Raw genomic sequence first — 144179 nt, 5'->3', positions numbered from 1 at the left:
AACTTCCCAGGTACCTGTCCAGGTCCAGGGATCCTCAGGCGGAAGCAGTGGATGCGTTGACACTTCCTTGGTGTTATCAACCTGCTTATATTTTCCCGCCTCTAGTTCTTCTTCCAAAAGTGATCTCCAAAATCATTATGGAGCAATCGTTTGTGCTGCTGGTGGCTCCAGCATGGCCTCACAGGTTTTGGTATGCGGATCTTGTTCGGATGTCCAGTTGCCAACCTTGGCCACTTCCATTAAGGCCAGACCTTTTATTTCAAGGTCCGTTTTTCCATCAGGATCTCAAATCATTAAATTTGAAGGTATGGAAATTGAACGCTTAGTGCTTAGTCATAGAGGTTTCTCTGACTCAGTGATTAATACTATGTTGCAGGCTCCTAAATCTGTTTCTAGAAAGATTTATTATCGAGTTTGGAAGACTTACATTTCATGGTGTTCTCATAAATTCTCTTGGCATTCTTTTAGAATACCTAGAATTTTACAGTTTCTTCAGGTTGGTTTGGATAAAGGTTTGTCTGCAAGTTCCTTGAAAGGACAAATCTCTGCTCTTTCTGTTTTATTTGACAGAAAGATTGCTAAACTTCCTGATATTCATTGTTTTGTGCAGGCTTTGTTTAGTATCAAGTCTGTCATTAAATCAATCTCTCCTCCTTGGAGTCTTAATTTGGTTTTGAAGGCTTTACAGGCTCCTCCATTTGAGCCTATGCATTCTTTGGACATTAAACTTCTCCTTTTCTGATTTTTCATCAGGATAAGGCAGTTTTGCGGACTTCATTTAAATTCTTACCTAAGGTTGTGAATTCTAACAACATTAATAGAGAAATTGTTGTTCCTTCTTTGTGTCCTAATCCTAAGAATTCTTTGGAGAGATCTTTACTTTCTTTAGATGTGGTGAGAGCTTTGAAATATTATGTTGAAGCTACTAAAGATTTCAGGAAGACTTCTAGTCTATTTGTTATCTTTTCTGGTTCAAGGAAAGGTCAGAAGGCTTCTGCCGTTTCCTTGGCCTCATGGTTAAAACATTTGATTCATCAAGACTCTTTGGAGTCGGGTAAAGCCCCGCCTCAGAGGATTACAGCTCATTCTAGTAGATCAGTATCCACTTCCTGTGCTTTTAAGAATGAAGCTTCAGTTGATCAGATTTGCAAAGCTGCTACTTGGTCTTCTTTGCATACATTTACTAAATTCTACCATTTTGATGTATTTGGTTCTTCGGAAGCAGTTTTTGGTAGAAAAGTTCTTCAGGCAGCTATTTCAGTTTGATTTTTCTGCTATTGATTTCATTTTTTTCCTCACATTTATGAGAATTAACTTACGGCTAGATTTAGAGTTGGGCGGTAGCCGTCAAAACCAGCGTTAGAGGCTCCTAACGCTGGTTTTTACCGCCCTCTGGTATTTGGAGCCAGTCATTAAAGGGTCTAACGCTCACTTTCCAGCCGCGACTTTTCCATACCGCAGATCCCCTTACGTCAATTGCGTATCCTATCTTTTCAATGGGATCTTTCTAACGCCGGTATTTAGAGTCGTGTCTGAAGTGAGCGTTAGAAATCTAACGACAAAACTCCAGCCGCAGAAAAAAGTCAGTAGTTAAGAGCTTTCTGGGCTAACGCCGGTTTATAAAGCTCTTAACTACTGTGCTCTAAAGTACACTAACACCCATAAACTACCTATGTACCCCTAAACCGAGGTCCCCCCACATCGCCGCCACTCGATTAAAAATTTTTAACCCCTAGTCTGCCGACCGCACGCCGCTGCCACCTACATTATCCCTATGTACCCCTAATCTGCTGCCCCTAACATCGCCAACCCCTACATAATATTTATTAACCCCTAATCTACCCCCCTCAACGTCGCCTCCACCTGCCTACACTTATTAACCCCTAATCTGCCGAGCGGACCGCACCGCTACTATAATAAAGTTATTAACCCCTAATCCGCCTCACTCCCGCCTCAATAACCCTATAATAAATAGTATTAACCCCTAATCTGCCCTCCCTAACATCGCCGACACGCTACTCTAATAAATTTTTTAACCCCTAAAGCTAATTCTAACCCTAACACCCCCCTAAGTTAAATATAATTTTATTCTAACTAAATAAATTAACTCTTATTAAATAAATTATTCCTATTTAAATCTAAATACTTACCTGTAAAATAAACCCTAATATAGCTACAATATAAGTTATAATTATATTGTAGCTATTTTAGGATTAATATTTATTTTACAGGCAACTTTGTATTTATTTTAACCAGGTACAATAGCTATTAAATAGTTAAGAACTATTTAATAGTTACCTAGTTAAAATAATTACAAAATTACCTGTAAAATAAATCCTAACCTAAGTTACAATTAATCCTAACACTACACTATCAATAAATTAATTAAATAAAATACCTACAATTATCTACAATTAAACCTAACACTACACTATCAATAAATTAATTAAATAAAATACCTACAAATAAATACAATTAAACTTAGGGGGGTGTTAGGGTTATCAGGACCGTCTTTAACACAGGGCAAAAGGGGCAGCTGCCCTGGGCCCAGTCTCTGTTGAGGGGCCCAAGAGTCCTAAAAAAAAGTTTAGAAATACCCAATATTTACATGTTCTTCGCGTTTTTCTCAAGTTATAGGGCAATAAGTACAAGTAGCACTTTGCTATTTCCAAACCACTTTTTTTCAAAATTAGCGCTAGTTACATTGGGACACTGATATTTTTCAGGAATCCCTGAATATCCCTTGACATGTATATATATTTTTTTAGAAGACATCCCAAAGTAATGATCTAGGCCCATTTTGGTATATTTCATGCCACCATTTCACCGCCAAATGAGATCAAATAAAGAAAAAATTCACTTTTTCATAATTTTTTTCACAAACTTTAGGTTTCTCACTGAAATTATTTGCAAACAACTTGTGCAATTATGGCATAAATGGTTGTAAACGCTTCTCTGGGATCCCCTTTGTTCATAAATAGCAGACATATATGGCTTTGGCATTGCTTTTTGGTAATTAGAAGGCTGCTAAATGCCACTGCGCACCACACATGTATTATGCCCAGCAGTGAAGGGGTTAATTAGGGAGCATGTAGGGAGCTTCTAGGGTTAATTTTAGCTTTAGTGTAGTGTAGTAGACAACCCCAAGTATTGATCTAGGCCCATCTTGGTATATTTCATGCCACCATGTCACCGCCAAATGCGATCAAATAAAAAAAAATGTTACATTTTTTACAATTTTAGGTTTCTCACTGAAATTATTTACAAACAACTTGTGCAATTATGGCATAAATGGTTGTAAATGCTTCTCTGGGATCCCCTTTGTTCAGAAATAGCAGATATTTATGGCTTTTATGTTGCTTTTTGGTAATTAGAAGGCTGTTAAATGCTGCTGCGCATCACACGTGTATTATGCCCAGCAGTGCAGGGGTTAATTAGATAGCTTGTAGGGAGCTTGCAGGGTTAATTTTAGCTTTAGTGTAGAGATCAGCCTCCCACCTGAGAGATCCCACCCCCTGATCCCTCCCAAACATCTCTCTTCCCTCCCCCACCCCACAATTGTCCCCGCCATCTTAAGTACTGGCAGAAACTCTGCCAGTACTAAAATAAAAGGCTTTTTTTTTTTTTATGAATTTTTTTTTTTTTAAAAATATCTGTTTAGCTGTGATGGACCCCCCCCTTAGCCCCTAACCTCTCTGATCCCCCCCAAACAGCTCTATAACACTTGCCCACATCCTATTTGCTGCCATCTTGGGTACTGGCAGCTGTCTGCCAGTACCCAATTTGCCTCAAAAAAATGTTTTTTTTTATTTTTTTGCATGTAATTAAAAGTTTTCTGTAGTGTAGCTGCCCCCCCTAATACCCTCCTCCCTCTCCCCCTCCCAGATCCTTTTGAAAATTATTTTCCCCCTCCCTCTCCCTCTCTCCCCCCCTCCCTCTCCCTCACTCCCATTCATAAATTCATTGGTGGCAGTGGCTGTTACGCGATCGCGCGCACGCGCGCTCCCTGCAGGCCCCCGCACGCTCCCGGCACCCGGCGTGCACATTGCACATTCAGGAACCGGATGCCGGGTAGCGATGGGCCGCCCACCCGCCTCCCTGCAGCTGCTCCCACCCACCAATGATCGGGCCCATCAATACCGGTGCAGAGAGGGCCACAGAGTGGCTCTCTCTGCATCGGTTTTGGAAAAAAGGTATTGCAGTGATGCCTCAATGTCGAGGCATCACAGCAATACCTTGAAAGCGTCTGGAAGCGATCAGGATCGCTTCCAGCTGCTTTAAACCCTGATGTCGTACAGGGTACGTCGCTGGTCTTTAAAGACCAGGTTGTGTGCGACGTACCCTGTACGACATGTGTCGTTAAGGGGTTAATGGTTCATACCAGACTGCTGATGTGACATGGGGAACACACACATTCAGTCCTAATACTGTCACAGTCAAAAGTACTGTGCTTATATTTTTTTTAAAAACTGTGCCAGACCGTGCCGGTGTCATGTGACATGCCAAGCTAGTGCCATGTGCTGTTTTAGATGTGCACTGTGCAGCACTGAATGCAAAGCCCTAACTCGGCATCCAGCCATTTCCCACTGCATCAGAAAAGGTCCTACTGGGGTTACCACTGTTACCAGGTAACTGCTCTGGTGGTGGGGATTGTTTCTGGGCTGACTGTAGGTGCATGCAGCAGAAAGCTGGAGCGGCAGGCACATGAGGATTTGAGCATCTGTGCAGCTGCATACACTGCTCTCTTCAGTCTTGAGGCTGTGTGACTCATCTCACACTGTATCCATGCAGCCTTGGACAGACAGCATCCAGTCTTCTGGTCCCCTTAGCCCTGCTCTTTCTGCTGTGGCCCTAAGATCAACTAACTGAAGTTTGTTAGGGGAATAGTGCTTTGTAGAAAGGTGTCAGTGGAAAGAATAAGTTAGTGCACACACGCCCCTCCCCATGCAGCATTGTCTAGTTCAGGGTGAGAGGGAACTTGTTCCTAGCAAAGAAGCGACATGTGCTGGTGTGGCTGATGTATAGTGTCATGCTGATACTTCACACATTAATGTAAGGTTTATTTTTATAGTTTTTATTTTCTCTCTGTCTCAGATTTTACAGCTTCCCATAGTAGTTCTGCTGTTCCAGTCAGTAAACTTATATTTGTCTGCACCTCCATGCTTCCTCCTTTACCTTGCTTTGCTCCTGTTGGCTGCCCTAAATCTCTTTAACCAGCTAACCTCACACCAGAATCACATTCAAAAGAATATTAAATGAATCCACAGTGGAGGAATTTATATATTTATTTACTTATTAGTACTGCTTAGGTCCAGTTTCACATATTGCATTTTTTTTTTTTAAATGATTAGCCCAGCAGTGGATGATCCACCGCTGGGCTAATAATAATTAAAAAAATTGATTTAGTTGTTTTTTGGGATGTTGGTGTGGAGAGCAAAATTGCATGGGGTGGGGGGCCCAAGAAAATTTTTGCCCAGGGTCCAATCAATATTAAAGACGGCCCTGAGGGTTAGACTTAGCTTTAGGGGTTAATCCATTTATTACAGTAGCGGCGAGATTCGGTCGGCAGATTAGGGGTTAATAATTGAAGTTAGGTGTCGGCGATGTTAGGGAGGGCAGATTAGGGGTTAATACTATTTATTATAGGGTTATTGAGGTGTGAGTGAGGCGGATTAGGGGTTAATAACTTTATTATAGGAGCGGTGCGGTCCGCTCTACAGATTAGGGGTTAATAAGTGTAGGCAGGTGGAGGCAACGTTGAGGGGGGCAGATTAGGGGTTAATAAATATAATATAGGGGTCGGCGGTGTTAGGGGCAGTAGATTAGGGGTACATAGCTATAATGTAGGTGGCGGTGGTGTACGGAGCGGCAGATTAGGGGTTAATAATAATATGCAGGGGTCAGTGATAGCGGGGGCGGCAGATTAGGGGTTAATAAGTGTAAGGTTAGGGGTGTTTAGACTCGGGGTTCATGTTAGGGTGTTAGGTGCAGACTTAGGAAGTGTTTCCACATAGCAAACAATGGGGCTGCGTTAGGAGCTGAACGCTGCTTTTTTGCAGGTGTTAGGTTTTTTTTCAGCTCAAACAGCCCCATTGTTTCCTATGGGGGAATCGTGCACGAGCACGTTTTTTAAGCTGGCCGCGTCCGTAAGCAATGCTGGTATCGAGAGTTGCAGTGGCGGTAAATATGCCTGTACGCTCCCTTTTTGGAGCCTAACACAGCCATTCTGTGAACTCTAAATACCAGCGTTGTTTAAAAGGTGCGGGAGAAAAAAAGCACGCGTAGCTAACGCACCCCTTTGGCCGCAGAACTCTAAATCTAGCCGTTATATTTTGGGTTGTGGATTAATTTTTTCAGCAGAAAATTGCTGTTTTTATTTTTATCCCTCCCTCTCTAGTGACTCTTGCGTGGAGTTCCACATCTTGGGTATTGCTATCCTATACGTCACTAGCTCATGGACTCTTGCCAATTACATGAAAGAAAACATAATTTATGTAAGAACTTACCTGATAAATTCATTTCTTTCATATTGGCAAGAGTCCATGAGGCCCACTCCCTTTTTTATGGTGGTTATGATTTTTTTGTATAAAGCACAATTATTTCCAAATTCCTTTGTTGATGCTTTTTACTCCTTTCTTTATCACCCCACTTCTTGGCTATTTGTTAAACTGAATTGTGGGTGTGGTGAGGGGTGTATTTATAGGCATTTTGAGGTTTGGGAAACTTTGCCCCTCCTGGTAGGATTGTATATCCAATACGTCACTAGCTCATGGACTCTTGCCATTATGAAAGAAATTAATTTATTAGGTAAGTTCTTACATAAATTATGTTTTTCAGGGTGACTTAGATTAGGTTTTTTTTAAAGATAGTTTTTTTTTAATTCTTTTTATTGAGAAGTTACGAGTATTACAAAACAAGCTTTAAATGCCAAATGAGTACAAGCAGGTAATAGAATCAGGAACTCACTTGTGACATGCAAGGTTAATGAAATAAAACAATGATTACCTATTTTACGTTAAAAAAAGAAGATGAAATATGTAAAATGTAAGGCACGAAAAACGTATCTAATCTATAACTCATTACAAGCACATAAGCAATACATGACCATGAATCCTTTCCTGCTAAGGAAATTCTATGTGTTTCTCAAGTTTTTCATTAATAATAAAACAGAACATAAATAAAAAATATCAAACAATAATTTAACTTTAAGGGAACATTACAACAATATGGTAACTTAAAGCAAACCAGGGGCTCTACTCTTAGTAGAGACAGTCCAAAATAAACTTTCATGATTCAGATAGGGCATGTAATTTTAAACAATTTTTCCTTTTTACTTTTATCACCAATTTTGCTTTGTTCTCTTGGTATTCTTAGTTGAAAGCTTAACCTAGGAGGTTCATATGCTAATTTCTTAGACCTTGAAGGCCACCTCTTTTCAGAATGCATTTTAACAGGTTTTCACCACTAGAGGGTGTTAGTTCATGTATTTCATATAGATAACACTGTGCTCGTGCTCGTGCACGTGAAGTTATCTGGGAGCAGGCACTGATTGGCTAAAATGCAAGTCTGTCAAAAGAACTGAAATAAAGGGTCAGTTTGCAGAGTCTTAGATACAAGATAATCACAGAGGTTAAAAGTATATTAATATAACTGTGTTGTTTATGCAAAACTGGGGAATGGGTAATAAAGGGATTATCTATCTTTTAAAACAATAAAAATTCTGGTGTAGACTGTCCCTTTAAGAAAAAGGCTAAAGTTGGACATTAGTGTTCTTAATAATATTTAGTATTGTTTTTCTGATATATTAAAGTCATAAGAATGAGAGCATTGGCTAGTAGCCACTGCATATTACAAGGTAAACCTAGCATCAATTCCATAGCTGTCTTTCAAGGGAGTTCTCATGGCCCCCAAAAGCCTCTCCTCAGTGACATCTAGAGTATGAGTAGTGATAGGTGCGTCAGCCACCGGTAGTTCCACCATATTAGGATCTAAAGAAACACAATAGGACCAGCACACACGGTAATGTCCAGTAAAATAAGTAGAAGAAAGGTGCAACAGCACCTTTATTTAGCAACTTTTTGGGGCACCTGCCCCTTTATCAAGCTCAATTCCATAGCTGTCTTTCAAGGGATCTCCCAGGGCCCCCAAAAGCCTCTCCTCAGTGACATCTAAAGTATGAGTAGTAGTAGTAGTAGTTCTGCCATATTAGGATCTAAATGCAGAGCTAGCGAGTATATAGGTTTTAAAGGATTAAATAGCAACATCTCTAATTTTGCAGATGATACAAAGTTGTGTAAGGTCATTAGGTCAGGGCAAGATGAATTTGCTTTACAAGGGGATCTACAAAAATTTAAAGAATGGGCAGAAAAATGGAAAATGAGATTTAATACTGGAAAATGCAAGGTTCTACATTTTGGAAGTAAAAATAAGCATGCAATCTATTATTTAAATAGGACTAGACTTAACCAAACAGAGGAGGAAATGGATTTGGGAGTAGTAATAGATAACAAGCTAAAGATGGTCACACAATGCAGGGCTGCAGCTTATAAGGCTAATAAGATACTAGCATGTTTTAAGAGGCATTGATGCAAGGGAGTACAGCATAATTCTGTCTATATATAAATCCCTGGTAACACCTCACCTTGAGTATGGAGTGCAGTTATGGAGACCAATCTCAAAAGAAGACATTGCAGACTTAGAAAAAGTTCAGAGACGGGCAACAATGCTAATAAGGGCAATGGAGAATTTAAGCTAGGAGTAGAAGTTAGCCAAACTGGGTCTGTTTTCTCAAGAATCATATCTTATAATTTACTATAAAAATGTGTATAAAATATGATAAAAAATTGAAAAAACACACACTTTTTCTAACTTTGACCCCAAAAATTTGTTACACATCTACAACCACCAAAAAACAACCATGCTAAATAGTTTCTAAATTTTGTCCTGAGTTTAGAAATACCCAATGTTTACATGTTCTTTGCTTTTTTTGCAAGTTATAGGGCAATAAAAACAAGTAGCACTTTGCTATTTCCAAACCATTTTTTTTCTCAAAATTAGCGAGTTACATTGGAACACTGATATCTGTCAGGAGTCCCTGAATAACCCTTCACATGCGTATATTTTTTTTTTAGTTGACAACCCAAAGTATTGCTCTAGGTCCATTTTGGTATATTTCATGCCACCATTTCACTGCCAAATGCGATCAAATTTTTAAAAAAAAGTTCACCTTTTTCACAAACTTTTCACAAACTTTAGGTTTCTCACTGAAATTATTTACAAACAGCTTGTGCAATTATGGCACAAATGGTTGTAAATGCTTCTCTGGGATCCCCTTTGTTCAGAAATAGCAGACATGGCTTTGGCATTGCTTTTTGGTAATTAGAAGGCCACTAAATGCTGCTGCGCCCCACACGTGTATTATGCCCAGCAGTGATGGGGTTGATTAGGTAGCTTGTAGGGAGCTTGAAGGGTTAATTTTAGCTTTAGTGTAGAGATCAGCCTCCCACCTGACACATCCCACCCCTTGATCCCTCCCTGACCACTCTCAAACAGCCCTCTTCCCTCCCCCACCTCACTATTGTCACCACCATCTTTAGTATTGGCAGAAAGTCTGCCAGTACAAAAATAAAAAGTTTTTTTTTTTTTTTAAATGATATATTTATTGCAGTGTAGGATCCCCCTTACCACCCAACCTCCCTGAGCCCCCGAAACAGCTCTCTAATGCTCCCCCCACTAACTATTTTCCACCATTTTGGGTACTGGCAGCTGTCTGCCAGTACCCACTTTGCAATAAAATTGTGTTTTGTTTTTTTACTGCTATTCCCATATTTTCTGTAGTGTAGCTGCCCCCCCCTCAATGCCCTACCCCCTCCCAGATCCCTTTCCCAACATTATTTCCCTCCTCCCTCTCACCCTCTCCTCCCACCACCCTCTCGCACCACTTCATATGGCAGATCGCGGGCGCGCACACACTGGAGTGATTATCTACTGCTGGGCGGAAGTTTGCCAGCGATGGGCCACCCACCCGCCTCCCTGCAATGGCTCCCACCAACGATCGGCCCCACCGCTGACCCGATGCAGAGAGGGCCACAAAGTGGCTCTCTCTGCATCGGCTTGTAAAAGAAGGTATTGCAGTGATGCCTAAATATCGAGGCATCACGGCAATACCTTGAAAGCGGCTGGAAGCGATCAGGTTCGCTTCCACCCCTTGAAACCCCTGACGACGTACAGGGTACGTCGTTGGTCGTTAACGTCCAGTTTTTGTATGACATACCATGTACGATGTTGGTCGTTAAGGGGTTAACGCTAAAGGAAAAGAAATTTAATCTCCTGCAACATAAACATTTTTTCACTGTAAGAGCAATCAAATTGTGGAACTCATTATTTGAGGAGGTAGTAAATGCCAATACCTTAGATAAATGGTTTAGATACCTTTCTGGCTAGAAACAGAATTTAGGGATATGATTGCTTGTATTAAATGGGTCACCTTTTTTAATAGGATTAATTTAAGATGAACTGGAGCTTTTTTGTAAGTATATTAAGATTTGTATAGATTGAACTTGATGGAATTCTGTCTAATTTCAGCCTCATCTACTATGTTACTACGAATCAGTCAAACGCGGCATGGGTTTTTCTAGTTTATTAAATGCTGGAAAGGGCAGCAATTATATCTTGTGTTATCACACTGTTCTCTGTGGTGAACATATTTAAAGTGCTGTGTATAGTAAGAGAATATCTCTTTACCACATGGCAGGCCTTCTTCCTTACCGAATACAGTCTGGTATTATTCAATTATTTTAGCTTCCTAGCGGCCAATAGGTGTCTTTCTTGATTCTATGGAGCTCCCAAACAGCTATTCTGTTAAGGGAAGGAAGGATGGCTGTAAGTATGACCACTTTTCAACTGTAAAGAACAAGATTCTACAGAGAGCAAAACAAGTCTGTGGTTATCTTGAATCGCTGCTCACTAGAAGTCAAAGATATATATATTTCTCCTGTTAAGTGTAGTCAGTCCACGGGTCATCCATTACTTATGGGATTATATCTCCTCCCTAACAGGAAGTGCAAGAGGATCACCCAAGCAGAGCTGCTATATAGCTCCTCCCCTCTACGTCATACCCAGTCATTCTCTTGCACCTAACTAATAGATAGGACGTGTGAGAGGACTGTGGTGTGTTAAACTTAGTTTTTATTTCTTCAATCAAAAGTTTGTTATTTTAAACGGCACCGGAGTGTGTTGTTTTTTCTCAGGCAGCATTAGAAGAAGAATCTACCTGAGTTTGTCTATAATCTTAGCGGTCGTAACTAAGATCCACTTGCTGTTCTCGGCCATTCTGAGGAGTGAGGTAACTTCAGAACAGGGGATAGCAGGCAGGGCCCACCTGCAAGGAGGTATGTGCAGTAAATTATTTTCTAAGGAATGGAATTGACTGAGAAAATACTGCTAATACCGATGTAATGTAAGTGCAGCCTTAAATGCAGTAGTAGCGACTGGTATCAGGCTGATATGTATGTATGTATACTCTGAGGTATTTCTGGGGAATGGAATTTCACTAAGAAAATACTGTCTATATTAAAGTAATATTTGAGGCTGCACTGCAGTGAAAGCGACTAGCAGCAGGCTTATTAAGAACACTTCATAACTTTCATTTTTAAAACGTTTACTGGCATGTTAATCGTTTTTTCTGAGGTACTTGGTGATAAAACTTTATGGGCATGATTTTTACCACATGGCTGTCGTTTGTTTCTGAATAAAAACAGTTTACTGAGCTTCCCCACTGTTGTAATATGAGTGGGAGGGGCCTATTTTAGCGCTTTATTGCGCAGTAAAAATTTAGTCACAGTCTTCCTATTTCTTCCTCCATGATCCAGGACGTCTCTACAGAGCCCAAGGGTCTCCAAAACTAGTTTTGAGGGAGGTAATCACTCACTGCAGACCTGTGACAGTGTGTTTTGACTGTGATAAAAACGTTAATTATTAAATTGTTATCCGTTTTTGGCTATTAAGGGGTTAATCATCCATTTGCTGGTGGGTGCAATCCTTTGCTAACTTAATACATTTACTGTGAAAAATTGGTTGCTATAACTATTTTGGTTCATTGTTATTTCAACTGTGACAGCTTTTTGTGCTTCTTAAAGGCACAGTAGCGTTTTTTATATTGCTTGTAAATTTATTTAGAAAAGTATTTCCAAGCTTGCTAGTCTCATTGCTAGTCTGTTTAAACATGTCTGACACAGATGAATCTCTTTGTTCACTATGTTTAAAGGCCAATGTGGAGCCCAATAGAAATTTGTGTACTAATTGCATTGATGTTACTTTAAATAAAAGTCAATCTTTACATGTAAAGAAATTATCACCAGACAACGAGGGGGAAGTTATGCCGACTAACTCTCCTCACGTGTCAGTACCTTCGCCTCCCGCTCAGGAGGTGCGTGATATTGTGGCGCCAAGTACATCAGGGCGGCCCATACAAATCACTTTGCAAGACATGGCTAATGTTATGACTGAAGTACTATCTAAATTGCCAGAATTTAGGGGTAAACGCGATCACTCTGGGGTAAGAACAGAGTGCGCTGATAATAATAGAGCCATGTCTGATACTGCGTCACAATTTGCAGAACATGAGGACGGAGAGCTTCATTCTGTGGGTGACGGATCTGATCCAAGTAAACTGGACTCAGACATTTCAAATTTTAAATTTAAGCTTGAGAACCTCCGTGTATTACTAGGGGAGGTATTGGCGGCTCTGAATGATTGTAACACGGTTGCAATTCCAGAGAAAGTATGTAGGCTGGATAAATATTTTGCGGTACCGGCGTGTACTGACGTTTTTCCTATACCTAAAAGGCTTACAGAAATTGTTAATAAGGAGTGGGATAGACCCGGTGTGCCTTTTTCACCCCCTCCTATATTTAGAAAAATGTTTCCAATAGACGCCACCACACGGGACTTATGGCAGACGGTCCCTAAGGTGGAGGGAGCAGTTTCTACTCTGGCTAAGCGCACCACTATCCCGGTGGAGGATAGCTGTGCTTTTTCAGATCCAATGGATAAAAAGTTAGAGGGTTACCTTAAGAAAATGTTTGTTCAGCAAGGTTTTATATTACAACCCCTTGCATGCATTGCGCCTGTCACGGCTGCGGCGGCATTCTGGTTTGAGTCTCTGGAAGAGACCCTTAGCACAGCTCCATTGGATGAGATTATAAACAAGCTTAAAGTCCTTAAGCTAGCTAATTCATTTATTTCTGATGCCGTAGTACACTTAACCAAACTTACGGCTAAGAACTCCGGATTCGCCATTCAAGCGCGCAGAGCGCTGTGGCTTAAATCCTGGTCAGCTGATGTGACTTCTAAATCTAAATTGCTTAATATTCCTTTCAAAGGGCAGACATTATTCGGGCCCGGTTTGAAAGAAATTATCGCTGACATTACTGGAGGTAAGGGCCATGCCCTGCCTCAAGACAGGGCCAAACCAAGGGCTAAACAGTCTAATTTTCGTGCCTTTTGTAACTTCAAGGCAGGAGCAGCATCAACTTCCTCCGCTCCAAGACAGGAAGGAACTGTTGCTCGCTACAGACAGGGCTGGAAACCTAACCAGTCCTGGAACAAGGGCAAGCAGGCCAGAAAACCTGCTGCTGCCCCTAAGACAGCATGAAGTGAGGGCCCCCGATCCGGAAACGGATCTAGTGGGGGGCAGACTTTCTCTCTTTGCCCAGGCTTGGGCAAGAGATGTCCAGGATCCCTGGGCGTTGGAGATCATATCTCAGGGATATCTTCTGGACTTCAAAGCTTCTCCTCCACAAGGGAGATTTCATCTTTCAAGGTTATCAGCAAACCAGATAAAGAAAGAGGCGTTTCTACGCTGTGTACAAGACCTCTTACTAATGGGAGTGATCCACCCATTTCCGCGGTCGGAACATGGACAAGGGTTTTATTCAAATCTGTTTGTGGTTCCCAAAAAAGAGGGAACCTCCAGACCAATTTTGCACTTAAAGATCCTAAACAAATTCCTAAGAGTTCCATCGTTCAAAATGGAAACTATTCGAACTATCCTACCCATGATCCAAGAGGGTCAGTACATGACCACAGTGGATTTAAAGGATGCCTACCTTCACATACCGATTCACAAGGATCATTACCGGTATCTAAGATTTGCCTTCCTAAACAGGCATTACCAGTTTGTAGCTCTTCCCTTCGGGTTAGCTACGGCTCCAAGAATCTTTACAAAGGTTCTGGGCTCTCTTCTGGCGGTACTAAGACCACGAGGCATAGCGGTAGCTCCGTACCTAGACGACATTCTGATACAAGCGTCAAGTTTCCAAACTGCCAAGTCTCATACAGAGTTAGTTCTGGCATTTCTAAGGTCGCATGGGTGGAAGGTGAACGTAGAAAAGAGTTCTCTATTGCCACTCACAAGAGTTCCCTTCTTAGGGACTCTTATAGATTCTGTAGAAATGAAAATTTACCTGACGGAGGACAGGTTATCAAAACTTCTAAATGCTTGCCGTGTCCTTCATTCCATTCAACACCCGTCAGTGGCTCAGTGCATGGAGGTAATCGGCTTAATGGTAGCGGCAATGGACATAGTACCTTTTGCGCGCCTGCATCTCAGACCGCTGCAATTGTGCATGCTAAGTCAGTGGAATGGGGATTACTCAGATTTGTCCCCTCTGCTAAATCTGGATCAAGAGACCAGAGATTCTCTTCTATGGTGGCTTTCTCGGCCACATCTGTCCAAGGGGATGCCCTTCCGCAGGCCAGATTGGACGATTGTAACAACAGACGCCAGCCTTCTAGGTTGGGGCGCAGTCTGGAATTCCCTGAAGGCTCAGGGATCATGGACCCAGGAGGAGATACTCCTTCCAATAAACATTCTGGAATTAAGAGCAGTTCTCAATGCTCTTCTGGCTTGGCCTCAGATAGCAACTCTGAGGTTCATCAGGTTTCAGTCGGACAACATCACGACTGTGGCTTACATCAACCATCAGGGAGGAACAAGGAGTTCCCTAGCGATGATGGAAGTCTCAAAGATAATTCGCTGGGCAGAGTCTCACTCTTGCCACCTGTCAGCGATCCACATCCCAGGCGTGGAGAACTGGGAGGCGGATTTTCTAAGTCGCCAGACCTTTCATCCGGGGGAGTGGGAACTTCATCCGGAGGTGTTTGCCCAACTGCTTCATCATTGGGGCAAACCAGATCTGGATCTCATGGCGTCTCGCCAGAACGCCAAGCTTCCTTGTTACGGATCCAGGTCCAGGGACCCGGGAGCGGTACTGATAGATGCTCTGACAGCACCTTGGGTCTTCAACATGGCTTATGTGTTTCCACCCTTCCCGATGCTTCCTCGATTGATTGCCAGGATCAAACAGGAGAGAGCATCGTTGATTCTAATAGCGCCTGCGTGGCCACGCAGGACCTGGTATGCAGATCTAGTGGACATGTCGTCCTGTCCACCATGGTCTCTGCCTCTGAAACAGGACCTTCTGATTCAGGGTCCTTTCAAACATTCAAATCTAATTTCTCTGAGGCTGACTGCATGGAGATTGAACGCTTGATTCTATCAAAGCGGGGATTCTCGGAGTCAGTGATTGATACCTTAATACAGGCTAGGAAACCTGTTACCAGGAAAATTTACCATAAAATATGGCGTAAATACTTATATTGGTGCGAATCCAAGAGTTACTCATGGAGTAAGGTTAGGATTCCTAGGATATTGTCTTTTCTACAAGAGGGTTTAGAAAAGGGTTTATCTGCTAGTTCGTTAAAGGGACAGATCTCAGCTCTGTCTATCCTTTTACACAAACGTCTGGCAGACGTTCCAGACGTTCAGGCTTTTTGTCAGGCTTTGGCTAGGATTAAGCCTGTGTTTAAGACTGTTGCTCCGCCGTGGAGCTTAAACTTAGTTCTTAACGTTCTGCAAGGTGTTCCTTTTGAACCCCTTCATTCCATTGATATCAAGCTGTTATCTTGGAAAGTTCTGTTTTTAATGGCTATTTCCTCGGCTCGAAGAGTCTCTGAGTTATCGGCCTTACATTGTGATTCTCCTTATCTGATTTTTCATTCAGATAAGGTAGTTCTGCGTACTAAACCTGGGTTCTTACCTAAGGTAGTCACTAACAAGAATATCAATCAAGAGATTGTTGTTCCATCATTGTGCCCTAACCCTTCTTCAAAGAAGGAACGACTTCTGCACAATCTGGACGTCGTCCGTGCCCTGAAATTTTATTTGCAGGCAACTAAAGAATTTCGTCAAACTTCTTCCCTGTTTGTCGTTTATTCTGGACAGAGGAGAGGTCAAAAAGCTTCGGCTACCTCTCTTTTTGGCTTCGTAGCATAATACGTTTAGCCTATGAGACTGCTGGACAGCAGCCTCCTGAAAGGATTACGGCTCATTCTACTAGAGCTGTGGCTTCCACTTGGGCCTTTAAGAATGAGGCTTCTGTTGAACAGATTTGCAAGGCTGCAACTTGGTCTTCACTTCACACTTTTTCAAAATTTTACAAATTTGACACTTTTGCTTCTTCGGAGGCTGTTTTTGGGAGAAAGGTTCTACAGGCAGTGGTTCCTTCCGTGTAAAGATCCTGCCTGTCCCTCCCGTCATCCGTGTACTTTTAGCTTTGGTATTGGTATCCCATAAGTAATGGATGACCCGTGGACTGACTACACTTAACAGGAGAAAATATAATTTATGCTTACCTGATAAATTCATTTCTCCTGTAGTGTAGTCAGTCCACGGCCCGCCCTGTTTTTACGGCAGGTCTAAATTTTAAATTAAACTCCAGTCACCACTGCACCCTATAGTTTCTCCTTTCTTGTTTGGTTTCGGTCGAATGACTGGGTATGACGTAGAGGGGAGGAGCTATATAGCAGCTCTGCTTGGGTGATCCTCTTGCACTTCCTGTTAGGGAGGAGATATAATCCCATAAGTAATGGATGACCCGTGGACTGACTACACTACAGGAGAAATGAATTTATCAGGTAAGCATAAATTATATTTTTTTTTTAATTGTGTATTTTAGTTTTTAGTATAGGTTTTTTTTAGGGTACTTTAGTTTCAGTAGTGTTTTTTTTATTTGGTCATTTTTTTTTAACTGGTAGTGTTTTTTTTTTGTAACTTAGGGGATTTTAGGTAAGGGATCTTGGGGGTTAGCTGTTAGCGGGTTAATAGAGTAGGGGTTATTGTGATGGGGTAATGACAGATAAGGGGTTAAGTAGTGTAGGGGTTTGTCAGGGTGCAGGAATCAGACTGAGACGAGAAGTGCAAAAATAATCACACCTTTATTAATAGCAAAAAATAATAAAAATTCCACAAGTCAAATAACAAGCCAGGAGTCAAAACCAGAGCTGTTAGACGAGCCGAGTCAGGAGCCAAAGCGAAAAGTCAGACGAGCCGAGTCAGGAGCCAAAGCGAGTAGTCAGAGGAGCTGGAATCAGGAACAAGGAGAACATCAGAGTCAGGAACAAGCCAGGGATCAGGAACCAGGAGGGACATCAGACAGCCAGGTAATACACAGGAACTAGAACTCACAAACAGGTCTGAGACAACGCAGGGGCAAAGCATACTGAACAGAGGCCCTTTAAATAATAAGTGATGACATTACAATTCTGAGACTGCAACCTGTCTCACACGGATGATGTACACCAGTCTGGCCATAAAAGGGCGTGCAGGAAATGAGCAGCATCACACACTATGCACCAGAGTCAGCAAGAGAGGTGAGTAAAATGGCTGCAAGCAGCACATGGCAAACAAAGCAGGGAAAAAACCCTGACAGTACCATCCCCTCAACGACCCTTACCCACGCGGGAGGACAAAAGGCTTATTGAGGGAACGTGCATGGAAGGCACGGAGGAGGGCGGGAGCATGAACATCAGAGGAGGGAACCCAAGAACGCTCCTCCGGACCGTAACCCCTCCAGTGAACCAAATACTGTACACGGCCCCTGGACATACGACAGTCAATAATGCTGCTGACCTCATATTCTTCATGGTTGTCAACAAAGATAGGACGGAGACGAGGCAACACAGTGGTAAACCGATTACAAACCAATGGTTTCAAGAGGGAGACATTGGAGATGCACATTGCAGGAGGAAGGTCAAGAGCGTAGGCCACAGGATTGACCTGTCGGAGTATTCGAAAAGGACCTAACATACCGGGGAGCGAGTTTATTAGAAGGCACATGAAGGTTCAAGTTGCAGGAGGATAGCCAAACCCTCTTTTACCAACCTGGTACGAAGGCGCGGGCAGACGCCTACGATCAGCCTGGAACTGCTGGCACTGCATAGAACGATAAAGGCAGTCCTGAATCTGCACCCACGTGGAACGGAGTTGCCGAAGATGCTCCTCCAAAACCGGAATACCCTGAGACATGAATGAATCGGGCAACAAGGATGGTTGAAACCCATAATTCGCCATGAACGGGGATTATTTTGAGGAAGCCTTAATAGCACTATTACGAGCAAACTCTGCCCAAGGTAACAGTTCATACCGATTATTGTAGTGTTCTGAGACATAGCAACGGAGGAACTGTTCCAGAGCTTGATTAGACCGTTCCACAGCCCCGTTGGATTGAGGGTGATATGCTGAGGAGAAGGAAAGCTAGATCCCCATTTGAGCACAAAAGGAACGCCAAAATCTGGAGACAAACCGGTCCGACACTATCACCTTGGGTAACCCATGTAAACGGATGACCTCCCGGACAAAAATTGAAGCAAGCTCCTGAACGGTAGGCAGCTTCTTCAAGAGAATGCAATGTGACATTTTAGAAAAACGGTCAACGACAAACGTTTTGCTTCAGATAGATATGTTAAATTCTTGTGGTCAGTAAGAATGCCTCCATTTCTTGAGTGCAAAAATTATGGCCAGTAATTCCCTGTCGCCAATTTCATAATTGCACTCCGCTGGAGACAATTTCTTAGAGAAGAAACCACACGGATGCAAGGAACCGTCAGGCGTAGGACGTTGAGTCAAGAGGGCACGTACTCCAGTCTCAGACGCATCGACCTCAAGAACGAAAGGCAGGACAGGGTTAGGATAAGCCAGAACTGGAGCGGCAGCAAAGGCAGTCTTAAGACTATCAAAGGCCTTAATGGCAGTAGGTGACCAATGGAGTGGATCATTCTCTTTATGGGTCTGTCTATGATAGGTTTGACCAAGGAAGAAAAGTTTTTTTATTTTTTATAAATATTATTTATTGAGGTAATATAACATACAGAAAAGTACATTTACATAAGAATATCATGGCAACATACCCGTATGACACACATCAGGTTATAAATATAACATACAACAGGCATGCCCTTAGAATGTTAAAGTCCACTTAAGTCTAATCCAGGGAGGATAGTGCTTAGCCATGAATAATACCTCATTTTACATAATTACATTTTCAACAGACAGTAAACATGAGTTGCATCAGAACTTTTTACCGTAGGCCTATATTCAAAATCTGGTGCTTGATATATGCAGGCTTATCCCTGTCTATGATCAGTTCAACAACCCGTAATCTTAGACGAAATGACACATACCAAAAGAAATTAACTAAGAGTCTACTTGAGTATTACCTGGCGTGCATTACCTCCTCAAGCCTTAGCTGGTACGAGGTACGGTGGTTTAACTTTATAAGCTGACAAAATCCAGGTAACCTTTTACATTTGTTTGGTGATAAGAAGAGTTAGGCTCGTCGAGGCGACAGGGCGTCTGAGGATAAAGAGGGGAAAAGAGGGAAAAAAAAAAAAGGAAAGAGAGGGAGAGGAGTGGGGGAGTCAAGGGAAGGAACCAAGGACCATTTCCCTCTTGCAGGTGCAAATGGCCCTTCGTATACTATCTTCGGCATCCCCTCGCAAAGGATTATTACACCCCAAATAACTTTCTATTTCCCCCCAGTTTCCCAGAGTGCCCAAATTTGTCCATGTAAGCCTACTTTGCCCATGGATCTCAAAGAGAATTCTTCCATAGAGCGGATATATTCAATAATACTGTGTATCGTGTTGAATGAGACCTGTGATTTCTCCAACCAGCATCTTGCAATTGCTAATTTCGTGGCCAGAAGGATAACAACACACAACATCCTCTCAGGCTGGGCCATCCTCCCCAGTCATAAATGAAATAGGGCAATGTCTGGTGTCAGTCTGTGCAGTAAGCCTAATTGATCTAGTAATGCTGCCACCTGTTCCCATATCCCCTGTATTCTTCTACAGCTCCACCAGATATGAAAATTTTAATGCCTGCTTTAATAATAAGGTTGTCAATTCCCACAAGTATGTCTGTATGTTGGGGGACCCATATAAGGTCTTCAAGTAATAAACCCGAAGGGAGCACAGCCTGTTCGAGCTGTCTCCATCTGGTTTCTTCCAGCGGGGCCCCTCATGCTGTCACATGAGAGAGCATGGCCGCCTTATAGTACTAACAGATGTTGGGAGCCGCCAATCCTCCATGCAAAATAGGCCGTTGTAGTTGCTGCATAGCTATCCGCGAGGGCTTACCATGCCAGATAAATCAGTTTATCACTGATTGGAAGCGGCTGAGGATATAGTTCGGGACTATTAATGGAATACATCGAAAGAGGTACGTGACCTTGGGTCACGTACTTAGCCCACTTTGCAGTAAGAGTTTCAAATTCTTTTAGCAGAGGATCATAGTTTGCCCGAATTACCATTTTTGGGTCTGGGGAAAGGATAATCCCTAAATGTTTCAACTCGGTTGTGGACCAAGCAAATGGGTAAGACTTTTTAAACCAGGAGAACTGTGCCAAGGGAATATTTAACGCCAAGGCCTCCGTCTTTGTATAGTTGAGCCTATAGTATGACATCTCGCTGAACTTCCGTAGACATTCAAAAACCGCCAGTAATGAGGTCTCATCAGCAAACAGTGCGAGCTTCTGCATAGTGTCGTGAATCAGCAGCCCCTGCACTTCATTTGCTTGTCTAATCATGGTTGCCAGAGGTTTGATTGACAGTACAAAGAGCAAAGGAGATAGTGGGCATCCTTGTCTGGTCCCATTTTTAATCTCAAAAGAATCAGAGCAGAACCCCCTTCCTCTTATTCTGGCTGAAGGGCCGGAGTACAGCGCCATAATGGCGCTGATGAGATGAGCCGAGAACCCAAAGGCCCTCAGAACCTCCTCCATATACTCCAACCGCACCCTGTCGAAAGCTTTTGCTGCATGCAACGACAAGGCAACGTGTGAGGTCTGTAATATTTATTACCTTGTGAGTTAGAAAGAAGATCTCAACTGCAGACTTGATAATGATTGGAAATGTATCACCTTATAGAACAGGCTATTAATTAGCATAGACTGTTTGGATAGAGGTGAAAAAGATTACTTTAGTTTATAATGGGGAAAAGTAACAGTAATTCTCCCTAAAGTTAATTGAACTTAGGAGAGACAATGAGGTTATCAAACCTCTCGTACCAGGAGTACTATAGGAAGTCCCAGGAGCCGGTGATCACAAAAGGAGGATAAAACATATGTACAACTGAGTTCCAGGTAACTCCTAGAGTGAATGGCAATCTGGGTTTTTAGGAGATGAAGAGACTCAGAGGAAGCTATGGCAGGAGAAGTTCCGATAATTCAAGTTGGTAACCACTGCAGTAAATATCCTAGGTAAGCTTTTCCCTTACCTCTTTAGGCAGCACAGAGAGTCTTCTGGTGTGACAGGCAGCTGAGCGCTGTAACCGCTATAGAGCGGAGCTGTATGCAGGCTGATGGGAGGAGCGGAGGTCTTGAGTGGCAGCGGCAGAAGCCGTTAGTGAAATCTGGAGAACTGCGGTGTAACAGGCTGTCAGTTGCTAGCGAAGATAGTAAAAATGTTTCATAAACAGACCTGGCAATGAGTTCTTTAAGAGGGGAGTTCCCAGGAACGGTAAGCAGATAATATGAGCAAAAGTCTTGTAATCTGCGGCAGAGGAGCAATTGAAACAGCAGGTCGGTTGAAATCAGTTCCGGAGTGGATAGGAGATTGGTAGTAGAATTATATGAATCAGTTCTTTAATAATCCTCTGTAAGGGAAACGATGTAGAAAACTACATGAAAGAATACACAGGAATTGTAATCCAATAATTGGGCTTGCAGAAAAACACAGTAGCATAGATTTGCAGGTTTGCAGGTAGCTGCTACAAGTGAAATAACTAAACACCTGTTTGCAGTCAGGTGATGAGTTAAATGCAGGTAGGGAGAGATCAGGTGATGAGGAAAACTGGAAAAGGTGGACTGGAATCCTTACATACGCCCCCCATCAAGGAAGCCGATCCTCGGCTTGATGCTTCGGACGTTCAGGGTAGCGCCTATGGAACCGGGAAAGAAGACGAGGAGCATCTATGTGAGTATAAGGTTCCCAGGTGTCATCTTCCGGGGAGAATCCTTTCCAGCGAACGAGATATTGCAATTGCCCATTGTAGATTCTGGAATCAAGAAGATCTTGGACCTCAAAAGAATCAGAGTCAAACGGTGAAGCCGCAGGAGGCAGGATACTAGAAGTAGGGGTCGAATCAGTGGCCGGTTTCAATAAAGAGACATGGAAGGTTGGGTGGATAGGTATAGTGGACGGAAGTTCCAAGGTAACTGCATTGTGGTTAACAACTCGCATAATAAGGAATGGACCGATGTACAAATCGGAAAGTTTCTTACAAGGAACAGGTATTTTAATGTTTTTGGTGGAGAGCCAAACCCTATCTCCAACCGCATAAGCGGGAGCAGGTCTCCTACGTAAGTCGTAGTACTTCTTCTGCGATGCTTGAGCGTTTTGAATATTCCGTTTTAGGAAATGGAAATTCTCAGCTATGGTTTGCAAAAGGTCATCAACTTTTGGGGAGTTAACTGGTTGGCTATCCTGTATCCTGAAATTGGGATGAAAAGCATAATTTGCAAAAAATGGTGACAGGTTAGTAGAACTGTTGTTGGAATTGTTATAAGCAAACTCAGCCATGTATAGATAGTGTGCCCAGTTGGTTTGATGATATGAGCAGTAACAGCGGAGATACTGCTCAAGCCATTGGTTTAGCTTTTCGGTTTGCCCGTTGGTTTGTGGATGGAATGCTGTACTTAGATGATGGTATATTTGCAAATGCTGTGAAAGATGTTTCCAAAACTTAGAGGTGAACTGAGTACCCCTATCAGTTGTTATGATACTTGGGAGACCGTGGAATCTGACAACAGAATTCAGAAACAGTTGTGCTGTTTCACTGGATGTCGGTAATTTGTGAAATGGAATGAATATCGCCATCTTATCTGGTATTGAAACCAGTACAGGTGGCCCTCGGTTTATGACGGTTCAATTTGCGCCGTTTCAGAATAACGCCCTTTTTTTTTGCTATTGAAAAGCATTGACTGCTATTAAAAGCATTAGCACATGCATACATTAAAATAGCCAGTAGGTGGAGCTGTCCGCTTGTGTTGCAGCAAAGAAACATGCAAAGAAAAGCAAGCCAGACATGATCAATGGATCAGCTTTCAAAGGAACAAGATCTAGCAGCCACTTCCCTTAGCTGCAGACTCAATGCAGAGAACTGTTTGCAGAAAAAGGCAAGTAAAAAACGTTTTTGTTCATTAAACTTAGTTTGATGATAATGCAGTCTGTTGTGTGATTAAACACAGGCAGGCTAATCAGTGTATAACCACACCTGAGCAATGGATCCGTTTTTAAAGGAACAAGACCTAGCAGCCACTTCCCTTAGCTGCAGAAAAATGCAAGTAAAAAAACGTTTTTCTACATTAAACTTAGTTTGATGATGATACAGTCAATTTTGAGAGGGGCCTGGAACCTAACTCCCTCACTTCCCATTGACTTACATTATAAACTGGGTTTCAATTTACAACGGTTTCAATTTACAACCATTCCTTCTGGAACCTAGCCCCAGCGTAAACTGAGGGCTACCTGTACTTAAGGGCAGTTCCACTAAGAAGTCCATACCTATATGAAGCCAAGGTCTGTTGGGTATCTCAATAGGTAACAGGTGACCATAAGGTTTGTTCCTTTCCTTTTTAGAAGTAATACAGATAGTGCAGTCTTGTATATAGGTTTTAACTGTAGAAATCATATCTGGCCACCAATAAAGTCGGTCAAGAAGAGATTTAGTTTTGTTTATACCAGGATGACCAAGAAGCGGAGGATTATGATGTTGTCTGATTACATCAATTCTAAGATCTTTTGGTACATATAGCTTCTCTCCATGGAAGTACAAGTTATTCCGGAGGGTGAGTTGGTGATAAGGTATTTCTGTATCGGTCTGTAGAGCTAGTTGTACCTGTGATTCAAGAGTAGGTAGAACTCCTAGGAATCTTTCAGCTGGAATAATCGACGTGGGTTCTTGGGTGTTTATTGGTCTTGGATCCCTTCTGGAGAGCGCATCAGCCTTACCGTTCCTAGCACCAGGTCTGTAGATGATTTGGTAATTAAATCTGCTGAAGTATAAGCTCCAACGAACTTGTCTACTTGAGAGTGTTTTGTTCTTTTGTAAAAATTCAAGATTGCGATGATCAGTATAGATGAGAATGGGAAGAGACGTGCCCTCCAATAAATGTCTCCAGTTCTCGAAAGCCCTTTTAATGGCAAGTAACTCCTTTTCACCGATGGAATAGTTCATCTCTGCAGAAGAGAGTAACTTTGAGTAAAATGCCACGGGATGAAGGGGTTCTTTGAGGCCTTTTCGTTGTGATAAAACCGCACCAACAGCATAGTCTGAGGAATCCACTTCGAGAGTGAACTGCAGAGAAGGATCAGGAAACTGCAATATTGGGGCAGAGGTAAAAGAGTCTTTGAGTGATCGAAAAGCTTTGGTTGCCGCATCGTTCCAATGGAAAGGAACACAAACACTAGTGAGTGAGGTGAGTGGTTTAACTTTATGAGAGAAATTCCTAATAAACTTCCTGTAATAATTGCTGAAGCCAAGGAAACATTGCAAATCCTTCCTATTCGTGGATTGCGGCCAGGTTTTGACAGATTCAACTTTACTGTCTTGCATTTGTATGCCATTTGGTTCTATAGTATAACCGAGGAAATCTATCTCTGTTGTATGGAAGACACATTTCTCCAACTTTGCATAAAGTCGATGAACTTGAAGTCGGGAGAGTATCCAGCTGACATGTTTTATGTGTTCTTCAAGGTTGTTGGAATAGATCAAAATGTCGTCTAGGTACACTATTACACAAACATCAAGTAGATCGTGGAAGATATCGTTCACAAAGAATTGGAAGGTTGCAGGCGCGTTGGTGAGACCGAATGGCATGACGAGATATTCGAAGAGGCCGTACCAAGTTCGAAAAGCGGTGAGCCACTCGTCGCCTTCTCTTATCCTAACAAGGTTATAAGCCCCTCTTAAGTCCAATTTAGTGAATATTTTAGCATGTTGAAGCCTTTCAATTAATTCCGGTATAAGTGGCAACGGATAGCGGTTCTTGATGGTGGTTTTGTTTAATTCTCTGAAGTCGATAATAGGGCGTAGAGAGTTATCCTTGTTTCTAACAAAGAAAAAACCAGAAGCAGCTGAAGAAACAGAAGGACGAATAAAACCTTTGTTTAAATTATCGTCCAGATAGGACTTAAGGTGATCCAATTCAGGTTGTGACAAGGGATAAAGGTGACCAAACGGTGGTGACGTGCCAGGTTTTAGGTCGATGGGCAGTCGTAGGAGCGATGAGGTGGGAGAGTTTCCGCCTCCTTTTTACTGAATAAATCAGAAAACTTCAAATAAACATCTGGGATTTGTGTGGATTCTGACAGATGTAGTAAGGAATGATGTTGGTAACAAGTCTGTTTGCAATAGGATGACTTAAAATCCAGCTTTAAAGAGCTCCAGGTGATATCGGGTTCATGTAATTGGAGCCAGTGTATCCCTAAGACAATGGGAAAAAGAGGTGAAGTAATAACATCAAAGGTGATGTATTCTTGATGTAAACCAATAGTAGTAACAAGAATGGGAATAGTGTGGTGGGTGATAGGACCAGATCTCGCTGAACTTCCGTAGACATTCAAAAACCCCCAGTAATGAGGTCTCATCAGCAAACAGTGCGAGCTTCTGCATAGTGTCGTGAATCAGCAGCCCCTGCACTTCATTTGCTTGTCTAATCATGGTTGCCAGAGGTTCGATTGACAGTACAAAGAGCAAAGGAGATAGTGGGCATCCTTGTCTGGTCCCATTTTTAATCTCAAAAGAATCAGAGCAGAACCCCCTTCCTCTTATTCTGGCTGAAGGGCCGGAGTACAGCGCCATAATGGCGCTGACGAGATGAGCCGAGAACCCAAAGGCCCTCAGAACCTCCTCCATATACTCCAACCGCACCCTGTCGAAAGCTTTTGCTGCATGCAACGACAAGGCAACGTGTGAGGTCTGTAATATTTATTACCTTGTGAGTTAGAAAGAAGATCTCAACTGCAGACTTGATAATGATTGGAAATGTATCACCTTATAGAACAGGCTATTAATTAGCATAGACTGTTTGGATAGAGGTGAAAAAGATTACTTTAGTTTATAATGGGGAAAAGTAACAGTAATTCTCCCTAAAGTTAATTGAACTTAGGAGACAATGAGGTTATCAAACCTCTCGTACCAGGAGTACTATAGGAAGTCCCAGGAGCCGGTGATCACAAAAGGAGGATAAAACATATGTACAACTGAGTTCCAGGTAACTCCTAGAGTGAATGGCAATCTGGGTTTTTAGGAGATGAAGAGACTCAGAGGAAGCTATGGCAGGAGAAGTTCCGATAATTCAAGTTGGTAACCACTGCAGTAAATATCCTAGGTAAGCTTTTCCCTTACCTCTTTAGGCAGCACAGAGAGTCTTCTGGTGTGACAGGCAGCTGAGCGCTGTAACCGCTATAGAGCGGAGCTGTATGCAGGCTGATGGGAGGAGCGGAGGTCTTGAGTGGCAGCGGCAGAAGCCGTTAGTGAAATCCGGAGAACTGCGGTGTAACAGGCTGTCAGTTGCTAGCGAAGATAGTAAAAATGTTTCATAAACAGACCTGGCAATGAGTTCTTTAAGAGGGGAGTTCCCAGGAACGGTAAGCAGATAATATGAGCAAAAGTCTTGTAATCTGCGGCAGAGGAGCAATTGAAACAGCAGGTCGGTTGAAATCAGTTCCGGAGTGGATAGGAGATTGGTAGTAGAATTATATGAATCAGTTCTATAATAATCCTCTGTAAGGGAAACGATGTAGAAAACTACATGAAAGAATACACAGGAATTGTAATCCAATAATTGGGCTTGCAGAAAAACACAGTAGCATAGATTTGCAGGTTTGCAGGTAGCTGCTACAAGTGAAATAACTAAGCACCTGTTTGCAGTCAGGTGATGAGTTAAATGCAGGTAGGGAGAGATCAGGTGATGAGGAAAACTGGAAAAGGTGGACTGGAATCCTTACATACGCCCCCCATCAAGGAAGCCGATCCTCGGCTTGATGCTTCGGACGTTCAGGGTAGCGCCTATGGAACCGGGAAAGAAGACGAGGAGCATCTATGTGAGTATAAGGTTCCCAGATGTCATCTTCCGGGGAGAATCCTTTCCAGCGAACGAGATATTGCAATTGCCCATTGTAGATTCTGGAATCAAGAAGATCTTGGACCTCAAAAGAATCAGAGTCAAACAGTGAAGCCGCAGGAGGCAGGATACTAGAAGTAGGGGTCGAATCAGTGGCCGGTTTCAATAAAGAGACATGGAAGGTTGGGTGGATAGGTATAGTGGACGGAAGTTCCAAGGTAACTGCATTGTGGTTAACAACTCGGATAATAAGGAATGGACCGATGTACAAATCGGAAAGCTTCTTACAAGGAACAGGTATTTTAATGTTTTTGGTGGAGAGCCAAACCCTATCTCCAACCGCATAAGCGGGAGCAGGTCTCCTACGTAAGTCGTAGTACTTCTTCTGCGAGGCTTGAGCGTTTTGAATATTCCGTTTTAGGAAATGGAAATTCTCAGCTATGGTTTGCAAAAGGTCATCAACTTTTGGGGAGTTAACTGGTTGGCTATCCTGTATCCTGAAATTGGGATGAAAAGCATAATTTGCAAAAAATGGTGACAGGTTAGTAGAACTGTTGTTGGAATTGTTATAAGCAAACTCAGCCATGTATATATAGTGTGCCCAGTTGGTTTGATGATATGAGCAGTAACAGCGGAGATACTGCTCAAGCCATTGGTTTTGCTTTTCGGTTTGTGGATGGAATGCTGTACTTAGACGATGGTATATTTGCAAATGCTGTGAAAGATGTTTCCAAAACTTAGAGGTGAACTGAGTACCCCTATCAGTTGTTATGATACTTGGGAGACCGTGGAATCTGACAACAGAATTCAGAAACAGTTGTGCTGTTTCACTGGATGTTGGTAATTTGTGAAATGGAATGAATATCGCCATCTTATCTGGTATTGAAACCAGTACAGGTGGCCCTCGGTTTACGACGGTTCAATTTGCGCCGTTTCAGAATAACGCCCTTTTTTTTGCTATTGAAAAGCATTGACTGCTATTAAAAGCATTAGCACATGCATACATTAAAATAGCCAGTAGGTGGAGCTGTCCGCTTGTGTTGCAGCAAAGAAACATGCAAAGAAAAGCAAGCCAGACATGATCAATGGATCAGCTTTCAAAGGAACAAGATCTAGCAGCCACTTCCCTTAGCTGCAGACTCAATGCAGAGAACTGTTTGCAGAAAAAGGCAAGTAAAAAACGTTTTTGTTCATTAAACTTAGTTTGATGATTGTTACGGTACCAACAGTGTACCAAGAGTTAATACCAGGGAACAACGTCCTGCATAGGGAATCAGCAATTCACAAACCAGCCAGTTTTCAGGTTTAAACAGAATATCTGCTTTATTTGAAGGCAGCACACAGATTTATACACCCTGGCTTCAGGTTACAGAGGGCATTGGTTTAACAGTAAAGCAAACATATGAACAATGCATCAAACCTCTAACAATTGTCTATTCACAGGTAAAACAGATTAACATATTAAGTTAATTAACTAGGGAAGAACGTTTACTCAGACAATCTGATGTTGGGCAGTCTAGTTAACATAATTACACAAGGACACAATCAGTTTACCCAGACAGACTCCTGAGACACAATCAGATCTTAAACATACATAGAATACATCTTATTACTGAATATAGGAACAGTTCTTATTAGCTATAAAGTCTTTTATGCCCACTTGGCTTATAGAGTCACAATTGCTCCCACAAGGGGCACTCACACCCTGCACCCATCCTGTATTTATGGATACAGGGTGACATAGACATAAGACAGAGTTATGAAAGTACATGGGGTGTCCAGCATATAAAATTCCATATTTCCATGCAGTCTCTGGGTATCCTTAAGCCCATGTACCTCCAGCCCAAAGAATGTTCCATAACAGGCCCTCCAAGGTACAGTGGCGAGATTGGTTTTGTCACATCTCTCCCCTTTTCCAAACAGACTAACAGGGTATCTGACCTCCTGCCGGTCAGTGCCCTGGTTAGTCCAGCAACCCACCCATAAAACACAATTAGTAGTACAGTCCACCCACAATAAATGGTTACTACACCTGAGTACGGGGAAAACTTGTCCATGTCCAGGTGCCTCACCACAGCTGTGTGGGGGACTGGTACGCTGAATTGGTGGGTTGCGAGGTGGGCAGAGACCAGCTGTACTCTGCCAGGGTGCCAGCACTACCATGGAAGTAGCCTGGTGGGAGCCTGGTTGCTGGAGGGGGAGACCGACTGTCTCCCCTTTGGATACATAGCTGTGCTGCTGGAGGGGGAGACCAATCGTCTCCCCTTTGGCTAAACAGCCGTGTTGCTGGGGGACAGGACCATCAAACTCCTCTCCCTCTGGTTTGTCATGCTCGGCTGTCCAGGGTATGTACTGTGCCATATACCACCAGAGCGCCTGGTAGGCATGTCAGTTTGCTGGGACAATCCATCTGTATTCCCGTTATGAGAGAGAATTCTTGTCCATACAAACAAGGGTTCAAATTCCTCAGTGCCCAGACCAGGGCCAAACAGTCCTTCAAAATCCCATCAGCTTCTTTACGAGTTTTCTGTACCTGCTCTTTATAGGTATCCACAATCCCTTCATACTGACATAGGGTGCCCTTGAGTTGCTGCACCTCACTATGAGCCAGCGTCAGCTTCTCCTCCAGTGTCACTAAGTTTTTCTTTAATGTTTCATGTTCCACTCTCAAGCTGGTGTTTTCTGCAGTCTGTCGGTGCAGCTTGTCTAGCAGAGATTCACGTTCTAAACGTGCTTTTTCCTCTGCGCTCCTCTTCTCCTTCATCAGCGCATTGTAACGGGACTTCCACGTATCAATAGCGGATAGAGATTTACTGAGCTCAGCGTTCTGGGGCTTAGCAGCAGGTGGGTCAGTCTCTGCTGCACGGATCTGAGCATGGGTAGTCACAGAGTTAACATCAGCGGGACCCATAGGAGCGTAGGCAGAAACAAGGGGGGCCAAGTCATTTCCAAGAAGAACATCAGCAGGTAAGTCCTTCTTGACCCCCACATTCACAGGTCTAGCGCCCACTCCCCAATCCAAATGTACCCTGGCAACAGGTAGGCTGAACACATCACCCCCTGCTACCCTCACAGCCACAGTGTCTCCAGTGTACTGTTTCTCAGACACCAAGTTCTTTTGAAGCAAGGTCATGGTAGCACCAGTATCCCGTAGACCACTGACCTTCTTCCCATTCACTTTAACCAGTTGCCGGTTATTCCGGTGGGCAGCTTGCACAAGGTCTGCCTCATGTAGGATGCTCCAGCATTCTTGCGCCTCTACGTAGCGGGCCGCAGGCTGAGGATTACGTGGGATTCCGCCGGCGGGTCTTCTCCAGGACTGCGCTTGGTTCGCTGCGTTTAGGGGACACTCTGGTCTTTTGTGCCCTAGTTGCTTACATCTAAAGCACCGAATAGGTTGTGAGTAGCACCGCAGGGCTCTCTGAGGGTAGTTCGTGGCCGGAGGCCGTGTGGTATAGTGGTGCGCCGGGGTTTGGTAACTGGCAGCTGCTGGGGTGACTGGGGGTCTGTACTCCACTCTAGCAGGGGGCTTAGTGGTAGCAGTGTCCAGTTTGCGGGCATCCGTATACTCATCTGCCAAGCGAGCCGCTTCCTGCAGGGTGGAGGGTTTACGGTCCCGAACCCACTCTCGAACTCCTGCGGGTAATTTGTCGAAGCAATGTTCCAACAGGAATAGCTGCAGCACCTCTTCCCCAGATATGGCTTGGCACCCCGCTATCCAGTGAGCTGCTGTGCGGTGCACCTTACATGCCCACTCAAGGTAGGAATCTCCAGCTAATTTAACAGTGTCTCTGAACCGTCTCCGGTATGCCTCCGGTGTAACCGCATACCTGGAGAGCAGAGCCTCTTTTACAGTATTATAATCCCTGACTTCCTCATCTGGAATGGCCCGAAAAGCCTCTCTGGCCCGGCCGGATAATTTTCCAGATAATATCGTGACCCAGTCCTCTGCGGGTACCTTGTGTAGTGCACATTGCCTCTCAAAATCCGCAAGGTACCCATCAATCTCTCCTTCTGTTTCCAGGAAGTTTTTAAAAGCTGCAAAATTTACTTTTCTCTTTTCCATCTTAGTCAGTATTGTAATAATCCCCCTCTTCCTGAGGTTACTGGCTTGTGTAGTTGCTCTTCTGGGCGATAAGGTTCATTCCGTCGCTGCCACCAATGTTACGGTACCAACAGTGTACCAAGAGTTAATACCAGGGAACAACGTCCTGCATAGGGAATCAGCAATTCACAAACCAGCCAGTTTTCAGGTTTAAACAGAATATCTGCTTTATTTGAAGGCAGCACACAGATTTATACACCCTGGCTTCAGGTTACAGAGGGCATTGGTTTAACAGTAAAGCAAACATATGAACAATGCATCAAACCTCTAACAATTGTCTATTCACAGGTAAAACAGATTAACATATTAAGTTAATTAACTAGGGAAGAACGTTTACTCAGACAATCTGATGTTGGGCAGTCTAGTTAACATAATTACACAAGGACACAATCAGTTTACCCAGACAGACTCCTGAGACACAATCAGATCTTAAACATACATAGAATACATCTTATTACTGAATATAGGAACAGTTCTTATTAGCTATAAAGTCTTTTATGCCCACTTGGCTTATAGAGTCACAATTGCTCCCACAAGGGGCACTCACACCCTGCACCCATCCTGTATTTATGGATACAGGGTGACATAGACATAAGACAGAGTTATGAAAGTACATGGGGTGTCCAGCATATAAAATTCCATATTTCCATGCAGTCTCTGGGTATCCTTAAGCCCATGTACCTCCAGCCCAAAGAATGTTCCATAACAGGCCCTCCAAGGTACAGTGGCGAGATTGGTTTTGTCACAATGATAATGCAGTCTGTTGTGTGATTAAACACAGGCAGGCTAATCAGTGTATAACCAGACCTGAGCAATGGATCCGTTTTTAAAGGAACAAGACCTAGCAGCCACTTCCCTTAGCTGCAGAAAAATGCAAGTAAAAAAACGTTTTTCTACATTAAACTTAGTTTGATGATGATACAGTCAATTTTGAGATGGGCCTGGAACCTAACTCCCTCACTTCCCATTGACTTACATTATAAACTGGGTTTCAATTTACAACGGTTTCAATTTACAACCATTCCTTCTGGAACCTAGCCCCAGCGTAAACTGAGGGCTACCTGTACTTAAGGGCAGTTCCACTAAGAAGTCCATACCTATATGAAGCCAAGGTCTGTTGGGTATCTCAATAGGTAACAGGTGACCATAAGGTTTGTTCCTTTCCTTTTTAGAAGTAATACAGATGGTGCAGTCTTGTAAATAGGTTTTAACTGTAGAAATCATATCTGGCCACCAATAAAGTCGGTCAAGAAGAGATTTAGTTTTGTTTATACCAGGATGACCAAGAAGCAGAGGATTATGATGTTGTCTGATTACATCAATTCTAAGATCTTTTGGTACATATAGCTTCTCTCCATGGAAGTACAAGTTATTCCGGAGGGTGAGTTGGTGATAAGGTATTTCTGTATCGGTCTGTAGAGCTAGTTGTACCTGTGATTCAAGAGTAGGTAGAACTCCTAGGAATCTTTCAGCTGGAATAATCGACGTGGGTTCTTGGGTGTTTATTGGTCTTGGATCCCTTCTGGAGAGCGCATCAGCCTTACCGTTCCTAGCACCAGGTCTGTAGATGATTTGGTAATTAAATCTGCTGAAGTATAAGCTCCAACGAACTTGTCTACTTGAGAGTGTTTTGTTCTTTTGTAAAAATTCAAGATTGCGATGATCAGTATAGATGAGAATGGGAAGAGACGTGCCCTCCAATAAATGTCTCCAGTTCTCGAAAGCCCTTTTAATGGCAAGTAACTCCTTTTCACCGATGGAATAGTTCATCTCTGCAGAAGAGAGTAACTTTGAGTAAAATGCCACGGGATGAAGGGGTTCTTTGAGGCCTTTTCGTTGTGATAAAACCGCACCAACAGCATAGTCTGAGGAATCCACTTCGAGAGTGAACTGCAGAGAAGGATCAGGAAACTGCAATATTGGGGCAGAGGTAAAAGAGTCTTTGAGTGATCGAAAAGCTTTGGTTGCCGCATCGTTCCAATGGAAAGGAACACAAACACTAGTGAGTGAGGTGAGTGGTTTAACTTTATGAGAGAAATTCCTAATAAACTTCCTGTAATAATTGCTGAAGCCAAGGAAACGTTGCAAATCCTTCCTATTCGTGGGTTGCGGCCAGGTTTTGACAGATTCAACTTTACTGTCCTGCATTTGTATGCCATTTGGTTCTATAGTATAACCAAGGAAATCTATCTCTGTTGTATGGAAGACACATTTCTCCAACTTTGCATAAAGTCGATGAACTTGAAGTCGGGAGAGTATCCAGCTGACATGTTTTATGTGTTCTTCAAGGTTGTTGGAATAGATCAAAATGTCGTCTAGGTACACTATTACACAAACATCAAGTAGATCGTGGAAGATATCGTTCACAAAGAATTGGAAGGTTGCAGGCGCGTTGGTGAGACCGAATGGCATGACGAGATATTCGAAGAGGCCGTACCAAGTTCGAAAAGCGGTGAGCCACTCGTCGCCTTCTCTTATCCTAACAAGGTTATAAGCCCCTCTTAAGTCCAATTTAGTGAATATTTTAGCATGTTGAAGCCTTTCAATTAATTCCGGTATAAGTGGCAACGGATAGCGGTTCTTGATGGTGGTTTTGTTTAATTCTCTGAAGTCGATAATAGGGCGTAGAGAGTTATCCTTGTTTCTAACAAAGAAAAAACCAGAAGCAGCTGAAGAAACAGAAGGACGAATAAAACCTTTCTTTAAATTATCGTCCAGATAGGACTTAAGGTGATCCAATTCAGGTTGTGACAAGGGATAAAGGTGACCAAACGGTGGTGACGTGCCAGGTTTTAGGTCGATGGGCAGTCGTAGGAGCGATGAGGTGGGAGAGTTTCCGCCTCCTTTTTACTGAATAAATCAGAAAACTTCAAATAAACATCTGGGATTTGTGTGGATTCTGACAGATGTAGTAAGGAATGATGTTGGTAACAAGTCTGTTTGCAATAGGATGACTTAAAATCCAGCTTTAAAGAGCTCCAGGTGATATCGGGTTCATGTAATTGGAGCCAGTGTATCCCTAAGACAATGGGAAAAAGAGGTGAAGTAATAACATCAAATATGATGTATTCTTGATGTAAACCAATAGTAGTAACAAGAATGGGAATAGTGTGGTGGGTGATAGGACCAGATGAGATTTCAGAACCATCAACTACTTTAATAGAAACAGGAGACAATTTTTTGCTCAGAGGTATTTTATTTTTCATTACAAGGGAAGCATCAATATAATTTCCTTGTGCTCCGGTGTCAATTATTGCCTCTGTCTTCATATGCCTGTTGTCCCACTGCAATGAGAGAGGTAAAATACAATGAGCTGGCTGATCATGCACAATCATAGAAGTCAGAAAAGAATGAGACTTACTGTTTTTGTTCTTGTGCAAAGAGGTGCACTCTCGGATTGAGTGAGAAGCAGATCCACAATACCTACATAAGCCTCTAGACTTTCTTCTGAATCTCTCTTCTGAAGAAAGAGGGCCTCTGAAGAAACCTATCCCCATAGCCTCAGGGTTACTCGAACTTGAAGAATGAGGTAGATGAGTCGGTATAGCAGATCTTCTATGAGCAGTATCTCCATAATGCCGTTCAGACTTTCTTTCTCTCAGCCGCCGGTCAATCTGCATTGAAAGTCTAATGAGGCCTTCCAATGATTCTGGGAGCTCAGTGCGAGCCAATTCGTCTTTCACTTGATCTGACAGGCCTAGGCGAAATTGGTTCTTCAATGCAATGGTATTCCATTGGCTGTCTGTAGCGTACTGTTTAAAGTCTGTTATATAACATTCAACAGGCCGGTTGCCTTGTTTTAGCTTCCTGAGCTTAGTCTCAGCTGTGAGCTGTAAATTTGAATCAGAGTACAACTCATCCATAACAGCGAGAAATGATTGCAGCGAAGAGAGAATTGGACTATTGGTCTCGAAGAGGGTATCAGCCCAAATGCGGGGTTCCCCGCGTAAGTAAGAGATCATGGTTATAACCTTCACTCTGTCATTTGGGTAAGTGAGAGGTTTTAGGTTAAAAGTTAAGAGGCAAGCATTTCTGTACTGATGATACAAAGCTCTATCCCCATTGAAAGGATCTGGAGAGGATATATGGGGTTCAACTGAAGAATCAGTAGGGTGTGATTTAGGAGGTGTTATGTCCTTAATAGCTTTCTTTAAAGTGTCGTTTTCAGCCTTTAACTCCCTCATTCCTTGAGTGAGTTCATCCACTCTATGAGATAAATTATAAACTATATTGGGCAAGTCTGCTGGATCCATACTTGGCTTAGTTATTCTGTGAGGTCTGTAATATTTATTACCTTGTGAGTTAGAAAGAAGATCTCAACTGCAGACTTGATAATGATTGGAAATGTATCACCTTATAGAACAGGCTATTAATTAGCATAGACTGTTTGGATAGAGGTGAAAAAGATTACTTTAGTTTATAATGGGGAAAAGTAACAGTAATTCTCCCTAAAGTTAATTGAACTTAGGAGACAATGAGGTTATCAAACCTCTCGTACCAGGAGTACTATAGGAAGTCCCAGGAGCCGGTGATCACAAAAGGAGGATAAAACATATGTACAACTGAGTTCCAGGTAACTCCTAGAGTGAATGGCAATCTGGGTTTTTAGGAGATGAAGAGACTCAGAGGAAGCTGTGGCAGGAGAAGTTCTGATAATTCAAGTTGGTAACCACTACAGTAAATATCCTAGGTAAGCTTTTCCCTTACCTCTTTAGGCAGCACAGAGAGGCTTCTGGTGTGACAGGCAGCTGAGCGCTGTAACCGCTATAGAGCGGAGCTGTATGCAGGCTGATGGGAGGAGGGAGGTCTTGAGTGGCAGCGGCAGAAGCCGTTAGTGAAATCCGGAGAACTGCGGTGTAACAGGCTGTCAGTTGCTAGCGAAGATAGTAAAAATGTTTCATAAAGAGACCTGGCAATGAGTTCTTTAAGAGGGGAGTTCCCAGGAACGGTAAGCAGATAATATGAGCAAAAGTCTTGTAATCTGCGGCAGAGGAGCAATTGAAACAGCAGGTCGGTTGAAATCAGTTCCGGAGTGGATAGGAGATTGGTAGTAGAATTATATGAATCAGTTCTTTAATAATCCTCTGTAAGGGAAACGATGTAGAAAACTACATGAAAGAATACACAGGAATTGTAATCCAATAATTGGGCTTGCAGAAAAACACAGTAGCATAGATTTGCAGGTTTGCAGGTAGCTGCTACAAGTGAAATAACTAAGCACCTGTTTGCAGTCAGGTGATGAGTTAAATGCAGGTAGGGAGAGATCAGGTGATGAGGAAAACTGGAAAAGGTGGACTGGAATCCTTACACAACGAGTGGGAGCCCCAGAGATTTGGATTCAGTAAAGATACCCAGCAGGCGGCGCGTATTGTCCGAGCCCTGACGGCCCTGAACAAATCCCACCTGGTCCAAATGGACCAGAGACGGGAGTATTCTGCTCAGCCTATTGGCCAGAATTTTCGAATATAGTTTTATATCCTCATTTATCAGGGATATGGGACGATAGCTTTCGCATCTGCTCGGGTCCTTACCGGTTTAGGTATGGTCACAATTTCCGCCTCTAAGTATTCTCTAGGGAAGTACCCAGTCTGGAGAGCTGAGTTAAATACAGATACTAAAATGGGACCGACTTCAACCGAAAGTTTTTTGTAGAATATAGAGGAAAAGCCGTCCAGTCCCGGGGCCTTATGTCATTTTAATCCCTTTATTGCCTGTATCACTTCAGTGATATTGATAGGGGCTGATAAAGATGCTTCGGCTTCTTTAGGGACCTTAGGTAAATTGAGACTATGCAAAAAGCTCGCTATATCTTCTCTCTGGGGAGTTTGCCTCTGCTCCGAAGAGGATATCTGGTAGAGTCTACTGTAGTGTTCGACAAAGGCTTCGCCTATGTCCCTGGGTGAATAGCACCTCCCTTTCCCTGTTTGTTTATAAGATATTATATTTAGTAATGTTTTTTGGCAGAGTTTATTCGCTAATAAGCGGTCGGCCTTGTTGCCACTGTGGGAAAATTTTAGCTTCAAATACTTGAGATTTTTTTGTGTTTGCTCCAACTCCATGTTTCGGATTTGTACCTTTACATCTTGCCACTTAGCTACTTTTGCGGTGGAGGCGCTGGTCTCAGCCCTCTTCCTAAGCACCCCCAGCTTGCAATATAGCTGTGCCAGGGAATCTTTTATCTGCTTTCTATTTTGAGCTTCCTTTTTTATGAGGAGCCCTCTCTTATAAGCTTTCAAAGCCAGCCAAACTATAGGCACCAAAGTTTCCCCGGTGTTATTGATCTTCAAAAAGTCTATGACCTCTCTGGACCATTCAGGCATGGCAACGTCTTGAAATAAGTGGTCAGGCATACGCCATCTCTTAGGCCCCTCAAAGGCACCTCTCGCGTCTAAGGTATTCATCACCGCATCATGATCGGACCATGTGCATGGCATTATGACAGAACTCCGCACCTTCTGCAGAGCCCAAGGATCGCAGGAGAAGTAGTCCAGCCTGGAGAAAGATGAGTGAGGAGCTGAGTAAAATGTACAGGAGTCAGGATGCAAAAGCCCTCCAGACATCATAGAGATCATTCTGAGCAGTCTGTTCCCTAAATTTTTGAGAAGTGAAATCCCTATTCCTGTCTCCGATCTGTTTAGTATTCCTCCTCCTATCTTTCTTGGGGTCCCAAATCATATTGAAGTCCCCTGCAAAGAGGATGTGGCCCTGCTTCACCTTATCTACTTTCCATAGGAGCCTCCTAAGGAAACTGGCTTGATTAGTGTTGAGTACATATATAGCAACCAGCATATACAAAACACAATCTAGGCACATACCTCCCCGCTGCATCACAGTCTATGTATATAGGTTCATAAGCCACTTGCTCCCCTATCAGTATCGTCACCCCCCTTGCCTTCTTATAAAATGTAGATGAGATATTAACTGGGTAGTGTAGTGGTTTAAATCTGACGGCTGTATCTTCCTTCCAGTGGGTCTCCTGTAGGAGAGCTATATCAATGCGGTGACATTTCAGAAATTTAAGTAATAAACTCCGTTTGGTCGGGGAGTTAAGGCCTCTGGTGTTCAGAGTGCAAAGTCTCATGTCTCGTAGCTATAAGGGGAGCACCAGTATGAGAGAATGAAGAAAGAAAAAAAAAAAAGGGAAGAAACAAGGAGGTAAGATGAAAGTTTTAGTGAGGAAAGCCCGTATAAGGGAGATTATATGAAGCTAAAACCTTCCAGGCCAAACGCCCTGTCGCCCCGAGATGGCAGAGAGCTCCCAACTCCGCCGGATATATGCGGAGGGCTCTAGAGTCCCCTAACCGCAAGTGAGATTTTGTTTTGGTGAGTTAAGGAGTAGTGGGGTAAGGTGATGCGGCATGAAGTGGGATGAGTACAGTGGAGTGAGGTAAAATGGGACAAAAGTAGATGAGGTGAGATGGTGAAGATGGAACAGAAGGAGATGAGACGTGGTGGAATGGAACGAGATGAAATGAAATGGGATAAAATGAAAGAGGGGCGGAGCCAGCAACAGACCCACAGACCCCCCTAAACCTGTAACTTGAAAGATAAATGTAGTAAGACAACATCAACAAAAGTATAAACATACATAGGAAACAGTGACCTAATATAGCGTTTATAGGCCCTAAATAACATCAACCTTGTAATCCAATTTGTCAAATTAACCATCATTACTTATGAAACAAGGAAACATTCAGTGGTACTATTTGCATTTAACTTCTACAGGTCTACCCATATTCTCTGCATAAGTGAGGCCCATGAGTGTGTCTCCAGATGAATCTAAAATGGCTAATCATGTGTAGACCTGGAAGAAAAGTTTTTAATAAACTTTCTATAGTAATTGGCGAACCCCAAAAAATGTTGAATAGACCGAAGATCAACTGTGCGAGGCCACTGCAGACAACTTGTCAGGATCCATGGAGAACCCTGCAACGGAGATAATATAACCTAGGACGGTTACTTGAGTCTGATGGAACTCACATTTCTCGAGTTTACAAAACAGGCCATTCTCACGTAGTCTCTGAAGAACCCTTGTAACATCAGAACGATGAGCCTCAAGTGTGGGTGAGTGTATGAGGATGTCGTCTAAAGACACCACAACACACTGTTGCAACATATCTCGTAGGACATCATTAATTCCTGGAAAACAGCAGGAGCATTGCATAGGCCAAAGGGCATTACAAGATACTCATAATGCCCGCTCCTGGTGTTAAATGCTGTTTTCCATTCGTGGCCCTCCTTGATCCTAACGAGATTGTACGCTCCTCTCAAATCAAGTTCAGTAATGAGCGGAATAGGGTAAGCATTCTTAATGGTAAGACGATTAAGACCCCTATAATCGATGCATGGTCTTAACTCGCCACCCTTTTTCTTCACAAAGAAGAAGCCAGCTCCTGCAGGAGAGCAGGATTTGCGGATGATCCCCCGCGACAGAGCATCAGCAACATACTCCTCCATAACACAATTCTTCGCAACAGACAGAGAGGCCCATTTATCAAGCTCCGGATGGAGCTTGAGGGCCTGTGTTTCTGCTCCATAACCCTGTCCGCCTGCTCTGATGAGGCGGAAAGGAATCGCAACAATTCAACCCGATCGAGTACGATCGGGTTGATTGACACCTCCCAGCTGGCGGCTGATTGGCCGCGAGTCTGCAGGGGGCGGTGTTGCACCAGCAACTCTTGTGAGCTGCTGGTGCAATGCTGAAAACAGAGCGTATTGCTCTCCGCATTCAGCGATGTCTGTCGGACTAGATCCGCACTGTCGGATCAGGTCCGACAGACATTTGGTAAATCGGCCTTAATTGGTAAACCCGGCCCCGAGGAGGAATGGCTCCGGGTTGCAGGTCTATGGCACAATCGTAAGACAGGTGAGGAGGCAACGTACCGGCACGCACCTTGTCAAAAACATCTAGGAACTCTCTGTACTTCTCTGGCAATTGAGATACCGAAGAAGTGCGCAAGACTTTAACTGGTTTCCGAAGACAAGTGGAAATACATTGTGGAGACCATGACAAAATTTCGGACCTGCGCCAGTCGAGACTGGGATTGTGCTTTTGGAGCCAGGGATAACCCAGAACAACTGGAAAATGTGGATAATTTATCACCTGGAACGGGAGGGTTTCAAAATGGAGAGCCCCAACAGCCATGGATAACAAAGCAGTTTCGTGAGTACCGAGTGCGGGCTGAAGGGGCGTGCCATTAATTGCCTCAATAGCAAGCAGAACGGACCGAGGCAAAACAGGAATGGAGTGCTTTGATACAAAAGCACTGTCAATGAAAGACCCTGCAGCACTGGAGTCAACAAGAGCCTGGGTGACTATGGAGGATTTCACCCAGGAAAGGACAACCGTGACCAAAGGTTTCTCCTTTAGCGGTTCCGGGGACGAGGATAAACCACCCAAGGTCTGCTTCCGACAGGACCTTAGGTGTGAGCGTTAAACCGGCCGTGTAGGACAAGACTTCATAAGGTAGCCCTGTAACCCACAATAGAGGCAGAGCTCCTCCCTCCTCCTAAAGGCCCTCTCCGCCGTGGAGAGACGCGTTAATCCCAACTGCATCAGCTCAGCAGTACCTGGTGACTCGGGACCAGGGGGCATGGGAGGAGAGGGAGGCATGGGTGGGAACAAACACGTAGGAGACAATGAAACAGGACTCTCTGAGTCTGATGTCAATTAGGATCAAAAAAGACACCAATGCCTCGAGATCCTCTGGTAAATCTCTGGCAGCAACTTCGTCTTTAATCGCATCAGAGAGCCCATGAAAGAAAGCTGCAACAAGGGCTTCATTTTCCAACCTACCTCTGCGGCAAGCGTACGGAACTCAATGGCATACTGAGCAACAGATCTTGTACCTTGCTGAATGGACATGAGTCGTTTAGCAGCAGAGAAGGAGCGAGCCGGAACATCAAATACCCTTCGAAAGGAGGCCACAAATTCAGGGTAATTTGAAATCACAGGTTTATTAGTCTCCCACAAGGGATTAGCTGTGTCAGAGAGTAACGAGATGAGAAATTCCACCTTAACTCTGTCAGAGCGAAATGCCTGAGGTAACATCTCAAAGTAAATGCCCACCTGATTCAAAAACCCTCTGCACTGAATAGGATCACCTCCATATCGCTGAGGTAGAGGTGCAGAACCGGATATGCTCCTGGTAGGACTAGGTGCAGCAGCGGAAACAGGAGCAGCCATAACTTGCGGGACACTTTGGTCCAAATGTGCAGTGCGAGTCAGCAGGGTTTGCAGGGCTAGTGCAAATTGATCCGAGCAGTGATCCTGTTCATCCATCCTGGAAATGATGGTAGGTAAAGGTGGATTATTAGCACCATCAAGATTCATGGCCCTTGCGTAATGTCAGGGTGCCAGGAATCAGACTGAGACGAGAAGTGCAAAAATAATCACACCTTTATTAATAGCAAAAAATAATAAAAAGTCCACAAGTCAAATAACAAGCCAGGAGTCAAAACCAGAGCTGGTAGTCAGACGAGCCGAGTTAGGAGCCAAAGCGAATAGTCAGACGAGCCGAGTCAGGAGCCAAAGCGAGTAGTCAGACGAGCCGGAATCAGTTACAAGGAGAACAGCAGAGTCAGGAACAAGCCAGGGATCAGGAACCAGGAGGGACGTCAGACAGCCAGGTAATACACAGGAACTGGAACTCACAAACAGGTCTGAGACAACGCAAGGGCAAAGCATACTGAACAGAGGCCCATTAAATAATAAGTGATGACATCACAATTCTGAAACTGCAACCTGTCTCACATGGATGATGTACACCAGTCTGGCCATAAAAGGGCGTGCAGGAAATGAGCAGCATCACACACTATACACCAAAGTCAGCAAGAGAGGTGAGTAAAATGGCTGCCAGCAGCACATGGCAAACAAAGCAGGGAAAAAACCCTGACAGGGTTATTGCGGTTTAGGGGTTAATAGTGTTGTGGGGTAGTTTGCGATGGGTTATGTGGCAGTTTAGGTGTTAATAGTGTAGTGTGGTAGTTTGCGATGGGGATGTGGTTGGATTAGGGGTTAAGTAGTGTAGGGGTTATTGATGTTTTTTAGGCAGTTTAAGGGTAATAGTGTAGGAAATAATATCGATGGGCGGATACAGAATTTTGGTGAAGGTTGAGACACTATTTAGGCAAATTGGATTGCACAGTTGTTCAACTGTGTGAAAAAGCTGGGCTGGTATATTTTTTGCTTTTGTGATTTCTTGACAGAGGAAATCTGACTTTTTCTTTGTGCTTGCTTTTTGGTAAGCATTTGTGTGTTCCACCATTTTAATTTTATTCTGGGATTTCCTTCATATCCGTTCAAGAGCACACCTTCTCTTTTTCATCTCTCTGATGTCAAACCATGGAGCCTTATGATGAGTAGTAAGGGGTTAAGTGTGTATTGGGGCAATGGAATCCAGGACATTCTTTACATTCATATTGTAGTGTTCTACCAGAGAGTTGACATTCTCAGAGCTGTTTAACATATATGTAAACTTAAGCTTAGACATGCGTATCTGAGGGGTCATGGCCTTTAGTTGTAAAAAACTTGTCATCTGTACAGGAGCAGGGGTACTTGAGTAACTAGTTATGGTGGTCATACCATATTACTGGGTTCATTGTTAGGTTTGAGACCTTTACTTCAGTGGTGAATAAAAGATCTAGGCCTAGATTTAGAGTTTGGCGTTAGCCGTGAAAACCAGCGTTAGAGGCTCCTAACGCTGGTTTTAGGCTACCTCCGGTATTTGGAGTCACTCAAAAAAGGGTCTAACGCTCACTTTTCAGCCGCGACTTTTCCATACCGCAGATCCCCTTACGTCAATTGCGTATCCTATCTTTTCAATGGGATTTTTCTAACTCCAGTATTTAGAGTCGTGTCTGAAGTGAGCGTTAGACATCTAACGACAAAACTCCAGCCGCAGGAAAAAAGTCAGTAGTTAAGAGCTTTCTGGGCTAACGCCGGTTCCTAAAGCTCTTAACTACTGTACTCTAAAGTACACTAACACCCATAAACTACCTATGTACCCCTAAACCGAGGTCCCCCCACATCGCCGCCACTCGATTCAATTTTTTTAACCCCTAATCTGCCCCCCACAACGTCGCCGCCAGCTACCTACAATAATTAACCCCTAATCTGCCGACCGCAAAGAGCCGCCAGCTACATTATAGCTATGTACCCCTAATCTGCTGCCCCTAACACCGCCGACCCCTATATTATATTTATTAACCCCTAATCTGTCCCCCTCAACGTCGCCTCCACCTGCCTATACTTATTAACCCCTAATCTGCCGAGCGGACCGCACCGCTATTATTATAAAGTTATTAACCCCTAATCCGCCTCACTAACCCTATAATAAATAGTATTAACCCCTAATCTGCCCTCCCTAACATCGCCGACACCTAACTTCAAACATTAACCCCTAATCTGCCGACTGGAGCTCACCGCTATTCTAATAAATGTATTAACCCCTAAAGCTAAGTCTAACACTAACACCCCCCTAAGTTAAATATAATTTAAATCTAACTAAATAAATTAACTCTTATTAAATAAATTATTCCTATTTAAAGCTAAATACTTACCTGTAAAATAAACCCTAATATAGCTACAATATAAATTATAATTATATTATAGCTATTTTAGGATTTATATTTATTTTAACCAGGTACAATAGCTATTAAATAGTTAAGAACTATTTAATAGCTAAAATAGTTAAATAATTACAAAATTACCTGTAAAATAAATCCTAACCTAAGTTACAATTAAACCTAACACTACACTATCAATAAATTAATTAAATAAACTACCTACAATTACCTACAATTAACCTAACACTACACTATCAATAAATTAATTAAATACAATTCCTACAAATAAATACAATGAAATAAACTAGCTAAAGTACAGAAAATAAAAAAGAACTAAGTTACAAAAAATAAAAAAATATTCACAAACATAAGAAAAATATTACAACAATTTTAAACTAATTACACCTACTCTAAGCCCCCTAATAAAATAACAAAGCCCCCCCATCAGCCAATCAGAATATTCCTAACTTAATTCCGATTGGCTGATAGAATCCTATCAGCCAATCGGAATTCGAGGGACGCCATCTTGGATGACGTCATTTAAAGGAACCGTCATTCGTCGTTCAGTCGTCGGCCAGGATGGATGTTCCGCGTCGGAGGTCTTCAGGATGCTGCCGCTCCGCTCCGGATGGATGCCGCTTGGATGAAGACTTCAATCGGATGGAAGACCTCTTCTGCCCCGCTTGGATGAAGACTTCAGCCGGATCATGGACCTCTTCAGCCCCCCGCTTGGGCTTGGATCAGGACATCGGAGGAGCTCTTCTGGACAGATCGGTGAACCCGGTGAGGTGAAGACAAGGTAGGAAGATCTTCAGGGGCTTAGTGTTAGGTTTATTTAAGGGGGGTTTGGGTTAGATTAGGGGTATGTGGGTGGTGGGTTGTAATGTTGGGGGGCTTGGGTATTGTATGTTTTTTTTTACAGGCAAAAGTTCAGGGCTGGTAAGGTAAAAGAGCTTTGAACTTTAGTAATTTAGAATAGGGTAGGGCATTTTTTTATTTTGGGGGGCTTTGTTATTTTATTAGGGGGCTTAGAGTAGGTGTAATTAGTTTAAAATTGTTGTAATATTTTTCTTATGTTTGTAAATATTTTTTTATTTTTTGTAACTTAGTTCTTTTTTATTTTTTGTACTTTAGCTAGTTTATTTCATTGTATTTATTTGTAGGAATTGTATTTAATTAATTTATTGATAGTGCAGTGTTAGGTTAATTGTAGGTAATTGTAGGTAGTTTATTTAATTAATTTATTGATAGTGTAGTGTTAGGTTTAATTGTAACTTAGGTTAGGATTTATTTTACAGGTAATTTTGTAATTATTTTAACTATTTTAGCTATGAAATAGTTCTTAACTATTTAATAGCTATTGTACCTGGTTAAAATAAATACAAAGTTACCTGTAAAATAAATATAAATCCTAAAATAGCTATAATATAATTATAATTTATATTGTAGCTATATTAGGGTTTATTTTACAGGTAAGTATTTAGCTTTAAATAGGAATAATTTATTTATTAATTTATTTAATAAGAGTGAATTAAATACAATTAGATTAAAATTATATTTAATTTAGGGGGGTGTTAGTGTTAGGGTTAGACTTAGCTTTAGGGGTTAATACATTTATTAGAATAGCGGTGAGCTCCAGTCGGCAGATTAGGGGTTAATGTTTGAAGTTAGGTGTCGGCGATGTTAGGGAGGGCAGATTAGGGGTTAATACTATTTATTATAGGGTTAGTGAGGCGGATTAGGGGTTAATAACTTTATAATAATAGCGGTGCGGTCCGCTCGGCAGATTAGGGGTTAATAAGTGTAGGCAGGTGGAGGCGACGTTGTGGGGGGCAGATTAGGGGTTAATAAATATAATATAGGGGTCGGCGATGTTAGGGCAGCAGATTAGGGGTACATAGGGATAATGTAAGTAGCGGCGGTTTACGGAGCGGCAGATTAGGGGTAAATAATAATATGCAGGGGTCAGATTAGGGCAGATTAGGGGTTAATAAGTGTAAGGTTAGGGGTGTTTAGACTCGGGGTACATGTTAGGGTGTTAGGTGCAGACGTAGGAAGTGTTTCCGCATAGCAAACAATGGGGCTGCGTTAGGAGCTGAACGCGGCTTTTTTGCAGGTGTTAGGTTTTTTTTCAGCTCAAACAGCCCCATTGTTTTCTATGGGGGAATCGTGCACGAGCACGTTTTTGAGGCTGGCCGCTTGCGTAAGCAACTCTGGTATCGAGAGTTGAAGCTGCGTTAAATATGCTCTACGCTCCTTTTTTGGAGCCTAACGCAGCCTTTATGTGGACTCTCAATACCAGAGTTATTTTTATGGTGCGGCCAGAAAAAAGCCGGCGTTAGCTACGCGGGTCCTTACCGACAAAACTCTAAATCTAGCCGCTAGTGTCTGACCACTCTTGTGGATAGCAGAAGGAACAGCTTGGGTAAAACCCAGTGAATGCATCATGAAAAGTAGGTCTTGTCCAAAATGTTAAGACTTATCATCCACCCATGCATTGCAATTCCCTAGTATAAGCCATCTGTGGTGTTTTAAGACTAATGCAAATACCAACTCTATGAATTCATGCAAGACTTGCTTTTCATCAGGTGGACAATAGATCAGGAGAATTTTAAGCCCCATGCCTGTTGTATTTCTGGCAGCCACATATTCAAATGATTTCGGTTGCCTAAATGAAAAGGGCCTGAGGTTTAAGATTTTTTTTCAAACAGATTCATACACCTCCCACTTTTCTGTTCTGCCTTGATCAGTGTATTCTTGAATAATTTGCTGGAATTGCTTATTCTAGAATTGGGCCTGCATTTCCATCAAGCCAAGTTTCTGTAATACACCGTTGGTCTGCTGATTTAACATGGATAATGCATAGTTGCCAACATTTGAAAAAAAAAATCCAGGCACGTATCTATAAATGCAAATCTATTGGCATACAATGTATCCTTCTGCAATCTCCCACCACTTAGTGCTGTACTGCGCGCTCCAGAGTAGACAGTTCTCTTTCCTATAAGACAAAAAGTCCTCCTTTGAACTCTGGGCACCTAAAGGGACAGTCAACTCCAAAATGTTTATTGTTAAAAAGATAGATAATACTTTTATTACCCATTCCCCAGTTTTGCACAGCCAACATGGTTATATTAATATACTTTTTACCTCTGTGTTTACATTATGTCTAAGCCTATCACATGACTATTTATTTGTTCTCTATTGACTTGCATTTTAGCCAATTAGTGCTGTTTCATGCACAACTCCACGGGAGGGAGCACAATGTTATCTATATGGCCCACATAAATTACCAGTCTCTTGATGTGAAAAGCTAATAAAATAGCATGTGATAAGAGGCTGTCTGTAGTGGCTAAGAAACTGACAGAAATGTAGAGGTTTAACTGTTATAAAGTATATCAATATAACAATGTTGGTTGTGCAAAGCTGGGGAATGGGTAGTAAAGGCGTTACCTATCTTTTTAAACAATTACAATTTTGGTGTAGACTGTCCCTTTAATGTTATGTAGCACCCTCTAGATAAAGAGTTGTAGATTTCTTTCTAATGACACGATGAGTCCATAGATCATCATTAATTACTGTTGGGAATATCACTCCTGCCCAGCAGGAGGCGGCAAAGAGCACCACAGCAAAGCTGTTAAATATCTCCTAACTTCCCTCCCACCCCAGTCATTCTCTTTGCCTACGTTAGAGCAAGGAAGTGGTAAAGTTAGGTGTTAGTAAAAGATTCTTCAATCAAGAGTTTATTATTTTTAAGTATTACAAGATTGTGCTGCTTTGTTCTAGGGTGTAGCCGTAGTCCATATCTCTTCAGTAGAGCAGTGGTGGCTTTAGAGCAATGGGAACTTATGGGACATAATTCTCACTGTACCTCCCATATATTTATGCTGCCCTAATCCTGAGTAAGATTATTCAGGCTTTATCTTTTCTCCACAGGGCTATGTGAGGGAGAGGACCTCTCAAACCTGGTGAGCTGCCTTGCTGTCCAGCAGATTTAAGAGGTAAGTGCTGACTTTTTATTCTGGGTCTGGAGAAATAATAAAGTATCTCAGAGGAAATGGAGCACTTTATTAATTTGGGACATAAAGCCTCATATAGATAAAAGGAGGGGACTTATACAACAGCACTTTTTAGGCAGGCACTGGGGCTGAGGAGAAAGACTTGAGGTGTTCTTCACTGCTCCCGGTGGCTTAAATCACAGGGGCTGAGGAGATAGGCTCAGTATGAGGTGGCTTTTCACTACTCCTGGTGGCTTAACTTTAACATAAAATGACGACCGGGAGATTGCTTTTTGAAATGCCAATTTGGGTTGCGCTCCACTGTTTCAGCACTTTCTGTTATCGGAAGGAAGAGAGGGTTATAAACAAAGTCCTCAGAGTGTTAACATATGCATTAGGACCGGACATTGGTTCATTAAATAACATCTACAGCTGAGTTCCCGGATTTTGTCTGAGGGAATTGTACCCGGTGTCAGAGGGGCTGGTAGGCACCTCAGCAGACTTAAGCTGAGGTGTAGAAGTGTTCTGCATTACTTGTGTAGCTATTTAGCTGTTTCTGCACATGAAAATAAAAAAGTTACGTTTTAAAATTTAAAGAGACAGTTTTGTTTTAATTTTTATTAAAAGATTTTAGACTTTTATTTGATTAAATAATCCATTGTGAGTCAGAATGGACCAAGAGGCCCTGCAATATGTTTGGATGCCAATGTGGAACTACCAATCCTTTTCTGTTCCTCATGTAGTGAGGGAACTTTAAATTATAGGGATAGACTTTTTTTCTGAGCCAACTCCTTCTAAGGCGGATGCTGTTCAGTCTATTGACAATGTTCAATATATGCCGCAAATTTCTCCTCAAGTGTCCCAAATTTTATCGCTTCCTCTCAAACCCCACCTGGAGTTACCTTGCAAGACATTGCTTCTCTAATGTCATCGGCGGTATCTGATGCATTGTCTGCTTTTCTCATGCTGCAGGGAAAAATAGGGACGTCAGAGTAATTTTCGTTCCTCTCGAAATTTCAAAGGAAATCCTTCCAATCCCTCTTCCAAGCAGGAGCAGTCTAAGCCTTCCTGGAGACTCATGCAGTCTTGGAATAGTTGAAAGCAATCCAAGAAGCCTGCTGTTGAATTGAAGACAGCATGAAGGGCCTGCACCCGATCCGGACCGGATCTTGGGACATTGTGTCCCAGGGATACAAACTAGAGTTCAAGACTTTTCCTTCCAGGGGCAGGTTTCTGCTTTCAAGAATATCTGCAGACCAGACAAAAAGAGAGACGTTCTTACACTGTGTATTGAACCTCTCGGACCTGGGAGTGATAGTTCCTGTTCCAATGCAGGAACGAGGTCTGGGATTCTATTCCAATCTGTTCATGGTTCCCAAGAAGGAGGGAACCTTCAGACCAATTTTAGATCTCAAGAGTCTAAACAAGTTTCTCAGAGTGCCATCCTTCAAGATGGAAACTATTGTTCCATTCTTCCTTTGGTCCAAGAGGGTCAATTATGACCACAGTGGATTTGAAAGACGCATACTTGCATGTTCCCATCCACAAGGATCATCACAAATTTCTAAAGTTTGCTTTTCTAGACAAACACTTCCAGCTCATGGCTCTTTCTTTGGCCTTGCCACAGCTCCCAGAATTTTCTCAATGGTTCTGGCATCCCTGCTGGTGGTGCTCCGATTGCGGGGCATGGCAGTGGCACCTTCTCTGGATGACATTCTGGTTCAGGCGCCTTTCTTTCAACAAGCAAGATCACACACGGAAATGTGGTTATTTTTCCTGCGGTCTCACGGATGGAAAGTTAAATAGTTCCCTAGTTCCAACCACAAGGGTAGTTTTCTTAGATAACTATATTAGTCTCCTCATCAATGAAGTCTGACAGTAATCAGGAAATCAAAGATTTCGATTCTTGCCTAGCACTTCAGTCCTCTCCTCGGCCATCAGTGGCTCAGTGCATGGAGGTAATTGGGCTGATGTTAGCGGCAATGGACATCATCCCGTTCACCCGTTTCCCTCTCAGACCTCGGCAGTTAAGCATACTCAGGTAGTGGAACGGAGATTATGTGGATCTGTTTCCACGGTTTCAGTTGGAGCAGGAGACAAGGGATTCTCTACTTTGGTGGTTGTCTCAGGATCTTCTCTCCCAGGGAACCTGCTTTCGCAGTTCTTCCTCTGTGATTGTGACAACAGATGTCAGCCTTTTGGGCTGGGGAGCAGTTTGGGGCTCTCTCAAAACAGGGAACATGGACTCGGCTCAAGTCTGTTCTCCGAACCCGACCCCTAGGCCTCTTTTGGCGCTGTGTCCACTAACTTTTTTTCACTTTTCTCAAGTCTGTTCTACCCATAAACATTCTGGAATTGAGAGCAATCTTCAATCCTCTCCTAGCCTGGCCTCAGTTAGCTTCTGCCTGGTTCATCAGGTTCCGGTCGGGCAATATAACCTCAATGGCTTACATCAACAGTCATGACAGAGGTAGCCACGATCGTTCAGTGGGCGGAGACCCACAGTTGCTGTCTGTCAGTGATCCATATTCCAGAAGTGGACATTTGAGAGGCGGTCTTCGTAAGTAGGCAGACCTTTCACTCGGGGGAGTGGGAACTCCAGCCGGAAGTGTTTTTCCAGCCTGATTCTCAAATGGGGTCAGTTGCAATTGGATCTTATGGCTTCTCAACAGAATGCCAAGCTTCCGAAGTACGGGTCGAGGTCAAAGAACCCTCAGGCTGTACTGATAGACGCTCTGGCGGTACCTTGGAATTTCAGTCTCGCATACCTATTTCCTCCTTTTACTTTTCTTCCTTGAGTCTTAGCTTGAATTAAGCAGGAGAGGGCGTCGGTAATCCTCATTTCACCAGTGAGGGTTCGCAAGATTTGGTATGCAGTCCTGGTGGACATGTCACATCTTCCACCTTGGAGACTTCCGTTGAGGAAGGACCTTCTACTTCTAGGACCCTTCTTTAATCCAAATCTAGTTTCTCTGAAACTGACTACTTTAAGATGAACGCTTGATTTTATCCAAGCATGGATTTTCGGAATCGGTCATTGAGACCATGAATCAGGCTCGTAAGCCTGTGACTAGGGAAATTTTATCCATAAGATTTGGCGTAAATATTTATACTGGTGTGAATCCAAGGGCTACTCTTAAAAACGAGTAGAATTCAGATTCCTAGAATTAGATCTTTTCTCCAAGAAGGTTTGGAGAAGGGATTATCAGCAAGTTTCTTAAAGGGTCGAATAACTGCCTTGTCTATTTTGTTACATGAACGTCTGGCGGACTTCCCAGACGTACATTCATTTGGTCAGGCCTTGGTCAGGATCAAGTTCAAATCAGTTACTCCTCCTTGGAGTCTTAATTTAGTTCTTAAGGTTCTTCAAGGGGCTCCGTTTGAGCCGCTGCATTCCTTAGATATTAAATTGTTATCTTGGAAAGTTTTGTTTTCTTGTTGCTATTTCTTCTGCTTGTAGAGTGTCAGAGCTCTCGGCTTTACAGTATGAGTCTCCTTACCTTATTTTTCATTCGGATAAGGTTGGTCTATGTACTAAATTAGGGTTTCTCCCTAAAGTAGTTTCAGACCGGAACATTAATCAGGAGATTGTTTTTCCTTCCTTGTGTCCTAATCCTTCTTTTCATGAGGAACGGGAGACAGAAAGCTTCAGCTACTTCTTTTACTTTGTGGCTGAAGAGTATCATTTGCTTTGCTTATGAAACTGCTGAACAGCAGCCTCCCGAGGGAGTAATGGCTTTGTCTGCAAGGGTTGTTCCCTCTTCCTGGGCATTCAAAATGAAGCCTTTATGGAACAGATTGGCAAGCATGCAACCTGGTGCCTTCCGTTTAGGTTTCCTGTCTTGGCCCTCCCTTATCATCTGTGTACTCTAGCTTGGGTATTGATTCCCAACAGTAATTAATGATGATCCGTGGACTCATCATGTCATTAGAAAGAAAACAAAATTTATGCTTACCTGATAAATTTATTTATTTATTGACGCGATGAGTCCAAGGCCCGCCCTGTTATTTAGACAGGTTGTTAGTATGTTATAAACTTCAGACACCTCTGCACCTTGTTTCTTCCTTTCTCTCCTTTACTGCGGTCGAATGACTGGGGTGGGATGGAAGGGAGGAGATATTTAACAGCTTTGCTGTGGTGCTCTTTGCCGCCTCCTGTTGGGCAGGAGTGATATTTCCAACAGTAATTAATGATGATCCGTGGACTCATTGTGTCAAGAAAGAAAGAAATTTATCAGGTAAGCATAAATTTTGTTTTTGTGTATGACAAAAGACCATTTGAAGCCATGAGGTATGTTTGGTAATAACAGTCATAAGCATTCATAACAGTTACTCTGTAAGTGCTTGTATCCCAATTACATACCGTTGGGGCCACTCAGGATAGCTCCATTACAGAGCATACAAAGGATCCTCCCACTCTTGACCATATGCTCAAGTAATCCGTCCTTACAGAGAAAGGCACTGGTTCATCGGTTATTTCTGCTGCTCTGCTCCCACCTTAGGCTGATACCACTTATTGGCATGTAAGTTCCAGCATACCGGAAAACAGCCGAATAGAAAAACAACTTTATTTGACAGTAAATTTGCAAAATGCCAAGATGATGCTTTTCATCCCTCCCCCAAAAGGGCTGGCTCAGGGATTCATAGGATACCACTGCTTTTCATCATAGCGCTTTTATAGCGCCTCTGTACATTAAACTATTTCTGTTCAAATATTTAAAGGTGCCATCATTACGAATTACAGTTTCAAAATGTAAACCATTATTTAAGGTGATCACAGCATTCAAGACTCCTATGTTTCAAAGCTCTAAAGATGGTGATAATTTTGGGGGTTAATAGAATCTCTTAACATCAGAATTGCTACACAGAGAACATAAACATATTTACAAATCTTTTAAAATACAGCAGCAATTACATTCTCTGTATGTCTTTCCTGCTCTGACTAAAGCTTTCCTTCAAGTAACCTCTTTCTTTGATACAAACTGCCATTTCTTTCTCTAAAAGGCTGCCTTCTGTGGAGCAATTCCTCTTAAATCTTAGGAACTTTCCCACATAAATAGCATTCTATAGAGCCCTTGGATGATGACTGTCTGCATGTAGCATACTATTTGTGGCAGTTTTTTTTTTTCAAAAAATCAGATTTTTCCTACCTTAATTCCGATTGGCTGATAGAATCCTATCAGCCAATCGGAATTCGAGGGACGCCATCTTGGATGACGTCATTTAAAGGAACCGTCATTCGTCGGAAAGTCGTCGGCAAGGATGGATGTTCTGCGTTGGAGGTCTTCAGGATGCTGTCACTCCGCTCCGGATAGATGAAGATAGAAGATGCCGCTTGGATGAAGACTTCAATCGAATGGAAGACCTCTTCTGCCCTGCTTGGATGAAGACTTCAACCGGATGGAGGACCCCTTCTGCTCCGCTTGGATGAAGAAATCGGCTCGGCTGGGTGAAGACGACTCAAGGTAGGGAGATCTTCAGGGGGTTAGTATTAGGTTTTTTTAAGGGGGGTTTGGGTGGGTTTTAGAGTAGGGGTGTGTGGGTGGTGGGTTGTAATGTTGGGGGGGGGTATTGTATTTTTATTTACAGGTAAAAGAGCTGATTACTTTGGGGCAATGCCCCGCAAAAAGCCCTTTTAAGGGCTGGTAAAAGAGCTGATTACATAGGCCTAGATTTAGAGTTCGGCGGTAAAAGGGCTGTTAACGCTCCGCAGGCTTTTTTCTGGCCGCACCATAAATTTAACTCTGGTATCGAGAGTTAAAACAAATGCTGCGTTAGGCTCCAAAAAAGGAGCGTAGGGCATTTTTACCGCAAATGCAACTCTCGATACCAGAGTTGCTTACGGACGCGGCCAGCCTCAAAAACGTGCTCGTGCACGATTCTCCCATAGGAAACAATGGGACTGTTTGAGCTGAAAAAAAACCTAACACCTGCAAAAAAGCAGCGTTCAGCTCCTAACGCAGCCCCATTGTTTCCTATGGGGAAACACTTCCTACGTCTGCACCTAACACCCTAACATGAACCCCAAGTCTAAACACCCCTAACCTTACACTTATTAACCCCTAATCTTCCGCCCCCGCTATCGCTGACCCCTGCATTACAGTTTTAACCCCTAATCTTCCGCTCCGTAAACCGCCGCAACCTACGTTATCCCTATGTACCCCTAATCTGCTGCCCTAACATCGCCGACCCCTATATTATATTTATTAACCCCTAATCTGCCCCCCTCAACGTCGCCGACACCTGCCTACAATTATTAACCCCTAATCTGCCGAGCGGACCTGAGCGCTACTATAATAAAGTTATTAACCCCTAATCCGTCTCACTAACCCTATCATAAATAGTATTAACCCCTAATCTGCCCTCCCTAACATCGCCGACACCTACCTTCAATTATTAACCCCTAATCTTCCGATCGGAGCTCACCGCTATTCTAATAAATGTATTAACCCCTAAAGCTAAGTCTAACCCTAACACTAACACCTCCCTAAATTAAATATAATTTACATCTAACGAAATTAATTAACTCTTATTAAATAAATTATTCCTATTTAAAGCTAAATACTTACCTATAAAATAAACCCTAATATAGCTACAATATAAATTATAATTATATTTTAGCTATTTTAGGATTAATATTTATTTTACAGGCAACTTGGTATTTATTTTAACCAGGTACAATAGCTATTAAATAGTTAAGAACTATTTAATAGCTACCTAGTTAAAATAATAACAAAATTACCTGTAAAATAAATCCTAACCTAAGATATAATTAAACCTAACACTACCCTATCAATAAAATAATTAAATAAACTACCTACAATTACCTACAATTAACCTAACACTACACTATCAATAAATACATTAAACACAATTGCTACAAATAAATACAATTAAATAAACTAGCTAAAGTACAAAAAATAAAAAAGAACTAAGTTACAGAAAATAAAAAAATATTTACAAACATAAGAAAAATATTACAACAATTTTAAACTAATTACACCTACTCTAAGCCCCCTAATAAAATAACAAAGCCCCCCAAAATAATAAATTCCCTACCCTATTCTAAATTTAAAAAGTTACAAGCTCTTTTACCTTACCAGCCCTGAACAGGGCCCTTTGCGGGGCATGCCCCAAGAAGTTCAGCTCTTTTGCCTGTAAAAGAAAACATACAATACCCCCCCCCCAACATTACAACCCACCACCCACATACCCCTAATCTAACCCAAACCCCCCTTAAATAAACCTAACACTAAGCCCCTGATGATCTTCCTACCTTGTCTTCACCATGCCAGGTTCACCGATCCGTCCTGGCTCCAAGATCTTCATCCAACCCAAGCGGGGGCTAGACATCCACTGAAGAAGTCCAGAAGAGGGTCCAAAGTCTTCCTCCTATCCGGCAAGAAGAGGACATCCGGACCGGCAAACATCTTCTCCAAGCGGCATCTTCGATCTTCTTCCATCCGGTGCGGAGCGGGTCCATCTTGAAGCAGGCGACGCGGATCCATCCTCTTCTTCCGATGTCTCCCGACGAATGACGGTTCCTTTAAGGGACGTCATCCAAGATGGCGTCCCTCGAATTCCGATTGGCTGATAGGATTCTATCAGCCAATCGGAATTAAGGTAGGAATTTTCTGATTGGCTGATGGAATCAGCCAATCAGAATCAAGTTCAATCCGATTGGCTGATCCAATCAGCCAATCAGATTGAGCTCGCATTCTATTGGCTGTTCCGATCAGCCAATAGAATGCGAGCTCAATCTGATTGGCTGATTGGATCGGCCAATCGGATTGAACTAGATTCTGATTGGCTGATTCCATCAGCCAATCAGAAAATTCCTACCTTAATTCCGATTGGCTGATAGAATCCTATCAGCCAATCGGAATTCGAGGGACGCCATCTTGGATGACGTCCCTTAAAGGAACCGTCATTCGTCGGGAGACATCGGAAGAAGAGGATGGATCCGCGTCGCCTGCTTCAAGATGGACCCGCTCCGCACCGGATGGAAGAAGATCGAAGATGCCGCTTGGAGAAGATGTTTGCCGGTCCGGATGTCCTCTTCTTGCCGGATAGGAGGAAGACTTTGGACCCTCTTCTGGACTTCTTCAGTGGATGTCTAGCCCCCGCTTGGGTTGGATGAAGATCTTGGAGCCAGGACGGATCGGTGAACCTGGCATGGTGAAGACAAGGTAGGAAGATCATCAGGGGCTTAGTGTTAGGTTTATTTAAGGGGGGTTTGGGTTAGATTAGGGGTATGTGGGTGGTGGGTTGTAATGTTGGGGGGGGGGGTATTGTATGTTTTCTTTTACAGGCAAAAGAGCTGAACTTCTTGGGGCATGCCCCGCAAAGGGCCCTGTTCAGGGCTGGTAAGGTAAAAGAGCTTGTAACTTTTTAAATTTAGAATAGGGTAGGGAATTTATTATTTTGGGGGGCTTTGTTATTTTATTAGGGGGCTTAGAGTAGGTGTAATTAGTTTAAAATTGTTGTAATATTTTTCTTATGTTTGTAAATATTTTTTTATTTTCTGTAACTTAGTTCTTTTTTATTTTTTGTACTTTAGCTAGTTTATTTAATTGTATTTATTTGTAGCAATTGTGTTTAATGTATTTATTGATAGTGTAGTGTTAGGTTAATTGTAGGTAATTGTAGGTAGTTTATTTAATTATTTTATTGATAGGGTAGTGTTAGGTTTAATTATATCTTAGGTTAGGATTTATTTTACAGGTAATTTTGTTATTATTTTAACTAGGTAGCTATTAAATAGTTCTTAACTATTTAATAGCTATTGTACCTGGTTAAAATAAATACCAAGTTGCCTGTAAAATAAATATTAATCCTAAAATAGCTAAAATATAATTATAATTTATATTGTAGCTATATTAGGGTTTATTTTATAGGTAAGTATTTAGCTTTAAATAGGAATAATTTATTTAATAAGAGTTAATTAATTTCGTTAGATGTAAATTATATTTAATTTAGGGGGGTGTTAGTGTTAGGGTTAGACTTAGCTTTAGGGGTTAATACATTTATTAGAATAGCGGTGAGCTCCGATCGGAAGATTAGGGGTTAATAATTGAAGGTAGGTGTCGGCGATGTTAGGGAGGGCAGATTAGGGGTTAATACTATTTATGATAGGGTTAGTGAGACGGATTAGGGGTTAATAACTTTATTATAGTAGCGGTGCGGTCCGCTCGGCAGATTAGGGGTTAATAAGTGTAGGCAGGTGTCGGCGACGTTGAGGGGGGCAGATTAGGGGATAATAAATATAATATAGGGGTCGGCGGTGTTAGGGGTAGCAGATTAGGGGTACATAGGGATAACGTAGGTGGCGGCGCTTTGCGGTCGGAAGATTAGGGGTTAATTATTTTAAGTAGCTGGCGGCGATGTTGTGGGGGGCAGATTAGGGGTTAATAAATGTAATATAGGGGTCGGCGGGGTTAGGGGCAGCAGATTAGGGGTACATAAGTATAACGTAGGTGGCGGTCGGAAGATTAGGGGTTAAAATTTTTAATTGAGTTGCGGCGATGTGGGGGGACCTCGGTTTAGGGGTACATAGGTAGTTTATGGGTGTTAGTGTACTTTAGGGTACAGTAGTTAAGAGCTTTATAAACCGGCGTTAGCCAGAAAGCTCTTAACTCCTGCTATTTTCAGGCGGCTGGAATCTTGTCGTTAGAGCTCTAACGCTCACTGCAGAAACGACTCTAAATACCAGCGTTAGAAAGATCCCATTGAAAAGATAGGCTACGCAAATGGCGTAGGGGGATCTGCGGTATGGAAAAGTCGCGGCTGTAAAGTGAGCGTTAGACCCTTTAATCACTGACTCCAAATACCAGCGGGCGGCCAAAACCAGCGTTAGGAGCCTCTAACGCTGGTTTTGACGACTACCGCCGAACTCTAAATCTAGGCCTTTGTAATTTAGGATAGGGTAGGGCATTTTATTATTTTGGGGGGGCTTTTTTATTTTATTAGGGGGCTTAGATTAGGTGTAATTAGTTTAAACTTCTTGTAATTTTTTTTTATTTTCTGTAATTTAGTGTTTGTTTGTTTTTGTACTATAGTTTAGTTTTTTTAATTGTATTTAATTTTAGCTAATTGTAGGTAATTTATTTTATTAATTTATTGATAGTGTAGTGTTAGGTGTATTTGTAACTTAGGTTAGGATTTATTTTACAGGTAATTTTGTAATTATTTTAACTAGGTAGCTATTAAATAGTTATTAACTATTTAATAGCTATTGTACCTGGTTAAAATAAATACCAAGTTGCCTGTAAAATAAATATTAATCCTAAAATAGCTAAAATATAATTATAATTTATATTGTAGCTATATTAGGGTTTATTTTATAGGTAAGTATTTAGCTTTAAATAGGAATAATTTATTTAATAAGAGTTAATTAATTTCGTTAGATGTAAATTATATTTAATTTAGGGGGGTGTTAGTGTTAGGGTTAGACTTAGCTTTAGGGGTTAATACATTTATTAGAATAGCGGTGAGCTCCGATCGGAAGATTAGGGGTTAATAATTGAAGGTAGGTGTCGGCGATGTTAGGGAGGGCAGATTAGGGGTTAATACTATTTATGATAGGGTTAGTGAGACGGATTAGGGGTTAATAACTTTATTATAGTAGCGGTGCGGTCCGCTCGGCAGATTAGGGGTTAATAAGTGTAGGCAGGTGTCGGCGACGTTGAGGGGGGCAGATTAGGGGATAATAAATATAATATAGGGGTCGGCGGTGTTAGGGGTAGCAGATTAGGGGTACATAGGGATAACGTAGGTGGCGGCGCTTTGCGGTCGGAAGATTAGGGGTTAATTATTTTAAGTAGCTGGCGGCGATGTTGTGGGGGGCAGATTAGGGGTTAATAAATGTAATATAGGGGTCGGCGGGGTTAGGGGCAGCAGATTAGGGGTACATAAGTATAACGTAGGTGGCGGTCGGAAGATTAGGGGTTAAAATTTTTAATCGAGTTGCGGCGATGTGGGGGGACCTCGGTTTAGGGGTACATAGGTAGTTTATGGGTGTTAGTGTACTTTAGGGTACAGTAGTTAAGAGCTTTATAAACCGGCGTTAGCCAGAAAGCTCTTAACTCCTGCTATTTTCAGGCGGCTGGAATCTTGTCGTTAGAGCTCTAACGCTCACTGCAGAAACGACTCTAAATACCAGCGTTAGAAAGATCCCATTGAAAAGATAGGCTACGCAAATGGCGTAGGGGGATCTGCGGTATGGAAAAGTCGCGGCTGTAAAGTGAGCGTTAGACCCTTTAATCACTGACTCCAAATACCAGCGGGCGGCCAAAACCAGCGTTAGGAGCCTCTAACGCTGGTTTTGACGACTACCGCCGAACTCTAAATCTAGGCCTTTGTAATTTAGGATAGGGTAGGGCATTTTATTATTTTGGGGGGGCTTTTTTATTTTATTAGGGGGCTTAGATTAGGTGTAATTAGTTTAAACTTCTTGTAATTTTTTTTTATTTTCTGTAATTTAGTGTTTGTTTGTTTTTGTACTATAGTTTAGTTTTTTTAATTGTATTTAATTTTAGCTAATTGTAGGTAATTTATTTTATTAATTTATTGATAGTGTAGTGTTAGGTGTATTTGTAACTTAGGTTAGGATTTATTTTACAGGTAATTTTGTAATTATTTTAACTAGGTAGCTATTAAATAGTTATTAACTATTTAATAGTTATTGTACCTAGTTAAAATAAATACAAAGTTGGCTGTAAAATAAACATAAATACTAAAATAGCTACAATGTAATTATTAGTTATATTGTAGCTATATTAGGGTTTATTTTATAGGTAAGTATTTAGTTTTAAATAGGATTAATTTATTTAATGATAGTAATTTTAGTTCGTTTTATTTAAATTATATTTAAGTTAGGGGGGTGTTAGGGTTAGGGTTAGACTTAGGTTTAGGGGTTAATAACTTTATTATAGTAGCGGCGACGTTGGGGGCGGGAGATTAGGGGTTAATAATTGTAGGTAGGTGGCGGTGATGTTAGGGAGGGCAGATTTGGGGTTAATAAAATGTATTATAGTAGTTCTCACAGCTAGCCGCGACCAAGATGGCAGCTTGAACTATGAGCTCCGGTCTGGGGATTCATTTAAAGCCTTAAAATCACCGCTATGACCAAAACTAGCAGAAAGAAAAAGTGATAGGATACTTCCCAAAGGTGTAGGGTATCGACAGAACTAACTTACTAATGAGTCCTGACTCATATCAGAAGACAGATTACACACGGCTGTAGCCAGCTCCAGACACACGTGGCCCGAGTATGCATGAAATAATAACTCGCCCTAGAAACATTTCAGCACAGCCAAATAAGAATCTGTGCCTCCGGTAAGCCTGGTGTCTCCAGAGACATAAACAGCAGACGGATCATACCAATTCACCTAAGCCCTGCATGAACTTGTGAGATAAGGCATCGGAGACCCTGTAACTGACGGCTTCTTAAGCCTAGCTAGGAACTTCTTCAAACCATGGAGCTGAAGATCTCTCTTTTGAGGGAGCTGTGTACTAAGCTTGATGTCCACCGAGCGGATCTTGTTGACACACTCCATGTCGCAACGACATCCACCTCCATTGAGGGTCCCAGCACGGATCTCCATATTAGCAGCGCCGATGTTTTGCCTGAGCTTCAAGATGAGAGTGACGGTGCACCTTCTATTGCCAGCCGTAACATTCCCACTAAGCCCTCTCTTCAAAGAGTACAGGAGCCGGATGACCCACAGCGGCATTTGGCTCTGGTAGCCATAGATGGCCTGCAGGCCGGACACAGTACAGACTTATCCGCGGGCTGTGAGTTGGAGCAACAGGATGTGGACAGTTGCGGTTCTCTAACACCGCTTGCAGTCGGCTGCAGAAGCCTCCGATCTGAGAAGGGGAGAGATAATAACAAGATCATCTCAGTTAACCTATATCAAAGATCACAGCCACTATCCCTTTATAAGAGGGCCTTTGGGAATCGGACAACTACAGAACTGATACCACATTACTCTAGGTATTATAAAGAGTTATTCCAAAAACTGGGAAACATTGACTACAAGCCTCATCGAGTCTTTGGGAAATTAGGAGTGAGATAAATTAATCCTGCCCCCCAGACAGGGATTGTCCAACTGTGGGTTAGGTTTATTTCAATGATTCAGCCACATTGCCCTCACTGTTGGACGTTACTAGATCTCCATCTTGTAATAGATAGTTCTCCAAGTGATGAGTCACCAACCTGGGAACTAGTAGACTATACTTTGTCTCATGAACATGACTAATATTTTCTTGTTTTCTGTAATACATTTACAATTTGCCTAATTCTACCTGCTAGTTTAGCAAGCATGAATATGTCTCTATGCTCACTATATCTGAGAATAAAGGATTGGCTAAGAGTAGTTTTGTACATATTAAGAAATAGTGATTATACCCTAATTAAACCAACTCCTAGTGACGCTCTTCTAACTAAATATCACTTGTTAACATTTAATATTCATTTTAATATAGTGTGCTTAATGTTTAGATACTCATTCATACTAATATCTTATAGGACTGTTCTTTTTTCCATAACATTGTCCTGTACATGATCACAGCTTGTTGTGAGTAATGTTATATTCTATTTTATCTTTGTTAATTGCACACAGCTTATGATCTCCGTCATAGCTTAAAGCAGATTACAGAACTGATCACCCCAGATGTACCCCACCTAGGACATATATGACAGCTAGCATACATGTTGACCCTCAGGTTTATTGTTGTGTATATCCTATATTGATCTCATTTGTTACATGGCTCTGTAGTGGAATATGCAACTGCTGGCCACATACGTCACACTCATATACATGGTAAGTTATGTCACCTCTTATTGTTTTTGAGGTATGTCTTTATAAATAGCTCTTAGGCGCTAATATACACATATTGACCCTCAGTTGAGAATAACTCTACACATATATCTTTATATGACAAGACACAAAACAATGCACTTTAGCGATGAAAAAGACTTGTGTTTGACTGATATACTTTGTGCATTGCATACTCCCTCTAAATCTGCATCAAGTTTACTGCACTGTTTGATGAAAAGTTCTCATACATACGCTGCCGGACGCTTAAGTCACATATTATAATTTAGCACTTGCTTATTAGAACAGGTTAGAAAGAAAAGTAGCTTGACATCTTGGCTAAACATATTTTGTTGTTGCTTGTTCTTTTCTATGTTTTCCTTAATCAATAAGAGTGGGAAAATATGAGATTAAATGTTTAACCCCTATAGTTCAAGTTTAGTACTGGAGATTATAGAATAACCCACTATTATGTCATTTTCTTTAGAAATGTAATGTTGAATATAGCAATCAGTTAATTGGAACTTATTTTTATGGGCAATTGACACACACCACAAACTATTATAGATGTGGCTATTGCAACTATATTAATATACGGCCCTACCAGTCACTAACCCAACCCCCTGTTGACGTATTTTCTTATAGGTTCCTAGATCTCCCAAGATGCAAATTGGTGTATAGCCTTTACTGACGCTATTTTAACATTCCCAGAGGCCCTACTTTATCTACTTTATCTTCTGTGATGCTCGTATATAGACACGTATAAGTGTTTACTCGTATAGCCCCCCCCATAACTTATATTCACTTCTTTTCTTCTTTCAGCTCATAAAGAGCTATTCATCTGACCACCAGTTAGCTGCTATATCAGTGGGCCATTTGGCTAAAAATGAGTCTTCACTAGGTCAGTCACTTATGCTAATATATTATAAAATCGAGGTTCCATCCGCCTATCTATGGTGAATTTTATAATTGTTGATATATGCTGTTCAAATTGTATTTGTATCTCTTTCTGTTATCAAAAGGCGATCTATGTCTTATGTTTATTGTATAAAACCTCAATAAAAAAATGTTTAAAAAAAATAAAAATGTATTATAGTGTTTGCGAGGCGGGAGTGCGGCGGTTTAGGGGTTAATACATTTATTATAGTGGCGGCGATATCCGGTCGGCAGATTAGAAATTAATAAGAGTAGGTAGGTGGCGACGACGTTGGGGGGGGGGCAGATTAGGGGGTAATAAATATAATATAGGTGTGGGTGATGTTAGGGGCAGCAGATTAGGGGTTCATAGGGATAATGTAGGTGGCGGCGATGTCCGGTCTTAAGATTAGGGGTTAAAAATTTTTATTATAGGGTTTGCGATGTGGGGGGGCCTCGGTTTAGGGGTTCATAGGTAGTTTATGGGTGTTAGTGTACTTTATAGCACAATAGTTAAGAGCTTTATGTTCCGGCGTTAGCCCATAAAACTCTTAACTACTGACTTTTTTAGGCTGTAGGAGTCTTGGCGGTAGAGGTTGTACCGCTCACTTCTTCCAAGACATGTAATACCAGCGTTAGGCAAATCCCATGGAAAAGATAGGATACGCAATTGACGTAAGGGGATTTGCGGTAGCCAAAAGACGCGGAAGAAAAGTGAGCAGTAGACCCTTTCCTGCCTGACTCTAAATACCAGCGGGCGTTAAAAAGCAGCGTTAGGACCCCTTAACACTGCTTTTTAAGGCTAACGCAGAACTCTAAATCTAGGTGAAAGAAAGAAATATGGGTATCAGTAATAAGAAGTATTTTTTTTTTTCCTTGTTTTGTGGGCCTTTCTTTGGAGAAAATTATGTGAGATGTATTAATATGTTCTACAAATGTACATTGTTTCTGTCTTATTTTTTATCTAGTCCCGAAACGTCACACTAAATAAAGCCTTTTTGTCACTGATGCCTGAAGACCAGTGAGTGCTTAATTCTACAAATCTGTGTAATACAGCTGATCGGAACAGCCGGAACTGGTATTGAGAGTAGAAGTGGAGCTAAATTATGTTCAACGCTCACTTTTCTGAGGCTAACGCAGCCATTCAGAAAACTCATAATACCAGCGTTGGCTTAAGGGTGCGCTGGAAAAAAAAGGAGCGTTAGAGCCGCAAGTTTTTACTGACAAAACTCTAAATCTAGCCGTTTGTGAGTAACCTTGACCTAAGTTAACAAAAATCTATACGAGAAAGCATTCCTTAACATACTTGAGTAATTCTCATGAAGGAAAAAACAAAAACAAACAAACAGCACCCATGCTCTTTCTCCTCCCCCCATGCCCCCCACCCCCCATCCTCAAAGGAAATGTTGTTTCCAGAATTTGGGGTATCTATCTGATAATATCAATTGTAGAAAGTCCGGTGACTTGCGAAAGTTTCCTAATAACTGTAACTGGACCTCTCTAGGCTGTCCTAAGATTACTTTATCCCATTTTGCCAAGTAATTTTTTATTTTATTTTCTTCAAAGATTAATGGATCATTTTGTTCTAGCACCATTTGATATTGTATATTACGTATTACCGAGGCTATACTGGGAACATTTTTATCCTTCCATACTCTTAAAATCAGCTGTCTAACTAATAGAATCCAGAAGAATGGTATGATATAAACTTGTTGTTTGTCAGAGGAAGGGACAGCATCTAGTCCCGAAATGTCACACTAAATAAAGCCTTTTTGTCACTGATGCCTGAAGACCAGTGAGTGCTTATATATATATATATATATTTATATATACATATATAGATAGAACACGCAAGAGAGCACTCTCACTTCCAAAATGCAGACAGCCAGGGTGCTAGTAATATGTAGAATACAAATAGCAAAAAGAGACTGGCACTCACTGGTCTTATATCAAAACACACTTTACTGTGACGTTTCGGAGATATAGAATCCCCTTCCTCAGACGTCTGAGGAAGGGGATTCTATATTTCCGAAACGTCACAGTAAAGTGTGTTTTGATATAAGACCAGTGAGTGCCAGTTTTATATATTTATATATATTTTTATATATATATGTGGGTGTATTTAAAATAAATAGAACATATTCTTCTATGTGAAGAACGTTGGAACGTGAAATATTAATATTTCATGTCGGGTTAGAGCACTTGAGAAAATGCAATCGTGTTTGCGTGACTTGGGTGTTAGTTCCCCCCCCCCCCACTTTTCTCACTCATTTAAAGTCTATGGGGGAATATGTTAATGTGGTTGTGATATACTAACTTGAGCTGATTGTGCGCGTGGGGATGGTCTACAAATTCCCTTGCTTACCTTTCACTCGCATTCCACAGGATGAGAATACCATCCACAAATCTGATCCACTGTACTACATGTGCATCCACCCACTCCTCTAGGTGTGTAAAAACGTCCTTTTGTTTCCAAAAGCCCAGATGTAGGAATGTGTAAGTTGCTGCACATGTGGCACCCATTGCTGTTCCCCTCAGCTGCCTTTAAAATTTACCATCAAAGTTGAATATGTTATTATTAAGTACAAAGTCCAACAGTTTATGGGGGCTAGTTATCAAGCCGTCTACTTTTCTGGCTTCGCCGGCCCAATACGTCCGCCTAAGCTCGCCTACCTTCGCCGCCGCGGACCTGAAAAAATACGCCTAAGTTATCAAATAAAGCTGTCAAAAAGCCGCGGGGCGATGAGCAGCGGACTGTGACAGTTATCACTCATCCGATCTCGCTGCCCTTCGGCTTTTTCCCAGCTTTATTGCTAGCCTGTCACTAAGCACTCACACTAAACTGCACTGTTCTACCCCCTATACCGGCGCCCCCGGAGCCCCCCGCAACTCAATAAAGTTACTAACCCCTAAACCGCCGCTCCTAGACCCTGCCGCAACTCTGATAAATGTATTAACCCCTAAACCGCCGCTCCCGGACACCGCTGCCACCTACATTATACCTAGTAACCCCTATCCTGCCCCCCCTATACCATCGCCCTCTATTATAAAATTATTAACCCCTATCCTGCTGATCCCGCACCTCTCCGCAACTAAATAAATAGTTTAACCCCTAAACCGCCGCTCCATGAACCCGCCGCAACCTATAATAAATTTATTAACCCCTATCCTGCCCCCCACTACGCCGCCGCCACTGTAATAAAATGATTAACCCCTAAACCTAAGTCTAACCCTAACCATAACGCCCCCCTAACTTAAATATTAATTAAATAAATCTAAATAAATTAACTCTTATTAACTAAATGAATCCTATTTAAAACTAAATACTTACCTTTAAAATAAACCCTAATATAGCTACAATATAAATAATAATTATATTCTAGCTATCTTAGGATTTATTTTTATTTTACAGGTACCTTTCAATTTATTTTAACCATGTACAATAACTATTAAATAGTTATTAACTATTTAATAGCTTACCTAGCTAAAATAAAGAGAAATGTACCTGTGAAATAAATCCTAACCTAAGTTACAATTACACCTAACACTACACTATACTTTAATAAATTATTCCTATTTAAACTAAATACTTACCTGTAAAATAAACCCTAAGATAGCTACAATATAATTAATAATTATATTCTAGCTATCTTAGGATTTATATTTATTTTACAGGTAACTTTGTATTTATTTTAGCTAGTTAGAATAGTTATTAAATAGTTATTAACTATTTAATAACTACCTAGCTAAAAGAAATATAAAATTACCTGTAAAATAAATCCTAACTTAAGTTACAATTAAACCTAACACTACACTATCATTAAATTAACTAAATAAACTACCTACAAAGAACTACAATGAAATACAATTACATAAACTAACTAAAGTACAAAAAATAAAAAAAGCTAAGTTACAAAAAATAAAAAATTAAGTTACAAACATGTTAAAAATATTACAACAATTTTAAGCTACTTACACCTAATCTAAGCCCCCTAATAAAATAACAAACCCCCCCAAAATAAAAAAAATCCCTACCCTATTCTAAATTACATAAATTTCAAAGCTCTTTTACCTTACCAGCCCTTAAAAGGGCCATTTGTGGGGGCATGCCCCAAAAAGTTCAGCTCTTTTGCCTGTAAAATAAAAATACAACCCCCCCCAACATTAAAACCCACCACCCACATACCCCTAATCTAACCCAAACCCCCCTTACAAAAACCTAACACTAATCCCCTGAAGATCATCCTACCTTGAGTCGTCTTCACTCAGCCGAGCCACCGATGGAACTGAAGAGGACATCCGGAGCGGAAGAAGTTAATCCTCCAAGCGGCGCTGAAGAAATCTTCCATCCGATGAAGTCATCATCCAGGCGGCGCTGAAGAAGTCTTCGATCCGGCCGATGTCATCTTCAAAGAGGCGCTGAAGAGGTCTTCTATCCGGGCGAAGTCATCTTCCAAGCCGGGTCTTGAATCTTCCTTCCGCCGACGCGGAACCACCTTCTTCACCGACGGACTACAACGAATGACGGCTCCTTTAAGGGACGTCATCCAAGATGGCGTCCCCTCAATTCCGATTGGCTGATAGGATTCTATCAGCCAATCGGAATTAAGGTAGGAAAATCTGATTGGCTGATGGAATCAGCCAATCAGATTCAAGTTCAATCCGATTGGCTGATCCAATCAGCCAATCAGATTGAGCTCGCATTCTATTGGCTGATCGGAACAGCCAATAGAATGCGAGCTCAATCTGATTGGCTGATTCCATCAGCCAATCAGATTTTCCTACCTTAATTCCGATTGGCTGATAGAATCCTATCAGCCAATCGGAATTGAGGGGACGCCATCTTGGATGACGTCCCTTAAAGGAGCCGTCATTCGTCGTAGTCCGTCGGTGAAGAAGGTGGTTCCGCGTCGGCGGAAGGAAGATTCAAGACCCGGCTTGGAAGATGACTTCGCCCGGATAGAAGACCTCTTCAGCGCCTCTTTGAAGATGACATCGGCCGGATCGAAGACTTCTTCAGCGCCGCCTGGATGATGACTTCATCGGATGGAAGATTTCTTCAGCGCCGCTTGGAGGATTAACTTCTTCCGCTCCGGATGTCCTCTTCAGTTCCATCGGTGGCTCGGCTGAGTGAAGACGACTCAAGGTAGGATGATCTTCAGGGGATTAGTGTTAGGTTTTTGTAAGGGGGGTTTGGGTTAGATTAGGGGTATGTGGGTGGTGGGTTTTAATGTTGGGGGGGGGGTTGTATTTTTATTTTACAGGCAAAAGAGCTGAACTTTTTGGGGCATGCCCCCACAAATGGCCCTTTTAAGGGCTGGTAAGGTAAAAGAGCTTTGAAATTTATGTAATTTAGAATAGGGTAGGGATTTTTTTTATTTTGGGGGGGTTTGTTATTTTATTAGGGGGCTTAGATTAGGTGTAAGTAGCTTAAAATTGTTGTAATATTTTTAACATGTTTGTAACTTAATTTTTTATTTTTTGTAACTTAGCTTTTTTTTTTTTTTTGTACTTTAGTTAGTTTATGTAATTGTATTTCATTGTAGTTATTTGTAGGTAGTTTATTTAGTTAATTTAATGATAGTGTAGTATTAGGTTTAATTGTAACTTAAGTTAGGATTTATTTTACAGGTAATTTTGTATTTCTTTTAGCTAGGTAGTTATTAAATAGTTAATAACTATTTAATAACTATTCTAACTAGCTAAAATAAATACAAAGTTACCTGTAAAATAAATATAAATCCTAAGATAGCTATAATATAATTATTAATTACATTGTAGCTATCTTAGGGTTTATTTTACAGGTAAGTATTTATTTTTAAATAGGAATAATTTATTAAAGTATAGTGTAGTGTTAGGTGTAATTGTAACTTAGGTTAGGATTTATTTCACAGGTACATTTCTCTTTATTTTAGCTAGGTAAGCTATTAAATAGTTAATAACTATTTAATAGCTATTGTACATGGTTAAAATAAATTGAAAGGTACCTGTAAAATAAAAATAAATCCTAAGATAGCTAGAATATAATTATTATTTATATTGTAGCTATATTAGGGTTTATTTTAAAGGTAAGTATTTAGTTTTAAATAGGATTCATTTAGTTAATAAGAGTTAATTTATTTAGATTTATTTAATTAATATTTAAGTTAGGGGGCGTTAGGGTTAGGGTTAGGTTTAGGGGTTAATAATTTTATTACAGTGGCGGCGGCGTAGTGGGGGGCAGGATAGGGGTTAATAAATTTATTATAGGTTGCGACGGTGTAGGGGGGGCAGATTAGGGGTTAATAAATGTATTATAGGTGGCGACGGTGTAGGGGGGGCAGGATAGGGGTTAATACATTTAATATAGGTTGCGGCGGGTTCAGGGAGCGGCGGTTTAGGGGTTAATACATTTATTATAGTTGCGGTGGGCTCCGGGAGCGGCGGTTTAGGGGTTAATATGTATAGAGTAGCTTGCGGTGGGCTCCGGGAGCGGCGGTTTAGGGGGTAATAACTTTATTTAGTTGCGGCGGTGTAGGGGGGGTCAGATTAGTGGTGTTTAGACTCGGGGTACATGTTAGGGTGTTAGGTGTAGACAGCTCCCATAGAAATCAATGGGATGTCTGTCAGCAGCGAACTTGTACTTTCGCTATGGTCAGACTCCCATTGATTCCTATGGGATCCGCCGCCTCCAGGCTGGCGCTTTGAAAACCAGGTACGCTGGGCCGTAAAAGTGCCGAGCGTACCTGCTAGTTTTTTGATAGCTAGCAAAAGTAGTGAGAATGTGCCGCACTTGTGTGCGGAACATCTGGAGTGACGTAAGAATCGATCTGTGTCGGACTGAGTCCGGCGGATCGAAGCTTACGTCACAAAATTCTACTTTTGCCGGTCTCGAGCCTTTGATAACTAAGGCGTATCAGCCTCGCCACAAATACGCTGCGGAATACGCAGCGTATTTGAGGTTGACGGCTTGATAACTAGGCCCCTAAGTATCAACTCTGTTTGCTGATGATATTCCTGACCTTGTGATTCCAGAAAGTTTTTATTGTTTTTAGCCCTACTTTATGGGGGATTGAAGAATACAATAATTCCACATCTAAAGTTTGTAATTAGGTGTTACACATACACCAAATTATACAGCATAAGTTAATTTATTACTTAAGGAAATAATAGGAACATTAATATTTATTCAATTTTAATATTTTTATAGTGTTTTAACCCCTTAGCCCAATGCAATGTGTATATATACGTTATGCGGTACTTTGCTTATCGTACTGCACAACGTATGTATACGTCTGAGCTGCAGGAAGACCAACAGCCTTGGCTGTTAAGTTAAAGGAATACTGAACCCAAATTTTTTCTTTCATGATTCAGATAGCGCATGCAATTTTAAGCAACTTTTTAATTTACTCCTATTATCAATTTTTCTTCGTTCTCTTGCGGCATCTAAGCTAAGGAGCAAGCACATTTTTGGTTCAGACCATGGAGAGCACTTTTTTATTGGTGCTGTCCAATCAGCAAGGACAACCCAGGTTGTTCACCAAAAATGGGCCGGCATCTAAACTTACATTCTTGCTTTTCAAATAAACATAGCAAGAGAATGAAGAAAATTTGATAATAGGAGTTAATTAGAAAGTTGCTTAAAATTGCATGCTCTATCTGAATCACGAAAGAAAAAAATTGGGTACAGTGTCCCTTTAAGGGAGGAGGGAGTAGGAGGGCCCTACAGAAAAATTTTGGGGTGGGGGGCCCCTAACTTATGATTGCGGAGGGGGAAAGTGGAGGGACCACTACACTGCAATAAATAAAATTAAAAAAATATAAATTAATAATGACATTTTATAGGTACTGGCAGACGGTACTGGTAATGGCGGACAAAGGTAGAGGGGGAGGGTTAGAGAGCTGTTTGGAAGGGATCAGGGTGGTTGGAGGGTAATGGGGGATCCTAAATTTCAGGGGGAAAAAAATAATAATAATAAAAAAAATGTCTTTAAAGGGACAATAAACACTTTGAGATGGTAATATAAAAGGGTTCCTAACGCGTTTCAAAGGTGATAAGATACCTTCTTCAGAGGATCGATCCTCTGAAGAAGAAGGTATCTTATCACCTTTGGAACGCGTTAGAAACCCTTCTTTAATGACTTTGGCTTGCTGTGTGGATGGTTTGATGTTGCTAAATATACACTAAGTATTGGTGGACAATTTTGCGAATTTGAAAATGCTTAACTGATACCTCATAATTGATTGGGGTAAACAAATGTAAGCAAGTTTTACCTTTGACTTAAATAAAAATTGTATTAACTACTTTTAAAACAATATTGCACTATTGCGTGGCCATTTTGTTCCCTCTCTGTATGTACTCTGCCTCCGGGGACACTGAGGAAAAAGGAGTTAGAAAGGGATCTACCATACCCAGGCAACACCGAAGCATCTTGATTGACTGATGAATCCAGGACCTCTTATTCTATCAATGCACAACACTTATCTCATTTGATTGAGGGTCTTTTCAGTAAGTGGGCAATTATATTATTTGGGTGAGAATAATACTGGAGCCGCTATTTGTCATCACATATCCTATAGATATTGCTTCTATTTGAAAATATACCTACTCACAGAGAACTTTATATTTCTTCTGCGATAACTATATGAACTTTGAAAAAATATCTGTAGATTGATTTGTAATAAAAAAAATTGGCACGATACTCTATTATTTGCTTATATTGCTGACATTTTTAGATGTAGTTTTGTCACTATTTTTTTGATTATATATCACTAAAATGGTCCGTGGTTAGGCTTAAAGGGACACTGAACCCAAATTTTTTCTTTCATGATTGAGATAGAGCATGCAATTTTAAGCAACTTTCTAATTTATTCCTATTATCACATTTTCTTCGTTCTCTTGCTATCTTTATTTGAAAAAGAAGGCATCTAAGCTTTTTTTGGGTTCATAACTCTGGACAGCACTTTTTTATTGGTGGATGAATGTATCCACCAATTAGCAAGGACAACCCAGGTTGTTCACCAAAAATGGGCCGGCATCTAAACTTACATTCTTGCATTTCAAATAATGATACCAAGAGAATGAAGAAAATTTGATAATAGGAGTAAATTAGAAAGTTGCTTAAAATGTCATGCTCAATCTGAATCACAAAAGAAAAAAATTGGATTCAGTGTCCCTTTAACATTTATAGATTGCACTACACCTTCACTAACCCCTCATTTGTGGCTAGGACTGTATTATTATCTACAGTTATTGTTTTATTTATTTAACTGTTTGTGCATCTTTTATCACCATCCTTTACTTCCTAATTTAATATATTTTGAGCAGTGGACTGGGTAGTGGACTGGGGTGGGGACCCTAGGTATTCCCTGTTCAGATTTAAGGCAGCATTTGCAGTGGAATATTTATTGATCTATGTGAAGAATATTGGAATGTGAAATATTCATTACTACCTTTGGCTTTAGTGCAGTTGGTCTAACACGGTGTCGGGTTAGCATGCTAGCAATAAGTGTTAGGTTTCTAAAAAAAAAAAAGCGTGCTAGTTAAAGTTTATGGGGAGAAGTTAATGCAATTACGATATCCGAAGACTTGAAGTTAGAGCACATAGGGTTTAGCTCACACGCTAATTTTATATTTTTATCTTGTAATACGAATATGAAAAAAATAGCACGCCACTTGTAATCTGTCCCTTTATCTTTAAATATAAGATAGCCTACTCAAAAATAGTAAGTCAATCTACCACACACACACACACATATATGTGTACAGGTACAAATTCCCAAATCCAGATTTCCAAAATCCAAACATTCGGCTAGATTACGAGTTTTGCGTTATGAGCGGCTCGGTGCTAACTTGCAAGTTATTGTCACCGCTCACCTCCCTCTAGCGCTGCTATTACAGGTTTGCAAAAACCCGGCGTTAGCAGGCAATATTGCAGCGTAAAGCAAAATTGAGCTCCATACCGCACTCCAATACCAGCGCTGCTTTGAGCTGTTTTTACGTGCTTGTGCACGATTTCCCCATGGGGAGAGCCGGCTAAAAAAAAGCCTAACACCTGCAATAAAGGAGCGTAAAGCTCCGTAACGCAGCCCCATTGATTCCTATGGGGAAAGAAAAGTTATGTTTACACCTAACACCCTAACATAAACCCGAGTCTAAACACCCCTAATCTGCCGCCCACGACATCGCCGCCACCTACATTACACTTATTAACCCCTAATCTGCCGCCCCCGACATCGCCGCCACCTACATTACACTTATTAACTCCTAATCTGCCGCCCCTGACACCGCCGCTACCTACATTACAGTTATTAACCCCTAATCTGCTGCCCCCAATGTCGCCGCCACCTACCTACACTTATTAACCCCTAACCTGCTGCCCCCAATGTCGCCGCCACCTACCTACACTTATTAACCCCTAATCTGCCGCCCCAATGTCGCTGCCACCTACATTACAGTTATTAACCCCTAATCTCCCGCCCCCGACATCGCCGCCACCTACCTACACTTATTAACCCCTAATCTGCCGCCCCCAACGTCGCCACCACTATACTAAAGTTATTAACCCCTCAACCTAACCCTAACACCCACTAACTTTAATGTAATTAAAATAAATCTAAATAAAACCTACTATTAATAACTAAATAATTCCTATTTAAAACTAAATACTTACCTATAAAATAAACCCTAAGCTAGCTGCAATATAACTAATAGTTACATTGTATCTATCTTAGGTTTTATTTTTATTTCACAGGCAAGTTTGTATTTATTTTAACTAGGTAGAATAGTTACTAAATAGTTATTAACTATTTACTAGCTACCTAGCTAAAATAAATTCTAGGTATCAGCCAATCGGAATTCAAGGGACACCATCTTGGATGACGTCCCTTAAAGGAACCTTCATCCTTCAGTCGCCGTCGTAAGAAGAGGATGCTCCATGCCGGGTGTCTTAAAGATGGAGCCGCTCCATACCGGATGGATGAAGATAGAAGATGCCATCTGGATGAAGACTTCTGCCGGCTTGGATGAAGACTTCGGCCCGCTTGAATGAAGACGTTGAGGACTTCTTGCCGCTTGGATGAAGACTTCTGCCGCTTCATTGAGGATGGATATTGTGTCTTCAAAAACTGTAAGTGGATTTTCGGGGGTTAGTGTTAGTTTTTTTTAAGGGTTTATTGGGTGGGTTTTATTTTTAGATTAGGGTTTGGACGGAAAAAGAGCTAAATGCCCTTTTAAGAGCAATGCCCATCCAAATGCCCTTTTCAGGGTAATGGGGAGCTTAGGTTTTTAGATAGGTTTTTATTTGGGGGGGTTGGTTGTGTGGGTGGTGTGTTTTACTGTTGGGGGGTTGTTTTTATTTTTTTTACAGGTAAAAGAGCTGATTTCTTTGGGGCAATGCCCCGCAAAAGGCCCTTTTAAGGGCTATTGGCAGTTTAGTCTAGGCTAGGGGTTTTTTATTTTGGGGGGGGGGGGGGCTTTTTTATTTTGATAGGGCTATTAGATTAGGTGTAAATAGTTTAAATATTTGATAATTTCTTTTTTATTTTGTGTAATTTAGTGTTTGTTTGTTTTTGTAATTTAGTTAATTGTATTAAATGTGATTTATTTAATTGTAGTGTAAAGTTAAGTGTTAGTGTGAGGCAGGTTAGGTTTAATTTTACAGGTATATTTGTATTTATTTTAGCTAGGTAGTTAGTAAATAGTTAATAACTATTTAGTAACTAGTCTACCTAGTTAAAATAAATGCAAACTTAGCTGTGAAATAAAAATAAAACCTAAGATAGCTACAATGTAACTATTAGTTATATTGTAGCTAGCTTAGGGTTTATTTTACAGGTGAGTATTTAGTTTTATATAGGAATTATTTAGTTATTAATAGTAGGTCTTATTTAGATTTATTTTAATTACATTAAAGTTAGCGGTGTTAGGGTTAGATTTAGGGATAGGTTTAGGGGTTAATAACTTTGGTATAGTGGCGACGATTTTGGGGGCAGCAGACAGAGAAGATTGTAACTTTCAGGAGGGGAAAAATAGTATTTTGTTATAATTTTTGTCTGTGTCTTTGTTTTTTATTTTTTTTTGTGTTCTAAAATTACTAATATTAGTCTATATTTATTTAAAACAACAAATATTACCTTTCTGATTAAAGTTCTGTACTATCTTTCTGAGGGTACTATGTATACAAAAGTATTAACAATTATATTAAATTATATTAAATTATCTTTAGGTTGCAAGTATAAGCAGTATTATGACATGTAAATATTGCATAAATGACACAAAATATTTTTGTTTACACTCTGTCCCATCCCCTCTACAAAGTATTCCATTTAAAAGATGCAAATATTACAAAATCCAAACTATTCAGAAATCCAAACTTTTTCCAGTCCCAAGCAGTTTGGATAAATTGTTTTCTACCTGTATATAGGCATGACTTTAAACAAAACTATTATCAATACAAAATAATATTATTGTGATCAATATAGAATTAATATATGAGTGAAATAACCACTAGTGCTTAGAAATGTCTATATTCTACCATATAAATATACAAAATACTAATACCTGTTATTAAAATGCTTATAAAAATCTAATTTCCCATATCAACGTATTAGGAATTGAATGCAGCCATGCCCACATTCTCATTTAAGCCAAAGGGAACCAAGGTGATTAATTTCTAAATCCTACTGTATCCCCACAATTTAGCTGTAAATTCAATGGGGGTTACAGTAAAGATATAGGGGTCTATTTATATATGTGCAGACAGACACGATCTGCTATAGTGAACCATGTCCGCTGCACATCGATACAGGGAGTGCAGAATTATTAGGCAAGTTGTATTTTTGAGGATTAATTTTATTATTGAACAACAACCATGTTCTCAATGAACCCAAAAAAACTCATTAATATCAAAGCTGAATAGTTTTGGAAGTAGTTTTTAGTTTGTTTTTAGTTATAGCTATTTTAGGGGGATATCTGTGTGTGCAGGTGACTATTACTGTGCATAATTATTAGGCAACTTAACAAAAAACAAATATATACCCATTTCAATTATTTATTTTTACCAGTGAAACCAATATAACATCTCAACATTCACAAATATACATTTCTGACATTAAAAAACAAAACAAAAACAAATCAGTGACCAATATAGCCACCTTTCTTTGCAAGGACACTCAAAAGCCTGCCATCCATGGATTCTGTCAGTGTTTTGATCTGTTCACCATCAACATTGCGTGCAGCAGCAACCACAGCCTCCCAGACACTGTTCAGAGAGGTGTACTGTTTTCCCTCCTTGTAAATCTCACATTTGATGATGGACCACAGGTTCTCAATGGGGTTCAGATCAGGTGAACAATGAGGCCATGTCATTAGATTTTCTTCTTTTATACCCTTTCTTGCCAGCCACGCTGTGGAGTACTTGGACGCGTGTGATGGAGCATTGTCCTGCATGAAAATCATGTTTTTCTTGAAGGATGCAGACTTCTTCCTGTACCACTGCTTGAAGAAGGTGTCTTCCAGAAACTGGCAGTAGGACTGGGAGTTGAGCTTGACTCCATCCTCAACCCGAAAAGGCCCCACAAGCTCATCTTTGATGATACCAGCCCAAACCAGTACTCCACCTCCACCTTGCTGGCGTCTGAGTCGGACTGGAGCTCTCTGCCCTTTACCAATCCAGCCACGGGCCCATCCATCTGGCCCATCAAGACTCACTCTCATTTCATCAGTCCATAAAACCTTAGAAAAATCAGTCTTGAGATATTTCTTGGCCCAGTCTTGACGTTTCAGCTTGTGTGTCTTGTTCAGTGGTGGTCGTCTTTCAGCCTTTCTTACCTTGGCCATGTCTCTGAGTATTGCACACCTTGTGCTTTTGGGCACTCCAGTGATGTTGCAGCTCTGAAATATGGCCAAACTGGTGGCAAGTGGCACCTTGGCAGCTGCACGCTTGACTTTTCTCAGTTCATGGGCAGTTATTTTGCGCCTTGGTTTTTCCACACGCTTCTTGCGACCCTGTTGACTATTTTTAATGAAACGCTTGATTGTTCAATGATCACGCTTCAGAAGCTTTGCAATTTTAAGAGTGCTGCATCCCTCTGCAAGATATCTCACTATTTTTGACTTTTCTGAGTTGTGTCAAGTCCTTCTTTTGACCCATTTTGCCAAAGGAAAGGAATTTGCCTAATAATTATGCACACCTGATATAGGGTGTTGATGTCATTAGACCACACCCCTTCTCATTACAGAGATGCACATCACCTAATATGCTTAATTGGTAGTAGGCTTTCAAGCCTATACAGCTTGGAGTAAGACAACATGCATAAAGAGGATGATGTGGTCAAAATACTAATTTGCCTAATAATTCTGCACTCCCTGTAAATGCTGACAACATACGCTGTCTGCATTTATCATTGCACCAGCAGTTCTTGTGAACTGCTGGTGCAATACCGCAGTGTATGAGTTTAGGAGCAGCGGTCTTGCGCCGAAACAAGGGGAACAAAGGCCATTCGGCCCTTGTTAAATAGACCCCATAATTTCTCATGACAGCAAATTCCATGTCTAGGGATGCTGTTCTTTAAAAAAGTTGTTTTTGTTATTATTTTAAAACTCTCAGATGTTCACCACATATATTCCTGATCTGCCTAGATGTTCTTCCTACATATTGAGCCCAACAAACACATTCCTAGTAAATAACTAACTGTGAATTTCAAGTTAAATGGGAAAATATCTCAAATTTAGCCTTGGTAACAAATGAACACAAATAATTTGTGCCTATATTAATATAGTTTCACACCCCACATAGTTCTTTACCATATTTATAAATCCCCCTTGGGACTAAGACCCAAGGAGATGTGCTTTGTAATTTTTTTTTTTATTCAAAGTTGAACTTGCTCATTACTACCTTACTAGGAAACTTGCTCATTACTACCTTAGTAGGAGCCAATTTATTCTTTATTGCAGGCACTGTTGTAAAAGTACATAAATACAAACTGAGAGTCCCCCACAATATCTGTTAATGAAGGATCTTTCAAAAGGATAAACCTATACTTCCCTAATACCTATATATTTGATTACTTTTAAATTGCACAATAAATCTCAATTAACCCATCTTCACTTGAGAAAAAGCTTACTTCTTTTTTAAGGGACTAACTATCTACAGTTCTCGGTCTCTCAAGACCATCTAAGATTAAAGTGATGGTAAATTCGCCTCCATGACTTAACATATTCTGAAAGCTCTTCTCATAACTAGCATATCAATCTGCTTATTTTGTTCAAAAGTCAATTCTACTTCTAAAAATCAGCATTTTTATCAGGTTCCATTACCTGATTCAATGCAGCCTCTGTTTAGGGGCTTAGGGGTTAATAAATTTATTTAGTGGCGGTGGGGTCCGTGAGCGGCAGGATAGGGGTTAATACATTTATTTAGTTGTGGCGGGGTCCGGGAGCAGCGGGATAAGGATTAATAGCTTTATTAAAGTTGCGGCGGGGTCCAGGAGCGGCTGGATAGGGGTTAAACATTTTAGTATAAATGAGCTGTTTAGTGACAGGGTATAAATAAAGTTGGTAAAAAGCCGAATAGCAGCGAGATCGATGAATGTTAGTTGACAACATTCCGCTGCTCATCGCCCCATACTTGGTGCGCAGCTTTTTTGATAAATATGGAGATCGTATTCAGGTCTGCGGCCACAATGTTAGGCGAGCGTATTAGTGCCGGCGAATGCAGTATAGTTGACGGCTTGATAAATAGGCCTCATAGTCTGGAGCTCATGTGTGGAGGTGTCAGGTTTAGGGCTGTCTTGTGCACTAAAAGGGGCCAGTGAGATGGACTTCTTAATGGAACTTCCCCTTTTAGGCATAGCTGAAGAAACAGACAGTCAATGCAAGTCTATTGTACAAGACACTGAAGGATCAGAAACAGGATGCAGGATAGGTAAGCAGGTGCACCCACTCCAGAGCTGGAATCGGAGGTAATGCCAATGATAGGGTCAGGAACAGGAATGCCCACTCTAAGGCTGAGACTGGAGTGCCCACTTGAGGCTAAGACAGTAATTCCCACTTGAGGCCGAAGATAGAAATGCCCACTTCAGGCCGAAGACTGGAACTGGCTGTAGAAGCTGGATGATGCCCACTGCAGAGTTTGAGTGCAATAGCTGGATACTGGTATGTGGCAGATACCCTCTGTAGAGCTAGAATACAGGAACTGGATACAGGAGTTTGACAGACACCCTCTGCAGAGCTTGGGTACAGGAACTGGATACAGAAACATGACAGACACCCTCTGCAGAGCTTGGGTGCAGTAGCTGGAGACTTGCACTTGGCAGATACCCTCTGCAGAGCTTAAGTGCAGTAGCTGGAGACGGGTGCTTGGCAGATACCCTCTGTAGAGTTTGGAAACAGGAACTGGAGACTGGCACTTAGCAGATACCCTTTGTAGAGCTATGGTACAGGAACTGGATACAGGAACTTTATAGACACCCTTTGCAGAGCTTGAGTGCAGTAGCTGGAGACTGGCACTTGGCAAGCGCCCTCTGCAGGGCTAGGCATTGAAACAGGATACCAGTGCTTGGCAGGCACGTTCTGCAGTGCTTAGGTACAGGAGAAGAATACAGTGAAGGCAGGATGGGGACACAGGATAACAGGTAGCAATGAAAGGCTGGTGATGAGATAATAGCCAGGAGACAAGCTAAGAGTCAAATATGTGAGAGCAGTCCGACAAGTAACCAAATAAAGGGAGAATCCATTACAGTAGTCAGAAGACAAGGCCAAGGTTGGTATACCAGAATAGCAATTCGATCTTTCATTAAAAATAAATAATTAAGGGAAATCCAAGAGAGAGTAGTCAGGGGGTAAGCCGAATTCAGGAACCAGAGGAAGAAAACCAAACACAAACTCAGGTAAAGTCAGAGGCATTAAAAGACTGGCAGAACTGCAATGTCAGGGCAGGGAATGGTCTGTGAGGCTGCCTTTTAAAACAGTGCTGATGAGGTAACTGCCTGCAGCTTGCAGGCAAGTGGCACCAAAGAGCACAAAATTCCTCTAGTGGTGCAGAGACAGGGCTACAGGCTGCAAGGTTCAATCCCGGACTGGGTCGTGACACTACATCAGGGATGGCCAACTGGTGGCCCAGTTTTTGTGGGCTTAGGGAAAAAGTATGATTGTGAATGTGTACCATAGATTTTTTTGGTCCTAGGAAATATTGAAACTAAAACTGTGCTTTGGGGACTTCTAGTTGGTGGGCAAACTCAAATGAGGGGGGAACAGTAGATAGAGATTGCCCTGCAACATTACCTAAATCTGGCCCTGTGAAACTAACATTTTTAGGAAATAATGTATTTGTGTTTTTAATATCGATAATATGAGGCCCTTAAGACTTCTAAAATATTGATCTGCAGCTCCAATGATTTAGCAACTGAGCCCTCACTGACCTAGATCATCCAGATCAATAATAGGTGCCCCTATGTTGTCTCTAGTATTCATATTATCTATAAGAAGTTTCTAAAGAAGAAAAAAGTGAAAACTATGACCTGGTCAAGTATGTCACTTGACTTGAATCCAATAGAACACCTTTGGGGTATTTGCCGTCCCCTGCTCACTGGCAGCTAAAAAAGTATAAAGGGCTCAAAGAAATATGGTTTAAGGTGTTTGACAGAAAAAATCAAGGCTCTATTTCTGTTTAAATGGAGTGATGGCAAAAATGCTAAAAATGCTCTGGTCTTTTGGGGAAGTTTATGGGCTCCATTTTTTAAGCAGCGGATGCTGCTTCAGAGCCCTATCGTTTCAGGTCTGCCTGAAACAGAAGTTAAGAAGCAGTGGTCGTAAGACTAAGAGTTTAAAGGGACATGCTACCCAAATGTTGAAGTACTTGAAAGTGATACAGCATAGCTGTAAAAAAACTGACAAGAAAATATCACCTTAAAAAAGGAAGATATTTTAACTCAAAAAAGTATTCACACCCCACTGTAAAGAGACTTTAGGAAGCCAATCAGGGGCAAGATTACATATGCTTTTGCAGGCGACGCTGGCTTTTAGTCTGGTTTTGCTATCACATATACGGTGCCGCATGTAAATGTGGCCCGCATATTTCACCCATTGCCTGCTAATTTTACTCCCATAAGCTAACATAGAACCGTGTCGCAAATCGATATCACATATTCACGCGTCGAAAATTGAGAAATTTTACTCCATTTTCACCACACCACACATAGGCAGGCACAGCAAGCCTTGCGCTGAATATTTGAGCACTGTAACTCCCATTAATCCCTGAAAATATTAACTAACACCTAATGCATGCGCAATATCTACCTGTCAACCGCCATAACTATTAAAATATTATAAAAACTTACAATTGTCACAGCACCACTATGATACTCTAGTAATAATGGAGTTAATCTAAATATCACATGGGGGGTGCAAGAGTTCCGTATTACCTCATATAATACCACAACAAATTTTCTATTGATAAAACTCAGCACACCTTTTTAGAAAAAGCAAGGCTTAACTTTATTCATACTGCCTCAAAAAACAGAAAACAATATAAAACAATCCAAAATTCCAGTCTATCCACAATCACTCATGCATAAAATAACCAAGATTCTACTCAGGCGTCCCTGGAAGAATCAAAATATAGCTCTCATCAAACTGCTGTCTTTTGTTCTGGACCTAGAACACTCATGCGGAAGGGAGATGAGTCATCACCTACTTTGTTAGTTCGCCCTGATGTAGCAATGACTTTTTCTTGTATTGCTTGTCTTTAATGCTAGAGTCCTTGTATCGGGAACATGTCACAGTTTGATGCACAGCCAAAACACTCCGACGTGCGTTTCGGGACTCCGCCCTTTTTCAAGTACTCCTTGAAAAAGGAGTACTTGAAAAATATTTTATGTTTCAATTCCAATATCTGTGGAGAGGCCGACGATTTCTGAGTCCTATTAAATATCCTATGCCATGTTGTTGTGTCAATTTGGGTTTTTAATTCCATCTGCCACCGATCCGTGTAGGAGGAGAGTGTAGTAGAATTTTTGTTTGGCCCTTTTTTAATTAGCGTGAGGGAAAATATAATAGAGCATAATTAATAGATAGCAGTAAATGCATAGTCAGCTTCCAATACAAGATACTGCACTGTAAGCTCAATTATTAAGACCCTTGTCACATATAAACTCTGCAGATCTTTACTACACAAATCAAAGTCGGCATACTTTTGGTAATTCAGCTGCCTTAAAGTGAAGGTGAAGTTTGACAGTCTTCATGACAACCTAGCATTTATCCTTATGAACCTAATCTAGTCACTAACACCTAGATTTAGAGTTTTGCGGCCAAAGGGGTGCGTTAGCTACGCATCTTTTTTTTCTAGCGCTGCTTCTAAACAACGCTGGTATTGAGAGTTCTCTGAAGGGCTGAGTTAGGCTCCAAAAAGGGAGCGTTGAGCCAAATTTACCGCCACTTCAACCCTCAATACCAGCGTTGCTTACGGTAGCGGCTAGCTGGAAAAATGTGCTCGTGCACGATTCCCCCATAGGAAACAATGGGGCAGTTTGAGCTGTAAAAAAACCTAACACCTGCAAAAAAGCAGCGTTCAGCTCCTAACACAGCCCCATTGTTTCCTATGGGGAAACAGTTTCTAAGTCTGCACCTAGCACACTAACATGAACCCCGAGTCTAAACACCCCTAACCTTACACTTATTAACCCCTAATCTGCCTCCCCCACTATTGCAGACAACTGCATTATATATATTTAGAATGCATTCTAAAGGTGAAAACTTGATTTCTCTTGTAAGGTGTATCCAGTCCACGGATTCATCCATTACTTGTGGGATATTCTCCTTCCCAACAGGAAGCTGCAAGAGGATCACCCACAGCAGAGTTGTCTATATAGCTCCTCCCCTAACTGCCACCTCCCAGTCATTTTCTTGCATCTCTCGACAAGGGAAGCAGCTAGAGAGATGTGGTGCATTAATGTAGTTTATCTTCAATCAAAAGTTTGTTATTTTCAAATGGTACCGGAGTTGTACTATTTTAGCCTCAGGCAGAAAGTTGAAGAAGAGTCTGCAGGTTGTAACTAAGATCCATTGCTGTTCTCACAAATAACTGAAGAGATGGGTAACTTCAGCTGGGGGAATAGCGTGCAGGGTCTCCTGCTCTGAGGTATGTGCAGTTTAAAATTTTTCTAGAGAAATGATAAGCTAGAAAATGCTGACAATACTGGATTTATTTAAGGTAAGCCTGATTACAGTGATTTAATAACGACTGGTATCATGCTTGCTGTAAAGGGTAATATTTTTATTATTTACTCACATTACTGAATAGATATAACGTTTGCTTGAGGTGTATAAACGTTTATTTCATATTAGTGATAAAACTTTATTCTGGGGCCCAGTTTTTCCACATGGCTGACTAGCTTTTGCCTAGGGATAGTTTTTTAAGGCCCTCTCACTGTGAGTACAGGTTGGGAGGGGCCTATTTTCCATTAGTTTTTGCAGCTTGAGACATCCAGCTTCCCTGAAGGAGTCCCCTGAACATATAGGACCTCTCTAAGTGGTTTTTGTGCCTTCCAAAGTCATTGTATGGGCAGGTAGGGCCACAGTAGAGCTGTGGCAGTTGCTTGTGACTGTTTAAAAACGTTTATATCTTTTTTTTTATCCGGTTTTAAAACTAAGGGGTTAATCATCCATTTGCAAGTGGGCGCAATGCTCTCTCAGCCTATTATACACACTGTAAAAATTTTATAAGATTTACTGCTTTTTTCACTGTTTTGCAGTTTCTGTGATTGTTTTTTTCTCTTAAAGGCACAGTACCGTTTTTATTTTTTGCTTATTCACAGTTATTAAAGTGTTTTCCAAGCTTGCTGGTCTCATTACTAGTCTGTTTAAATATGTCTGACATAGAGGAAACTCATTGTTCATTATGTTTAGAAGCCATTGTGGAACCCCTTCTTAGAATGTGTACCAAATGCACTGATTTTACTAAAGATTACAAAGACCATATTCTGGCTTTAAAAAATTTAAACAGGTAATTGAGCCCCTCCCCTCCTAGTAAGGGTATAAAGTGTGAGCAGTTATGATGTTATTTAGAACATGATTAAGGTCAGTGTATGACCGAAACGTTGTATTTCTTGTCTGCCATGATGTTAAACCAATAAAGGAAGATTTTTTGCATTTACAAGGTGCTGCTGTTTTTCTGCTTCTTTGGATTCTACAAGGGACTATTGCAGGGTCCCTACAGCGTGCACCTATTTGCCTGGGTACTAGTGCTGGGCCTTTTACACTATATACTATTTGAAAAATTTATCACCAGAAGAAATTGACAAGGAGGAAGTTATGCCGTCTAACTCTCCCCACATGTCAGATGCTATAAATCCCGCTCAGGGGACGCCAAGTACATCTAGCGCGCCCATTGCGTATACCTTGCAAGACATGGCGGCAGTTATGAATCATACCCTTACAAAGGTATTATCTAAACTGCCAGGATTGCAAGGAAAGCGAGACAGCTCTGGGACTAGAATAAATACAGAGCTCTCTGACGCTTTAGTAGCTATCTCTGATACACCCTCACAATATAATGAAGCTGAAGCAGGGGAGCTTCAATCTGTGGGTGATTTTTCTGATTCAGGGAAGATACTTCAACCTGATTCTGATATGTCTACATTTAAATTTAAGCTTGAACACCTCCGCGTATTGCTCAGGGAGGTTTTAGCAACTCTGGACGACTGTGACACTATTGTAGTCCCAGAGAAATTATGTAGATTGGATAAATACTATGCAGTACCTACTTACACTGATGTTTTTCCAATCCCTAAAAGGTTTTCTGAAATTATTACTAAGGAATGGGATAGACCAGGTGTACCATTCTCTCCCCCTCCTGTTTTTAAAAAGATGTTTGCTATAGACGCCGCTACACGCGACTTATGGCAGACGGTCCCTAAGGTGGAGGGAGCAGTTTCTATTCTAGCTAAGCGTACCACTATCAATGTCGATAACAGTTGTGCTTTTCTAGATCCAATGGATAAAAAATTAGAGGGTTACCTTAAGAAATTTTTTATTCAACAAGGTTTTATTCTCCAGCCTCTTGCATGCATTGCCCCAGTCACTGCTGCCACTACTTTCTGATTTGAGTCCCTAGAGGAGGCTCTACAGGTTGAAACCCCTTGGAAGATATTATTGACAAGCTTAGGGCCCTTAAGCTAGCCAATTCATTTGTTTCTGACGCTGTTGTTCATTTAACCAAGCTAACGGCTAAAAATTCAGTTTTTTTTTTTTTTTAAATATTTTTATTTTATTGAGGGTTAAGCATCACAACAAATGTTACAACAAAAACGACCAGTAAGTTCACATGTATATGTACATTATTTCGTTGTCGTTACATATTGAATATAGGTACTGGTGGTGATGCAGAGCATATAAACTGTACATATCAAATAGAAATAAAATATCAACTGCGTAAACCTCATTTTCAATTGTTATCAACAGATCTTAAATACAGGGACCAGTGTAGCACACCGGTCAAACATATTAACTCAATTCTATAGAGACTTCAGGAAGTCAGCCTACAAATACCTGTCAACACATTTCTTCTAGTAATCGTAGTGCGCATCTCCAGGTGGGGGGAGGTTGTTTGTGGGAAGGTAAGAAAGAGGGAAAGATGCAGGGTGGGGTAAAGAGTGGGTCACACATTGTAGAAGGGAGGAAGATGGGGGAAAGGGGATGAGGAGGGGGGGAGTAGGGTTATAGAGAGGAGGGAATCGGTCAGATTTTGGCAATAAGTTTAGAGAGATGTAGGTCATCAATTAAGTAGCATACTCTCATAAGGTATGAAAGTTTAATTATGTTAATGGGGATGCCCGGGGACCTTATCATGTCTACATGCTTAACTATGGTCTCCCTGGTAGCTAAACCAGGTCTCCCAAATCTGCCAGTAGGGATCCATGTTAAAATAGAAACTTTGTTCCATTTTGGCGTATACTTGCATTATAGATGTAACAGCTGCAATATCTGGAGGCTGGGTTTGCTTCCAAGCTCTCGCTATTGCCAGTTTCGTGGCCGCTAGGACAAAAATGATCAGTTTAGAAACGTGGGTTGGCACACCTCTTGGGAAGATATGCAAGAGAGCAATTGCAGGAGTGAGTGGAATAGAGAGCCCGAGATTGGCACAAAGGCTCGATATCTGGCTCCAAAGGGGTGTTAATTTTGGGCATTCCCACCATATATGTATATCTGAGCCTCTTTGCGTGCATTCTCTCCAACATAAAGGAGACGTTGTAGGGAACATCTGTGACAACCTCGAGGGGGTATAATACCATTTCAGAAATAGTTTCATGTAGGACTCTAAGGTGTTTGCACAGTGTACAGTCTTCTTAGTTAATGTCATAGCTGTAGTCAGATCTCTATCTGTGATTGGTCTGGATAGGTCTCCCTCCCATGCCCTTAACTGCCAGGGTCTGTCTCTGTTAGTAGACCTCTGTAGGAGGTCATAATGGGATGATATGAGTTTAGGAGTTCTGATAGGGAGCTGCCACAATTTTTCCCAGTTAGTCAGGGGTCTATTTAGGGCTTTGGTGAATCCCCAGGATGTCATGAAAGCATAAAGTCTCGAGTATTCAAAAGTGGCCCAAAGAGGGGGTTCTGGGATAATTGTTCTTATATTATTGGGAGTGAGTAGAGTGCCTGAGGGGTATAGGTGGGAGACCAATTTCAAGTCCCACTCTCTCCACTGTTGTACGTGTGTATCAGGTAGGGCTGCCAGTAAGGCTGGTAGGGAGTGAATGGGAGATGGGTGCGGAGCAATGTCGCATAGATTTCTGAGGTTATGCCAAACTTTCAGATTATCTCTGACGATGGCGTTTTTTATTCCCAAATTGTCAAGGCAGTGGCCAGGAATCCAGGGTAGGTCAGCCAAACTTAAGCCCAAAGGAAGGGCTAGCACCTCTATGCTTTTCCATCCCTGTGGTTCCTCCTTGTCCGCCCATGCCGTGATGTGAGAGAGCCTGGCTGCCTCATAGTATCCGCATATGCTAGGCATTGCTACTCCTCCCTGCTCATATTTTTTTTGGAGTATTTTCGCTGCAACACGTGGCCTAGACTTACCCCAAATATAGTGTTGTCCAAGAGATTGGAGCTTATCTATTAGAGCGTTGGGGACATTAAGAGGGATACATTTAGCTCTGCTTCTTAGCAAAGGGATCAAACTAAAAAAGGATCAAATACATAAGGATATTTGAGTTATTTCAGAAAGGTATATAACATTTCTCTTTTAAATTGTTGTTACTTGAATAGTTTGTACTTTCAGATAATATATTTTGTATTTCTATTAACTTTATATTTTGTTTTTTTATAGGTGGTAGACCTGAACTGTGAATTAGTTTCACTACAGAAATTGAATATTTAAAGGTTTGAGTTAATTTACATTATTTTGTATTCTGGTTTTTAGTATTGCAATTAGATAACAATTAGATTGTTTGCATAGGTGAGCAATTAGGAGGGACCCCACCCTATCTTTCTGAGGGTATTTAAAGAGATCTGTTTAGCTCTGTTAAACATTTAGCTCTGCTTCTTAGCAAAGGGATCAAACTAAAAAAGGATCAAATACATAAGGATATTTGAGTTATTTCAGAAAGGTATATAACATTTCTCTTTTAAATTGTTGTTACTTGAATAGTTTGTACTTTCAGATAATATATTTTGTATTTCTATTAACTTTATATTTTGTTTTTTTATAGGTGGTAGACCTGAACTGTGAATTAGTTTCACTACAGAAATTGAATATTTAAAGGTTTGAGTTAATTTACATTCTTTTGTATTCTGGTTTTTAGTATTGCAATTAGATAACAATTAGATTGTTTGCATAGGTGAGCAATTAGGAGGGACCCCACCCTATCTTTCTGAGGGTATTTAAAGAGATCTGTTTAGCTCTGCTAAACATTTAGCTCTGCTTCTTAGCAAAGGGATCAAACTAAAAAAGGATCAAATACATAAGGATATTTGAGTTATTTCAGAAAGGTATATAACATTTCTCTTTTAAATTGTTGTTACTTGAATAGTTTTTCAGATAATATATTTTGTATTTCTATTTACTTTATATTTTGTTTTTTTATAGGTGGTAGACCTGAACTGTGAATTAGTTTCACTACAGAAATTGAATATTTAAAGGTTTGAGTTAATTTACATTCTTTTGTATTCTGGTTTTTAGTATTGCAATTAGATAACAATTAGATTGTTTGCATAGGTGAGCAATTAGGAGGGACCCCACCCTATCTTTCTGAGGGTATTTAAAGAGATCTGTTTAGCTCTGCTAAACATTTAGCTCTGCTTCTTAGCAAAGGGATCAAACTAAAAAAGGATCAAATACATAAGGATATTTGAGTTATTTCAGAAAGGTATATAACATTTCTCTTTTAAATTGTTGTTACTTGAATAGTTTGTACTTTCAGATAATATATTTTGTATTTCTATTAACTTTATATTTTGTTTTTTTATAGGTGGTAGACCTGAACTGTGAATTAGTTTCACTACAGAAATTGAATATTTAAAGGTTTGAGTTAATTTACATTCTTTTGTATTCTGTTTTTAGTATTGCAATTAGATAACAATTAGATTGTTTGCATAGGTGAGCAATTAGGAGGGACCCCACCCTATCTTTCTGAGGGTATTTAAAGCGATCTGTTTAGCTCTGCTAAACATTTAGCTCTGCTTCTTAGCAAAGGGATCAAACTAAAAAAGGATCAAATACATAAGGATATTTGAGTTATTTCAGAAAGGTATATAACATTTCTCTTTTAAATTGTTGTTACTTGAATAGTTTGTACTTTCAGATAATATATTTTGTATTTCTATTAACTTTATATTTTGTTTTTTTATAGGTGGTAGACCTGAACTGTGAATTAGTTTCACTACAGAAATTGAATATTTAAAGGTTTGAGTTAATTTACATTCTTTTGTATTCTGGTTTTTAGTATTGCAATTAGATAACAATTAGATTGTTTGCATAGGTGAGCAATTAGGAGGGACCCCACCCTATCTTTCTGAGGGTATTTAAAGAGATCTGTTTAGCTCTGTTAAACATTTAGCTCTGCTTCTTAGCAAAGGGATCAAACTAAAAAAGGATCAAATACATAAGGATATTTGAGTTATTTCAGAAAGGTATATAACATTTCTCTTTTAAATTGTTGTTACTTGAATAGTTTGTACTTTCAGATAATATATTTTGTATTTCTATTAACTTTATATTTTGTTTTTTTATAGGTGGTAGACCTGAACTGTGAATTAGTTTCACTACAGAAATTGAATATTTAAAGGTTTGAGTTAATTTACATTCTTTTGTATTCTGGTTTTTAGTATTGCAATTAGATAACAATTAGATTGTTTGCATAGGTGAGCAATTAGGAGGGACCCCACCCTATCTTTCTGAGGGTATTTAAAGAGATCTGTTTAGCTCTGCTAAACATTTAGCTCTGCTTCTTAGCAAAGGGATCAAACTAAAAAAGGATCAAATACATAAGGATATTTGAGTTATTTCAGAAAGGTATATAACATTTCTCTTTTAAATTGTTGTTACTTGAATAGTTTGTACTTTCAGATAATATATTTTGTATTTCTATTAACTTTATATTTAGTTTTTTTATAGGTGGTAGACCTGAACTGTGAATTAGTTTCACTACAGAAATTGAATATTTAAAGGTTTGAGTTAATTTACATTATTTTGTATTCTGGTTTTTAGTATTGCAATTAGATAACAATTAGATTGTTTGCATAGGTGAGCAATTAGGAGGGACCCCACCCTATCTTTCTGAGGGTATTTAAAGAGATCTGTTTAGCTCTGCTTCTTAGCAAAGGGATCAAACTAAAAAAGGATCAAATACATAAGGATATTTGAGTTATTTCAGGAGTTATTCAGGGTTATTCAGGCTTATTCAGTAGTAAATAATACTTACATTTTTCTTATTGTTAAAGTGTTGCATAGTTTAAAATGTCTCAGATACAGTGCAATGGGTGTTTTGCACTTTTTAATAGTTCTACTTTTTGGAGATTTAGGGGCTGTCCTGTTTGTAAGCAGTTTTCCCTGTTAAGGGAGGAAATAGCTAAACTTCAAGCTAAGGTAAGTAACATACCTGTTACCTCTACAAAGCTGCCTCAGAAAGAAGCCCCTCTACCCCAGAGATCAGCAAGGAGAGGCAGATGGATCACTGTAGGCTCTGGAAGAATTAGAACAGTAGACCAGAAGCATTGCCCACAACCTCTGCCATTGCAAAACTCCTATGCTGCTCTTGCCGAATACACTTGTGATGAGGAGATTGCTTTTTTTGAGCCCTCTGAAGCTGTAACAGGTAATTTAAATCTATTGGCACCTGATTCTCCAGGTAACATAACACAGGAAAGAACTGCAGATGTGTTTTTGAGAAAAAGACTGTTAGTGGGTGACTCTATTTTGAGGAATGTGTATTTAGGTGAAAGTAAAGGAGAAACAAGGGAGGTTAGATGTCTTCCAGGAGCTACTGCTCACAGGGATAAGAATCGTATTTTGAGAATTGTTAAGGCAGCAGGAAAGGGAAGTGAGTTAGATGTGATTGTTCATTTAGGAACAAATGATCTGGCTAGTAATCATGTTGCTGCTGTTCAGAAAGAGTTTTGTGACCTAGGTAATCATTTAGAGACTGTGGCATCAACTCTATCATTTTCTGCTATTTTACCTGTGTATGACCAGGAAGCAGGAAAGATGGAGCGGATAACAACATTTAATTCTTGGTTAGATAAGTGGTGCAGGGAACGAGGATTTGGTTTTATTGGCCATTATAGCTCTGTTTGGAAAGATACTAGGTTATTTAGGAGAGATGGCTTGCATTTGGATGCTAAAGGAACAGAGTATCTGGGAGAGGAGTTCAAATACTTTATTAGAAATCATTTAAACTAATAAAGGGGGGTAGCATTAATATATCCACCTGCCCCCCACAGAATGCCAAAACTGTTAGTCCAAGTAACAATTCTAGAAATTCTAGTAGAAAAATTCTTCGTGCCATGAGCACAAATGCTCGCAGCTTAGGAAATAAATTACCTGAACTCATTTCAATAATGACTAGGGACAACTTGGATTTAGTAGCTATAACAGAAACATGGTACAATGATTTGCATGACTGGGACATAGTCATACCTGGATACAGGTTATTTAAAAAGAACAGAGTAGGAAAGAAAGGTGGAGGAGTTGCTTTGTATGTAAATGAAAATATAAAGGTTACTAAAATTGTAGGAACAAATGATGAGGTGGAATGTATTTGGGTGACTTTGGACATTGGAGATAAAAATGTTTTTAGAATAGGGGTTGTATATAGGCCTCCATTGCAGGATGAAAAACTGGACAATCTGTTATTAGATGAAATAACCAAAATGACCATGAAGGGTAAGGTTATAGTACTGGGGGACTTTAATTTGCCAGATATAGACTGGAAGATTCCTTCTGCTAGATCGGCTAGAAGCAGGTATATTCTTGAATCTCTGCTAGGGGAATCACTTGAACAATTAGTCAAGGAACCAACTCGTAAGGAAGCTATATTAGATCTAATACTTACAAACAGTGATACAGTTTCAGATGTGTCTGTAGGTGAGAACTTAGGATCCAGTGATCATCAATCTGTTTGGTTTAGTATTCATGTTCAGGAACTGTCCACCCAGACTAAAACAAAAGTTTTAGACTTTAGGACGGCAGATTTTTCATTAATGGGAGAATACCTAAAAAACTATTTAAAGGGGAAAACTCTTATTACAGGGGTTCAAGAAAAGTGGGAATTTGTGAAAGGTGCCATTTTAGATGCAACCGCACACTGTATTAGACATGTCTGTAAAAGTAAAAGAAAGCAGAAACCAATTTGGTTTTCCAAAGAAGTAGCACATGCTGTAAAGACAAAAAAGATAGCTTATAAAAATTACAGACACACACAAGCAGATGATGATATGAAAATATGGAGACTCCAACAAAAAAAGACTAAGCAGTTAATTAGGAAGGTTAAAGCTCATGCAGAAGAGAAGATAGCACAGTCAGTAAAACATGGGGACAAAACATTCTTTAGATATATCAGTGAAAGAAGAAAAAATAAGGTAGGAATAGTAAAATTGAAATCAGTAGATGGTAGAATAATAGAAGGAGATAACCAGATTGCAGACTGTCTCAATGATTACTTCTGTTCTGTTTTCACTAAAGATTGTGAAGATACAATGTCTACATTAAGGGATGCTAAGCAAAATAGAAACAAGCTTAACAGTAATCTTTTTACAGAGGATGAGCTTTTGTTAGCATTATCAAAAATAAATGTTACAAAGGCAGTGGGTCCTGATAATATTCATCCAAGGGTTTTAAAAGAACTTCGATCAGTGCTAACTGTCCCATTAACTGATCTGTTTAATCAGTCACTATTAACAGGAGCTGTCCCAGATGATTGGAGAATAGCAAATGTAATACCTCTTCATAAAAAGGGCAGTAGAGAAGAATCTGGCAACTACAGGCCAGTTAGTTTAACTTTAGTAGTAGGGAAATTAATGGAAAGCCTCTTAAAAGAAAGAATTATGACTTACATAAAGACAAACAATTTAGAGGACCAAAATCAGCATGGTTTTACTTCAGGGAGATCATGTCAGACTAATCTAATTTACTTCTTTGATTATGTAACAAAAGTATTAGACAAGGGAGGAGCAGTTGATGTAGCATATCTAGATTTCAGCAAAGCATTTGACACCGTCCCACACAATAAACTTATTCACAAACTATATCTCCTTGGTCTAGATTCAAAAATTGTGAACTGGGTGGAATGCTGGCTTAAGGACAGAAAACAAAGTCTCTTAGTAAATGGAGTTCATTCAGCAGAGGGGGCTGTTACTAGTGGTGTTCCTCAGGGGTCAGTTCTGGGGCCTGTTTTGTTTAACATATTTATCTGCGATATCAGCAAAGGGCTACAGGGGAAAGTATGTCTCTTTGCAGATGATACAAAAATTTGCAACAGAGTGGATGTTCCAGGGGGGGTAGACAAAATGAGAAGTGATATACAACAATTGGAGGATTGGACAAACGACTGGGATTTAAAGTTTAACACAGCAAAGTGTAAAATAATGCATTTAGGGAAGAAAAATCCAAATGTTAATTACAGACTCAATGACACTTTACTGACTGTTACAGACAAGGAACAGGACTTGGGAATTATTATTTCAGATGATTTAAAACTTAGTAAACAATGTAGTAATGCAGCGAGTAAGGCTAGCAGAATGCTTGGATGTATTGGTAGAGGTATTTGCAGCAGAAATAGTAAGGTTCTTATGCCACTTTATAGATCATTAGTTAGGCCTCATCTTGAGTATTGTGTGCAGTTCTGGAGGCCATATCTTCAGAAGGATATTAACAAACTTGAATCTGTGCAAAGGAGGGCTACCAAAATGGTACATGGTCTAAAAAATAAAACTTACCAGGATAGGCTCAATGACCTAAATATGTATAGCTTAGAGGAGAGAAGGGAAAGAGGTGATATGATAGCAACTTTCAAGTACATTAAAGGGTTTAGTAAAACTGAGGCTGTGGGTATTTTACATAAAATGGAAAATTCAAGAACAAGGGGTCATGAGCTCAAGCTAAAGGGTAGTAGATTCAGGAGTAATTTGAGGAAGCACTTCTTTACAGAAAGAGTGATTGATTTATGGAATAAACTTCCTCAAGAGGTAGTAGCAACAAACACTGTGGGGGACTTTAAAAATGCATGGGACAAGCATAGGGCTATCCTACGAACTAGATAAGTTTATACTGTTAGGTAAGGTCGGGCAGACTTGCTGGGCCTATGGCTCTTATCTGCCGTCAATATCTATGTTTCTATGTTTCTATGATACAGCGAAAGTAGTATAGAATTTTAGGCAAGATCGTCATTTTGAAGGATGCGATGCGGCCCAGCCATGAAATCTCTTTAAGACTCCAGGAGGAGGTAAGCTCAGTGACTTCTCTAATAATATCAGTATAGTTAACGGCAATCACTAGTTTCGGGTCCGGACCAAGTTGTACTCCCAAATGCCGAATAGTGGTTTGTGACCATTGGAAAGAGTACGATGTTCGCAATACTTCCAATTCAAATGCTGGGATGCATACAGGTAAAGCCTCTGTTTTGGAGACATTGACTTTGTAGTAACTGTGAGCCCCGAACTCGGAAATAATATCAAAAAGAGCTGGCAAGGAACCTATTGGGTTTGTTAGAAATAATGTCACGTCGTCCACGTACAGCGCTATCTTCGCAACCTCCCCGCCAAACTGGACACCTCATATCATGCGCGAATGCCTAATAGCCTGAGCTAGAGGTTCAATAGCCATGGAAAAGATTAAAGGCGACAGGGGACACCCCTGTCTAGTACCATTAGTGATATATATTTCCGACGAAGCGAATCCTAAGCCCTTAACTACTGCAGAGGGACAAGAGTATAAGACCCGTATTGCTGTAATTACTCCATCTGGTATACCAAATTGGGCAAGTGTGTGCCACAGGTATTCCCATCTGACCCTGTCAAACGCTTTCTCTGCGTCTAGCGACAGGGCCAGCATGGGTATCTTCAGTCGGGAAGCCGGGTATGTTCAGCATTTTCTGAGAGTTATCTGGGCCCTCTCTACTGAACGTGAACCCGACCTGGTCCGAGTGTATCACCTTCGGGAGTAGGTTGTTAAGGCTGTTAGCCCATAGTTTCGCATACAGTTTTACATCACTATTTATCAATGAGATTGGTCTGTAACTCGTACATTGTGAGGGATCTTTGTCTGGTTTAGGAATGGGCAAGATTACTGCCTGTAGAAATTCCTTATGAAATGAGCCTGCCTCTCGGGCTTCTGAGAAAACCCTAAGGAGGATCCTGTTTAGTTCCGTCTTGAAAAGTTTATAGAAGGTTGCCGGGTAACCATCAGGGCCTGGAGCTTTGTTATTATGGGTATGTTTAATGGCTAAGTTAAGCTCATTTAAGGAGAATGGGGCTTTAAGCGCTTCCCTATCATCCTCCGGGAGAGATGGCAAGTCCAGGTTCTGCAGGAAGTCTACTACATTATGTACAGAGGATTCTTTATTAGTCATCGAGGGTTTAAGATGGTACAGTTCAGAGTAATAGGCCGCAAACGTCTCTCCAATTTCCTTGGGTGAGGAGACCGATATATTGACCTTTTTGAGTGACAGAAATCTAGCTGCCGCTGTCCTGCCCCTTAGTTTATGGACGAGGAGAGTCGAGGCCTTGTTGCTTTGACAATACATTAGTTTTTTGAATCTGGCATAGGATTCTTTAACTCTCTGCAGTTCTCTGTCTGCCAGTTGTGCTCTTAATTCCCTAATTTTATTAGCTAGAGATGTAGTTGGAGAATCTTTATTCTTCTGTTCTACAGAGCGTAGCTCAGCCATGAGGAGACCTAGCGGAGAACCTGCCTGACGTCTGAACATTGCTTGTCTCCTAATACATATCCCTCTCACGTATGCTTTCAAAGCTTCCCATACTGTTTGGGAAGATATATCTGGGGTTTCATTTATTCTCAAGAACTCTACAATAGAGTTCTGAAGGGAGGTTCTAAAAGCTTTATCCTGAAGCATTAGTTTCGGGAATTTCCAACTAGGTCTAGTTTCTGTGGTTAGGTCAGTGGAGAGAGTGAACGTAAGGATATCATGATCTGACCATGGGCAAACCCTAATATGTGACGTTAAGGCTCTATTTAGTGTCCACGAGTCCGTGAAGAAGTGATCGAGTCTTGAGTAGGAGTTATGGGGTCTGGAAAAATATGTATAGTCTCTGTCGTTGTGGTGATGTGCCCTCCAGATATCATACAAATTATGTTGGATAATGTATTGTCGAAATTTATTGGCAGTGTTTATGGTGTATGCGTCTATTTTTTTCCCACTCTGAACCTTCTTATCTAGTAGTGGATCCCATACCATATTGAAGTCGCCCCCTAAGATTACCGTCCCTGCTTTGTGTTTCTCAGTTTTAGACAACACCTCTTTCAGGAACTTAGATTGTAATTGGTTTGGGGTGTATATGTTAACCAGTGTAAATAGAATACCGTTTAGTTTACAGTTGAGCAGTAGGAACCGCCCTTGGCTGTCTTTCTCTGCATGGATGTGTTCAAAGTGTAGAGATTTGTGTATGGCAATCGCTACTCCTCTAGATTTCTCAGAATGAGAGGCTAGGACCACTATGGGGTAATCTGGGGTTCTGTATGGATTTTGTGTTACTGCTAGCCAATGAGTTTCTTGCAAAAATATGACTTGTATTTTCAGAGACTTCATGGTATTAGTAAGCATACTTCTCTTTTCTTGTGAGTTAAGTCCTTTGACATTTAATGTTGCAAAGGAAATATTGCTAGGGGTTGTCGCCATTTTAGGCATAGGAAGGGAGGGGGGGGGATAAGGAGATGACAAGAAAGAGGAGAGGGTTTAGGTATTCAACTCACCCCGCCTGGATCTGTGCACCTGAGTGTGGCACTTGATAAGCTTAGTGCTATATGTTCGTATCAATGGTCAAAAGGGCCACCTGTGGCTATGTCCCGGAAGAATTTTGTTTTTTACCTAGAATATAATGGAAAAAAAAAAGGGAAAAATTGAACAAATGAACAGAAGAGGCTACTATGCAATATAGAGGATATAGCGTGTGTCTATAAATTTGAACCAATCGTACTAATATTAGTTAGGTGAAGTTTAGGTGTTTTAACAAAAATGGTGAACCGCTGGATCACCAAAAGGAGAAGTGTATTTAGTTACTAAACTGACTTCTCCAGTCCCCGTAAAAGGGGATAGCACAAATAGAATTTGCGTGTATGGGGGGGGGGGGGGGGTAGTACAAGTATTCAACTTGTATGCGTAAATTGACTGTCATCGGGGGAATGTGAACAAAAAGGCCATACAAGTGTCTTTCCATTGAACTGAGTAGACTGTCACTAAAAATTCAGGTTTTGCTATTCAGGCGCGTAGGGCGCTATGGCTTAAATCCTGGTCAGCTGACGTGACTTCAAAGTCTAAACTTCTCAACATTCCCTTCAAAGGACAGATCGTATTCGGGCCTGGACTGAAGGAGATCATTTCTGACATCACTGGAGGAAAAGGTCACGCCCTTCCTCAAGACAGGTCCAACAAATTAAGGACAAAACAGTCTAGTTTTCGGCCCTTTCGAAACTTCAAGAGTGGCGCAGCTTCAACTTCCTCTACTAACACAAAACAAGAGGGAACTTTTGCCCAGTCTAAGCCGGTCTGGAGACCTAACCAGGCTTGGAACAAGGGGAAACAGGCCAAGAAGCCTGCTGCTGCCTCTAAGACAGCATGAAGGAGCAGCCTCCGATCCGGAAACGGATCTAGTAGCGGGCAGACTCTCTCTCTTCGCCCAGGCTTGGGCAAGAGATGTCCAGGATCCCTGGGCATTGGAAATTGTGTCCAAGGGTTATCTTCTGGAATTCAAAACCTCTCCCCCAAAAGGGAGATTCAATCTCTCACTTTTATCTGCAAACCAGATAAAGAGAGAAGCATTCTTACATTGTGTTCAAGACCTCCTAGTTATGGGAGTGATCCAACCAGTTCCACAGGAGGAACAGGGACAGGGCTTTTATTCAAATCTGTTTGTTGTTCCCAAGAAAGAGGGAACATTCAGACCAACCTTCAAGATGGAGACTATTCGAACCATCCTTCCTATGATCCAGGAGGCTCAATACAGGCACTACCAGTTTGTGGCTCTTCCCTTCGGGTTGGCCACGGCACCAAGAATCTTTACAAAGGTTCTAGGGTCCCTTCTAGCAGTCCTAAGGCCGCGGGCTATAGCAGTAGCCCCTTACTCAGACGACATTCTGATACAGGCGTCGACTTTTCAAGTTGCCAGGTCTCACACGGACATTGTTCTGGCATTTCTAAGGTTGCATGGGTGGAAAGTGAACGAAGAAAAAAGTTCTCTATCACCTCTCACAAGAGTTTCCTTCCTAGGAACTCTGATAGATTCTGTAGAAATGAAGATTTACCTGACAGAGGCCAGGTTGTCAAAACTTCTAAATTCCTGCCGTGTTCTTTGTTCTACTTCTCGCCCTTCAGTGGCTCAGTGTATGGAAGTAATCGGCTTAATGGTAGCGGCAATGGACATAGTGCCATTTGCCCGCCTACATCTCAGACCGCTGCAACTCTGCATGCTCAGTCAATGGAATGGGGATTACACAGATTTGTCCCCTCTACTAAATCTGGATCAAGAGACCAGGGATTCTCTTCTCTGGTGGTTATCTCGGGTCCATCTGTCCAAGGGTATGACCTTCCGCAGGCCAGATTGGACAATAGTAACGACAGATGCCAGCCTTCTGGGCTGGGGTGCAGTCTGGAACTCCCTGAAGGCTCAGGGCTTGTGGACTCAGGAGGAGACACTCCTTCCGATAAACATTCTTGAACTAAGAGCGATATTCAATGCTCTTCAGGCTTGGGAATACCTGTGTGCCACAGGTATTCCCATCTGACCCTGTCAAACGCTTTCTCTGCGTCTAGCGACAGGGCCAGCATGGGTATCTTCAGTCGGGAAGCCGGGTATGTTCAGCATTTTCTGAGAGTTATCTGGGCCCTCTCTACTGAACGTGAACCCGACCTGGTCCGAGTGTATCACCTTCGGGAGTAGGTTGTTAAGGCTGTTAGCCCATAGTTTCGCATACAGTTTTACATCACTATTTATCAATGAGATTGGTCTGTAACTCGTACATTGTGAGGGATCTTTGTCTGGTTTAGGAATGGGCAAGATTACTGCCTGTAGAAATTCCTTATGAAATGAGCCTGCCTCTCGGGCTTCTGAGAAAACCCTAAGGAGGATCCTGTTTAGTTCCGTCTTGAAAAGTTTATAGAAGGTTGCCGGGTAACCATCAGGGCCTGGAGCTTTGTTATTATGGGTATGTTTAATGGCTAAGTTAAGCTCATTTAAGGAGAATGGGGCTTTAAGCGCTTCCCTATCATCCTCCGGGAGAGATGGCAAGTCCAGGTTCTGCAGGAAGTCTACTACATTATGTACAGAGGATTCTTTATTAGTCATCGAGGGTTTAAGATGGTACAGTTCAGAGTAATAGGCCGCAAACGTCTCTCCAATTTCCTTGGGTGAGGAGACCGATATATTGACCTTTTTGAGTGACAGAAATCTAGCTGCCGCTGTCCTGCCCCTTAGTTTATGGACGAGGAGAGTCGAGGCCTTGTTGCTTTGACAATACATTAGTTTTTTGAATCTGGCATAGGATTCTTTAACTCTCTGCAGTTCTCTGTCTGCCAGTTGTGCTCTTAATTCCCTAATTTTATTAGCTAGAGATGTAGTTGGAGAATCTTTATTCTTCTGTTCTACAGAGCGTAGCTCAGCCATGAGGAGACCTAGCGGAGAACCTGCCTGACGTCTGAACATTGCTTGTCTCCTAATACATATCCCTCTCACGTATGCTTTCAAAGCTTCCCATACTGTTTGGGAAGATATATCTGGGGTTTCATTTATTCTCAAGAACTCTACAATAGAGTTCTGAAGGGAGGTTCTAAAAGCTTTATCCTGAAGCATTAGTTTCGGGAATTTCCAACTAGGTCTAGTTTCTGTGGTTAGGTCAGTGGAGAGAGTGAACGTAAGGATATCATGATCTGACCATGGGCAAACCCTAATATGTGACGTTAAGGCTCTATTTAGTGTCCACGAGTCCGTGAAGAAGTGATCGAGTCTTGAGTAGGAGTTATGGGGTCTGGAAAAATATGTATAGTCTCTGTCGTTGTGGTGATGTGCCCTCCAGATATCATACAAATTATGTTGGATAATGTATTGTCGAAATTTATTGGCAGTGTTTATGGTGTATGCGTCTATTTTTTTCCCACTCTGAACCTTCTTATCTAGTAGTGGATCCCATACCATATTGAAGTCGCCCCCTAAGATTACCGTCCCTGCTTTGTGTTTCTCAGTTTTAGACAACACCTCTTTCAGGAACTTAGATTGTAATTGGTTTGGGGTGTATATGTTAACCAGTGTAAATAGAATACCGTTTAGTTTACAGTTGAGCAGTAGGAACCGCCCTTGGCTGTCTTTCTCTGCATGGATGTGTTCAAAGTGTAGAGATTTGTGTATGGCAATCGCTACTCCTCTAGATTTCTCAGAATGAGAGGCTAGGACCACTATGGGGTAATCTGGGGTTCTGTATGGATTTTGTGTTACTGCTAGCCAATGAGTTTCTTGCAAAAATATGACTTGTATTTTCAGAGACTTCATGGTATTAGTAAGCATACTTCTCTTTTCTTGTGAGTTAAGTCCTTTGACATTTAATGTTGCAAAGGAAATATTGCTAGGGGTTGTCGCCATTTTAGGCATAGGAAGGGAGGGGGGGGGATAAGGAGATGACAAGAAAGAGGAGAGGGTTTAGGTATTCAACTCACCCCGCCTGGATCTGTGCACCTGAGTGTGGCACTTGATAAGCTTAGTGCTATATGTTCGTATCAATGGTCAAAAGGGCCACCTGTGGCTATGTCCCGGAAGAATTTTGTTTTTTACCTAGAATATAATGGAAAAAAAAAAGGGAAAAATTGAACAAATGAACAGAAGAGGCTACTATGCAATATAGAGGATATAGCGTGTGTCTATAAATTTGAACCAATCGTACTAATATTAGTTAGGTGAAGTTTAGGTGTTTTAACAAAAATGGTGAACCGCTGGATCACCAAAAGGAGAAGTGTATTTAGTTACTAAACTGACTTCTCCAGTCCCCGTAAAAGGGGATAGCACAAATAGAATTTGCGTGTATGGGGGGGGGGGGGGGGTAGTACAAGTATTCAACTTGTATGCGTAAATTGACTGTCATCGGGGGAATGTGAACAAAAAGGCCATACAAGTGTCTTTCCATTGAACTGAGTAGACTGTCACTAAAAATTCAGGTTTTGCTATTCAGGCGCGTAGGGCGCTATGGCTTAAATCCTGGTCAGCTGACGTGACTTCAAAGTCTAAACTTCTCAACATTCCCTTCAAAGGACAGATCGTATTCGGGCCTGGACTGAAGGAGATCATTTCTGACATCACTGGAGGAAAAGGTCACGCCCTTCCTCAAGACAGGTCCAACAAATTAAGGACAAAACAGTCTAGTTTTCGGCCCTTTCGAAACTTCAAGAGTGGCGCAGCTTCAACTTCCTCTACTAACACAAAACAAGAGGGAACTTTTGCCCAGTCTAAGCCGGTCTGGAGACCTAACCAGGCTTGGAACAAGGGGAAACAGGCCAAGAAGCCTGCTGCTGCCTCTAAGACAGCATGAAGGAGCAGCCTCCGATCCGGAAACGGATCTAGTAGGGGGCAGACTCTCTCTCTTCGCCCAGGCTTGGGCAAGAGATGTCCAGGATCCCTGGGCATTGGAAATTGTGTCCAAGGGTTATCTTCTGGAATTCAAAACCTCTCCCCCAAAAGGGAGATTCAATCTCTCACTTTTATCTGCAAACCAGATAAAGAGAGAAGCATTCTTACATTGTGTTCAAGACCTCCTAGTTATGGGAGTGATCCAACCAGTTCCACAGGAGGAACAGGGACAGGGCTTTTATTCAAATCTGTTTGTTGTTCCCAAGAAAGAGGGAACATTCAGACCAACCTTCAAGATGGAGACTATTCGAACCATCCTATGATCCAGGAGGCTCAATACAGGCACTACCAGTTTGTGGCTCTTCCCTTCGGGTTGGCCACGGCACCAAGAATCTTTACAAAGGTTCTAGGGTCCCTTCTAGCAGTCCTAAGGCCGCGGGCTATAGCAGTAGCCCCTTACTCAGACGACATTCTGATACAGGCGTCGACTTTTCAAGTTGCCAGGTCTCACACGGACATTGTTCTGGCATTTCTAAGGTTGCATGGGTGGAAAGTGAACGAAGAAAAAAGTTCTCTATCACCTCTCACAAGAGTTTCCTTCCTAGGAACTCTGATAGATTCTGTAGAAATGAAGATTTACCTGACAGAGGCCAGGTTGTCAAAACTTCTAAATTCCTGCCGTGTTCTTTGTTCTACTTCTCGCCCTTCAGTGGCTCAGTGTATGGAAGTAATCGGCTTAATGGTAGCGGCAATGGACATAGTGCCATTTGCCCGCCTACATCTCAGACCGCTGCAACTCTGCATGCTCAGTCAATGGAATGGGGATTACACAGATTTGTCCCCTCTACTAAATCTGGATCAAGAGACCAGGGATTCTCTTCTCTGGTGGTTATCTCGGGTCCATCTGTCCAAGGGTATGACCTTCCGCAGGCCAGATTGGACAATAGTAACGACAGATGCCAGCCTTCTGGGCTGGGGTGCAGTCTGGAACTCCCTGAAGGCTCAGGGCTTGTGGACTCAGGAGGAGACACTCCTTCCGATAAACATTCTTGAACTAAGAGCGATATTCAATGCTCTTCAGGCTTGGCCTCAGCTAGCTGCGGTCAGGTTCATCAGATTTCAGTCAGACAACATCACGACTGTAGCTTACATCAACCATCAAGGGGGAACAAGGAGTTCCCTAGCAATATTGGAGGTTTCAAAAATAATTCTATGGGCAGAGGTTCACTCTTGCCATCTATCAGCTATCCATATCCCAGGAGTAGAGAACTGGGAGGCGGATTTTCTAAGTCGACAGACTTTTCATCTGGGGGAGTGGGAACTCCATCCGGAGGTGTCTGTACAGTTGATTCAACTTTGGGGCAAACCAGAACTGGATCTCATGGCGTCTCGTCAGAGCACCAAGCTTCCTTGTTATGGGTTCAGGTCCAGGGATCCCAAGGCAGCGCTCTAGCAGCGCCTTGGTCTTTCAACCTGGCTTATGTGTTTACACCATTTCCTCTGCTCCCTCGTCTGATTGCCAAGATCAAGCAGGAGAGAGCTTCAGTGATTTTGATAGCTCCTGCGTGGCCACGCAGGACTTGGTACGCAGATCTGGTGGACATGTCATCCTTTCCACCTTGGACTCTGCCGCTGAGGCAGGACCTTCTACTTCAAGGTCCCTTCAAACATCCAAATCTAATTTCTCTGCGTCTGACTGCTTGGAGATTGAACGCTTGATTTTGTCAAAACGTAGTTTTTCCGAGTCGGTCATTGATACCTTAATTCAGGCTCGAAAGCCTGTCACCAGGAAAATCTATCATAAGATATGGTGTAAATATCTTCATTGGTGTGAATCCAAGGGTTACTCATGGAGTAAAGTCAGGATTCCCAGGATATTGTCTTTTCTCCAAGAAGCATTGGAGAAGGGATTGTCAGCTAGTTCCTTAAAGGGACAGATTTCTGCTCTGTCTATTCTTTTGCACAAGCGTCTGGCGGATGTTCCAGACTTTCAGGCGTTTTGTCAGGCTTTAGTTAGAATCAAGCCTGTGTTTAAACCTGTTGCTCCACCATGGAGTTTAAATTTAGTTCTTAAAGTTCTTCAAGGGGTTCCGTTTGAACCTCTGCATTCCATAGATATCAAGCTTTTATCTTGGAAAGTTCTGTTCTTGGTAGCTATCTCTTCGGCTCGAAGAGTTTCAGAGTTATCTGCCTTGCAGTGTGATTCCCCTTATCTGATCTTCCATGCAGATAAGGTAGTTTTGCGTACCAAACCTGGGTTTCTTCCTAAGGTGGTATCCAATAAGAATATCAATCAAGAGATTGTTGTTCCGTCACTGTGTCCTAATCCTTCTTTAAAGAATTACACAATCTTGACGTGGTTCATGCTTTAAAGTTTATTTACAAGCTACTAAAGATTTTCGTCAAACATCTGCATTGTTTGTTGTCTACTCTGGACAGAGGAAAGGCCAAAAGGCTTCAGCAACTTCTCTTTCTTTTTGGTTAAGAAGTATAATCCGCTTAGCTTATGAGACTGCTGGCCAGCAGCCTCCTGTAAGAATTACAGCTCATTCCACTAGAGCGGTGGCTTCCACATGGGCCTTTAAAAATGAGGCTTCTGTTGAACAGATTTGTAAGGTGGCGACTTGGTCTTCGCTTCATACTTTTTCTAAATTCTACAAATTCGATACTTTTGCTTCTTCGGAGGCTATTTTTGGGAGAAATGTCTTACAGGCAGTGGTGCCTTCCGTTTAAGCGCCTGCCTTGTCCCTCCCTTCATCCGTGTCCTATAGCTTTGGTATTGGTATCCCACAAGTAATGGATGAATTCGTGGACTGGATACGCCTTACAAGAGAAAACAAAATTTATGCTTACCTGATAAATTTATTTCTCTTGTGGTGTATCCAGTCCATGGCCCGCCCTGTCATTTAAGGCAGATGTTTTTTAATTTTTAAACTACAGTCACCACTGCACCCTATAGTTTCTCCTTTCTCTTGCTTGTCTTCGGTCGAATGACTGGGAGGTGGCAGTTAGGGGAGGAGCTAGACAGCTCTGCTGTGGGTGATCCTCTTGCAGCTTCCTGTTGGGAAGGAGAATATCCCACAAGTAATGGATGAATCCGTGGACTGGATACACCACAAGAGAAATAAATTTATCAGGTAAGTATACATTTTGTTTTTTATGATAAAGTCTAAAAAATTATGAATTAAACTTATATTGATTTTGCTCCAACAATGTGATGCTTGATAGAATTAGAGTTAACTTTACCATCACTTTAAGTAATGTAATTACTCTCTATTAAATTCCCTGTGATCACAGATAGACATTCCTCCTGGCTGCTGCACAGGGTGACTATAGATAGTCTGATCCAACGAAGCATATCTAGAGGATTATTCACAGCGATTTGGCTCATGCTCTCAGTCAGATTGCCCCCCCTCGATTTTCAATGTTTGTGCTGCACATTTTAATATGATCCTAGTATAAGATATGTGGCAGGTGGGTCACGACATGTGAAGTTTATACCAAAAATCCAGCCTCTATCATTAGACATCAATTGCAATTACCTTTGTCAGAGACTATACTGTGTTTAACTGCATATTTGGGCGATAATGGCCTCCCTCAAAAGTCGCACGCAATTAGTAAGAGATTGCCTTACCAATGCAACAAAAGAAAAAAGGACATGAAGCTGAGGTTTTCATGAATCAGGATGAAATGACACAGTCTCCCTCTAGCCCAAAATCTGATGACCCTTCCTTCTCTCCCAATGTCATATTATTAAAGCAAATCAAAACACTGTTTCATGAAGAATCGAAAATGGCATTAGCTGAATTTAAACAGGTTATTCTGGACATAGGGGGTAGAACTTCTGCTTTGGAAGATAAACTCGATGAAGTGGTTGACGAAATACCCCATATTCATTCTATTGTACAAGATCAACAAGAATGTATTCTCCAGCTTGAAATACAGTTTGAGGATTTGGAAAATCGATCAAGGAGAGCAAATATTCCCATCCAACCTGTCAGGGTTTTTTCCCTGTTTTGTTTGCCATGTGCTGCTGGCAGCCATTTTACTCAGCTCTCTTGCTGACTATGGTGCATTGTGGGGGATGCTGCTCATTTCCTGCACTTCCTTTTATGGCCAGACTGGTGTGCATCATCCGTGTGAGACAGGATGCAGTCTCAGAATTGTGATGTCATCACTTATTATTTAAAGGGCCTCTGTTCAGTATGCTTTGCCTTTGCGTTGTCTCAGACCTCTTTGAGAGAAGTTCCTGTGTATTACCTGGCTGCCTGACGTCCTTCCTGGTTCCTGATCCCTGGCTTGTTCCTGACTCTGCTGTTTTCCTTGTTCCTGATTCCAGCTCGTCTGACTATTCACTTTGGCTTCTGACTCGGTTCGTCTGACTACCAGCTCTGGTTTTGACCCCTGGCTTGTTATTTGACTTGTGCACTTTTTATTAATTTTTGCTATTAATAAAGGTGTGATTATTTTTTAACTTCTCGTCGCAGTCTGATTCCTGGCACCCTGACATTACGCAAAGGCCATGAATCCTGATTGTGCTAATAATCCACCTTTACCTGCCATCATTTCCAGGATGGATGTACAGGATCTCCACTTGGATCAATTTGCACTAGCCCTGCAAACCCTGCTGACTCGCACTGCACATTTGGACCAAAGTGTCCCGCAAGTTATGACTGCTCCTGTTTCCGTTGCTGCACCTATGCCTACCAGGAGCATGTCTGGTTCTGCACCTCTACCTCAGTGATATGGAGGCGATTCTATTCAGTGCAGAGGGTTTTTTAACCAGGTGGGCATTTACTTTGAGATGTTACCTCAGGCGTTTCCCTCTGACAGAGCTAAGGTGGGATTTCTCATCTTGTTACTCTCTGACACAGCTCTTGCCCCTGGGCTAATCCCTTGTGGGAGACTAATAAACCTGTGATTTCAAATTACCCTGAATTTGTGGCCTCCTTTTGAAGGGTATTTGATGTTCCGGCTCGCTTCTCCTCTGCTGCTAAACGACTCATGTCTATTCAGCAAGGTACAAGATATGTTGCTCAGTATGCTATTGAGTTCCGTACGCTGTCCGCAGAGGTAGGTTGGAACAATGAAGCCCTTGTTGCCGCCTTCTTTCATGGGCTCTCTGATGCGATTAAAGACAAAGTTGCTGCCAGAGATTTACCAGAGGATCTCGAGGCATTGGTGCCCTCTTTCAAGGAGCGCTTGCAGAAGCCTCCTGTTCCGTTGTCTCCTACGTGTTTGTTCCCACCCATGCCTCCCTCTCCTCCCATGCCTCCTGGTCCCGAGTCACCAGGAACTGCTGAGCCGATGCAGTTGGGATTCACGCATTTCTCCACGGCGGAGAGGGCCTTTAGGAGGAGGGAGGGGCTCTGCCTCTATTGTGGGTTACAGGGCCACCTTTTGAAGTCTTGTCCTACACGGCCGGGAAACGCTCACACCTAACGTCCTGTTGGGGGCAGACCTTGGGTGGTTTATCCTCATCCCCGGAACCGCTTAAGGAGAAACCTTTGGTCACGGTTGTCCTTTCCTGGGTAGACACCTCCATAGTCACTCAGGCTCTTGTTGACTCCGGTGTTGCGGGCTATTTCATTGACAGTGCTTTTGTATCAAAGCACTCCATTCCTGTTTTGCCTCAGTCCGTTCTGCTTGCTATTGAGGCCATTGATGGCAGGTCCCTTCAGCCCGCACTTGTTACTCACGAAACTGCTCCGTTGTCCATGGCTGTTTGGGGTCTCCATTTTGAAACCCTCCAGTTTCAGGTGATAAACTCTCCGCATTTTCCGGTTGTTCTGGGTTATCCCTGGCTCCAAAAGCACAATCCCAGTCTTGACTGGCGCAGGTCTGAAATTTTGTTGTGGTTCCCGCAATGTATTTCCACTTGTCTTCGGAAACCAGTTAAAGTCTTGTGCACTTCTGCGGTATCTCAATTGCCAGAGGGGTACCGAGAGTTCGTAGATGTTTTTGACAAGGTGCGTGCCGGTACGTTGCCTCCTCACCGGTCTTACGATTGTGCCATAGACCTGCAACCCGGAGCCATTGCTCCTCGGGCCAAGTGTGCCATCTGTCTGTTGCAGAGAATTGTGCTATTGAGGAGTATGTTGCTGATGCTCTGTCGCGGGGGATCATCCGCAAATCCTGCTCTCCTGCAGGGGCTGGCTTTTTCTTTGTGAAGAAAAGGGTGGCGAGTTAAGACCATGCATCGATTATAGCGGTCTTAATTGTCTTACCATTAAGAATGCTTACCCTATTGCACTCATTATGGAATTATTTGACCGCCTCAAGGGAGCTACAGTCTTTACTAAACTTGATTTGAGAGGAGTGTACAATCTCGTTAGGATTAAGGAGGACCACGAATGGAAAAAAGCATTTAACACCATGAGCTGGCATTATGAGTATCTTGTAATGCCCTTTGGCCTATGTAATGCTCCTGCTGTTTTTCAGGAATTTATTAATGATGTCCTACGAGATATGTTGCAACAGTGTGTTGTGGTGTACTTAGACGACATCCTCATACACTCACCCACACTTGAGGCTCATCGTTCTGATGTTACACGGGTTCTTCAGAGACTACGTGAGAACGGCCTGTTTTGTAAACTCGAGAAATGTGAGTTCCATCACACTCAAGTAACCTTCCTAGGTTATGTTATCTCCGTTGCAGGGTTCTCCATGGATCCTGACAAGTTAATCTACAGTTCTGCAGTGGCCTCACCCAGTTGGTCTTCGGTCTATTCAATGTTTTTTGGGGTTCGCCCATTACTATAGAAAGTTTATTAAAAACTTTTCTTCCTTGGTCAAACCTATCACAGACATGGCCCGTAAAGAGAATGATCCACTCCATTGGTAACTTACTGCCATTAAGGCTAAGGATAGTCTTAAGACTGCCTTTGCTGCCGCTCCAGGTCTGGCTCATCCTAACCCTGTCCTGCCTTTCGTTCTTGAGGTCGATGCATCTGAGACTGGAGTAGGTGTTTCAACGTCCTACATCTGACGGTTCCTTGCATCCGTGTGGTTTCTTCTCTAAGAAATTGTCTCCAGCGGAGTGCAATTATGAAATTGGTGACAGGGAATTACTGGCGTGCCAGTGCTCATTCTTACTGACCACAAGAATTTAACTTATCTATCTGAAGCAAAACGTTTGTCGCCCCGACAGGCCAGATGGGCTTTATTTTTGTCTCAGTTTAATTATGTGTTCTCCTACCTGCCTGGTAGTAAGAATGTTAGGGCTGATGCCCTCTCTCGACAATTTTCGCCTCTGTCCAAGGAGGAGTCTGTACTTACTCCTGTTATACCTCCTAACCATATTTTGGCTACCATACGTACTAATTTGACTTCTCCCTTGGGGGAGGAGATCCTGGCTGCACAAACCAATGCACCTCCTGAGAAACCTAGTGGTAAGTGTTTTGTTCCTGAGAATCTTCAAACTAAACTTTTGCACACTTACCACTATCCTAAAGCCGCATGTCACCCAGGGAAGAAGCTAATGATTTGGTCTGTCACTCAACAATTCTGGTGGCCAGGTCTTCGTTCTGATGTTGCTGCGTATGTTGCCTCCTGCTCAGTTTGTGCACAGAATAAGACTCCTCAACGTCTTCCTGTGGGTCTTCAACCTATTGCTAATGGTGAGCGTCCTTGGACACATCTTTCCATGGACTTCATTGTCAAGCTCCCTGTTTCCAATGGCAATACTGTTATCCTTATGGTGGTTGACCGTTTTTTCTAAAATGTCACATTACATTCCCTTGATGAAGCTGCCTACCGCTCAGGAGCTTGCTTCAATTTTTGCCCGGGAGGTCTTCCGTTTACATGGGTTACCCAAGGGGACCGGGGTAACCAGTTTGTCTCCAGATTTTGGCGTTCCTTTTGTGCTCAAATGGGGATCCAGCTTTCCTTCTCCTCGGCATATCACCCTCAATCCAATGGGGCTGCGGAACGGTCTAATCAAGCTCTGGAACAGTTCTTCCATTGCTATGTCTCAGATCACCACAATAATTGGTCTGAACTGTTACCTTGGGCAGAGTTTGCTTGTAATAGTGCTATTAATGCTTCCTCCAAGTTATCCCCGTTCATGGCGAATTATGGGTTTCAACCATCCTTGTTGCCCGATTCATTCATGTCTCAGGGTATTCCTGCTTTGGAGGAGTATCTCCGGCAACTCCGTTCCATGTGGGTGCAGATTCAGGATTGCCTTCATCGTTCTATGCAGCGCCAAAAGTTCCAGGCTGATCGTAGGCGTCTGCCCGCACCTTCCTACCAGGTTGGTGAGAGAGTTTGGCTGTCCTCCCGCAACTTGAACCTTCATGTGCCTTCCAATAAATTGGCTCCCCGTTATGTTGGTCCCCGATGGTTTAATCCTGTGGCCTACGCTCTTGACCTTCCTCCTGCTATGCGCATCTCCAATGTTTTTCATGTCTCCCTCTTGAAACCATTGATTTGTAATCGGTTTAGCACTGTGTTAGCTCGTCCCCGTCCTATCTTTGTTGACAACCATGAGGAGTATGAGGTCAGCAGCATTATTGACTCTCGTCAATGTCCAGGGGCCGTGTACAGTATTTGGTTCACTGGAGGGGCTACGGTCTGGAGGAGCGTTCTTGGGTTCCCTCCTCTGATGTTCATGCTCCCGCTCTCCTCTGTGCCTTCCATGCCTGTTTCCCCAATAAGCCTTTTGTTCTCCCGCGTGGGAGGGGTCATTGAGGGGAGGGTACTGTCAGGGTTTTTTCCCTGTATAATTTGCCATGTGCTGCTGGCAGCCATTTTACTCACCTCTCTTGCTGACTATGGTGCATTGTGGGGGATGCTGCTCATTTCCTGCACTTCCTTTTTTGGCCAGACTGGTGTGCATCATCCATGTGAGACAGGATGCAGTCTCAGAATTGTGATGTCATCACTTATTATTTAACCCCTTAATGACCGGACCATTTTTCAATTTTCTTACCCTTAATGACAATGGCTATTTTTACATTTCTGCAGTGTTTGTGCTTAGCTGTAATTTTCCTCTTACTCATTTACTGTACCCACACATATTATATACCGTTTTTCTCGCCTTAAATGGACTTTCTAAAGATACCATTATTTTCATCATATCTTATAATTTACTAAAAAAAAATATGAGGAAAAAATGGAAAAAAACACACTTTTTCTAACTTTGACCCCCAAAATCTGTTACACATCTACAATCACCAAAAAACACCCATGCTAAATAGTTTCTAAATTTTGTCCTGAGTTTAGAAATACCCAATGTTTACACATTCTTTGCTTTTTTTGCAATTTATGGGGCAATAAATACAAGTAGCACTTTGCTATTTCTAAACCACTTTTTTCAAAATTAGCGCTAGTTACATTGGAACCCTGATATCTGTCAGGAATACCTGAATATCCCTTGACATGTATATATTTTTTTTTAGAAGAAAACCCAAAGTATTGATCTAGGACCATTTTGGTATATTTCATGCCACCATTTCACCGCCAAATGCGATCAAACGAAATAAAAGACTTATATGGCTTTGGGGTTGCTTTTTGGTAATTAGAAGGCCGCTAAATGCTGCTGCGCACCACACGTGTTTTATGCCCAGGAGTGAAGGGGTTAATTAGGGAGCTGGTAGGGAGCTTGTAGGGTTAATTTTAGCTTTAATGTAGTGTAGTAGACAACCCCAAGTATTGATCTAGGCCCATTTTGGTATATTTAATGCCACCAATTCACAGCCAAATGCGAGCAAATAAAAAAAAAACTTAAAATTTTTCACAATTTTAGGTTTCTCACTGAAATTATTTACAAACAGCTTGTGCTATTATGGCAGAAATTGTTGTAAAAGCTTCTATGGGATCCCCTTTGTTCAGAAATAGCAGACTTATATGGCTTTGGCATTGCTTTTTGGTAATTAGAAGGCCGCTAAATGCTGCTGGGCACCACACGTGAATTATGCCCAGCAGTGAAGGGGTTAAATTAGGTAGCTTGTAGGGAGCTTGCAGGGTTAATTTTAGAGATCAGCTTCCCACCTGACACATCCCACCCCCTGATCCCTCCCAAACAGCTCTCTTCCCTCCCCCACCCCACAATTGTTACCGCCATCTTAAGTACTGGCAGAAAGTCTGCTAGTACTAAATAAAAGAGTTTTTTTTTTTTTTTTTTAAATAAAAATAATAAAATATTTTAGCTGTGATTGACCCCTGCCTTAGCCCCAACCTCCCTGATCCCCCCCTCCAGCTCTCTAACCCTCTCCCCTACCTAATTACCGCCATCTTGGGTACTGGCAGCTGTCTGCCAGTACCCAGTTTGGCCCAAAAAACAAAGTATTTTTATGTTATTTTTAACTTAACTCTTTCTGTAGTGTAGCAGCCCCCCCCACAATACCCCCACCCCCCTCCCCCTCCCAGATCCATTTATATTTGAAAAAAATTTTTTTTACTTTTCTCTCCCTTTCTGCCCTCATTGGTGTCAGTGTGGCTAATGCGCGCGCGTGCACGTGTACATGCACACGCGCCCGTGCACGCGCACTATGTTCACGCGCATGCACACGCGCCTCGTGCACGCACACGCACGCTCCCTCCCACCCGGACAACGGCACCACCGCTACCGGTGCAGAGAGGGGCAGAGAGGGCCACAGAGTGGCTCTCTCTTCATCGGAGGCTTGTAAAGGGGTATTGCAGGATGCCTCCATATTGAGGCATCACTGCAATACCCTCAGAGCTGCTGGAAGCGATTGTGATCGCTTCCAGCACTCTGTTAGACAACTGACGTACCAGGTACGTCCATTTTCATTAACTGTTAGTTTTTGCATGAAGTACCTGGTACGTCAGTTGTCATTAAGGGGTTAAAGGGCCTCAGTATGCTTTGCGTTGTCGCAGACCTGTTTGAGAGAAGTTCCTGTGTATTACCTGGCTGCCTGACGTCCTTCCTAGTTCCTGATCCCTGGCTTGTTCCTGACTTTGCTGTTTTCCTTGTTCCTGATTCCGGCTCATCTGACTATTCGCTTTGGCTCCTGACTCTGCTCATCTGACTACCAGCTCTGGTTTTGACTCCTGGCTTGTTATTTGACTTGTGGATTTTTTATTATTTTTTGCTATTAATAAAGGTGTGATTATTTTTGCACTTCTCGTCTCAGTCTGATTCCTGGCACCCTGACACTACCTGAGTCTTACTCCAATGTACAAGATGCTTTACTCCTCATTTTTCAACAACTATTACCTTCTACAGAACCCTCTATAATGCTAATGGACAGAGCTCACAGAGCATTATTAAGCAACCACCAAACGTGCCCTGCAGGGATGTCATTGTTAAAATGCATTATTAACACATCAAGGAGCAGATCCTACATGCGGCACGTAGTCTTCAAAAAATTGAGTTTGAGGGTCATACACTTCAGTTATACAATGACTTGTCTCCAATCACCCTCAGAAAGCGCAGATCCTTTAAACCTGTTAAACAGGCACTTTCCCAAACACGTATTAAATACAGATGAAACTACCCCTTTAAGCTTCAATTCACCCACAACAAGCATACATATTTGTGTACTACAATAGACAAAGGAAGAGAAATAATGCGCAAATTGCAGATATCATTGTATGACACCCCTCGTTTGTCACCCCCTAAACCACAATGAGCTTCATTGGTTCTTTACCTGGACTCCAATAGGAAAAAATGGGAAGGCCAAAAGAACATGAGCGGAAACCTGAACACAAATATTCTGGAGAACTTTCTCTAGCTGACCTTAGGTCTGAGAGGACAGTAACTCTTGGAATCAAGAATTTCTCTGGGATATTCCCTGAGAGGGTCTCTGTACACCCACACTAAGATGTTAAGATTTCAAAAGGGTTGTACATGAATATACTACATAGTGAAAGTACACATAGTTTCTGTTAAAGCAATAGAGGCCGAGACTAGCTCTACCTCACAATTGTCTTTCTTCCCTACCTTTTCAAAATCCCTTTCCTATCCCCTGCCCTTAGCCTCCCTCTCCTATCTCGTTCACTCCCCCCTTCCACATTCACCAATCTATTTTTGTCTGTCCTAACCTGGCACATTATCAAATGTCCATTTTGTCTATTATCTTGTTATTGTTGGAGCTGGTTGCTCCTAAACGTTTTTTTATTTTTTATGTTTACTCTCCTTTTTTGCAGATCTAATGTCTCAGAAAGACAGTTACTGTACGATTATGTGCTGATAAGTGAATTACATCCTTTACACCTATACCTAATTGGTCTTCTTCCAAAGGTGGGGGTTTTGGGTCTCAATTCTCTGCTATGGGGTGAGTCATTTCATTGTTTGGCTGGTGGGGGGGAAGGGGAGAAGGAGGAGAGGAAATATATTAAAATGCATCCATATTTTAAATTCCCTAAAAAATGATTAGATTTATTTCACATAATGTTCGAGGATTGAACTCGAACTTGAAATGTTCGAGGATTGAACTCGAACTTGAAACGGAAACAAGCCTTAAACGAATATAAAGCATTAGGTGCACATGTTGTGCTCTTACAGGAGACACATTTTTCCACCACCTCCACCCCTAAGTACTGGGATAAGGTGTATCCTGTCCAATATCATGCCCCCCATGTGAAAAAAAAGTGTAGGGTGTCTATTTTAATTCACTCATCAGTCAACTTCCAGATGGAGGAGACAATCATTGATAGGGAGGGAAGGTTCCTTATACTGAGGGGAAATATAAATGATACCCCTCTTATTATTGCAATATCTATGCCCCTAATGACAATCAAACTGCATTTTTAGCAAAAATAGGTACACTGCTAACTAATTGGAAAAAGTATTGTGTAATTTTAGGGGGCGACTTTAATACTGTTCTAGATACAAAGTTGTATAGAAGCTCTGCTCCTAAGACCATTCTTAAGAAAGACTCACATACTATATTAAAAGACTTCCTACTTGACTTTAATCTAATAGATAGTTGGAGAGCCACTAACAGGACAGCTAGAGACTATACCTATTATTCCTCAGTTCATCGCTCCTTTTCTAGGATCCATTACTTCCTTATAAGCCAAACTACCATTAGTCTCACAAATCTATATTCACTCTATTTCGTGGTCATTCCACGATGCAGTTGAGCTAACACTCTCTGGAGTTATTGATCTGGCAAGGCAGAGGTCATTGACCCTTAACCCTCTTCTATTTAGAGATAAATTATTTGCGTTAAAAGCCTTTGTAAGGGGAGTATTAATTAAATAATTTAATAAACAATCTAGACTTAAGACACACAAAATAAACACCTTCAAATCGGAAATAAAACAATTATCCCAAAAGTAAAAGATAAACCTAATACTTCCCCTTCACCTGGAATGGCAAAAAAGAAAACTGAATTAGCTTTTAACAGCAGAGGCTGCTAGATCAATTAAGAACATAGATGCTCAATATTTTATTTTCACCAATAAGGATGTTGGCAAATAAATTAAAGGAGATCACTAGATTTACTTCGATTTCACAGATTCAAGCCCAAATGGGAAAATACTGAATAATCCTCAAGATATAGCTAACGCCTTTGCTTCATACTACCAAAAGCTTTATGACCTCCCTAAGCCTACAGATCAATCCTCCCATTATAGAGAGATCAGCAACTTTTTTGCAAACTGTCGCCTATCAAAACTGACAGAGGAGGAATTACAGGATTTAAACTCCCAGATCACTTCAGAAGAAGTAAAACACGCCATTAAAAATATAAAAATTAATAAAGCTCCAGGCCCAGGTGGCTTTTCCGGCCCCTTTTATAAGTCTTGTGCCAGTATCCTAATACCCACACTAGTGCAGACTTTTAATTGCATTCTAAAAGGTGATAAGATCCACAATGAACCTTTATTAGCTTGAATCTCTGATTCCGAAACCTAATAAGTCTAAACAACACTGTGGAAACTATCGTCCCATTTCCCTCATTAACCTTGATATAAAGCTTTTTACAAAGATACTGGCCTCTAGACTTAACAAATATATGCCAAAAATAATTCACCCTGATCAGGTAGAGTTTATTTGGAGGAGGGAAGCACCTGCTAATGTACGTAGATTGATAAATCTCATTGATCACTCTTCTTCATCAGGAATGCCTTCTCTGTTTCTATCTTTGGATGCAGAGAAGGCATTTGACAGGGTAAATTGGGACTATTTAAACAAAATATTGGAGTTCATGGGCATTAATGGAAATGTTTGCACAGCCATAGCTACAATATATTCTGACCCCAAGGCCTTCATTAAAATAGCAGGCTACAAATCTAATCCAATTAATTTAAAGAATGGAACGAGGCAGGGGTGTCCGTTGTCACCTCTGCTCTTCAATCTCTGCATTGAACCACTCGCGGCCTCTAATAGGAAAAATAAAGACATCGCCGGAATTAAGATCAGTTCTGAAGAATTTAAAATTGCGCTTTTCGCGGACAATGTCATACTCTCTTTCACCAAACCCCTATTATCTCTCCAAGTACTTTACAACACTTTCCAGAAATTCTCCTCCATTTCGGGATATAAACTTAACAAGAGCATATGTGAAGCTATCCATACTCATATCCTAGATCATACTATAAAATTACTTAAGCTAAATTTTAATTTTCAATGGGCCAACTCAGCCATAAAATACCTTGGGATTCAACTTCCACATAAAGTGTCCCAACTATTTAAATTGAACTGCAAACCACTCTTATTGCAACTTAAACAATTGTTACATACAGTAAATGGAACAAATTTTGCATTTCACTTTATGGCAGAATGGTAGTTGTGAAAATGCCAATCCTTCCTAAATTGCTATGCTTGTTCCGATCATTACCAATCAATATAGACTTAAAGACTATACGTTTATTTCAGTAAGAGATGATTTCTTTCATCTGGCAGGGGAAGAGACCAAGGATTAATATGCGAACACTAACCAGACATAGGAAAGGAGGTGGGTGGGGAGTTACTGACTTTATTTCTTTCTATCATGCAGCTCGACTATCTCAATCTATATTGTGGCATAATAACTGGGATAATATTAGATGGGTACAATTAGAAATGGAGATGACGGGGATATCCCTTATCTATAAACTGTTTTGATCCTCAAAAGGGGCTAGGCCAAAGCTTTGTAGGAAGTTTATTTCAATCTCACACACTTTATGGATTTGGGACAAATTTTATAAACAATTGATTCCATCACAGGAGGGATCTAAATCGATGCCATTAATTACACTGGATACATCCTTTTACAACATAGTGCAGTCTAAGTGGGCTAACAAGGGTCTGTATAGGATTGCCGATGCACTAGTTAATAATATACCCCTGACATATACCCAATATAGAGACCTGGATTCAGATGGACAGTCTAGTTAGTACCATTATCTTCAACTCAAATCTCGCTTGACAGCAGCAATGAATACACAGACCACAGGAGCGTCTTGTTATGTAGAAAAATTATGCCTTATTGGCGTCAGAATAAGGGGAATTATATCTAACCTCTATATTTTAATTACTTGCCCCACACCAATTACCAAACATAATTTTATGAGTAAATGGGAAGCAGACTTGGGAACTTCCTGGAAAGGGGAGCAATGGACAAGGGATTTGATTAAAGGGTCTCGTCTTCATTTTGCACTAATCTTCAAGAAAATTTTATTAAAATTGCATTTTGATGGTATCTAAACACAACTAGGTTTCATACAGGCACAGGTCACTTGTCTCAAGAATGTTATAGAGGGTGCGGATCAAGGGGTACATACACTCAAGAGATGTGGAGACAGATGTCAGAATTAAAAAACAACATTTTTTAAGCTGACCACATAAAAACCCTTTCTCTGATGGCCAATAAACTAGTAGCCTTGTTTTGTACTGCAACACGAGTGTGTATAGCTGAATATTGGAAGGGACAGATTCCCAACTTCAATATTATTAGGAATAAGATTAATTATTATTACCTCATGAGCAGTTATTCAGCAGATATACTTGATAAAAAAGATTTATTCCTGCAGCTATGGGAACCCTGAATATTATTTGTGGAATCCAGGCAGGGGGAGCAGAAAACTGGGCCCTAGTGCAGATTGTTACATGGGAACTTACAATTTAAAGTTTTATTTTCACTATTGATTACCAGTGTTAATGAGTTGTTTCTTATAGGGATGTAGTGATGCAGAAATTTTGCTCAATTTGTTTATCTTTAAACTTGACCTCTTTTATGTATATCCCCCCACCCACCAAAGCCCTCAAAATAAAATAAACCTAACACTAAAAAAACTAAACTACCCATTGCCCCAAAAAGGGCATTTGTATGGGCATTGCCCTTAAAAGGGCATTCGGCTCTTTTACTGCACTTAAAAGGGCATTCAACTCTTTTACGAATGCCCATGAAATCCCTAATCTAAAAAAAATAAAAAATTCCTAAATCTAACCCCCAAATAGCTACTCATCGTTCCTGAAGTCCGGAAGAAAGTCTTCTTCCAAGCGGTGAAGTCTTCTTCCAAGCAGCGATATCTTCTTCCATCGCGGTGACCTCTTCTATCGTCATCCAGGACCAAGCCGGCGTAAGAGCGGAGGTGAACGCGGAACAGAAGATCGGCGACCGCGGAGCCATCGAGCGTGGAGATCCTCTTCGTACGATCACCACCGCACACTGAGGATTGAAATCAAGGTACCCGTTTAAATATGGGGTACCTTGCATTCCTATTGGCTGACATTTTCAAATCAGCCAATAGGATGAGAGCTACTGAAATCCTATTTGCTGCAAATCAGCTTGGAAGACTTGACCGCTTGGAAGAAGACTTTCTCCGCCGGATTTTATGAACGGCAAGTACCTATTTGTTGGTTAGAATTAGGATTTTTTTTTTTTTTAGATTAGGGATTTCATGCCTTTAGGGGAAATGGGTAGTTTAGGTATTTTTAGTGTTAAGTTTATTTGATTTTGGTGGGTGGTTAGGGGGTTTTACTTTTAGGGGGGACTTAGTATTTGTTATAGGTAAAAGAGCTGTTTAACTTAGGGCAATGCCCTACAAAAAAACCCTTTTAAGGGCTATCGGTAGTTTAGTTTAGATTAGGGTTTTTTTTTATTTTCATAGGGATTAGGTTTAATTTTTTTAATTTTTGATAATTTGGTTTATTATTTTCTGTAATGTTAGCCTTTTTTTTCTAGATTTATTTAATTTAATCTTAGCTTTTTTTAAAGTAATGTTAGACTTTTTAAATTTTAATTGTAATTTAGTATTTTTTATTTTAGGTATGTGGGGTTAATTTAGGGGGAGTTAGGTTAGGGGGCTTAGTTATTAAATTAGTTATTTGCGTTGGGGGTTGGCGGTTTAGGGGTTAATAGGTTAATTAGGTTTAATGTCTTGTGAGGGGTTGGTGGTTTAGGGGTTAATAGTGGTGATAGGTAGTTTGCTTTGTGGGGGGTTTGCGGATTAGGGGTTAATAGTTTTATTAGGTATATTGTAATGTGGGAGAATGGCGGATATAGGGGTTTTACGTGTCGGGTTTATTTTTGGGAGGCAGGTTAGACTTTTACGGAAGATTTGACACTTTTTTTTATTTTCTTAGCCGCCGGCAGTTTCTAAAGTGCCGTAACTCACTGGCAACTCCAGAAATTTGTATTTATGCACATTTCTGGCCATAGCTAGTTTATCCAACTTATGGCAGTTTATGAACTGCCAGCGGGGTTTATGTGATTTCTTGATCTGCGAGGTGAAATTATGGGCAACGCGGGTTTCAGCAGTTATGCTGAAGCCTGCACCACATATGCAATCTCGCCCCAAAACTTGCAAGGAAGTGTGCTTGTGGCATGTGCAGGCACAGTTAGGTTATTTTCCTATTAAATTGAAGGAAGTTTACCATGAAATCTCACAAGATTTCATTGAAATCGCATGAGATCACAACGAAGCAAAGCATGACCTCAGCACTGCTGATGCTAATGGGCTATTTTTAAAAAAAAACTTGCAGCTGGATAGCAGCTGAAGTATAAGTGTTCACAGAGCACTTACTCTGATGAGCTGAATACAACTTGAGGTAAAATATCTTCCTTTTTAACATAGAGATGTTTATGTGATATTTTTTATGTCACATAAACATCTCTACCTACATTTATTAACCCCTAATCTGTCGCCCCTAACGTCGCCGCCACTATAATAAATGTATTAACCTCTATGGGTTTCTATGTTGCACTTCTCCCCATTTATCTTTAGAGCTTTTATTATTAACATATAATTTCTTGACATTAGGTGATTAAACTTTTATTGTTATGTGCATTTACTTCTTATTTTCCTCTAATAAGTCTCTCCTTTTTCACTTTAATCACAAGACAACTTTTAATTGGAACTATTCACTATCTATAACTCTTATTTTTTTAATAACTTCCTGATTAATATTTATAGGGCTAGACTGTGAGTGGCGTGCTAACTGTTGAGTGTCAGCGATATTGGGTTTATCGCATCTGTTAAAAAGTCTCACAAAACACATCAAAAATTAATTTAAAGGAGGGGGGCAGAGTCAGCAGCCGAGCCGAGAGGTCTCACCATCAAGGAGCTCTGGCGTAGGCTCTTACAAAAGTGCTAACAGTGGCATTCTATCAAGGGAAAAACAGGCTATCTCCAGTGTCCAGAAGCACCGGTGAGACATTTGAAAGGCTCCTAGGGGTGTTGGCTTTAGTCGCTAGCAACACCTCCAACCCCCCCCCCCCTATAATATGTTAAGTGTAAGTCCCAGTATCTGTGACCAAGGTAAACAGTCATACAGCTAGTGTGCCTCTATCTCCTCCAAAGGTGGCTTACAACCACCGATCCTTTTAGCAAACATTCGGCTACATTATGAGTTTTGCGTTATGAGGGGTGCGGTGCTAACTTGCATGTTATTGTCACCACCTCACTTCCCTACAGCGCTGGTATTACAGGTTTACAAAAGACCCAGCGTTAACAGGCAAGAAGTGAGCGTAGAGCAAAATTGAGCTCCATACCGCACTCCAATACCAGCGCTGCTGAAAGCTGCGGTGAGCTGGTTTTACGTGCTTGTGCACGATTTCCCCATAGACATCAATGGGGAGAGCCGGCTGAAAAAAAGTCTAACACCTGCAAAAAAGCAGCGTAAAGCTCCATAACGCAGCCCCCTTGATTCCTATGGGGAAACAAAATTTATGTTTACACCTAACACACTAACATGAACCCCGAGTCTAAACACCCCTAATCTTACACTTATTAACCCCTAATCTGCCACCCCGACTTCGCTGACACCTACATTATACTTATTAACCCCTAATCATTACCTAAATAATTCCTATTTAAAACTAAATACTTACCTATAAAATAAACCCTAAGCTAGCTACAATATAACTAATAGTTACATTGTATCTAGCTTAGGGTTTATTTTTATTTTACAGGCAAGTTTGTATGTATTTTAACTAGGTAGAATAGTTACTAAATAGTTATTAACTATTTACTAACTACCTAGCTAAAATAAATACAAATTTACCCGTAAAATAAAACCTAACCTGAGTTACACTAACACCTAACCTTACACTACAATTAAATAAATTACCTAAATTAAATACAATTACCTAAATTACAACAAAACCCCCCACTAAATTACACAAAATAAAAAAAGAAATTATCAGATATTTAAACTAATTACACCTAATCTAATAGCCCTATCAAAATAAAAAAGCCCCCCCCCCAAAATAAAAAAAACCCTAGCCTAAACTATACTACCAATAGCCCTTAAAAGGACCTTTTGTGGGGCATTGCCACAAAGAAATCAGCTCTTTTACCTGTAAAAAAAACACCCCCCCCCAACAGTAAAACCCACCACCCACACAACCAACCCCCCAAATAAAATCCTAACTAAAAAAACCTAAGCTCCCCATTGCCCTGAAAAGGGCATTTGGATGGGCATTGCCCTTAAAAGGGCATTTAGCTCTTTTTCAATTGCCCAAACCCTAATCTAAAAATAAAACCCACTCAATAAACCTTTAAAAAAACCTAACACTGACCCCCAAAGATCCACTTACAGTTTTGAAGTCCCTTCCCAAAAAAGTATCTCTCAATACATATCAAATATGCAAATAAAACACATTCATTCATAGTAGAAATTCATAGTAGAAAATTAGAGATAATATACACATAGTTATAAGACTTCTAAAAGTGGCAAGAATATCAGCCAATCGGAATTAAGGTAGAAAAAATCCTATTGGCTGTTCCAATCAGCCAATAGAATGTTAGCTCAATCCTATTGGCTGATTGGACCAGACAATAGGATTGAACTTCAATCCTATTGGCTGATTGCATTAGCCTATAGGATTTTTTCTATCTTAATTCTGATTGGCTGATAGAATTCTATCAGCCAATCGGAATCTAAGGGACGCCATCTTGGATGACGTCACTTAAAAGAACCTTCATTCAGTAAGAAGACTCCGGATGAAGAGGTTGCTCCGCGTCGGATGTTTTGAAGATGGAGCCGCTCCGCATCGGATGGATGAAGATAGAAGATGCCGTCTGGATGAAGACTTCTGCCCATCTGGAGGACCACTTCGCCCGGCTTGGATGAAGACTTCTCCCGGCTTCGTTGTGGACTTCGGCCCGGTTGGATGAAGACTTCTCCCGCTTCCTGGAGGATGGATGTCCGGTCTTCAGAACAGTAAGTCGATCTTCAGGGGGTTAGTGTTAGGTTTTTTTTAAGGGTGTATTGGGTGGGTTTTATTTTTAGGTTAGTGCTTTGGGCCGCAAAATTACTAACTGCCCTTTTAAGGGCAATGCCCATACAAATGCCCTTTTCAGGGCAATGGGGAGCTTAGGTTTTTTAGTTAGGTTTTTATTTGGGGGGTTTATTGTGTGGGTGGTGGGTTTTACTGTTGGGGGGTGTTTGTATTTTTACAGGTAAAATAGCTAATTACTTTGGGGCAATGCCCCGCAAAAGGCCCTTTTAAGGGCTATTAATAGTTTAGTTTAGGCTAGGGTTTTTTTATTTTGGGGGGCTTTTTTTATTTTGATAGGACTATTAGATTAGGTATAATTAGTTTAAAGATCTTTGTGTGATTTAGCTAATTTAATTTAATTGTTTTTAATTTAGTTAATTTATTTCATTGTAGTGTAGTGTTAGGTGTTAGTGTAACTTAGGTTAGATTTTATTTTACAGGTAAATTTGTATTTATTTTAGCTAGGTAGTTATTAAATAGTTAATAACTATTTAATAACTATTCTACCTAGTTAAAATAAGTACAAACTTGCCTGTAAAATAAAAATAAACCCTAAGCTAGATACAATGTAACTATTAGTTATATTGTAGCTATCTTAGGGTTTATTTTCTAGGTAAGTATTTAGTTTTAAATAGGAATAATTTAGTTAATGATAGTAATTTTCTTTAGATTTATTTAAATTATATTTAAGTTAGGGGGTGTTAGCGTTAGGGTTAGACTTAGGTTTAGGGGTTAATACATTTAGTATAGTGGCGGCGACGTTGGGGGCGGCAGATTAGGGGTTAATAAATGTAGGTAGGTGGCGGCGATGTTAGGGACGGCAGATTAGGGGTTAATAATAATTAACTAATGTTTGAAGGTGGAGGTTTAGAGGTTAATATGTTTATAATAGTGGCGGCAATATCCGGAGCGGCAGATTAGGGGTTAAAAAAAAGTATTTTAGTGTTTGCGATGTGGGAGGGCCTCGGTTTAGGGGTTAATAGGTAGTTTATGGGTGTTAGTGTACTTTTTAGCACTTTAGTTATGAGTTTTATGCTACGGCGTTGTACCATAAAACTCTTTAACTACTGACTTTAGAATGTGTTAGGGATCTTGGAGGTATAGGGTGTACCGCTCACTTTTTGGCCTCCCAGGACAGACTTGTAATACCAGCGCTATGGAAGTCCCATAGAAAAAAAGGGTTTACGAAGTTTACATAAGTCGTTTTGCGGTAAGGCCAAAGAAGTGTGTGGTGCCCCTAAACCTGCAAGGCTCGTAATAGCAGCGGTAGTGAAAAAGCAGCGTTAGGACCTAGCCGTTAATTTCCTTGGTAGCTTCCTTCACCAAACTCTAAAAGCAATTAAAATTACAATTTAAAAGAACACTCATTCAAAACATCTTCCCATTTAGCAGATAGACCTTCATTATTTTTTAAAAAGCAATATTTCAGGATTCTCAATCTGTACCTTATCTAGATACTTTTATGTATCAGTATCCCATAAGTGATGATGTTTCATTTAGCATCCTCTAATTTTTAAAAAAAAATATGTCTCAAAATGATTATTATGTTTCTTATTATTCAAACCTAAGGTTCACATGTTTTTAAAGTTAGACATTTTCTAACCAATTAATACCCTTATAAATACAGAATTGAAACTCAGTGAGTATTACAAATAATCCTGCAACAAACCACAAAAATAAATTACCCTAGAGGCATCACTAATCAATTACAGGGAGTGCAGAATTATTAGGCAAGTTGTATTTTTGAGGATTAATTTTATTATTGAACAACAACCATGTTCTCAATGAACCCAAAAAACTCATTAATATCAAAGCTGAATAGTTTTGGAAGTAGTTTTTAGTTTGTTTTTAGTTATAGCTATTTTAGGGGGATATCTGTGTGTGCAGGTGACTATTACTGTGCATAATTATTAGGCAACTTAACAAAAAACAAATATATACCCATTTCAATTATTTATTTTTACCAGTGAAACCAATATAACATCTCAACATTCACAAATGTACATTTCTGACATTCAAAAACAAAACAAAAACAAATCAGTGACCAATATAGCCACCTTTCTTTGCAAGGACACTCAAAAACACTGACATGGATTCTGTCAGTGTTTTGATCTGTTCACCATCAACATTGTGTGCAGCAGCAACCACAGCCTCCCAGACACTGTTCAGAGAGGTGTACTGTTTTCCCTCCTTGTAAATCTCACATTTGATGATGGACCCCAGGTTCTCAATGGGGTTCAGATCAGGTGAACAAGGAGGCCATGTCATTAGATTTTCTTCTTTTATACCCTTTCTTGCCAGCCACGCTGTGGAGTACTTGGACGCGTGTGATGGAGCATTGTCCTGCATGAAAATCATGTTTTTCTTGAAGGATGCAGACTTCTTCCTGTACCACTGCTTGAAGAAGGTGTCTTCCAGAAACTGGCAGTAGGACTGGGAGTTGAGCTTGACTCCATCCTCAACCCGAAAAGGCCCCACAAGCTCATCTTTGATGATACCAGCCCAAACCAGTACTCCACCTCCACCTTGCTGGCGTCTGAGTCGGACTGGAGCTCTCTGCCCTTTACCAATCCAGACACGGGTCCATCCATCTGGCCCATCAAGACTCACTCTCATTTCATCAGTCCATAAAACCTTAGAAAAATCAGTCTTGAGATATTTCTTGGCCCAGTCTTGACGTTTCAGCTTGTGTGTCTTGTTCAGTGGTGGTCGTCTTTCAGCCTTTCTTACCTTGGCCATGTCTCTGAGTATTGCACACCTTGTGCTTTTGGGCACTCCAGTGATGTTGCAATATGGCCAAACTGGTGGCAAGTGGCATCTTGGCAGCTGCATGCTTGACTTTTCTCAGTTCATGGGCAGTTATTTTGCGCCTTGGTTTTTCCACATGCTTCTTGCAACCCTGTTGACTATTTTGAATGAAACGCTTGATTGTTCGATGATCACGCTTCAGAAGCTTTGCAATTTTAAGAGTGCTGCATCCCTCTGCAAGATATCTCACCATTTTTTACTTTTCTGAGCCTGTCAAGTCCTTCTTTTGACCCATTTTGCCAAAGGAAAGGAAGTTGCCTAATAATTATGCACACCTGATATAGGGTGTTGATGTCATTAGACCACACCCCTTCTCATTACAGAGATGCACATCACCTAATATGCTTAATTGGTAGTAGGCTTTCAAGCCTATACAGCTTGGAGTAAGACAACATGCATAAAGAGGATGATGTGGTCAAAATACTCATTTGCCTAATAATTCTGCACTCCCTGTATATATATATATATATATATATATATATATATATATATATATATATATATATATATATATATAGGGGCCTATTTATCAAAGCGTCAACTATGTTGCATTCGCCGACGTCAATACGTTCGGCAGACATTGCCAGACTTTGCTGTCTCAGACCTGAATACGATCTCCTTATTTATCAAAAAAGCCGTCAAAAACATGCACGTCAAGTACGGTGCAAAGAGCATCGGACTGGTGTTAACTACCAGTCATCGATGTTGCGGTTATTCCGTTTTTTCCCAACTTTATACAATTTCATTACTGTCCATGAACAAGCACATTTCTCTAAAGCTTATCTTTTATTTTTCATCTGGTAATGTCTTATATGTGATATTATAAGTCTCACCGAATCTAGCACAGCACTTTTATGTTTGTATTTTGCACTTAAGGTAAAGTAACACATAGAAGGTTATTCCATGTTTATACTTAAAATTCACCAGAAATATTGAAACTCTAGTTCTATACACCAGGATACTTTATCCAACTTGTGGATTACAGATTTGGTATTAGCACTTACCAGCAATTTTGAAGTTATACATATCACCTTAAGGTCTTTAAGACATAGAGGCCCATTTATCAAGCTCCAGATGGAGCTTGACGGCCCGTGTTTCTGGCGAGTCTGAAGACTCGCCAGAAACACAAGTTATGGAGCAGCGGTCTAAAGACTGCTGCTCCATAACCCTGTCTGCCTGCTGTGATGAGGCGGACAGGAATCGCCACAATTCAACCCGATTGAGTATGATCAGGTTGATTGACACCTCCCTGCTGGGCGGCCGCGAGTCTGCAGGTGGCAGCGTTGCACCAGCGGTTCACAAGAGCTGCTGGTGCAATGCTGAATACGGAGAGCGTATTGCTCTCTGCATTCAGTGATGTCTGTCAGACCTGATCCGCACTGTCGGATTAGGTCCGACAGACATTTGGTAAATCGGCCTCATAATATCACGATTGGCCATTTTAAACCAGACTGCTTTAGGCACCCCCTTCATTTTCCCCTTCTCTAAATATATATATATATATATATATATATATATGTGTGTCTTATGTCAGAAATCTTTTGCAAACATATTTACATGTCCCAAGTTCCTTTTTTTATTCTAAACAATGTTGTCTGTCATATCTCTGTCTTTATTTATACCACTATATCGGTGTTTGGATCAGCAATCTCATTTTGATCTATCAAATAACTGAAGGACACAGTAATATTTCAGTAGTAAAATGAGGTTTATTGGATTAACAGAAAATGTGCAATATGCATCCAAACGAAATTAGACAGGTCCATAAATGTGGGCACCCTTGTCATTTTTTTGATTTGAATACCTGTAACTACCTAGCACTGATTAATTGGAACACACAATTGGTTTGGTGAGCCCATAAAGCCTTGAACTTCATAGTCAGGTGAATCCAATCATGAGAAAGGTATTTATAAGGTGGCCAATTGCAAGTTGTTGTTCTCTTTGACTCTCCTCTGAAGAGTGGAAACCTGGGGGCCTCAAAACAACTCACAAATGACCTGAAAACAAAGATTGTTCAACATTATGGTTTATGGGAAGGCTACAAAAAGCTATTGCAGAGATTTAAGTTGTCAGTGTCCACTGTGAGGAACATAGTGAGGAAATGGAAGAACACAGGCACAGTTCTTGTTAAGGCCCGAAGTGGCAGGCCAAATAAATTATCGGAGAGGCAAAGGCAAAGGATTGGGAGAACGGTCAAAAACAGCCCACAGACCACCTCCAAAGACCTACAACATCATCTTGCTGCAGATGGTGTAACTGTGCATCGTTTAACAACTCAGCGCACTTTTCACAAGGAGAAGCTGTATGGGAGAGTGATGCAGAAGAAGCCTTTTCTGCACACATAACACAAACAGAGTCGCTTGAGGTATGCAAACGCACATTTGGACAAGCCAGCTTCATTTTGGAAGAAGGTGCTGTGGACTGATGAAACAAAGATTGAGTTATTTGGTCATAACAAGGGGTGTTATGCATGGCGGCAAAAGAACACAGCGGTCCAAGACAAACACTTGCTACCCACAGTAAAATTTGGTGGATGTTCCATCATGCTGTGGGGCTGTGTGGCCAGTGCCGGTACTAGGAATCTTGTTAAAGTTGAGGGTCGCATGGATTCCATTCAATATCAGCAGATACTTGAGAATAATGTTGAGGAATCAGTCACAAACTTGATGTTACGCCGGGGCTGGATATTTCAACAAGACAATGACCCAAAACATTGCTCAAAATCTACTCTGGCATTTATGCAGAGGAACAAGTACAATGTTCTGCAATGGCCATCCCAGTCCCCAGACCTGAATATCATTGAAAATCTGTGGGGTGATTTGAAGCAGGCTATCCATGCTCGGCAACCATCAAACCTAACTGAACTGGAGATGTTTTGCAAGTTGGAATTGTACAAAATACCTTCATCCAGAATCCAGACACTCATTACAGGCTATAGGAAGTGTCTAGAAGCTGTTATTTCTGCTAAAGGAGGCTCTTCTAAATATTGATGCAATATTTCTGTTGGGGTTTATGCACCTGTCTAATTTCGTTTAGATGCATATTGCACATTTTCTGTTAATCCAATAAACCTAATTTCACTACTGAAATATTACTGTGTCCTTCATTTATTAGATCAAAATGAAATTGCTGATCCAAAAACCCAATTATTTATAAATGAAAATCATGGAAATTGTCAGGGGTGCCTAAACTTTTGCATACAACTGTATATATTGTATATGTATTATTATTCTGAGCTGATCGGAACATCGTTGGTTGGTGGGAGCATTGGCAGGTGGGCGGCCCATTGCTACCCGGCATCAAGTTCCTCCATGTGCAATGTGCACGCCGGGTGCCGGGGGGGCGCGCGTGCGCAGCAACCACTGTCATCAATAAAAATGAATGGGAAGGAGGGAGAGGGAGGGGGAAAAAAATAAGGATCGTAGGATCTGGGAGGGGGAGAGGGAGGGGTTTTTTGAGGGGGGCTGCTACACTACAGAAAAATTTAATTTATTTTTAAAAAAATAAAAAAAAACTTTTTTTTGGGGGGGGGGGGGGGGGGGGGCAAAATGGGTACTGGCAGACAGCTGCCAATACCCAAGATGACGGCACATAGGTAGCGGAAGGAGGGTTAGAGATCTGTTTAGGGGAGATCAGAGAGGTTGGGGGCTTAGGGGGGTTCATCAGAGCTACATAATTATTTTAAAAAAAAAGCCTTTTATTTTAGTACTGGCAGGGGGTGGGATGTGTCAGGTGGGAGGCTGATCTCTACACTAAAGCTAAAATTAACCCTGCAAGCTCCCTACAAGCTACCTAATTAACCCCATCACTGCTAGGCATAACACAAGTGTGGTACGCAGCGGCATTTAGCGGCCTTCTAATTGCCAAAAAGCAACACCAAAGCCATATATGTCTGCTATTTCTGAGAAAAGGGGATCCCAGAGAAGCATTTACAACCATTTGTGCCATAATTGCACAAGCTGTTTGTAAATAATTTCAGTGAGAAACCTAAAGTTTGTGAAAAAGTGAAAGTTTTTTTTTATTTGATTGCATTTGGCGGTGAAATGGTGGCATGAAATATACCAAAAGGGGCCTAGATCAATACTTTGAGTTGTCTACTACACTACAGCTAAAATTAACCCTACAAGCTCCCTAATTAACCCCTTCTCTGCTGGGCATAATACATGTGTGGTGCGCAGCGGCATTTAGCGGCCTTCTAATTACCAAAAAACCACGCCAAAGCCATATATGTCTGCTATTTCTGAACAAAGGGGATGCCAGAGAAGCATTTACAACCATTTGTGCCATAATTGCACAAGCTGTTTGTAAATAATTTCAGTGAGAAACCTAAAATTGTTAAAAAATTTACGATTTTTTTTATTTGATCGCCTTTGGCGGTGACATGGTGGCATGAAATAAACCAAAATGGGCCTGTCTACTACACTACACTAAAGCTAAAATGGGCCTGTCTACTACACTACACTAAAGCTAAAATCAACCTTACATGCTCCCTAATGAACTCTTTCACTGCTGGGCATAATACATGTGTGGTGCGCAGCAGCATTTAGCGGTTTTCTAATTACCATAAAGCAATACCAAAGCCATGTCTACTTTTTATGAACAAAGGGGATCCCAGAGAAGCATTTACAACCATTTATGCCATAATTGCACAAGCTGTTTGTAAATAATTTCAGTGAGAAACCTAAAGTTTGCGAAACAGTGAATGTTTTTTTTTTATTTGATCGCATTTGGCGGTGAAATGGTGGCATTAAATATACCAAAATGGGCCTAGATCAATACTTGGGGTTGTCTACTAAAAAAAAAATGTCAAGGGATATTCAGGGATTCCTGACAGATATCAGTGTTCTAATGTAACTAGCGCTAATTTTAAAAGAAAAATGGTTTGGAAATAGCAAAGTGCTACTTGAATGTATTGCCCTATAACTTGCAAAAAAAACAAAGAACATGTAAACATTGGGTATTTCTAAACTCAGGACAAAATTTAGAAACTATTTAGCATGGGTGTTTTTGGTGTAGATGTGTAACAGATTTTGGGGGTCAAAGTTAGAAAAAGTGTGTTTTTTTCTATTTTTTCATCATATTTTATATATTTTTTTATAGTAAATTTTAAGATATGATGAAAATAATGGTATCTTTAGAAAGTCCATTTAATGGTGAGAAAAACGGTATATAATATGTGTGGGTACAGTAAATGAGTAAGAGGAAAATTATAGCTAAACACAAACACCGCAGAAATGCAAAAATAGCCTTGGTCCCAGACGGTCAACAAATGGAAAAGTACTCTGGTCACGAAGGGGTTAAAGGGACAGTACACTTTAAAATTATTTTTCCATTAATGTATTTTGAATTACTTGTTATACCAACTGCAGAGTATAAAATATTTGAGAAATTCCATTGTCATGCTTATTTGTGTATATAAAGTTGCTGATTTTGTGCTTTGAAACCACAGCCTATTACAATGGGTTGAACTTAAAGGTGATATCAGATCTCATTATGTTTTAAGTTTGTGTAAACAGATTTGCTTCCTTATCTTTTATTTGGCTGCAACACGAAAGCTCAATACATAGAGAGAACAATGGAAAATGATCATTTTATTACTTTACTATCCTGCATCCCACTGAGAGTGTAATCTCTTCTGCTGGCTGAATTTATTTATATTCAGTATAGGTGGCAATACTACAGGCTAAATCAGCTATTTCAAATGCTGAAATAGGAGTAAAGGAGCTACTTGTAACCAATTTAATACACTCTAGCAGGTTAAGAGGATCATTGGGAATAATTTAAAGGGGAGAATTTTTTTGGGTGAACTGTCCCTTTAAGTAAGGCAATAGTCTGAGACTAAAGGATTCCGTCACAGTGGTGGTTATACTTAGCATACTGAGAGATGGTTACAGTCCTTGAATAATAATGATGTGGTTTCATGGTAGCCTATCCCATTAGAACATATATGGAACTTAGTATAGTCAGTGCTGTTAAGTGTAATAGGATCAGATGTAAGTTGGATACGCAATATATGTAAAAAAATGAGGTTATGGCCAGACTAATATAGCAGGTAAACGTTCCCAATATAGCGGGCAAACAGAGTAATGTAAATGCTTTCAACAGTTAAGAAATTGAAACATGAAATCAAGCTAATATATCTTACTATAGTGAGAAAATCATAAGCTTTACTATACTATCATTAACTATGTTTTCTGTCACATTATGTGATAATTACAGGATTTGTGAACGTTTACAGGTATATAATCTGTCAGGGCAGACTAGCAGGCCGCCATGGAGAATATATATCACATGTCCTTTCACAGCAATTGATCCTTTATACTAGATGCAAAGACAACAATTATTACCCAATTCCTGTTCTCCCCATTTTAGAGGATTCTGTTAGCAGTCGCAGTCCAGGTAGAGTAAAAGGTAAAAGTGAACAATTGCTCAAATACAATCGAGTTTTGTCCCCACACCTCTCCATTCCATCTGACTTTGACCTCCTGAAACCCAGTAGTATAACCTGTCATGAAGCCAGATTGGATCTCATGCTGCTGTATCTCAACAGGCAAGTAGACAGGGATTTTTGTATTCCCTCTCGGTCCTAGGCACAGCACGCTCAAATTGCAGCACACATCATCACGATCGCCCGACTTGGCTTCTGCTACTGCTATGCCGGTCTTTGTAGGGCTTTACCATTGGCCACATGGTAGATTTAATACCCGCTTCTAGGGTTCGGCCGCATCTCCCAGGAAGCAAGTAATTAAAGGTAGGTCAAAGTCTTCCAAGCTGCATGGAGCTAGTGGAGAGTTCAACGTGTCATCTGGGTTGTGTGTATAGTGTGGAAAAATTAGCTGAGATCTCTTGGTGCACATAGTTCTCTCGCCGTTTGCTGATTCTGGAGTAATGCTATCTTTCGGGCTGGCACACTGTAGTATGTTAGCAAACTTCTGTATCAACGATTATTCAAAATCTACAAAGAGGGCAAGTAGCATTGTAGAAAAATCCTCCATGATAAAGCTTATCTAAGCTTCTCCCATTAATATGGATGGGGGAAAACAGCAGCCTAGGCTCCAAAGTTAGCTGGATAATATTATGAAGGCTACTGTGGCTTCAGCTATGGCGTAGTATATCAGCCTCCTTAGGGCCACACTGGATAGCATAGGTCAGGAACGTAGTCACAACAAAAGCTCACAAACTTATTAAATATATTCCAGGACAAGATTGTCATAGGTAGTCCCAATAAAAAGTGATATTTTCTAAGAAATATATAATTAAATACGTTTAGACCAGAAATGATGGAAGAGCACGTCCTGCAGATCCAGCGGTCAGCTCCACCCCCTCAATGGATATTTTAAAAGGATAGGAAAGTAAACAAAGTAAACATTTAAGTTACATGATTCAGATAGAGCATTTTATTTTAAAACACTTAAAATTCACTTCTATTTTCAAATGTGCTTTATTCTCTTGGTATCCCTTGTTGGAAAAGAATACGCACATATCCTACACTAGTGGGAGCTAGCTGCTAATTGTTGCCTGCACACATTTGTCTCTTGTGACTGGCTAACTAGATGTGTTCAGCTAGCTTCCAGTAGTGCAATGCTGTTCCTTCAGCAAAGGATAAAAAGAGAATGAAGCAAATATGATAATAGAAGTAAATTGGAAAGTTGTTTAAAATTGTATGTTCTATCCAAATCATGAAAGAATATTTTGGGATTTCCTGTCCCTTTAAGAGCTGGGCCAGTTTTCTCTCTGCACCTGTCTAACCCCTCCTGATTGCAACCTATGTTTAAAAACAATTAGAATTTTAAAATGTTTTTCTAAAATATTACACTGTGTGTCCTAATAGCATCATCAATGTTTAACTTTAATACTAATTTCACATATACATACTTTCAAAGTATAATGCACAATGTAACAAATGGCACTTACAAGAGTGATCAATGACACAAGTATCGAGCAATTTGATTCGTTAGTGATAGTTTATAATGTGTATTTGAATCAGATTGGCTGATGTCATAAATTATGTGATTATACATATTCCAATCAAAAGTAGTAGAAAAATTCACTAGTGTGTGGGTTATTTAGGAGTTTGCGTCATAATTGGTGCGAAAAGTGTTGAGTCAAATATGGCACGAAGTGGAGAGTGGGACTTGTATTACATGGCTTAAACATGGTGCACATAGATTTTTCCAACAAATAAAAAGGAAGTTAGCTATATTATGTTGTGTATTTATTTCATTTTCATTTTTATCTCTATATCTATTAGTGCAACAAGTTTGGGGCAAAACTTTGTACCAAATATGTAGAAATAATATTGCCCCCTTGCTTTGTAATGAGAGACAAATTTGTAACATAATCCATAAGTAGTAATGTATTTTCAATTTTTATCCCTATATCTACTAGTGCACCAAATGTGGAGCAATAATATTGTTTGATTTAAAAAGGTTATACAATTGTAATAAAGTTTCTAATTTACTTTTATTATGTAATATACTTCATTCTCTTGCAGCATCAAACATAAGCTTTCTGTGTTTTCAGAGTCCCATTGAGTTCTATGGCTTCAGCGACATCAAGGGTGGAGGATTGAAAACTAGGTACGCTGAGCCGGAAAAGACGCAAGCGTAAATGTAGAATTTTTGATAACTTAGTGAGAGCTTCAAATAGTGTTCCGCTCGAATACCACAGGTTTTCAACTCGCATCGATCTTCGTCGGATTAAGATTGCGGGATCGTATTTTACGTCATAAATTTCAACATTTGCTGATGGTGACGCTTTAATAACTACGGCGGATCACTCTCGCAACAATTACGACGTGGAATTCCAGCATATTTTCAGTAGACGCTTTTATAAATAGACCCCATTGTCTCATATAAAAAGAATCCTATAGACAACCAATGTTGTATACATCAAGTTCTTGTAGACATAATGTACTTGTTTTTGAAACATCTCATAAGTGAAGTAAGACCTTTTTCTCCTACAAAGTTTCTATTGGACTGAAAAATTCTCACATTGAAGTATTTTATCATTTTGAATAATAGTATCCTAAATATTTACATCTAATTTAACCAAAAAACATCACTTTCAAGATTTGTGATTGTTCCTAGAGCCTTAGTATGACCAAATCTTGTATAGCGTTTCGATATAATTGGTTGCAAATGGTAGTCATAGACTTTTTCAAAGTATATTTGGGGGCTCGCCAGAAACACAAATTATGAAGCAGCGGTCTAAAGACCGTTGCTCCATAACCTGTCTGCCTGCTCCAATACGATCGGGTTGATTGACACCGGGGTGGTATTGCACAAGCAGTTCACAAGAACTGCTTGTGTAATAATAAATGCTAAGAGCATATGCTGTCGGCATTTATCGATGTGCAGCGGACATGATACGCAATATCGGATCATGTCCTCTCACACAATGATAATTCGGCCCCTTGGTCTTTACTTATCATGGAGATTGTAAAACATTTGTTCTTGATCAATCCACATGTGTTTAAATGCCATCATTTCCAGTGTACCTTGATTTTCCTCATTTCTGTTGAACTACTAGAACTGTTCTTCATCTAACTGCAGTAAAATCTCCTGTCTTCACTTGGCATAGTACATAAAAATGTTATGATTTACATAGTACTATTTCTGGTGTTTAAACCTTTATGTTAATTATATTAAAGAAAATGACACTTGTATCTGTCTGTAGTAGCTGTCATTATAGAATATGGCTATATAATATCCTGATAATTTTGAGAATGTATAAAAAAATTAAAATATTTAAATAACAATAGACGTACTAAAATGAGAGATATTGGAAAAAAACAAGTATAGTAACAATACAGTATAAAATATATTCCTATAGGAATTTAGATTCCTTTTTTCTAGTAACAATACAGTAAGTATAGCTGGTCAATATTAAGGAAAGGTAATGTTTTACATGGTATTTTATTATTATAGCCAAATGTAATTTGGATTGTCACTGACATTATTATTATTATTATACTTTATTTATTAAGCGCCAACATATTCCGCAGCACTGTCCATGGATACAATTCATTTAAATAAAACAATACAAGACTTGTAAGATACAGGAAAAAATTTACAAACACCTAAAGGAGGGATTGAGGGCCCTATTCCCGTGGGAATTTACAATCTAGAAGGGTAGGAGGTTGAGAAACAGGAGGTGAGGACTGCAAGATTGAGAAGGATGTTAATACAGAGTTAGATCATGAGGGAAATATTAGGTAAATGAAATTAATTTATTATTGAGTTGGATGGTAGGCTTCCCTGAACAGAAAAGTCTTCAGGGAGCATTTAAAGGAAGAAAGATTAGGGCAAAGCCTGACAGCACGAGGGAGAGTGTTCCAGAGGGTAGGTGCTGCACGACAAAAGTCATGAAGTCTAGTATGAGAGGAGGTGATAGTTGCAGATGCAAGGAGTAGGTCATTGTTGGATCTTAGTGGACGGGCTGGAGTATACTTGTGTATTAGAGAGGATAGGTAGAGGGGATCGGCGTTGGTGAGAGTTTTGTATGTAAGGGTGAGAATTTTGAATTTAATTCTGCTGTGAATGGGGAGCCAATGAAGGGACTCACAGAGAGGTGCAGCAGATACAGATCGACGGGAAAGGTGGATCAGCCTGGCAGAGGCATTTAGGATGGATTGAAGGGGGGAGAGGCGAGAAAGAGGAAGGCCAGCGAGTAGGTTGTTGCAGTAGTCAAGTCGGGAGATAACAAGGGAGTGGATTATTTGCTTTGTGGTGTCAGCGCTCAGAAAAGGGCGAATTTTGGAAATATTGCGTAGATGATTGCGGCAGGATGTAGAAAGCGATTGGATATGGGGGATGAAGGATAGGTTTGAGTCAAGTGTGACTCCGAGGCAGCGGACTTGGGGCGATGGGGAAATGGTGATGCCGTCAACAGGGATAGAGAAGTCAGAAGTCAGCGTAGAGCTTGAGGGGGGGATAAGAAGGAGCTCAGTCTTGGACATGTTAATCTTTAGGTGGTGAGAGGCCATCCAGGAAGAAATACCAGATAAGCAGTTGCTGACATGAGAGAGGACAGAGGGAGAGAGAGCAGGGGTGGAGAGGTAAATCTGGGTGTCATCAGCATAGAGGTGATATTTGAAACCATAACTGTTGATAAGTTTACCCAGCGAATAAGTATAGATGGAGAAGAGTAGAGGACCCAGAACAGATCCTTGAGGTACTCCAACAGACAGAGGCATAGGAGAGGAGGAGTCGCCGGCAAATGACACAGAAAAAGACCTGTGAGAAAGATAGGAGTGAATCCAGGAAAGAGCAGTGTCACAGAGGCCAAAAGAGCTAAGGGTCTGTAGGAGGAGGGGGTGGTCAACTGTGTCGAAGGCAGCTGAGATGTCAAGTAAGATGAGTATAGAGTAGTGGCCAATATTTTTAGCAGAGAGAAGATCGTTTGTGACCTTGGTAAGGGCAGTCTCAGTTGAGTGTTTTGGGCGGAATCCGGATTGCAGTGGGTCAAGCAAGGAGTTGGCGGACAGGAAGTGGGTTAGGCGATTGTAAACTAGTTTTTCAAGGAGTTTTGATGTTAGTGGAAGCAGTGATATGGGGCGGTAGCTTTCAGGAGAATTAGGTTTGAGGTTGAGGGAGGGTTTTTTGAGTATGGGAGTGACTTTTGCGTGTTTGAAAGAAGATGGGAATGAGCCGGTAGAGAGAGATAGGTTGAAGGATGTGGGTAAGAGCAGGAGTGAGGGTGTAAGATAGGGAGGGAATTAGATGGGAAGGGATAGGGTCGAGTGGGCAGGTAGTGAGGCGTGAGGAAGATAGTAAGGAAGAAACTTCATTCTCAGTGGTTGGATGGAAGTTACAGAGGGTGGCAGATGGAGTAATTGGGCCTGTTGTTGGAGTATTGCTGGTTGGTGTTGCTTCGGATAGTATGTGTTTTGTTTAAAAAGTAGTCTGCCAGGTCTTGAGCACTAAAGACAGGCGGGGGTGGTGGAGCAGGTGGGTAGAGGAGAGAGTTAAAGGTAGAGAAGAGTCGTTCAGGGTTTGAGGAAAGAGTAGATATGAGAGAAGAGAAGTAAGTTTGTTTGGCTAAGTGAAGGGCGGAAGTGTATGAACGAAGAATAAACTTATAGTGTATGAAATCGGGTTCAGAGTGAGTTTTCCTCCAGACACGCTCTGCAGTACGGGAGCATTTTTGCAAATAGCGTGTTTGCTGAGCATGCCAGGGCTGTAACTGACGGCGTGTTGTTTTGCGCAGCTGGGGAGGGGCAAGTTACACCAGTCCATTGTCACTGACATGACAATGGACAGGTGTAACTTGCCACCTTGCACTCAAATGCTGCTTTAAGATTGTGTATTAAGTCAGCCATTCTGTTCTCTAGGTGCTTTTAACAATTATTTTGACTTTCATGTTATACCCCATGCTGCCTCTTGATCTGCCTTTGGATCAAAACTCTGCCTATGCATGAATACTCACGTATGACCCTGTGTCTCACCTGAATTTCTGTGTATAACCCTACATGTTCCACTAGACTTTGTTTACTGGAATGTGCAACAGTTTAACCTCTTGCTGATAAAATACCAATGTGTTGCTCTTCTTTGCTGAACTGTGCTTTTTTCAATCTGCAAAAGTTTGCTTCAGCCTTACATTACTTTATGTTCCAGCTACCTTGTTTTCCATTTAAAGGGACACTGAACCCATATTTTTTCTTTCATGATTCAGATACAGAATGCAATTTTAAGCAACTTTCTATTTTACTTCTATTATCATTTTTTCTTTATTATCTTGCTATCTTTATTTGAAAAAGAGGGCATCTAAGCTAAGGAGCCAGTAATTTTTTGGTTCAGAACCACGGGCAGCACTTATTTATTAGTGCTGTCAAATCAGCAAGGACAACTCAGGTTGTTCACCAAAAATTGGCTGGCATCTACACTTACATTCTTGCTTTTCAAATAAACATACCAAGAGAATGAAGAAAATTTGATAATAGGAGTAAATTAGAAAGTTCCTTAAAATTGCATGCTCTATCTGAATCACAAAAGAAAAAATTTGGGTTCAGTGTCCCTTTAAAGAGCTGATTTTTTTTCAACCAGATTGCTACAGCCTTGCAGTACCTCCTGTTTCAGCTACTATGTTTTCAATTTACTGAATTGAGCTTATAAAACCAGATTGCACCAGCTTTTGCCTGCTGTTCCGTCTGCTTCATTTTCTATTTACTGGACTGTTATATACCATATTGCCTTAGCCTTTACAGTGTTTCAGTTATTTTCCATTAGCTGAACTAAGCTTATATATTTGAATGCTCTTTCACCTAAATCATTACTTTGTCTGCTAGTATCCAGATTCCTGCTGATGTCTTTCATTGCTTGTTCTATCTACTGATACAGGCAATGTTCACCTATATTTGAGTCTAGACTTTTTTACTACTTAACCAGTGGGTTTAACCCAAAGAAAATAAATTGTTGAAAGGTGGCAAGGAAAGCCCCAAATATGATAACTAGTCTATAAATTGAATAGTAATATAAATTGAATAGTAATTGTAATATTTAAGCGATTGCTGTGCAAAAGCTTTTTTTTGGATTTCTAACAGATATCATTCCAATGCCATATAAGTTCATATGCTAAAATAACTGGTCATTTGAGTTAGATGTGCAATATAGCCAGAACATCTGCATGTCCTACTTTCAAAATGCATAATCACAAGAATATTTATAGCAATACCTTTTCCAGGCTTTTTGCATTCCAACTCAAAACAAAAACAAGCAGCCAATGTGAAAGACAACAGCTTTGATTTGTTTGCTAACGTTTGCTATTCCTAACAAACTCAATCTGTGATGTTTGCAATTAACCCTTACCTAACATCAGTATTTTATTTGTAAACATGAATAGTGTTTGAATAGATAACATTTTTTAAGAGTTTAATGCAGTTAGGAAACAATCATGTTTGTTAAAATGTAAACTGCGAGCCCCCCAAAAAAGCAATGTGAGAAAAAACATTTCAAAGAACTCTTGTAACAAACTCCAGTAGAGTCCTATGTAAGAAATGTATGGTGGAATCAGCATGAAAATCTTTTCAAAAACAGAAATGAGGTGGAGTTAAAAATGCTTATTACAGGTACAAATCCCTAAATCCCAACTTATTCTAAAATCAAAACCTTTTAATTAATATTCTTTAAAAAATAACATTTTCAAAAGTGACTTTTTTCCCAACTGGAAGTCACATCCTTTTCTGCCTGTGTCTTTGGGTTGTTTGTTTTTGTTCTTTTGTGTTCTAAAATGTAAATTATAGTTTATATTTATTTAAAACGACAACTATTACCTTTCTGATCACAGTACTGTACAATCTTTCTGATTTTACTATGTTTAAAATAGAATTAAAATGATATAAAACTAAAGTAGGCTGCATGTATAAGCTGTATTTTGACATCTAAATATTGTTGTTTGCACTTAGTTCCATCCCCTCTCCAAATTGTCCCATTTTAAAGATGCAAATATTCCAAGATCCAAACTATTCCGAAATCCAAACCTTTTCTGATCCTAAGCAGTTTGGATAAAGTGTTTTCTATCAGTCATACAATTATTAATTAATATTATAAAAGAATATTAAAGGGGTATGAAACCCAAATTTGTTCTTTCGTGATTCAGATAGAGCAGGGAATTTTAAGCAGCTTTCTAATTTACTCCTATTATCAATTTTTTCTTCATTCTCTTGGTATCTTTATTTGAAAAAGCAAAATGTACGCTTAGGATCTGGCCCGTTTTTGGTTCAGCACCCTGATTGGTGGCTACATTTAGTCCCCAATCAGCAAGCTCTAGCCAGGTGCTGAACCAAAAATGGGCCGGCTCCTAAGCTTAACATGCCTGCTTTACAAATAAAGATACCAAGAGTACAGAGAAAAATTGATAATAGGAGTAAATTAGAAAGTTGCTTAAAACTGCATGCTCTATTCGAATCATGAAAGAAAAAAATTGGGTTTCATATACCTTTAAGCTTGGGGCCTGTAACTATTTATTTTGCATTCTATTAGTAAATAGATTTGTTCTAATTCTGTATGTGTGTACACAGATTCTACATTGGTATATTTTATAGATAATCCTCTTATGTTGTACTAGTATGCATGAAAGAAACTATATTTATTTGTCTTTCTTTTTTAAGATATTGAAGGAACTGAGGATCTGTGTGGATATTTTATTGATATTTTTGCAGCAACATAGATGCAGAATCAGACAGTCCCCAGAAGAAGCTGTGCTAGGACTTTGTCTGCTTGTGGGATTTTGACCTATGGCTGGATCTTGACCTTTCTTCTTGTTTAACCTCTTTGTGCCTCGTCAGTAATCTGATTTGTTTTTTATTTGACCTCAGCCAAGACCTTATCTTTTTTTCGAAAACCTTTGGGCCTTGACACTCGTTGCCTATATGGAATTGAGCCTCAGGTTTCCCTTAGCATAATTCTTGGGTACCTTGCCTGGACTTGTCTGTGAATTGTTTGCTGAAGTTCAAGCTCATTTTCAGTTTCTCTATATATTGTTTATTATCTAAGATCATTTTGTGTTTTAATAAATTCTGAAATTCTCAGTGGTCTGTTTTTTCCCACTTTGCTAGAAAAAATCATTACCGACTGTATTAATATAGTGTGTCAAAATTGCTTTGTATTTATTATTATTATTATTAGTAGTAGTAGTAGTAATAATAATATTCAGGCCAAATTACTGTTAGGTGCTATACTTCACCCCCAAATCTCATGTTGGCTTTGACAAGGGAATTATTAGAATGTTTGGGGGGTTTTTTCAGGAAAAAAATCTTGTTTTGTAGAAAGAAAGCCGCTTGCATGCAGATTATGTTACAAGTTAGATGCTTGTCAGTTTACAAGTTTTTGACTGAATTGAATATTTTCCTATCTCATATAATGGGTGTCAGTTATAAACACTACTGTGTCACTAAATGTAAATATGTGACACATTCTTTATTTTGTTTTGTTAAATGTCTAGAATATATAAAGATGGTCACTTGAATTATTCTTGGGTAGGCTCCTCCTAACAAAATAGACATGTAAGTAACACTTCTAGAAAAGGACACAATATAAATGTTAACAGACTCCAAATGAGGAAACAGTCAGTATGAGTTAATATGGAGAGTCTAATATTCACAGTGATCCACATGTATGTGTGACTGTGACATCAGAGTCAAATTAAACTGTCAAAGGAGGAAAAGCTTGATAAACAACACAATGACATGTTGCTCACTTCATGTTTCATTCCCTAAGGAGTATCCAACACCAGAGAGAGACAGTGGTCAGTTTTCTGGGCAACTGAGAGATCCCAGTCTGCTTTTACAGCACCAGATTAGATAGGTGCTTCCTGATTGTGAGTATTCGTTTTGATGTTATCCATTGTGCTCTTGTGTCTAGCTGATAACTGCATCACAGGGCGCCTTTTCTTCCTCTTATTTCGGTGATCTATTTCTGTGGTGAACCCAGTCTGTTTTCGAAAAAGAGCTGATATATGTTAATTTTTTTAACATTAACATAGTTTCAAAGTACCTATGTTCTATGTATTATGCAGCCAAAACAAATGGAGCCCTGAAGGAACATATGGCTAATCATAAAAACCCCATATGTCAAACCATACACAATAGCCACTTAAAACAACCTGTAGCCTGACATTTGTTTTATAAAATGGACATACTCCAGCATCCCTTAGGAATATTATTATTGAACATGTTCCTTGGTGTGACAGAGACAAGCTCCTGCTTCAGAAAGAAAACCCATTGGATTTTGAGATTGGGGACTCTGTACCCACAGGGTCTGAAAATTATGCCAAACATGAAGTGTTTAAGGCAGAAAACTGTGTAGTTTGGTCAGAAATATGCTTACAGATTAATTGTGTGGGTGTAGATATGGGGGGTTTATCATTTCTCCACCTAGATGGGATTAAGATCATCACATATTTTTTATTTCCCTTGTAGGTACTGAGGGAGGGGTGAGCTTGTGAGGGGCACTGTACCCCCAGGGTACCGCTGAGTTAATTGTAGCGGTAATGTCATTTCTAAGATCTTCTTCCATATTTCAACAAGGGATGTTTTTATATTTTAGCCAAGTGTCTTTTTTTTGGGCAAGCTTCATATTGTAGTAATGCCACATGTATTTCTGAGTGTACCTGGCAACAGTCATCTGAATATTTTTCTGTATATCACTGATCATTAACATAAACATGGTCAAAGTCATAACCTGTAGCTAAGGTGCCATTTTGATTTCCTCACTCCAAGATGATGAGATGTGGTAAACAGGGTACTTGTAAAATTGATTTACTTTCTGTTAATGTATATGCAGTCTGGTTACATTAGCTCTTCATTTATTGAGAGGTGGGATGAGAGGAGTAAGATATAAGCAGCTTGTGGGAAGCTCTGGTCTAAGACGTGGCGATGAGAGTGGTAGATGGCTGAGAAAGGGATATCCATCCTTGGCAGTGTTGACAACAATATTGTACTGTATACACTTACTGCCCTCTGGCAGTTTCCAGTCATCCAAGGGGGTAGGTAGTGCAATGTCACAACCCAAGCTTTTTTAGCAGCAATCAGGGCACACACAAAAGGTTTGTTTCCTTTTTCTTGGGATGTCACACATGCAACCTGTGCAGGAGTCTCCAACTGGCCAGATCTATGTAAAAAAACATGCTGAATGTCAGCGAGCACGCCAGATGTTGAAGCGCCCTGTGACAGAGGTACTCCTAAATTTAGCAGTCTATCCACATTTTGAGCCACCTCCGGGCCACATAGAGGAGAACTCACCGCGACCATCTTCTTCTCCTGACCGGAACACAGGGACTCCAATAACGGACCTCCCGGGGTGGTTTCATGCCCCCCCTGAGGTGCGTATGTAGTTATGGTGTCGACTCCAACTTGCTGCTGAAAATGTGAGATTTCTGTAGACTGCATTATACGCAGTATCAGGGCTGAAGCTAGTGAGGTAAGGTCCGTCTCAAGGTTCTGAAAGTGCTCATCTATGAGTCGACGCATAGTCAGCTCCCAGGCCTCCATATTGGTACTGCACCACAGGCACACCAAGCAAATTGCCTGCAAATTGCCTGTCACTGTACCTAGAAATGCAGAGTATAAGAGGCTATTTAGGTCCAGGTACCCGGAAGGTGGTAGATTGTCGTCCACTGGTTCCTCAATCGATACCAGACACTGAAAGGGAGTGGGCCCGGCAGTTAAAATGGCGATGCTCACATGTGACAGAGTTGAAGGGCTCAAACTTAGCGTACAGCCTCTGCATAGAGCTCCTGTTTGTCTTGCGCTCCTATGTGAGTGCCTATGGACTCTTGGATAGCATAATAGGGAAATTGAGGCTTATAACATTGCGGTATATTCCATATTTTAGCCCAAAAGCCAGGAGCTCTACTCAAGCACGTGTATCTTCCTCGGCAGTTGGTTCCGCCCCCCATTTTTTTAATATCTATCACATACTGTTTATTAAATTGTTAAGTAAGAAAAAAACTAAACTGCATGAACTGAATTTATCTTTTATAAACATAATTATATTTTCTAAAATCAGATATATAAAAAATTAGAGGATTATATTTATCAAAAGCTGAATAAATATATTTATTAAAAGTACAATAAACTATTAGCATATTTCTAAAATCTAATGACACCTTTATTAGAATGTACTATATTATTTTACACAGTTTGTTATTAGAGAACAGAGATTTAAAACCAAAAAATTGTACCGTACATATTGTCTCCTTTAAAGGGACATGAAACCCACAAATTTTCTTCTGTGATTCAGACAGATCATACCATTTAAAGTGAATGCAAAGTTGAATGAATGAGTGCCCATTTTTTTTTAAATACTATTGAAAACAGGGGCACTTTCATTCATTAAACTTTACTTTGCAGCATTTTTTTATTTTTCATAAAGAATTTTTATTTGGTTTTAGAATTAAAAGTAACACTTGGGGACAAGCAGGTCCCCTGTTCAAACAGACACAAACAAAAGGATCTGACAGGTCCAGAAACAATTTCTATCAAAACATTGATACGTCATAAGTAAATTGCAAAGATTTGTGGTGAAAATAGTTCACCTAGATTGAACCCTGATGCGGGCTCTGAGTATGGGGGGGGGGGGGTGATGCGTATAAATTAAATTTAGTGCTCCTAGGAGCAAAGTCAGAACGAGTTGCTTTAAAATATATTAATGAATTTGATTGCATATATTGAGGAGCAGGTTCTTCAGACATACTAGTAAACAAAAGGAGTAAGTGATTGCTTTAAAGAAAAGGCAAGACTATTAGGAAGTGTCAGGGCTAGTTGTAGAAGACGACTGCTTAGGAACTATATAGAACAAATCTATAGCTGATGGATAACCACAAGGTATCATATGAGGGAGAAGTAGCTAGAGGCGCTTAGATCAAGGGCTTTTGTACTTCAGGAGGAGAAGAATATATTCCAGTGGTACATAATATCATGGCAATCTCTCAATATTCCAGTAATGTAAGCTAAAACAGTGAGACATAGGAGCATGAAATAGAAGTTAACGTAGATTGGAAGGTCACTAAAGGGTCTTAGGGTGGACAGACACTCATAAGTAACTGGATGTCTAGAGTGTTACTTCCTTAAAGTGCAGGTAACAAAAAATTCCAGAGACTAAAGAGATACACACTGTACCCAGCACATACC

The sequence above is a fragment of the Bombina bombina genome, chromosome 1 (genome assembly GCF_027579735.1).
Source record: "Bombina bombina isolate aBomBom1 chromosome 1, aBomBom1.pri, whole genome shotgun sequence".
NCBI lineage: Eukaryota > Metazoa > Chordata > Amphibia > Anura > Bombinatoridae > Bombina > Bombina bombina.
This window is presented reverse-complemented; position numbering follows the sequence as displayed.